Source organism: Oryza sativa, chromosome 10 (genome assembly GCF_034140825.1).
Source record: "Oryza sativa Japonica Group chromosome 10, ASM3414082v1".
In the NCBI taxonomy this organism is placed as follows: domain Eukaryota; kingdom Viridiplantae; phylum Streptophyta; class Magnoliopsida; order Poales; family Poaceae; genus Oryza; species Oryza sativa.
The window spans coordinates 8702902-8846605 of record NC_089044.1 but is presented as its reverse complement, the minus strand read 5'-3'; the positions used below and the strand labels follow the sequence as shown (position 1 = coordinate 8846605).

General features: G+C 48.8%; 5 protein-coding genes and 2 long non-coding RNA genes across 10 annotated transcripts; 5 read left to right on the top strand and 2 right to left on the bottom strand.

Moving 5' to 3' along the window:
* Positions 1-17242: 17242 nt before the first annotated feature.
* LOC136353517 (uncharacterized) lies at positions 17243-19039 on the bottom strand. The gene is made up of 3 exons (XM_066304518.1): positions 18974-19039; positions 17906-18884; positions 17243-17353 (listed from the first exon to the last, which is right to left on the bottom strand). Exons 1-3 carry the CDS (start codon positions 19037-19039, stop codon positions 17346-17348), a joined length of 1053 nt encoding a protein of 350 aa, XP_066160615.1. The 3' UTR covers positions 17243-17345.
* Positions 19040-24684: 5645 nt separating this feature from the next.
* On the bottom strand, positions 24685-28868 carry LOC136353516 (vegetative cell wall protein gp1-like). The gene is made up of 3 exons (XM_066304517.1): positions 28788-28868; positions 25347-26316; positions 24685-24794 (listed from the first exon to the last, which is right to left on the bottom strand). Exons 1-3 carry the CDS (start codon positions 28866-28868, stop codon positions 24787-24789), a joined length of 1059 nt encoding a protein of 352 aa, XP_066160614.1. The 3' UTR covers positions 24685-24786.
* An 11321-nt stretch (positions 28869-40189) lies between these two features.
* Positions 40190-46613, top strand: LOC136353479 (uncharacterized). Of its 3 annotated transcripts, XR_010736841.1 has the most exons (3): positions 40190-42805; positions 42896-42961; positions 43615-46613. XR_010736841.1 is itself a non-coding variant. In XM_066304474.1 (2 exons), coding segments are annotated over exons 1-2 (1065 nt in total). In that variant the 5' UTR covers positions 40190-40414; the 3' UTR covers positions 43616-46613. The 3 variants fall into 3 exon arrangements, 1 of the variants encoding a protein (XP_066160571.1); XR_010736840.1 differs by having other exon boundaries at positions 40190-42961; XM_066304474.1 differs by lacking the exon at positions 42896-42961 and having other exon boundaries at positions 40190-41478.
* A 2100-nt stretch (positions 46614-48713) lies between these two features.
* Positions 48714-54562, top strand: LOC136353478 (uncharacterized). Its single transcript, XR_010736839.1, has 2 exons — positions 48714-52344; positions 53003-54562. It is a non-coding gene; the product is annotated as an uncharacterized lncRNA (long non-coding RNA).
* A 7806-nt stretch (positions 54563-62368) lies between these two features.
* On the top strand, positions 62369-71688 carry LOC136353493 (uncharacterized). The gene is made up of 3 exons (XR_010736859.1): positions 62369-62522; positions 70723-70868; positions 70961-71688. It is a non-coding gene; the product is annotated as an uncharacterized lncRNA (long non-coding RNA).
* A 273-nt stretch (positions 71689-71961) lies between these two features.
* LOC4348293 (uncharacterized) lies at positions 71962-85361 on the top strand. 2 transcript variants are annotated; one of them, XM_026020767.2, is made up of 8 exons: positions 71962-72063; positions 75486-77693; positions 77811-77935; positions 78624-80240; positions 80368-80413; positions 80502-80749; positions 80854-80955; positions 84752-85361. In XM_026020767.2, the coding sequence occupies exons 2-8, from the start codon at positions 75525-75527 to the stop codon at positions 84978-84980; spliced, it is 4536 nt and encodes a 1511-aa protein (XP_025876552.1). In that variant the 5' UTR covers positions 71962-72063; positions 75486-75524; the 3' UTR covers positions 84981-85361. The 2 variants fall into 2 exon arrangements, with proteins under 2 accessions (XP_025876552.1, XP_025876551.1); XM_026020766.2 differs by having other exon boundaries at positions 75394-77693.
* A 29451-nt stretch (positions 85362-114812) lies between these two features.
* LOC136353515 (uncharacterized) lies at positions 114813-115223 on the top strand. The gene has a single exon (XM_066304516.1). The coding sequence runs from the start codon at positions 114813-114815 to the stop codon at positions 115221-115223; it is 411 nt and encodes a 136-aa protein (XP_066160613.1).
* The last annotated feature ends 28481 nt before the right edge of the window (positions 115224-143704 follow it).

Below are 143704 nucleotides of genomic sequence, written 5' to 3'. Positions count from 1 at the left end.
AGATTATTAGATTTGTAATTAGACTTAGCATATATGATTATCTAAGGTTCTAATATACGACACTTAGACTTAGCAGATATGACTATTAGATTTTTAATATAAGATTATTAGAGTTTTAATACAAGAGTATTTGAGTTTTAATATAAGATTATTAGATTTGTAATTAGACTTAGCATATATGATTATCTAGGGTTCTAATATACGACACTTAGACTTAGCATATATGACTATTAGATTTTTAATATAAGATTATTAGAGTTTTAATACAAGATTATTTGAGTTTTAATATAATATTATTAGATTTGTAATTAGAAATAGCATATATGATTATCTAGGGTTCTAATATACGACACTTAGGCTTAGCATATATGATTGTTAGAGTTAGTTTTAATACAAGATTAGTATAGTTTTAATGATTATCTAGGGTTCTAATATACGACACTTAGACTTAGCATATATGACTATTAGATTTTTAATATAAGATTATTAGATTTTTAATACAAGATTATTTAAGTTTTAATATAAGATTATTAGATTTGTAATTAGACTTAGCATATATGATTATCTAGGGTTCTAATATACGACACTTAGGCTTCGCATATATGATTGTTAGAGTTAATTTTAATACAAGATTAGTACAGATGGCTGATCGTTAAAGCATATATGATTGTTAAAGCAAATATGACCTATAGACTTAGCAAATATTTCTTGTATAAACAGATGGCTGATCGCGATGAGGAACAGATACTGTACGATACAATCGCATAGGGAAACAGCCAGTACTGGAATGAAGAAGAGGGGAACGAGGATCCAAACCAGTACTTGAACGAGGAAGGGAATGTGGAGAGGGATGCGGAGGGGAACCAGGAGGGGAACATGGAGAGGGATGCGGAGGGGAATGAGGAGGAGGAGGCAAGTGGAAGTCAACCCTCCGCTGGACAGAAGAGGGCACGCAGACAACAAGGTGCCGCGAAGAAGCTAGAGGGTCAGCACATCATAACGGAAGTGGACGAAGACGGCCGACCTAGTGCCCCGGCAGAAGCAGTCAAGAACTATGTACGAGACAGCGGTTGGGTTGTGCGGGATAACATGCCTGTCAGTACGGTGTACTGGCGCAGAACAAGGGCACGCGGAGATCATGAGAGCTTTGTCCCAGATTCGGAGAAAGAGATGCTGTGGACCACAATGCTCGAGACATTCACCCTTCCCTCGGGTACAGAGACCAAATTTGACAATGTCAGCATCGGAGATGAAGATGGGATCGAAGCAAAATCGGAGACAGGGATTGTTGCGGAAACAGAGTAAGAATCGGCTGGAGTCCGGATCAGCTACGACTGGATCGGCTAAATCTGAATCAGGCTGGGTTAGGTGATACAGCCGATTCCAACAATATGACTCGCATCCAACATTGGGTTTGAGTTGATGTGCTTCAAGATGATTGCCGTACATGGATACAGTCCTAAGAAAGAAATTGTATCTATTAATTAGGATATTTCATGTAAATTTCTTAGAGATAAATGTGGGCAAAAGTCTGCCGCAAAGACTTACGGTATCTTAGAGTTTGTTAGAGATAATAGTCGTGTCCGGTATGGACGTATCTTGTAATTCTCTGGTATAAATAGACCCCGAGCCTTATGTAATCAAGATACACATTCAATACAATCTCGGCGCATCGCCACCCTTTTTACTTTCGCTTTGTTTCAACGAGTTTTTGCTTTCGGGTTGAGCTGCATCGGTTTCGATCTTCAACAAGAGGTAAAACTTGTTATGACGACTTGTGTTCTCGAGATTAGTGCTTCCATCTTTATGACACTCTAATCTTGTTTATGCAATTCGTCGAGTTATCATATATCTTACATAATCTTTGGCAATATCGTTATCTAACCTATAATTGGCTAACATCTGTTAGTAGAAGGCAGCCGATTAGATTAAATAGCGATGTTGGCTTAGATTATATAAGACATCTACCACTCTATGAAGCATCTAGCGGCTTGATTGTCCAGATATTGTTATTCTTTTCATACTTAATGCTGCATCAGTTAAGTTTGATCTATTAAGTCGTGTTTAGAACCATAATCTCTAGCCTGCCTCCTGGTTGCTGATTAGGGTAGTATCGGAGTTTCAGCCGATCTTATCTGATTTAACTACTTTTATCCTATACACTTGATTGATATGTTAAATTTGCCCTTTATATTAAGATCTTGTTGCATTTAAGCATATTAAGCTCTTGTTTGGTATATTCTACTTGCTTTAATGTCTTAATATAGAGCGGTATCGGAGTATTAGCCGATACATGCTAGATCTATTTGATCGGCTACGCTACGAATATATATAATCTCGTTATTAGTATATATTTTTATCTAAGTGATTTATACTGTCTCGGCAAGGTGACCGATCTATCCCAATCACTTAATTTAAGTCTATATCGATATAAAGATTATATATGATTAATATCTACAGCCGATTGAGTAGATTTAGTTCTGATTTGCTTATTAATACTTGCTGATCGATGTACATATGACATCGGCTTAAGATAAATGATATGTCATCGGCATCTAGCCGATCGGCTATCATTTATGGATTTAACTACGGTTTCTTTGTCTTTGTTTCTTGTTGATTGTAGGATCAAATCAACTGGCACGCTCATACATCCGAAGGCGAGTTTTGGACCTACCTCGTGTTTTCTGTCAACAAGTTTCGAGTTCTAGTCACGTTTAGTACCACTGTCGCCGCCGCCGTCATGTCTTTATTGTCGTTGGCACCTACCAAAATGGAATCGTATTTCCGCCATGGTTCCATTTTTCTAGTTTTCAGAAGTTTCTGTCGGTTAGTTTTGGAGTTGTTGAGTTGCATCTAGAGTTTGCAGATGTTGCGTGTGTTTGTTTTTGCCGTGCATGTGTGCGCTAGCAAGAAGGAAGGTTGAGAGATTTTTTTAGATTGGATTCGGTTTCCATACGTCAAGAAGGAGGAAGGGGAAAGTTTGTTTTGATTGGCCGGTTTCCAGATTTCCACCTGTTCGCTTTCCATATAAAGGTCGAACAATCCCACCATGGTAGTAAGATGGATGACCATGACTACGTTGGTGATTCTGAGGATGATGCGGACCAGCGACGACTTCGCTTCAACCGTCGTGGTAGACCTCATCGTCGGCTACGCCGTGAGGTACGGAATAATGATGATTCGTTTGGTAAGACTAAATTCACGATTCCTGCTTTTGATGGTAAGTATGACCCTGATGCTTATCTTTCATGAGAGTTAGCAGTATATCAAAAGTTTGCTTGCCATGACATTCCTGAGGATAAGAGGGTTAGGGCTGCCACTAGTGAATTTACTAATTTTGCTTCTGTTTGGTGGAGTGAATATTGTCGTACTCATATAAATGCTTGCCACCTACTTGGGATGATTTGAAACGAATTATGCGTGCTAGATTTGTACCTTCTTATTATGCACGTGACATGTTAAATAAGCTGCACCCAATTGAAACAGGGTGGTATTAGTGTGGAAGAATATTACCAAGCACTGCAAATGGGTATGTTACGTTGTGGGTTGGTAGAGGACGAGGAGGCTGCCATGGCTCGATTCTTGGGGGGCTTAGACCAAGAAATTTTATGATATTCTAAGTTACAAAGAGTATAATAATATGACTCGGTTATTTCACTATGCCTGTAAAGCTGAAAGGGAAGTGCAGGGACGACATGCGCAAACATGGGCTAACATTCCTACAGGTAGAACTCTATGGGTGGCTTGGAGTGGCGCTGCCCCAGCCGGTCGCGCATCATCTTCAACATCGACATCAGCACCCTCCAATAGCAACAAAGTGCGCCCAACACCTTCTGCGGCCCCCTCTCGTGCTGCAGAGGCTGCAGCAAAGCCCGCCAAGAGTGCCTCCTCCGTTGCTTCCACGGGTAGAACAAGAGATGTTCAATGCCACCGTTGCAAGGGCTTTGGGCACATGCAGCATGACCGCCCTAGCAAGCGTGTTTTGGTAGTCAAGGATGATAGTGAGTACTCGTCTGCTAGTGATTTCGATGAAGATACACTTGCATTGCTTGCAGCTAACAACAAAGGTAGTGAGGATGAGGAACACATCGGGGCTGATGTTGCAGACCAATATGAGAGCCTTATTGTGCAACGTGTCTTGAGTGTACAAATGGGCAAAGCAGAGCAGAACCAGCGGCATAACCTTTTTCAGACGAAGTGTGTCATCAACAAGCGTTCCTGATGCACAATCATCGATGAGGGTAGCTGTAGGAACTTGGTAAGTACGGAGATGGTTACGAAGCTAGCTTTGCAGACGAAACCACATCCCCACCCATACTATATTCAGTAGTTCAACAACAATGGCCGCATTAAGGTAACACAATTGGTGAGATTAAATTTTGCAATTGGTTCTTACTGTGATTTTGTTGATTGTGATGTCTTACCTATGCATGCTTGCTCCTTACTGTTGGGTAGGCCTTGACAATATGATAAAGACACGTTGCATCATGTTAGAAGCAATCAATACTCCTTTGTGCATAATGGAAAGAAAATTGTGTTGCATCCTATGACTCCTGAAGCTGTTTTTGAGAATGATGTTGCTAGAGCTAAGAAAGAGAAAAATGTTGAGCATGCTAAATGTGAAAATCAGATTGTAGCAAAAGAACTTGTGCACCATAACAAGAAAGGTTCTAAATCTAACCATAGCAAGGATAGTGTGATTAAATTGAATGGTCCTTGTTTGCTTGCCACTAAATCTGATATTGTCAATTTGGATACAAGTGACATTGTTTGCTATGCTCTCATTTGCAAGGATGCATTGTTTTCTTTTGAGAATATGCCTGTCTCTTTTCCTCCTGCAGTCACTAACCTTTTGCAGGAGTATGAGGATGTGTTCCCCAAGGATGTACCACCGGGGCTGCCACCGGTGCGTGGAATTGAGCATTAAATCGACTTGATCCCTGGAGCTTCGCTACTCAACCGTGCGCCATACCGAACCAACCCCGAGAAAACCAAGGAGATTCAGCGTCAGGTTCAGGACTTGCTTGACAAAGGGTACATACGCGAGTCTCTTAGTCCATGTGTTGTTCTGGTGATTTTGGTTCCAAAGAAAGATGGATCATGGCGTATGTGTGTTGATTGTAGATCTATTAATAACATTACCATTAGATATCGTCATCCTATTCCTAGGTTAGATGATATGCTTGATGAATTGAGTTGCTCTACTGTTTTCTCTAAAGTTGATTTGCGTAGCGATTACCACCAGATTCGTATGAGGTTGGGCGCTAAATGGAAAACAACATTTAAAACAAAATTTGGGTTATATGAGTGGTTAGTGATGCCTTTTGGTTTAACTAATGCACCAAGCACTTTCATCAGGTTGATGAATGAGGTTTTGCGTCCTTCAATTGGAAAATTTGTGGTGGTATACTTTGATGATATTCTGATTTATAGCAAATCTTTGTAGGAATATCTTGATCATTTACGTGTTGTTTTTAATGCTTTACGTGATGCACGTTTGTTTGGTAACCTTGAGAACTGCACTTTTTGCACCGATCGAATCTCGTTTCTTGGCTATGTTGTAACTCCATAGGGGATTGAGGTTGATCAAGCCAAGGTTGAGGCAACTCAGAGTTGGCCGACTCCTAAAACGGTCTCATAGGTGTGGAGCTTTCTAAGACTCGCGGGGTTTTATCGTCGTTTTGTGCGGGATTTTAGCACCATTGCTGCACCATTGAATGAGCTTACAAAGAAGGGAGTGTCTTTCACTTGGGGCACATCACAAGAGAACACCTTCCACATAACTTCTAGATTTTAATAAGACTTTTGAACTTGAATGTGATGCTAGTGGGATTGGCACTGGTGGAGAAACCGTTTGTAGTCTCGGTTTGTCACGACCGGAATTGACCCAACGGGCGTTCCTTACATGCGTGTATTATTCCTTGTCCCAGGAGGCAAGGTACACCAAAAGTTGATACATTTCAGAGTTTATCAAGCGGAAGCGTAAATAGTTAATTTATTACATGGGCGGCGAAGGCCCAGCACACACAAAGACAAACGAGAAACAGCGGAAGACTAGGGCGACGACCACAGGCGCTTGACGGCAGGCACGAGCTAGACACCAAAGCCTTCATCTTCCAGGGGCTCCTCTTCTGGGTTTGGGAAAAATTGAGCAAGACTGAGTACAACCACCGTACTCAACAAGACACACCCACAAGTGCAGGATAAATGCAAGGGAGTACAAGGGGGTTGTAATATAAAGGGTTAGGTTTTGCAGTAAACAGCATTAAAAGACACTTAGTTGCTCAAAACTATTTTGTAAACCCGATTCCAGAGCTATACAATATTATTAATCAAGGCCGTGAACCCACACGAACCTGCCTTAACCCAAGGCCTACGATGATTCAGACCGAACTGGCAACCCGACCCTGGGTCCCAGCTCGTCCCAAGCCAACCCAGGCCAACCATTCCACATTTTAGTTGTTAAGCAGGTTTTAAGAATTAAAACACTAACTTGGGTACATTGCTCGGCTTGCCCATAACCGAGGGCGCGGCTATTCGAATAGATTATACTCTGATCAGAGGTGTACATCTTTACCCACAAGACACATCTTCCTCACGTGTAACCACGTGCCGCATACCACCACGGTATACGGACGGAAGACGTGACATAGTTTCCAACCCATCCTAGCCATAGACAAGAGTACCGACCCAACCCCACCTACGGCCGGAACCCCCGGGACAGGTAGGCAGGACTGAGTCCCTAGCAGCAGGACACCGGCCCTGTGCCATGACATCTCGACTACTGGGCCGCAGCTCGTGTAGCCTTCATTTGTCCTAGAGATGTCCATCGACCCCCGACTTCGTCCATCTCCATCCGTGTACTTTTGTTTATAACCAGACTGAGCCACAAACTAAGCCTTACCCACTAGACATGTGGAAGTACGGTAGCGCTTTGCAACAGAGGCCCGAAGACCGGTCCTTATATGGCCGAGGTGCTACTATCAAAACCATGCACCCCGAGCCCAGCCTAAAACCATTTTGAGGGTTTTGAATAGAGGGGGAGGTGTGAATCCAATTCCACAATGATCCAACAATTCCATAGTGTCCAGGTGATGAGAATATTCCCAAAGTCTAGAGTTGTAAAACCACCTAATGTTGCCTAATTAACCAGCGAAGCATCTACCTAAATTCATACTAGTGGTACCATGAGTAGAGTGTCCACTAGTTGGGGTTTTGTTTATTCTAGGGTGAACAAGGAAATAATAACAATAACAATAATAAGGTCATAACAAAGGTAAATAGGCATGGCTAGATAAAACAGTGATAACGCGGGAATTTAAATAAAGCGATAATGCAATAATTTAAATCAAAATAATTTTATAAACTGGGATTCAATAAGTTCAAGGATGATGTGACTTGCCTTGCTCGCTTTCCCAACCGTCGGCTTCAACTTCCACGAAGAGCGGATCTTCCGAAGCTGCAGCGTCTACACGACCAACGGAAAAGAAAAGGCTTTTACTCTAATAAACTCCATATAACAAGCAGGAACAAAGCACAAAAATGGGTTCTTGACTTCTTAAGGAAAAATTAGAGACTTGAACGGTCCAATTCCGAGTTCAAATGGCCAAGTTATGACCATTTGAAGTTTATATGCTCTTTAAATGAATATTTGCGAATTTCTTCATTTAAATTTTAATTTTAAAAGGGTTTATTGCGTCAGCCGAGGGGAGGGGGCGCGCGGACCGGGTCCACGGGAGTGGGGCCCACGTGGCAGCCTCACGGTCCACGGTGGACCGGGTGCACCCGGGCTCACACCGGCCGGTGCCGTGGGCCCCACGCGTCAGCCGCACCCGAGGGCGCGAGCGGCTGACGGCCGGGCCCCACGCGGCAGCCGCTCGGTGCGCCCGAAGGCGGCCACGGCGGCACGGCCGGCGGGAGGCGGTGCGCCCGCACCCCTATGGTCGCCGGCGGCGGCCATAGGCACGGCGGAGCGGCGGCCAAGAGAAGGGAGGGAAAGGGGGAAACGAGGCGGCGGTCCACGGCTCACCCTAGGTCGACGGCGACGACGAAAAGGCGGCCGGAGCGGAGGAAGGCGGCGGCGCGGTTCGGGTCGACGGGGACGGCGGCGCTCCGGCGGTCGACGAGCGAAACGGAGTGGTGGACGAGGTCGGCGAGGATGCGGCGAAGCCGAAGCAGGCGGCGCCGAGGTGGGAGGTGGTCCGGGGCGACGACGACGGCGGACCAGAGCTCGGCGGCGACGGCGGAGAGAGAGAGCGACGGCGCGAGCTCGATTCCGGCGAGGAGGAAGGGCGGCGAGAGGCGGAAACGGACGGAGGAGGTGCGGGGAGGGTTTATATAGGGTTGGAAGGGGGAGAGAGCGGCCGGCGGGGAAGGAATAGGCACGGGAGGTCCGGCCGCCATAATGGCGCCGGCGAGATTTGCGGGGCAAATCCACCCGTTTGAACGCGAGGGAGAGAGGGAAAAATGGGGGGAAAGGGAGAGGGAATCACGGGGAATAATTCTCCCCTATTGATTGCACGCGGGGAGGACGGGGACGGTGGGATTCGCGGCGGCGGCGGCGCTAGGGCGCGGGCGAGGCGGCGAGAGCGGCGGGAGGAAGGGGATGACGGGTGGGCCCCACCCGGCAGCGAGGGTGGCGGGCGGGCCCGCCCGTCAGCGGCGCGCGCGCGGGGAGAGGCGGATGGGCTGCGGGGAGAGGAGAGGGAGGGGGAAGGAGATGGGCCGAGCCGGCCCAAGTGGGAGAGGGAGGGAAAGGGGACTTTTTAGAGTTTTTCTTTTTATAAAATCATTTTAACTTTGTTTATTTCTTAATAATTATTATTTGTGTTCTGAAAATTCCACTAAAATTTATTTACGCATTTTAGGCTTTTAGGAAATATACAAAAATCCTCCAAGCCTTATTTGACTTTTAACTTTGCACATTTTAATTGTTGGAGGCTTTCACACGGACTTTAATTATTCTAGGCATAATTTAGAGGATGTATTTTAGAGTCGTTTTGGGACGTGACACGGTTCGTAACCCCCCTTTAGTCCCAGTTGTCCAACCGGGACTACGAACTGGGACTAAAGATCGGTCAGCCACATGGCTGGCTGAGCCATCTTTAGTCCCGGTTTATGTTAAACCAGGACTAAAGATCGATGTACCATTTTTTTTATTTGCATGGCCCTGTTTGCTGCATGGTTGATTATATATATATATATATATATATATATATATATATATATATATATATATATATATATATATATATATATATATATATATATATATATATATATATATATATATATATATATATATATATATATATATATATATATATATATATATATATATATATATATGTACATATGTGTATATGTATAAATACATATATTACACACATATGTATAATTTAAAGCACTTAACATTTTATGTGCATATATGTTACCAAAATATATAAATATATATATATATATATATATATATATACATATATAAATATATGTTACCAAAATATATAAATATATATATATATATATATACATATATAAATATATATATATATATACATACATATATATATATATATATATATATATATATATATATATATATATATATATATATATATATATATATATATATATATATATATATATACACATGCAGGTATAGTACAGTTCATTTGCTCGCTAGCTATAGCTACGACTTCGACGCCGACGTTATGTCAGAAGAGGAAGGACCGACGTTATGAATTGTCGATCCGTCGTAGTAGAATTCACCCTCGGGATTAAGGACTTCTTCGTTGATGAATCCCATCAGTTGTTCTTGAACAGCCGTGATAAAATCCTTGTGTGGGAGATTATCCCTCATATGAATACGCTATCATTCGAAAAGTAATGACATATCAATATATGAAATTAATAAACAACTTAACAAATCGATACGCAATGAAATTTTGAATGGTTTATGTATATGTACATCGAGCTCTCGTGTGGTGTATATTTGGTTTGATAGGCAGTGGGCATACTCGCATACGTAGAAGCCGCATAAGTTAGTTCCCTGGTCCTACTTTGCACACTACATGAGAAATGATGAGAGATTTAATATAATCTTTATATTTAACTGTAATTAGAGATTTAATTCAATACAATTTTGGATCATGCATGTACTCACTGGAAAATGAAACCTCCGTCCAAGTTTTTCTTTCCAAGTCCCGCGGACCAATTGACGGAACCGATCCCAAGCCCTACATATGTAGTTGCAAGCTATGATTAATTAAATATTACCCGAGATCAACATAATAGCAATAGAATCCCCGCGACTTTGGAATAGATGGCATTATATTACCTGTCTATCGGTTGGAAGACCTTGTCAAAAATCTTCTCCTCTTTATTCATTGAGTCGTACATAGTGACTCTGCATGCGTCCAAGTCGAAAAATAACAGGACCCAGTGGAATCTGGAATACGCGTGAGATGAGATAAATATGAAAATGTACATGTTATATGTACGGGAATGAAATTTGTTCGAACGACAATAAAAACTCACTCTGTGTTGTACGGCAGTAGTATGAACGTCTTGAAATGCTGCTGCGTTAGGAGATGGACGAGACGTTGAGGGCGTCGAGATGGTACAGATCAAAGACATCCTTGAAATGGATCCAGAGAACATCTTCTCCTTGCAATAAGTCGAGGTTTCTGATCCTCGCTCCGAACATCTCTCTACCCTTGTCGCTCATTTCCATGTACCGTTCATGGAATTTGAACATCTGTGTCGGTAGGGACTGTAGCTGCTCAGGCGTGACAAGCGGTTTATCGAGTTCAAACTTGTATGCCACTTCTGCCTTCGGGATTGGTGCGTCTCCAATCAACTGATCCACAGTTAGAGCGGTGTCCGAAATGAAATCCGTTATGCCAAATTCTTCGCCGGTCACCAACGGCTCGACCTGTTGGTTTGGTTGTTCTCCAAGTTGAGGGACTGGTTTGGACTTCTTGTAATAGGCTTTCTAAAGTGTTCGGTCATAGTCCGATAGCTTTAAGGCCTCCTTGTTTGTTGTGGAAATTCCCTTGAAGAAGTTCTTCACGCTCGGGTCAATAGGTATCTTCTTTTCAGGACTCCGAGGCTTGAGTTGCCTCTTCACTTCTCCTGCCACATAAGCATCAAGCTCCTCTTGACTGCAATCGTACGGCGGCTCCTTGTTTTTGGTGGCGTCAACTTTCGCCTTCTTCGTTGCCCTTGTGCGGGCAGGCGGTGGAGCTTGGCGAGACCTTGTCTTGGGAGGTGCAGGGGGACACGGTGGAGGTGGAGGAGGCAGAGGAGCCAGAGGAGATGGTGCGGGAGGAGGTGGCGGAGGAGCTGGAGGAGATGGTGCAGGAGGATGTGGCGGAGGAATTGGAGGAGATGGTGCAGGAGGAGATGGCGGAGCCGGAGGAGATGGTGCACGAGACGCGCCGCTTGTCGCCTAGGGAGGATGATGTACCACTTGCGCCATAGTATAATGGCGTGGCTTGTGTCTCGTAGATGCGTCTCACTGTCTACTCCTGGGTAGTCCAACTCGAGGTCCTCGTATGCGGCTTCCACCAGCTCAACTTCGACCCTCGAGTATCCTGCTGGAATCGGCCTGCAGTGGTAAGTCCCTGAAATGTCCGTTGGGATGGCCATTCCCGACGCCACCTTCACGTGATGAGATGTTATTTATTAGTAATCAACGTAAGCAGCAACTTGCGGAATGTACAAGTCAAAAATCATAAAACTACGAGCATACCTTGATTGATAAGTTCTTGAAGGGAATATGCAGCTCACGTGGTGTCTGCTGCGTGATCTCATCAACGAGGCAGGTGGTTTCGTCCTAGGTTTGCATGGCGTCCATGCTCTGTGATCCTACCTGCCCCGTTGAGGCGCAGCTGCTATGATTGCCTGATGGGCTGACCATTGCAGGAGGAATGTACGGCTGGGGATCCTGGAACCGATGTGCGGCCATGCGTTCATCCACCTTCCTTGCCACCTCCTCTTGCATGCTGAGTTCGTAGCTCGATACCATGTACTCAAGATCTGCAATCTTCGCCTCGGTATCTCTCTTGCTCCTCATCCGACTCCTGTACGTGTGGATGTCCTCCTTAAATCCAATCTTCCAGGGAATCATGCCTTTCCCTCGTGTTCGTCCTGGATGCTCGGGAGTCTGTAGGGAGAGTGACAGCTCGTCCTTCTCTCTGTCGGGTCAGAATGTGCCCTGAGAAGAGGCTTCCACTGCGTCCGTTAGTCGACTAGCAGCCTCGCGTATCTGATCGCTGAAGACAAGGGAGCCATCAACTAGGTTAAGCGTTCCACCGTGAGCATAGTACCAGAACTTCGATCGATCCGGCCATTTAGCGGTGGCCGGTTCGATACCCCTCTCAATCAATCTTGCCTCCATCTCCCCCCACTTTGGCATTGCGACGCTATAGCCGCCTGACCCCAAGTGGTGATGGTACTTCTTCTTGGCGGCATTTTCTTTGTTTCTGACCATCATCGCTTGCCCTTGTTGCCCTGTCTTGTAAGCAACGAACTTGTCCCAATGATCCCTTAGCTTTGGGAATACGTCGAAGTTCGGTGTTAGTCCCTTCAAGATGTATTTCTTGTAGAGATCTCCCTTGAAGCTCTGGAACTGTTCTGCCATTTTCTTAAGAGTCCACTGTTTCACTATGTTCTCTGTACCCGCAGGGAGCGTGAACGTCTCGAGCATTGTGGTCCACAGCATCTCTTTCTCTGATTCTGGGACAAAGCTGTCATTATCCCCGCGTGCCCTTGTTCTGTGCCAGTATACCTTGCTGACAAGCACGTTATCCCTCACAACCCAACCGCTGTGGTGTATATAATTCTTGGCTGCTTCTACCGGGGCACTAGGTCGGCCGTCTTCGTCCACCTCAGTTATGATGTGCCGACCCTCTATCTTCTTCGCGGCACCTCGTTGTCCGTGTGCCCTCTTCTGTCCAGCGAAGGGATGACTTCCACTAGCCTCCTCCTCGTTCCCCTCCGCATCCCTCTCCACGTTCCCCTCCTCGTTCCACTCCGTATCCCTCTCCACGTTCCCCTCCTCGTTCAAGTACTGGTTTGGATCCTCGTTCCCCTCTTCTTCGTTCCAGTACTAGCTGCTTCCCTCTGCGATTGTATCGTACAGTATCGGTTCCTCATCGCGATCAGCCATCTGTTCACACAAGAAATATTTGCTAAGTCTATAGGTCATATTTGCTAAGCGTAATATTAAAACTATACTAATCTTGTATTAAAACTCTAACAATCATATATGCTAAGTCTAAGTGTCGTATATTCGAACTCAAATAATCATATATGTTAAGTCTAAGTGTTGTATATTAGAACCCTAGATAATCATATATGCTAAGTCTAATTAAGTTTCATATATTAAACCTCTAATAATCTTATATTAAATCTCTAACAATCTCTAACACTCACATATGCTAAGTCTAATTAAGTTTCGTATATTAAACCTCTAATAATCTTATATTAAAACTCTAATAATCCTATATTAAAATTGTAATAATCATATGTGCTAAGTCTAACACTCACATATGTTAAGTCTAATAATCCTATATGAAAAATCTAATAATCTTATATTAAATCTTTAACAATCTCTAACACTCACATATGCTAAGTCTAATAATCTAATAATCTCTAACACTCAAATATGCTAACTCTAATAATCTAATAATCTTATATTAGAAATCTAATAATCTTATATTAAATCTCTAACAATCACATCTTTACATCACTTGCCTGCGCGAATTCTTTCGAGGGCTAGCTACCACTTCGGCTTGAGGGACAACAACGACGACGTCTTCTCTGCAACATGCAAAAAAAATGTATTAGTCTAAACGCAAAGGAACATATATTGTATTTCACGTTTTCAAGTATATATAATCATATATATATATGCTAAGTTTAATAATTGTTTAATTATCTCGTTCGTACACGTTTCGCTCGTGTTCGTTCTCACACTTTTAGTTTGTCGCGTCCCAAATCGACTCTAAAATACATCCTCGAAATTGTGCATAGAATAAGTAAAATCCGTGTGAAAGCCTCCAACAATTAAAAGGTGCAAAGATAAAAGTCAAATAAGGCTTGGAGGATTTTTGTATATTTCCTAAAAGCCTAAAATGCGTAAATAAATTTTAGTGGAATTTTCAGAGCACAAATAATAATTGTTAAGAAATAAACAAAGTTAAAATGGTTTTATAAAAAGAAAAACCCTAAAAGTCCTTTTTCCCCCCTTCCCCTCTTGGGCCGGCTCGGCCCAGCTCCCTCCCTCTCTCTCCTCTCCCCCGCGGCCCATCGGCCTTCCCCCACGCGCGCGCCGCTGACGGGCGGGCCCGCCCGCCACCCTCGCTGACGGGTGGGGCCCACCCGTCATCCCCTACCTCGCGCCGCACCCGCCGCCTCGCCCGTGCCCTAGCGCCGCCGCCGCCGCGGATTCCGCCGCATCCCGCCGCCCCCGCGCGCAATAAAGAGGGGGAAATCACTCCCCGTGATTCCCTCTCCCTTTCCCCCCCACTTTTCCCTCTCTCTCTCCCTCGGATTCGTTTGGAAACCCTCCCGCAAACCTCGCCGGCGTCATTGATGGAGCCCGAGATCGCCGCGCCGGTTTCCTTCCCCTCCGGCTGCCCTCTCCCCCTCCCAACGCTATATAAACGCTCCCCGTGCTTCCCTCCTCTGTTTCCGCCGCTCGCCGCTCTCTCTCCCCGTCGGAATCGAGCTCGCGCCGTCGCTCTCTCTCTCCGCCGTCGCCGCCGAGCTCCGGTCCGCTGCCGTCGTCGCCCCGGACCTCCTCCCGCTTCGGCATCACCTCCTTCGGCTTCGCCGTGTCCTCGCCGACCTCGTCCACCCCTCCGTTTCGGTCGCCGATCGCCGGAACGCCGCCGTCCTCGTCTACCCGAGCCGCGCCGCCGCCTTCCTCCACTCCGGTCGCCGTTTCCGTCGTCGTCGTCGACCCGGGATGAGCCGTGGACCACCCATTTCGTTTCCCCCTTCCCTCCCCTCTCTCGGGCGCCGCTCCGTCGCGCCGGAGGTCGCCGCCGGCGACCATCGGGGCGCGGGTGCGCCGCCTCCCGTCGGCTGTGCCGGCGAGGCCGCCTTCGGGCGCGCCCAGCGGCTGCCATGTGGGGCCCGGCCGTCAGCCGCCCGCGTCCTCGGGTGCGGCTGACGCGTGGGACCCACGGCGCCAGCCGGCGTAAGCCGCGTGCACCCGGTCCACCGTGGACCGTGAGGCTGCCGCGTGGGCCCCACTCCCGTGGACCCGGTCCGCGCGCCCCTCCCCTCGGCTGACGCAATAAATCCGATTTTAAATTAAAATTTAAATGAAGAAATTCGTAAATATCCATTTAAAGAGCATATAAACTTCAAATGGCCATATCTTGGCCATTTGAACTCGGAATTGGACCGTTCAAGTCTCTAATTTTTCCTTAAGAAGTCAAGAACCCATTTTTGTGCTTTGTTTCTGCTTGTTATATGGAGTTTAGTAGAGTAAAAGCCTTTTCCTTTTCGTTGGTCGTGTAGACGCTGCAGCTCCGGAAGATCCGCTCTTCGTGGAAGTTGAAGCCGGCGTTTGGGAAAGCGAGCAAGGCAAGTCACATCATCTTTGAACATATTGAATCCCAGTTTGTAAAATTATGTTGATTTAAATTATTGCATTATCGCTTTATTTAAATTCCCGCGTTGTCGCGACCGGGAAAATTGCCTTTTCCCGAACGCTAGTGTATTAATCCCCGTCCCAGGAAAAGCCGGGGTACACCACACAAACATGATATAAAAGACACATCTTTATTATATCGATAATATTTACATTATTACAAAGGCGCTTCAGGCCTGACAATCAAAAATAAACAGCAGCGGACTAGCGGGCCTACGGCTCCATCTTCACAGGCGCTCAACTGGGGTATAAGCCAAGACTCCACCTAAGACTTCTTCTCCAAAGCTTCTCTTACTGAAGGGGGAAAAGATTGAGCAAGAATGAGTACAACCACAGTACTCAGCAAGCCACACCGGGGATGCACAATTAATGCAAAGGAGTACAAGGGGATAATAATATAGGGGTTAAGTTTTGCAGTAAACAGCATTTAAAAGTCACTTAGTTGCCCAAAGCTATTTTATAAAGACGACCCTAGAGCTACACAGTATTATTAAACAAGGCCGTGAACCCTCACGAACCTGCCTTAACCCAAGGCCTACGATGATTCAGACCGAACTGGCAACCCGACCCTGGGTCCCAGCTCGTCCCAAGCCAACCCAGGCCAACCATTCCACATTTTAGTTGTTGAGCAAATTTTAAGAATTGAAACACTGACTTGGGTACATTGCTCGGCTTGCCCATAACCGAGGGCGCGGCTATTCGAATAGATTATACTCTGATCAGAGGTGTACATCTTTACCCACAAGACACATCTTCCTCACGTGCAACCACGTGCCACATACCACCACGGTATACGGACGGAAGACGTGACATAGTTCCCAACCCATCCTAGCCATAAACAAGAGTACCGACCCAATCCCCCTACGGCCAGGACACCCGGGACAGGCAGGCAGGACTGAGCCCCCTAGCAGCAGGGCACCAACCCTCTGCCATGACATCTCGACTACCGGGCCGCAGCTCGTGTAGCCTTCATTTGCCCTGGAGAATGTCCATCGACCCCCGACTTCATCCACCTCCATCCGTGTACTTTTGTTTATAACCGGACTGAGCCACAAACTAAGCCTTACCCACTAGACATGTGGAAGTACGGTAGTGCTTTGCAACAGAGGCCCGAGCTTAATCCTTATAGTGGCCGGGGTGCTACTTCCCACAACTGGCATGCACCCAAACCCCACCGAAAACAGGTTTTAGGGGTTTTGAAAGAGGAAGAGAGGTGTATGTCCAATTCCACCATAAGCCAACCATTCCATAGTGTCCAGGTGATATGAATATTCCCAAAGTCTAAAATTATAAAACCTCCTAAGGTTGTCCTATTAAATTGCGAAGCATCTACCTAGAATTAAACTAGTGGTGTCATGAGTAGAGTGTCCACTAGTTGAGGTTTTGTTTAATCTAGGGTGAACAAGGTAATAATAATAACAATAACAAGAATAATATGGTCATAACAAAGGTAAATAGGCATGGCTAAATAAAACAGTGATAACGCGGGAATTTAAATAAAGCGATAATGCAATAATTTAAATCAACATAATTTTACAAACTGGGATTCAATATGTTCAAAGATGATGTGACTTGCCTTGCTCAGAGAGAACGGCCTTCCGAACCTTCGGCAACGACCGCAAACCACGCTTCGGGAACCTCCGGAACGACGAAAGCTACGCGAAGCACACAAGCAAAGCTACAAGCCTATAAAGAAGCAATAACAATACATAAAAAGAGAGCACAGGGTTCTTTAGGTTATATCAAACATTAAGAGACTTGAACGGGTCGATTCGGAGCTCGAATGACCAAGATATGATCATCCGAAGTTTAATGCTGTTATATGGAGATTTGCGGATTATTATAATTAAGCTTTGCAATTATAAAACATGTGTAAGCGCTAGCCTGGAAAAGACAGGAAGGCTGCGCCGTTGACATGCGGACCCCACATGTCAACAAAAAGGACCGCGGTAGACCGAGTACACAGAGACGGTCCACGGGTCGATGGAAGCGGATCCCGTGTGTCAACCGAGGCGAGTGGCCGACAAACGGACTCCACTAGGCACCACACGGGTTGCACACGTGGAAACCACGCGGCTACCGAGCGGGCACACTAACACGGACACTACACGGTCACCACCCGCACACGTGAACGACTACCGACACCGGTACACGGGTACCGGGGTCGACGACCGCACAACGGGTACGGGGCGACACCGAAAGGACGAGGACGGGGCAGCGAGGGAGAGGGAACCTTACCACCACGCGACGAGGCGTGGGAGCGACAACGACGAACGGGCGCGGCGGAGACAGACGGGCACAACGGAGACGAACGGCGAGGGGACGGCTTCGGCGGCGATCTTTGGACGAAGGCGAGACGCGGCCGGCACGGGGCTTGACGACGCGGAGCCGAGGACGAAGACGAGGACGGGGTTGCAGCGGCTCGCTTGACGAACGCGGACGACGGACGAGAACGGCTCGACGGAGGGACGAACGCCACGACGACCGGGAACGGCGAGAGGACGACGACGACGACGACGACCGGGACCGGCGAGGAGGCGACGAGGACAGCCGGCAGCGGCTGCACGGGGACGAGGATGACGTGGAACACGCCGCTACGATGTTGGTGAAGGTGGTGGTGCAGCGGGGCGACGAGCCGACGAGGAGGAAGGAGAGGCCGAAAGGACGCCGGCGACAAAGAGGATGGAGAGGCCGGCGCGGCGACGGCGTTCCGGCGAAACCGAGGAGCAGCCGGGGTGGAGGGCGACGCTGCGACGTCAACGGAGGAGACGGCGACGTCGGTCGGCGTACCGGCGACGAACAGCAGCCGGCCGGAGACGGAGAGGTGGTGGCGACGCCACTGGACACCGGCGAGGACGCGTCTCCGGTGCTTTCCCCGCGAAACGGAGGGCTGACCGAGGGAGAGGAGGTGGCTGCGAGGCCGAGGGAGAAGACGGCGCGACCGGACGGCGCACGGGCGAGGCGGGAGAGGCGACTGGAGGCGGCCGGCGCGGAGAAACGAGAAGGGCGACGGCGGGGAGGCAGCTCCGGGGGTCTCCGCGGGAAACGGACGGCAAGCCGGGGTGGAGGAGGTGGCGGCGACGCTGGAGGAGGCGACGGCGCGGCCGGCCGGCGCACGGTCGAGGCGGCACAGGCGGCTGGAGGCGGCCGGCAGCGTGGGAGAGAGAGGAGGGCGACGGGGAGGTGGATAGGGACCACGGGGAGGCTCGGGAGGGGGCTAAAACGAGAGAACGGGGGATGAGGATCCCATTTTATAGGATGGGGGAGAGAGCCGGCCACGGGAGGAGCGGGAACGGCGGCGGGAACCACGGCCAGCGGCAATGGAGGGCGGCCGAGGAAGACGCGGGCGTTCCCGGCGATTGGGGGCGCCATTCAAGGGGGAAATTGGGGGGGATTGAAGAGGATTCAATGGGGATTAATTTCCCCTATTTAATTTTGGAATCCCAAGAGCGAATCACACGGATTTGAGGGAGGGAAGGATGAGGGTTCACGGGAGAGAGAGAAGCCGGGCGGCGGCTGGAGGAAGAAGGCGACGGCGGCCTGACGCGTGGGCCCCACGCGGTCGGGCGCGCGTCGTCAGCGCGCGCACGTGCGCAGCACGGGCGGGGGCGCGGCTCGGCCTGGAGGGGGGGGGTGCGGCTTGGGCCGGGACACGGCCCAGGAGGAGAGGAGGGGGGAGGAAACGGCCCGGGAGAGAGAGGAGGGGGAGGCAGTGGGCCGGGAGGGGAAGAGGGGCCCAAGAGAAGGAGGGAGAGAAGGAGAGGGAGAGAAAGAGAGGGAGGAAAGGGAGACTTCGGGCTGGGCTTGGCCCAAAGGAGGAAGAGAGATTATTTTTAGGTTTTTCTTTTTAATAAACTTTGATAATTGTTTTTGTTGCTTAATAAATATTTCCGGCGCTCTGAAAATTCAAGTAAAATTTGAGGGCTCCTTTTAGACCAAGGAGAATTTAACAAAAATTCTCCGGGCCACATTTGAATTTTTCTTGTGCGTATTTTAGTGTTTGCCAATTTCTTTTCGCATTTTAATTAATTCTATTATTCCTTTTAGAAAATGAATTTTATTTCGGGATGAATTTATCAGGACGTGACAAATCCACCCCCCTTACAGGAATCTCGTCCCCGAGATTCGAGGAGGTTAGCAAGAAGATAGGTTGGGCGGTCTTCTCTTCTTGTCTGACTTCTTCCGTCGCGTCTTTTATAACAAACTTGCCTAGCAAAACTTCTCCACTCTAGGCTGCTTGGCTCGATCCCTTGTTGCAGATGGAATCTTCTCTTCACATGACTTTTCCCTGGCTGCACCTCTAGCTGACTTCGACTGGGCTGCGGCATTGGAAGATGGGGCTTCAGTTCCAGAACTTCTTATAACTCATATCTTTGGAGTCAACCTCATACAAGTTACCACTTCATGTCATGCGTCAACACTAGCTGGTCATTACTAGGATACCATGTTTGTCATCATAAGAATATCATGCTTGTCATTTACTTCTATCTTGCCACAAACTGCCTCATATTAGTTTTCCTGGTCTCCGGGTGCTAGCTATCTCTGCTATTTGATGCAAGGGTCGATAACTTTGCCTTTGAATTATGCTTCCCAAGAGAACCAACTTATCCCACTTGATATACTTTTGACGTCTTCCCAAATGGCTTTACTGCTGGATTTGTTATTGTCTAATCATTGTCCTGCCAAATCTGAGGCTTCGTTGTTAGATGCGATTTTAATCTGACCTCTATAGACTATCTTCGAACATTTCACTTGGTTCATAACTGGGAATAGTCCCCACGAACAGGCAACTCGGATTCACTTTCTTTACATTCAGTTTACTTCCCACTATTCCCTTCATGTTGTCATTATTTAGCATTCAAAGTATTCCTTTACACCTTTGACCTTGATGTGTTCTTTCCCGATTTCTCTTATCAATCACCTTTCGACCTACTTCTTTGCCTGGTAATAAACATCTTTTTTGATATCTTCTATCAATCATCTTTTGACCTTTGTCAACTAAGTACTCTTCACTCCGAGAGTTGTGGATGCTTCTGGTGACGATGTGGTACTTGAGCCTGCTGCCTTTCAGAGCAACCTTCAAGTGGTTCGTCAAAAGCTAGACTGGCGGTTGTTGCCTTTGATCCAAAGAGGACACATCTGAAACTCTCAGTCCAAACAAAAGTCTCTTTGGCTTTTTAATCCAACACAGTTTAATTGGTTTTCTTTTCCATCAACAGGTTGGTTATTAACTCGAGATTAGTATATGATTCCTCTGAAATGAGACCCTAGGTCTTCTTTATCAGTAAACCATTATACACATGATCACATATCCGCATCTTCCAAAAGAATACTCATAGAACTTGTCTGTATTACACATTTCTCCCTTATTACATGAATACAAGGCACTGCCTTAAACAAAAAGGGAAGGTGCTTAACATTGGTACATTGTATCCTCAACATGAATCATCCATAAACATAGTAAACTCACTGTTTATAGACATGAATATATTTATTTATTACATGATTGCTGCAAACTTTCGATTACACAATGATAAGTAGCGAATTGAAAACCACAAACGTGGCTGCTCATTTTGATTCTGGAGAGATATAGCTGGCATTGTTCTAGTAACTGCATCATCCTTGATTGGTTCTGTGATGATGTGATAGGACTGCATATTGCTATCATTCACGGGAGAAACTTCCTTCTGATTGCTGTTTGAAGCAGATAACGGTCTTTTGCTTGGTATCGCCCTCCTGAGGTTGATTGCCCTTTGCTCGGCTTGGAGTAGGTCGGGGAGAGACACAACTTCTTCCATCAACGACAATTCTTTGCTGAGGCTGTCGGTGCAGAGAATGGTTGGGGCTGAAGGTATTATTGCTATGATTTATTGCAGAGTCAGGTGCAGCAGGAGGAGCATTGGTGCTGTGGATGATATCGTCGATGTTGCTGTTGGAGCTAACTAGCTGATGAGACAATCGTATGGTTGTTCGTTGGATTTCTGTGGTCTTGGTCAACAACACACTGAGTTGGCAATCCTTGGGCACATGGTTTGTACCTTCGCACAGAAAACATGTGACCTTGCGGGTGGGACATTCACCTGGTGGATGGTCTTCCTCACAATGAGGGCAGAGTGTGAAACACATGCTAGCAACGTGTCCAATTTCTCCACAACGGGGGCATGCTTTTGATTCCATCTCTTCCTCGCCGAGATGTCGGGGAGACTCATCTTCATAATCCGAGGAGACTTGATCTGACCCTTCACTATCAGATACTCTGCCGCCATGGCTTAGGAGGTGCTGGGTCAACTGTCGTGCACCTCGGAAGGTATTTCCTCTTTGACGTCTAGGAATAGTTATCCCTGCTGGAGGCCATTCGGTGCTGGTAATAGTCATCTTACGTACTTCTTCTTCAGTTCGCATCGGTGCTTTTCTCTTCTGATTCTTACTCTTCTTGCCTTTGGCTTGCTTAGTACGTGACTCCACGTGGTATGAAAGGCTAGGAGGAAAGCATTTCCCGGGATTCCATGGATTCTCTCCATTGGGCTCTCTACTTTGCACACTAGGCTGCAAGCTTGACTTGGTGTGAGGAGGCTGGTTTAGCGATGTCTGCCCTGCTAAACCAAAGGAAGGGGCTTCTTTGGCATATACCCATGGACAATTCAGGGCATAGTGTCCTTGTTCTCTACAATCGTGACAAAAGGGGACATCCTCTTCTGGCATTGGAAGCTCATTGACCTGGGTGGCAAATGCTCGATCAAACACATACTGATTTTGGTCTTGACTTCCAACCAATGGTAGCTGTGAACTAAGCAGCATGCTTGGAATGGACCAAGGGTGTGCCCTTGTTAACTCTCTTGAGGACAGTGGTGGATTGAGTTGAAAACTTGAGTTACTTGAGGCATACCCGCTGACATTCTTTCCTTTTTCTCTGTTAAACATCTGTGACAGGGATTGAGGTGAGAGAGGAAACAAGCCAGGAAAGAATAGACCAGAACTAGAGACAGGACCTTAAAGGAACTAACTCTTCTTGTTGATGTGTTGTTTGTTTCACTTATTCTACAAGTTGATTAAGCAAACAACCTAGCATGGTTACATCACAACCCACCGATGCAAACCACGCGCTACACACACAAGCAAGGCAGCACACGACTAACAACACTACCCTAGAGGATGGCTTAGGTTCTGCGACGGGTTCCCAAGATCTTCACTCCTTCACAGCTGGCTTCACTACTTCCTTCGCTTCGCTAGCGGATCCTGCAGTCTTCCGGAGCTTCGGCAAACAATTGACAGCATCTTCTTCTTCACTGACCTGATTATCTAGTACTAGTTGAAATTTGAAGAAGGAAGAAAAGAGTAAACCTTTTGCAAATAGCATTAGGGGAAGGAGAAAAAGAGGAACTTTCGCAAATAGTTTTATTTATAAAATATGTCCTTAGGTTTTATCCACTTGGCTTATCCTACAGTCGAGATGGCTCTGATACCAGCTTGTCGCGACCGGGAAAATTGCCTTTTCCCGAACGCTAGTGTATTAATCCCCGTCCCAGGAAAAGCCGGGGTACACCACACAAACATGATATAAAAGACACATCTTTATTATATCGATAATATTTACATTATTACAAAGGCGCTTCAGGCCTGACAATCAAAAATAAACAGCAGCGGACTAGCGGGCCTACGGCTCCATCTTCACAGGCGCTCAACTGGGGTATAAGCCAAGACTCCACCTAAGACTTCTTCTCCAAAGCTTCTCTTACTGAAGGGGGAAAAGATTGAGCAAGAATGAGTACAACCACAGTACTCAGCAAGCCACACCGGGGATGCACAATTAATGCAAAGGAGTACAAGGGGATAATAATATAGGGGTTAAGTTTTGCAGTAAACAGCATTTAAAAGTCACTTAGTTGCCCAAAGCTATTTTATAAAGACGACCCTAGAGCTACACAGTATTATTAAACAAGGCCGTGAACCCTCACGAACCTGCCTTAACCCAAGGCCTACGATGATTCAGACCGAACTGGCAACCCGACCCTGGGTCCCAGCTCGTCCCAAGCCAACCCAGGCCAACCATTCCACATTTTAGTTGTTGAGCAAATTTTAAGAATTGAAACACTGACTTGGGTACATTGCTCGGCTTGCCCATAACCGAGGGCGCGGCTATTCGAATAGATTATACTCTGATCAGAGGTGTACATCTTTACCCACAAGACACATCTTCCTCACGTGCAACCACGTGCCACATACCACCACGGTATACGGACGGAAGACGTGACATAGTTCCCAACCCATCCTAGCCATAAACAAGAGTACCGACCCAATCCCCCTACGGCCGGGACACCCGGGACAGGCAGGCAGGACTGAGCCCCCTAGCAGCAGGGCACCAACCCTCTGCCATGACATCTCGACTACCGGGCCGCAGCTCGTGTAGCCTTCATTTGCCCTGGAGAATGTCCATCGACCCCCGACTTCATCCACCTCCATCCGTGTACTTTTGTTTATAACCGGACTGAGCCACAAACTAAGCCTTACCCACTAGACATGTGGAAGTACGGTAGTGCTTTGCAACAGAGGCCCGAGCTTAATCCTTATAGTGGCCGGGGTGCTACTTCCCACAACTGGCATGCACCCAAACCCCACCGAAAACAGGTTTTAGGGGTTTTGAAAGAGGAAGAGAGGTGTATGTCCAATTCCACCATAAGCCAACCATTCCATAGTGTCCAGGTGATATGAATATTCCCAAAGTTTAAAATTATAAAACCTCCTAAGGTTGTCCAATTAAATTGCGAAGCATCTACCTAGAATTAAACTAGTGGTGTCATGAGTAGAGTGTCCACTAGTTGAGGTTTTGTTTAATCTAGGGTGAACAAGGTAATAATAATAACAATAACAAGAATAATATGGTCATAACAAAGGTAAATAGGCATGGCTAAATAAAACAGTGATAACGCGGGAATTTAAATAAAGCGATAATGCAATAATTTAAATCAACATAATTTTACAAACTGGGATTCAATATGTTCAAAGATGATGTGACTTGCCTTGCTCAGAGAGAACGGCCTTCCGAACCTTCGGCAACGACCGCAAACCACGCTTCGGGAACCTCCGGAACGACGAAAGCTACGCGAAGCACACAAGCAAAGCTACAAGCCTATAAAGAAGCAATAACAATACATAAAAAGAGAGCACAGGGTTCTTTAGGTTATATCAAACATTAAGAGACTTGAACGGGTCGATTCGGAGCTCGAATGACCAAGATATGATCATCCGAAGTTTAATGCTGTTATATGGAGATTTGTGGATTATTATAATTAAGCTTTGCAATTATAAAACATGTGTAAGCGCTAGCCTGGAAAAGACAGGAAGGCTGCGCCGTTGACATGCGGACCCCACATGTCAACAAAAAGGACCGCGGTAGACCGAGTACACAGAGACGGTCCACGGGTCGATGGAAGCGGATCCCGTGTGTCAACCGAGGCGAGTGGCCGACAAACGGACTCCACTAGGCACCACACGGGTTGCACACGTGGAAACCACGCGGCTACCGAGCGGGCACACTAACACGGACACTACACGGTCACCACCCGCACACGTGAACGACTACCGACACCGGTACACGGGTACCGGGGTCGACGACCGCACAACGGGTACGGGGCGACACCGAAAGGACGAGGACGGGGCAGCGAGGGAGAGGGAACCTTACCACCACGCGACGAGGCGTGGGAGCGACAACGACGAACGGGCGCGGCGGAGACAGACGGGCACAACGGAGACGAACGGCGAGGGGACGGCTTCGGCGGCGATCTTTGGACGAAGGCGAGACGCGGCCGGCACGGGGCTTGACGACGCGGAGCCGAGGACGAAAACGAGGACGGGGTTGTAGCGGCTCGCTTGACGAACGCGGACGACGGACGAGAACGGCTCGACGGAGGGACGAACGCCACGACGACCGGGAACGGCGAGAGGACGACGACGACCGGGACCGGCGAGGAGGCGACGAGGACAGCCGGCAGCGGCTGCACGGGGACGAGGATGACGTGGAACACGCCGCTACGATGTTGGTGAAGGTGGTGGTGCAGCGGGGCGACGAGCCGACGAGGAGGAAGGAGAGGCCGAAAGGATGCCGGCGACAAAGAGGATGGAGAGGCCGGCGCGGCGACGGCGTTCCGGCGAAACCGAGGAGCAGCCGGGGTGGAGGGCGACGCTGCGACGTCAACGGAGGAGACGGCGACGTCGGTCGGCGTACCGGCGACGAACAGCAGCCGGCCGGAGACGGAGAGGTGGTGGCGACGCCACTGGACACCGGCGAGGACGCGTCTCCGGTGCTTTCCCCGCGAAACGGAGGGCTGACCGAGGGAGAGGAGGTGGCTGCGAGGCCGAGGGAGAAGACGGCGCGACCGGACGGCGCACGGGCGAGGCGGGAGAGGCGACTGGAGGCGGCCGGCGCGGAGAAACGAGAAGGGCGACGGCGGGGAGGCAGCTCCGGGGGTCTCCGCGGGAAACGGAGGGCAAGCCGGGGTGGAGGAGGTGGCGGCGACGCTGGAGGAGGCGACGGCGCGGCCGGCCGGCGCACGGTCGAGGCGGCACAGGCGGCTGGAGGCGGCCGGCAGCGTGGGAGAGAGAGGAGGGCGACGGGGAGGTGGATAGGGACCACGGGGAGGCTCGGGAGGGGGCTAAAACGAGAGAACGGGGGATGAGGATCCCATTTTATAGGATGGGGGAGAGAGCCGGCCACGGGAGGAGCGGGAACGGCGGCGGGAACCACGGCCGGCGGCAATGGAGGGTGGCCGAGGAAGACGCGGGCGTTCCCGGCGATTGGGGGCGCCATTCAAGGGGGAAATTGGGGGGGATTGAAGAGGATTCAATGGGGATTAATTTCCCCTATTTAATTTTGGAATCCCAAGAGCGAATCACACGGATTTGAGGGAGGGAAGGATTAGGGTTCACGGGAGAGAGAGAAGCCGGGCGGCGGCTGGAGGAAGAAGGCGACGGCGGCCTGACGCGTGGGCCCCACGCGGTCGGGCGCGCGTCGTCAGCGCGCGCACGTGCGCAGCACGGGCGGGGGCGCGGCTCGGCCTGGAGGGGGGGGGTGCGGCTTGGGCCGGGACACGGCCCAGGAGGAGAGGAGGGGGGAGGAAACGGCCCGGGAGAGAGAGGAGGGGGAGGCAGTGGGCCGGGAGGGGAAGAGGGGCCCAAGAGAAGGAGGGAGAGAAGGAGAGGGAGAGAAAGAGAGGGAGGAAAGGGAGACTTCGGGCTGGGCTTGGCCCAAAGGAGGAAGAGAGATTATTTTTAGGTTTTTCTTTTTAATAAACTTTGATAATTATTTTTGTTGCTTAATAAATATTTCCGGCGCTCTGAAAATTCAAGTAAAATTTGAGGGCTCCTTTTAGACCAAGGAGAATTTAACAAAAATTCTCCGGGCCACATTTGAATTTTTCTTGTGCGTATTTTAGTGTTTGCCAATTTCTTTTCGCATTTTAATTAATTCTATTATTCCTTTTAGAAAATGAATTTTATTTCGGGATGAATTTATCAGGACGTGACACGCGTTATCACTGTTTTATTTAGCCATGCCTATTTACCTTTGTTATGACCTTATTATTGTTATTGTTATTATTACCTTGTTCACCCTAGAATAAACAAAACCCCAACTAGTGGACACTCTACTCATGGTACCACTAGTATGATTTTAGGTAGATGCTTCGCTATTTAATTAGGTAACATTAGGCGGTTTTACAACTCTAGACTTTGGGATATTCATATCACCTGGACACTTTGGAATTGTTGGTCTATTGTGGAATTGGCTTCACACCGCTCCTTCTATTCAAAATCCCCAAAAATGGTTTCGGCTGGGCTCGGGGTGCATGGTTTTGATAGTAGCACCTCGGCCATTTAAGGACCGGTCTTCGGGCCTCTGTTGCAAAGCACTACCGTACTTCCACATGTCTAGTGGGTAAGGCTTAGTTTGTGGCTCAGTCTGGTTATAAACAAAAGTACACGGATGGAGGTGGATGAAGTCGGGGGTCGATGGACATTCTCCAGGGCAAATGAAGGCTACATGGGCTGCGGTTCGGTAGTCGAGATGTCATGGCACAGGGCCGGTGTCCTGCTGCTAGGGGCTCAGTCCTGCCTGCCTGTCCCGGGGGTTCCGGCCGTAGGTGGGATTGGGTCGGTACTCTTGTCTATGGCCAGGATGGGTTGGAAACTATGTCACGTCTTCCGTCTATATACCGTGGTGGTATGTGGCACGTGGTTACACGTGAGGAAGATGTGTCTTGTGGGTAAAGATGTACACCTCTGATCAGAGTATAACCTATTCGAATAGCCGCGCCCTCGGTTATGGGCAAGCCGAGCAATGTACCCAAGTTAGTGTTTTAATTCTTAAAACCTGCTTAACAACTAAAATATGGAATGGTTGGCCTGGGTTGGCTTGGGACGAGCTGGGACCCAGGGTCGGGTTGCCAGTTCGGTCTGAATCATCGTAGGCCTTGGGTTAAGGCAGGTTCGTGTGGGTTCACGGCCTTGATAATTAACATTGTATAGTACTAGATTCGTGTTTGCAAAATAGCCCTGAGCAACTAAATATCTTTAAACGCTGTTTACTGCAACCCTAACCCTTTATATTATAATTCCTTTGTACTCCCTTGCATTTATTCTGCACTTGTGGGTGTGTCTTGTTGAGTACGGTGGTTGTACTCAGTCTTGCTCAATTTTTCCCAAACCCAGAAGAGGAGTTCCTGGAGGATGAAGGCTTTGGTGTCTAGCTCGTGCCTGCCGTCAAGTGCCTGTGGTCGTCGCCCTAGTCTTCCGCTGTTTCTCGTTTGTCTCTGTGTGTGCTGGGCCTTCGCTGCCCATGTATTAAATTAACTATTTACGCTTCCGCTTGTTATACTCTGAATTGTATCAACTTTTGGTGTACCTTGCCTCCTGGGACAAGGATTAATGCACGCACGTAAGGAACGCCCGTTGGGTTATTTCCGGTCGTGACATAGTTCAAGTGCATTCACGTTCGTTCGCGTTTCATTCACGTTCGTTCGCGTTTCATTCATGTTCGTTCGCATTCGTTCCCGTTCGTTCACGTTTCGTTCACGTTCGTTCCCGTTCGTTCACATTTCAATCACGTTCGTTCACGTTTGGCAATGACGGGGCGGTAGTGGCGGCAGCGGAGCAGCGGCGTGGTACGGCGGCGGCGTGGCGGCGCAGCAGCGGCGTGGCGCGGTGGCATGCGAGCTCGAGGCGGGGGCGTCGGCGTCGTCGCCGTGGCGGCCGCTTGGACGTTACGTTGTCGGCGGTGGCGGCCGCGTCGAAGTCGGGGTCGGCATCGGCGGGAGGCGGAGTCAGGGTCGGCCGCGCGCGTTGACGTCGGCGGCGGCGTCGGCAACGAGCTAGCTAGCGGCGGTTTGGAGAGAGAGAGAGAGAGAGAGAGATCGAGAGAGAGAGGCAGCGGCGGCTCTCACCCCAGAGATGCGGCGGCGGCGTCGGCGGCGGAGGCGGCGAGGACTGCGACACGACGGCGAGAGACGACGGCGGCGTCGGCGCGGGGATGCCCTAGGCAGTGGCGGCGAAGGAGAAGCTGAGATCGATCAGAGGAAAAACTTCTAAGTGTTGGTGGAGAAGACGAGGGCGCATCGGGAATATATATACCCCTAGATCTTTATTCCCGGTTTGTGAGAACAACCGGGAAAGATATTTTCCCGCTATTTCCAAATTCTTTTTAAACCCAGTTAGGGTTAAGAACCGGGACTAAAGATAATAGCACTGAATATTGAATTTCATTACATATGTGTTTCTAAAATAGTAAATAATGCATTACAATTATTTAAAGTCGAAAAATTAATGACAAAACCTTCAAAAAATTATTGTTGTCTGTAGTAAATTAAGCGGATAATATATAATAAGCACATGAATGATTTAAAATTGTTAAAAATTCTAATAACTTTTAAAAATTCTAATAATCATATATAACTAGCATATGCATGATTTAAATTTGTTAAAAAGTCTAATAATCATACATAATTAACATATGCCATACAACAATTGAATTATATGGATATTCAATACATCCAAAATAGTTTACATCGCGTACACAACAATAACGGCAATACATCGGCGGTGACGGTTGACCGCACGTACTTTCTTCTCATTATTGTTCCTTCCTTGTGATCGCTACATGAGTAAGGGGTGTCTTCATTTGATAGGAGGATGCTAGAGTCAATCGTCATTGTGAAAGGGGGTTGCCCATCAAACTGATCGTAATCCTCGTCAGTCTTGTCCTCTATTCCGACGATTTTTCTTTTGCCTGGGAGAACCACGTGGCGCTTCGGCTCGTCAGGCCATTTGCCCTTCTTTCCTTTGCTAGACATGTCCTTCACGTAAAAAACTTGAGTTACATCATTGGCAAGGACAAAAGGTTCGTCCGAGTATCCAACATTGTTAAGGTCAACCGTTGTCATTCCACTGTCATCAATCGTTACGCCTTCACCAGTCAACCTAACCCATTGGCACCGGAACTGAGGGACCTTGAGAGGCCCATAGTCAAGTTCCCATATGTCCTCGATGGCACCGTAATACGTGCCAGTTGTACCATCGTGTCCCATGGCATCGATACGAACAGCACTGTTCTGGTTCGTGCTCTTCATGTCTTAGGCTCTCGTGTAGAATGTGTACCCATTGATCTCATATCCCTTGAATGTCACGATTGAGCCAGATGGCACTGTTCTGGTTCGTGCTCTTCATGTCTTGGGCTCTCGTGTAGAATGTGTACCCATTGATCTCATATGCCTTGAATGTCGCGATCGAGCCAGATGGTCCCCTCGCCAGGAAGGCCAGTTGTTGGTTAATCGTCTCATTACCCATGAGATGTTGTCGCAGCCACGCGGGGAAAGTATCAATGTGATGCCATGTAAATCCATCCATCGGACTTACTGATGTTTCTGGCGCGAACTAGAGCCAAGTGCTCCTTGATGTAAGGAGCCACCAATGAAGATTGTTGCAGAACCGTGAAATGGGCTTTACGGAATAAATAGTTGTCTACCGTCATTATTGCTTTCCTTCCGAGAGTCCCCTTTCCCCGTAGTCTCCCTTCATGGCGTGATTCAGGTACCCCGATTGGGCGAAGGTCTTCAATAAATTCTACGCAGAATTCAATGACCTCCTCTGTTACATACCCCTTGGCGATGCTTGCCTCTGGACGAGCCCGGTTACGAACATACTTCTTCAGAACACCCATGTACCTCTCGAAAGGAAACATGTTGTGTAGGTACACAGCCCCGAGAATACCGATCTCTTTGACAAGGTGACAAAGCTGATGCGTCATTATATTGAAAAATGAAGGTGGAAATATCAACTCAAAGCTGACAAGACATTGCACCACATCATTCTAAAGGGCTTCTAATCTATCCGGATCGATGACATTCTGCGAAATTGCGTTCATGAAAGAACATAGCTTTGTTATTGTTGCTCGGACATTGTCTGGTAGGATACCCCTTATTATAACTAGTAGCAGTTGTGTCATCAACACGTGACAATCATGAGACTTTAGGTTTGTGAACTTCTTCTCCTTCGTGCTTATTATTCGCTTTATATTCGTGGAGTATCCAAATGGTACCTTGATGCTCTTCAAGCATTCAAACATAATTTCCTTCTCTGCCTTGCTAAGAGTGTAGCTGGCTGGACTCAAGTAATGGCTGCCTTTGTCCTTTGGTTCCGGGTGAAGGTTGCCGCGTTGTTCCATATGCTTCAGATCATTACGTGCTTCCAGTGTATCTTTCGACTTTCCATACACACCTAGGAAGCCAAGAAGGTTTACGCGAAGGTTCTTAGTGAGGTGCATCACGTCGATTGTGTGGCGGACGTCCAAGAATTCCCAATAGGGTAACTCCCAAAATATGGAGTTTTTTTTTCCACATCGCCGCGTGACCATCTTTGCTCTCTATAGGCTGGCTGCCAGGCCCCTTTCCAAACACTACTTTCACCATAGCAAACACTGTTTTCGTACGGTGGTCCGCCTTATGTTCAAAGTGCTTGCCTTTCTTTCATATTGGGTGGTTTGCAGCAAGAAATCGACGATGACCCATGTACACAACCTTCTTACAGTGCTTAAGATACGTACTTTCTGTTTCATCCATACAGTGAGTGCAAGCCTTGTACCCCTTGTTGGACTGCCCGGATAGGTTGCTAAGTGCAGGCCAATCGTTGATGGTTACGAACAGCAGCGCTCGTAGGTTAAACTCCTCCTGTTTGTCCTCATCCCACATGGGGACACCTTCCTTCTTCCACAACAGTTTAAGATTTTCGACCAGTGGTCCTAGGAACACATCGATGTCGTTACCAGGTTGCTTGGGGCCTTGTATAATAATCGGCATCATTATGTACTTCTTCTTCATGCATAGCCAAGGGGGGAGGTTGTAGATACACATCGTAACGGGCCAAGTGCTATGGCCGCTGCTCATCTCTCCAAAAGGATTCATGCCATTCGTACTTAAACCAAATCGTATGTTTCGTGCGTCCTTTCTAAAGTCTTTAAATTTTCTGTCGATGTTTCGCCACTACGAACCATCGGCGGGGTGTCTCAGCATCCCGTCCTGTTGACGTTCTTCAGCGTGCCAACGCATCATTCTAACATTCCCCTTGTTCCTGAACGAACGCCTTAGCCGTGGTATTATAGGGAAATACCACATCACCTTAGCAGGAATTCTCTTCTTCGTTAGCTGCCTGTCAACCTCACCTAGATCATCTCGTCTAATCTTGTATCGTAGTGCTTTACAAACATGGCATGCTTCTAGGTTCTCGTACTCCTCACCGCGATATAGGATACAATCATTCGGACATGCGTGAATCTTCTGAACTTCCAGTCCTAGAGGGCAAACTATCTTCTTAGCCTCGTACGTTGTCTCGGGCAATTTGTTTCCCTCCGGAAGAATGTTCTTGACGAGTTTCAATAAATCGCCAAATGTCTTGTCACTAACACCATTTTTTGCCTTCCATTGCAAGAACTAGAGTGGTATCCAACTTTTTGTGCCCCTACTCACAACCTGGGTACAACGACGTTCTGTGGTCCTCTAACATCTTGTCCAATTTATGGGCCCCCTTTTCACTTTCGCAGTCCTCCTTGGCGTCCTGCAACATCTGACCAAGATCATCCGCAACATCGTTATCATCAGCATCCCTGTCCTCCTCGCCCGATTGATTTCCGTCAAATCCAGTGTACTGAGCAAAATCCGGAATATTGTCATCTTCCACTTCATCTTCTTCCATTTCAACCCCTTGCTCTCCGTGGGATGTCCAATAATTATAGCTTGGCATGAACCCCGACTCAAATAAGTGGAAATGAATAGTCCTGTATGCAGAAAACTCCTTCTGATTCTTACACTTATTGCATGGACAACAAAAAAAACCCTTATGCTTGTTAGCTTCGGCCACTCTCAAAAAATAATGCACGCCGTCAATAAACTCTTAGGACCGCCGGTCAGCAGCGTACATCCATTGCCGATCCATCTACATGAAATGAAAAAAAAATCGTACACAAATAATCATTCGTACAATAATGAAAGTCATACAATAATGATAAAATAATCACAAACTCTTTCAACAGGCATACAATAATGACATATCATTATTCATACAAAAATTATAAAATATTCCACCAAATAATTCTTATTTATTATTTTTGAAGTTTTAAACTAATATTAAAGTGTTGTACTTCTTTTAATTTTCAGTTTAGTTTTTTTTCTATTATTTAAGAATAACTTTCACTATATTTTCCTTCTCAACTATTTTATAAAACCTTCTTTAGCAAATAAACAAAATTTCTACATATTCTTTCTTTTCTCACACAAATTTTCTCTCTCATCAACTTACAACAAAATTTTGGAGACAAAAAAGTGTGCAAAACATAGCTCCAAATGTAATATGACCAAAAAAACATTGGAGGATGAAGATGCTAACCTTTTAGGCACCTCCGATTTGTATATAATCACCAAAATAAATTCACTAGAAATTTTGGCATGACCTCCCCTCTTTTTTGAAGAAATTTTGAAGCTTGCTCGGGCTGGAGGAGGAAGAAGACATACATAACTTTAGTCCCGGTTGGTGTTACTAACCGGGGCCCGGGACTAAAGTTACGATCTTTACCGGGACTATAGTTACTATCTTTAGTCCCGGTTGGTGTTACAAACTGGGACTAAAGATCCCGAGGGGGCCTGACAAGCCCTGACAACATTTGAACCGGGACTAAAGATCAAATATGCCCGTTGCCCAGTTTTTATTGCAACCAGGACTATTGTGGAATTCGGCCGACCGACGAAAGATGGTTTCTCCACCAGTGTGGATTGGGTGGTGTGGAGATTATGGATACCCCATACCTCTATGGCATGTATAGTCCGACTAGGTATGGGGTGTCATGTATAGATAGAATATCTTTAAAGAGGCTCGGGTTAAATTCTAAACTTGTATGATAAGGAAGTACCCGGGATTCTAGTCAGTTACGATTAGATCATATCTGTAACTACCTATTCCGTTAGGGATATGGTTTGTATTTTGTAACACGGACTCCTTCCCCTATATAAGGAGGGGTCCGGGTGCCTCTAGGGGTACGATTTTTAGCTCCCAGATCATACGATCAATAATACACTCGGCGGATCAATCCCCGGACAGGAGTAGTAGGGTATTACTTCTTGAATAAGAAGGCCTGAACCTATATAAAATCCCTTGTCTCTTAACCCATCCACTTTTCTAGCTTGATAGCCACCCCCTTTTAGTATTGCCGAAATCTTGTTTCGACAGTTGGCGCACCAGGCAGGGGTAGCGTCAAGTTTTTCGCCGACTAGTGCGATGGGTTTCGTCTCCGGCATCGACGACTTCACCTTCCCTCCTGGGCAGGCGTTCCGGTTCGGCAATCTCGACTTCATCACCAACGACTTCGGCAAGATTTCTCTCCTTGACTCGGATTCAAACCAGTCGGGGAGAGACCAGGTCCTTGCCCCGTTCGGTATTCCGAACTCGGCTGAGATCTACCCCAAGCTCATCTCGATCGAGTCGGCTCCAAACCACTTGGACGAGATCCAATCTACATCGACACGACCAGACCAAGATGTTGGGTCCTGATGAGACTTCCCGATGATTTGGCTGCTGTCTTCACGACCAAGGCGTCTCCCACCCGAAGACCTAGACGAGATCCGGCTTTGGCCCCGATCCAATCTAGCTCCAGGGAGGTCGGCGTTATACTCCAACCTCTCGGGACAGTCTCGACGGAAGAATTGGATGGCACCTCAAGTCCCCCGGCATCAGTTCTCGACCAACGGAGATCCTCGAGTACGACAACTTCGGCTATCGCTACGACTATGGCAACTTCGACGACTTCGACAACAGCTACGAGGATGACTACACGCCTTTCTTTTTCGGCGTGTTCATGGCCGACAACGAAACGGCAGAACAGCGCCGAACCCGAGAAGCGGAAGAAGAACGACGCGACAAGAAGCTAAACGTCGCCACCTGGAGGGAGAATGACAACGACAAGAGCGAGAACGACTACAGCGTGAACAACAAGATCGCGAAAGGGCTGCAAAAGAGGCTGAGGATCGACGGCAACGCGCCTTGGAATCCGGGCGATGAGCAAGAGACCTCATTGGGCAACAAGACGTCGACGGGACAGCGGTTTTCCGCACCCCCCAACAGAACGCGGTTGCAGCGATCACCCTCCTCGACACCCTCCTCAAGGAAGACGCTCTCAATCAGGCTGATCACGTCGTCAACATCTTGAACCAGACGAAGACCATGATCACCGCCTCGGTCCCGGTTAACTCAGCGAGCACCCGCACGCCGACTGGCAGCCGAGTTCCTCTTCTTCGATCTCAAGACTATCACCAACCAAGCCTCAGCGTCGCCGGCGCGGGATCCAGTCGCAGGAGCAGGGGTCACGACGAGTGATCTGTCCGTTCGCCTACTGAACGACACAGGGAGCGTCGAGTTGAACGACCGCACTCCCCACATCGCAGGCGCCCCGTCGATCTTCGCGATACCATCAACCAGCGCCGTGCGGCAAGAGGCCATGCTCCCCATCATTCACCAGATCGCTACGACGACGACATGGATGGAGTTGCTGCCTTCACAAACGACCTGCGTCGAGTGGATTGGCTAGCCGGCTTTAAGCCGACTGGAATCGAGAAGTATGACGGTACCACCAACCCTGAGTCTTGGCTCACCGTCTACGGTCTCGCAATTCATGCAGCGGGGGGAGACAGCAAAGCCATGGCGAACTATTTGCCTGTGGCCCTAGCAGATTCTGCCCGGTCCTGGCTTCACGGGCTACCCCGTGGCACAATCGGATCATGGGCGGAATTACGCGACCACTTCATCGCCAACTTCCAAGGCACTTTTGAACACCCTAGTACACAGTTTGATCTCTACAACGTCATTCAGAAGTCTGGAGAATCCCTTCGAGATTACATCCGACGCTTTTCTGAGCAACGCAACAAGATCTCCGACATCACCGACGACGTCATCATCGCTGCCTTTACCAAAGGCATTCGCGACGAGGACCTAGTCGGCAAGTTTGGGCGCAAGCCTCCCAAGATGGTTAAGCAGATATTTGAAAAAGCCAATGAGTATGCCAATTCCGAAGATGCCATTACTGCGTCCAAGCAGTCGGGCACCACTTGGAAGCCGAAGAAAGATACGCCAGCCATAGGAGGGAGTGGAAGTAACAATCACAAGGATCGCAAGCATAAGCCCGAGGAACTTGTGGCGACAACTACACCATCCCCCCGACAACGTTCCCGCGTCAATACTTACAAGATCATGAACTCCCAATGTCCGCATCATCCCAACTCCAACCACGCGGCCAAAGATTGCTTCGTCTACAAACAGTTCGCAGAGCAATACGCCAAGAACGCACACAGGACTTCGGACGGAGATCAAAGCATGTCAAAGAAGAAAGATGATGAAGATGATGCCCCGACTAGTTTTCAAGACCATCGCAAGGAACTCAACCATATCTTTGGCGGACCCCTAGCTTATGAATCCAAGAGAAAGCAAAAGCTAACCGAATGGGAGATCAACGCTGTTCAACCCGACACGCCACAATATCTTCGATGGTCAGAGACAACAATCAAGTTTGACCGCTCGGATCAACCGGCCGAGTGGTCCACCCGGGGCAGTACCCTCTGGTACTAGACCCAGTGGTTCGCAATATCAAGCTTCCAAGAACCCTCATCGGTGGCGGCAGCGCACTCAACATTCTTTTCGCCAAGACTCTGGAGGACATGCAGATCCCTCGTACAGAATTGAAGCTGAGTAATGCGCCCTTTCATGGAGTCATCCCGGGGTTATCCGCAACACCACTCGGCCAGATCACTCTTCCGGTTACTTTCGGCACTCGGGAGAACTTTCGTATAGAGAACGTTTGTTTCGAAGTCGTTGATTTTGAGACAGCGTATCATGCTATACTCGGACGCCCGGCATTAGCCAAGTTGATGGCTGTCCCGCACTATACCTACATGATGATGAAGATGCCCGGTCCCCAAGGAGTCATATCCCTACGAAGCGACATCAAGTAAGCCGTCACATGTGACAAGGAAAGTTGCGAGATGGGCCAGACCCATGAGATCACGCTCGCCCGAGAAGAAATCTGACTGGCTGCGACCATGGCAAGCGAAGGAGAAGTGCCTGCGACCAAGATGTCGAAGATCGAATAAAGCGACGCCAAGACTAGGAAGATTCCACTAGATCCCTCCGACCCTACCAAGACTGCTGTAATAGGCGCTGAGTTAGATTGTAAATAGGAAAGCACGCTCATCACCTTTCTTCAAAATAATAAAGATATTTTTGCGTGGAAACCATCTGATATGCCCGGTATTCCCAAAGAGGTGATTGAGCACTCTTTACATGTTAAGGAAGACGCCAAACCCATCAAACAACGACTCTGCCGTTTTGCACAAGATAGGAAGCACGCGATCAAGGAGGAATTAACCAAGTTGTTAGCAGCGGGCTTCATCAAAGAAGTCCTTCATCCCGACTGGCTGACTAACCCAGTCTTGGTTCGGAAGAAGACCGGGCAATGGCGCATGTGTGTCGATTATACCGACCTCAACAAGTCTTGTCCCAAAGATCCTTTTGGGTTACCTCACATTGACCAGGTAGTTGATTCAACCGCCGGCTGCGAGCTACTCAGTTTTTTGGATTGCTACTCGGGATATCATCAGATCCAACTGAAGGAATCCGACTGCTTGAAGACTTCATTCATCACGCCCTTTGGGGCCTACTGCTACATCACCATGCCTTTTGGATTGAAAAATGCAGGAGCAACTTATCAACGCATGATCCAGAGATGTTTTTCAACTCAGATCGGCCGCAACGTCGAAGCTTATGTCGATGACGTAGTCGTCAAGACCAAGCAGAAGGATGACTTGATCACGGATCTAGAAGAAACCTTTGCGAGCATCCGCGCTTTCAGGATGAAACTAAACCCTAAGAAGTGCATCTTCAGAGTATCATCAGGGAAGCTGCTTGGATTTATGGTGTCTCATAGAGGTATACAAGCCAACCCGGAGAAAATCAATGCCATCCTCAACATGAAACCGCCGAGCTCCCAAAAAGATGTTCAAAAGCTAACCGGCTGCATGGCGGCGCTCAGCCGATTCGTTTCACGACTTGGCGAGCGGGGGATGCCCTTTTTCAAGCTGTTGAAGAAAACCGACAATTTCCAGTGGGGGCCTGAAGCACAAAAAGCCTTTGAAGACTTCAAAAAACTTCTTACTACTCCACCAGTCTTAGCTTCACCACATCCGCAAGAGCCGCTGTTGTTATACGTGTCGGCAACTTCCCAGGTTGTGAGTAGAGTCCTGGTTGTTGAGCGTGAAGAAGAAGGCTATGTTCAGAAAGTCCAGCGACTAATCTACTTCGTCAGCGAGGTTTTGTCCGACTCCAAGCGCTATTATATGGTGTTTTAATTACCGTCAGGAAATTATCTCACTACTTCCAAGGTCACTCGGTCACGGTGGTCACATCGTTCCCACTCGGCGATATACTTCATAATCGCGAAAAAAATGGACGGATCGCAAAATGGGCCCTAGAATTGATGTCTTTGGATATATCCTTTAAGCCGCGAACTTCGATCAAGTCCCAAACTTTAGCCGACTTCGTCGCCGAGTGGACTGAGTGCCAAGAAGACACGCCCGAGGAGAAGATGGAGTATTGGACCATGCATTTTGACGAGTCGAAGAGACTTTCAGGCACTGGAGCTGGGGTTGTTTTAATCTCCCCGACTAGAGAAAGATTGAGCTACGTATTGTGGATACATTTTTCTGCGTCTCACAACGTGGTGGAATACGAGGCACTTCTTCACGGATTAAGGATTGCAATCTCTTTGGGAATCCGGCGTCTGATAGTCTGTGGAGATTCTCAGTTGGTCGTTAATCAAGTTATGAAAGAGTGGTCCTGCCTCGATGATAATATGACCGCTTACCGACAGGAGGTACGTAAGTTGGAAGACAAATTCGATGGACTTGAGCTTACTCATGTTCTTCTGCACAATAACAAGGCAGCCGATAGACTGGCTAATTTCGGTTCAAAGCGAGAAGCAGCTCCTTCTGACATATTCGTTGAGCACCTTTATGAGCCAACTGTACCAAAGAAAGAAATAATCGAGGCTACGGACACTCAAGATGTAAACATGATTGAAGCCGACTGGAGAGAGCCTCTCATAAGATTTTTGACCAAACAAGAACTCCCTCAAAATAAAGATGAAGCTGAGCGGATCTCCAGACGCAGCAGACTCTATGTTATTCATAAGTCTGAGCTGTACAAGAAAACTCCATCAGGAATCCTACAACGCTGTGTATCTTTGGAGGAGGGAAGACAATTGCTGAAGGACATACATTCAGGCATCTGTGGCAATCACGCTGCTGCACGAACCATCGTTGGCAAGGCTTATCGGCAGGGTTTTTTTCTGGCCCACGGCTGTGTCCGACGCCTACAAAATTGTGCGAACATGTGAGGGTTGTCAATTTTTCGCTCGGCAAACTCATTTACCAGCTCAGGAGTTGTGTCACGTCCTGATAAATTCATCCCGAAATAAAAATCATTTTCTAAAAGGAATAATAGAATTAATTAAAATTCGAAAAGAAATTGGCAAACACTAAAATGCGTATAAGAAAAATTCGAATGTGGCCCGGAGAATTTTTGTTAAATTCTCCTTGGTCTAAAAGGAGCCCTCAAATTTTACTTGAATTTTCAGAGCACCGGAAATAATTATTAAGCAACAAAAACAATTATCAAAGTTTATTAAAAAGAAAAACCTAAAAATAAATCCTCTTCCTCCTTTGGGCCAAGCCCAGCCCAAAGTCTCCCTCTCCTCCCTCTCTTTCTCTCCCTCTCCTTCTCTCCCTCCTCCTCTTGGGCCTCCTCCCCTCCCGGCCCAGCTCCCTCCCCTCCCCTCTCTCTCCCGGGCCTCCTCTCCCTCCTCTCCGCCTGGGCCGCCTCCCGGCCCAAGCCGCTCCACCCAGCCGCCCCAGCCTCCCGAGCCGGCTCCCCCTCACGCGCACCGCACGCGCGCCCGGTCGTCGTCTCCTTCCTCCAGCCGCCCGGCCTCCTCTCTCTCTCTCCCGGAAACCTAGCTCGCTCCCTCCTCCAAATCCGCCTCATTCAAACCGGGGATTCCAAAATTAATTGGGGGGAATTAATCCCCTTTCCATCCTCTTTCATTCCCCCCCAAATTCCCCCTTGATTCGTGCCTTCAATCGTCGGGAACGGCCGCGCCTTTCCCGGCCACCAACCATGGCCGCCGGCCGTGTTTCCCGTCGCCGTTCCGCCCTCCCCGTGCCCGGCTCCCTCTCCCATCCAATAAAATGGAACCACCTCGGTACGTTCTCCAGTTTTAGCCCCCTCCCGCGCCCTCTCGTGGCCGCCCCGCCTCTCCCCGCCGTCGTCCTCTCTCTCCCGTGCCACCGGCCGCCTCCAGCCGCCTCTCCCTCCTCGCCGGAGCGTCGTCCGGTCGCGCCGTCGCCGCCAGCAGCGTCGCAGCTGCTTCCCCTCCACCGGCGTCGCCTCCGTTTCACGCGGAGACCACCGGAGACGCGTCCCCGCCGGCAACCAGTGGCATTGGTGCCACTGTACTCCCTCCAGCCGGCTGCTGTCCCTCGTCGGAGCGTCGGCCGACGTCGCCGTCTCCTTCGTCGACGCCGTGGCATCGTCTCCTTCCCCGGCCACACCTCGGTTTCGCCGGAACACCGCCGTGTCGCCACCAACCCCTCCACCCGCCTCGCCGGAGTCCTCCGGCCGCCCGTTCCTCCTCGCTTGTTTACCGGTCAGCCGCGGCACCACCACCTCCGGCATCGCAGCGGCAAGGTCGCCCTCGGCCTCGCCTCCCCTTCGACCGAACCCCTCCGCGGTCCATCGTCGTTGTCTCCGTTCGTTCTCGTCGTCGACGTCCCGTCGGTCGCCCGGCTCGTCGTCTCGCGGCGCCGCCTCCGTCATCGTCATCGCAGCGGCGTGTTCCACGTCGTCCCCGTCTCCGTGCAGCCACTGCCGGCTGCCCTCGTCGCCTCCTCGCCGGCCCCGGTCGTCGTCGTCGTCGTCGTCCTCTCGTCGTTCCCGGTCGTTGTGGCGTTCGTCCCTCCGTCGAGCCGCCCTCGTCCGTCCTCGGTGTTTCGTCAAGGCCGCTGCAGCCCCGTCGTCGTCTTCGTCCTCGGCTCCGCGTCGTCAAGCCTCGTGCCGGCCGCGTCTCGCCTTCGTCCAAGGATCGCCGCCGAAGTCGTCCCCTCGCCGTTCGTCTCCGTAGTTCCCGGCCGCCTCCGCCGCGCCCGTTCGTCGTTGTCGTTCCCACGCCTCGTCGCGTGGTGGTAAGGATCCCTCTCCCTCACTGCCCCGTCCTCGTCCTTTCGGTGTCGCCCGTGCCCGTTGTGCGGTTGTCGACCCCGGTACCCGTGTACCGGTGTCGGTAGTCGTTCGCTTGTGCGTGTGGTGACCGTGTTAGTGTACCCGCTCGGTAGCCGCGTGGTCTCCACGTGTGCAACCCGTGTGGTGTCTAGTGGAGTCCGTTTGTCGGCCACTCGCCTCAGTTGACACACGGGGTCCGCTTCCGTCGACCCGTGGACCGTCTCTGTGTACTCGGTCTACCGCGGTCCTTTAGGTTGACATGTGGGGTCCGCATGTCAACAGCGCAGCCTTCCTGTCTTTTCCAGGCTAGCGCTTACACATGTTTTATAGTTTGTCACACCCCGAAGTTTTCCTCCCAAGCCAAAATTGTAATTTATAAATGACCCTAAGAAAATGCAGGTGAAATCAGGAGAAAACCCTAAGAAAATAATGCAAATAATAATCGGACTTGACATGTGGAATTTTTCTTGAGTTCTACATGTCAAAATTCATTAACAGGATTTTTAGTGGAATTTTCAGAGCTCTAGAAATAATTTTAACCAATTAAAATTAAGCAAGCAATGTTTTTATTCCAGGGAAAAATCCTTTTTCCTTTTCTTTTTCTTTTTTCCTTTCTTTTTCCTCCTTTTTGTCAAATGGGCCGTCGGCCCATTTCCCTTTTTCCTTCCCTCCTCCTTGCTGGGCCGGCCGCAGGCCGAGGCCCAGTCCGGCAGCCCAGGCCGCCCCGCTGCCTCCTCTCTCGGGGTCGCCGACAGGTGGGGCCCACCTGTCGGGCCCGTCTCCCTCCTCCCGCCGATTCCGGCGCGCCGCCGCGCCCGCAACCGTCGCCGCGCCCACGCCTCCGCCTTCTCCGGGCCACGTCGACCACGCCCACGCGTGCGCCGCGCTCTCCGCGCCTTTTCCCCTCTCTCTCCCGCTCGCGCCCGCGCCCGAGATGGCCGGGATTCGAAAACCGAATCCCGCCTCTCTCTCCTCCCCACTCCCCCGCGTCGGCCGGCGATTCCCGCCTCTCCCGGCCACGTCCGGCCCCCTCTCCCCCTATTTAAGCATCACCGGCGCCCCCTCTCGCTTTTTCCCCATTTCGCCGACCTCTCCCGAGCTCCCCATCGCTCCCGCGCCGTGCAACCACCCGCCGCCGCCGTTTTTGCTACTCCGGCCGCCGCTAGCCGCCGCTAGGCTCGCCGCCGTCTTGCGCCGTCGCCGCCGTTAGATTCGCGCGGCCGAGGTCCACCTCGTCCACCCCTCCTCTGTTGAGGTTCGCCGCCGGAGACCCATCCCCGCCGTGCGCCGGTGAGTGACGCCATGGCCGCCGCCTTCGGCCGGCGCCCTCGCGCTTTCGCGCCCTTCTCTCTCTCTAACCCCTCTCCTTTTGTTCGTTAGGAGGCTCCGGAGCTCGTCCCGCCGTCGCCATCGTCCTCCGTCGCCCGCCGTCGTCGACCGTTGTCGGTGAGGCCCTCCTCCTCGTTTTCTCTCTCCCGCACCGTTTAGCCGCCGCGTCGCCGCCTAGCTGCGTAGCCGCCGCTCCTCCTCTAGCCGCCGCTCTCCGCCGCCGGTCGGTCGCCGTCGGCCGTCGCCTTGCGCCGCTGCCGCATGCGCGCCGCCGCCGCGTGAGCGCTGCGCCGCCGGCGCCATGGTCGCCGGTTCGGCTTGCGCCGTGCCCGCGCGCCCCGGCCGCGAGCTCCCGCCGCCGTCCGATCTACCCGATCTACCCAAGGGTAGATCGGGGCCGTCGGTCCGGCCGCCACGTGGCGCCGCCGCCCCTTCCTTCTCCCGTGCCACTGACTAGTGGGCCCGCGAGCCGCCACCCCTTTCTCTCTCCCGGGTCGCTGACCGGTGGGTCCCGCATGTCGGCGCCGCACCCCTCCGTGCTGACGTCAGCCCTGGTTAATATTGCGCAATAAATGATTTAAGGTTTTTCTTTTATAGTAATAAACACAGTGAATCTTCTAAAAATCATAACTAATTCATCCGAGCTCCGTTTAATCCCATTCAAGTCTCAGTAAATCAAGGAAAATGTGTAGAATCCATTAAAAATGGTTTTGTTCTCTGTTTCAGTAGTCTTATAGCCTGTTTGCAATGTTTGCTTTGTATGTCGTTAGATTCCGATCCCTCCGACGCTCCGGTGTACTTCGAGATAGTCGCCGAGGTCCCTCCAGCAGCAGAGCAAGGCAAGTCATGCTTGTCACTTGATCATATTGATCCTATATTGCAAATGTCCTAATGTTTTCTTTCAAATACCGCATTTGTTTTGCAATATTACTATGGGATGGTTACCTTTTGTTACAGCCATGCTATTTTGATACCATGCTCCTTTGTTAGCTTGGGTTATAACATGATTAGAGTTTGGACTAGGAATTGCTTAGCCATGCTTAGTTCAACTAGTTCACAATGGGGAAAATCATATTAATGATTAGACTGTTGGTTCTAATGGTAATGTTGGATTAGTACCACCGCTCTAGTGTTGGTTAATTAAAATGAATCACATGGTGGGCTGTGGGTGCATGGTTTTGCTGGTCGCACCCATGGCAGTTAAGGACCGGTTCGCGGGATGCCCTGGAAGAATTTATCGTACTTACCACAAGCCAGCGTGGGCAACGGCTGGGCTTGTAGTGTAACTTTCCTCTAGTCGACGCATCCAGGCAAGGGTGGGCGTGATGGAGCGGGGCGGGCCCTGCGACGGCCTCTGTCGCTTCCGGATTCACCTAGGCACGAGAGGGGACTGCCCGTTGCCCGCTGGGGACGGGGGTGAAACCTGAGGTGTGGTGTGCTTGGCTAGAGGGGGTTATGCGAAGGGTCCTGTCACGGCCTCTTTCCGGGATGTCGTGGTGGCATGTCGGCGCACGGAAACGTGTCGTGGGGCTGTGTCTTGTGGGTACAGTTGTACACCTCTGATCAGAGTAAAACTATTCGAATAGCCGTGCCCGCGGTTATGGGCGGTCAACCAGATTCACCGTGATTAGTCTCACCCTAGTGTAATCTGTTGAACTTGGATAGTTTAGGTGGATGGTTGGGCCTGTCGCAACGTGGGTTAGCGTTGGACAGCGGATGTTTAATACTGCTTAATTATTACAACTGTTTTCGCATTAAATTCCTGTTTATAAATGCCAGTATTTATGCAAATGAACCACTCTAGCTCTTCTTTGTTAATTCCCTGCATCATACCCCTATTCCGGTATGACTTGCTGAGTACAGTGGGTAGTACTCAGTCTTGCTCTACTTTTCCCAACCCCAGAGGACGGGTATGTGTCAGATGAAGGTTTCCCCGAGGAGTAGGCTTCGTCCGTGCCGTCGAGGATGCCTGTGGAGTGGTGTTCCCGCTGCAGTTTAGTCAAGGCTTAGCTCCAGTTTCTTTTGTTTTCCGCTGCATTTTTTGTAAGACTTTTATGATGTTTGTAAGACGTGGATCTGAATGTCAACATTGTCGTTTGTGTACCCCGGCTGGTCCTGGACGGGGATTTTAATGCACATTCTGCTTGGAATTCTATTCGGGAATTTCTGGGCGTGACAAGTTGGTATCAGAGCCGACCTTGACCGTAGGACAAGCCAAATGGAAAAACCTAAGAGCCCTCTGAATCCTTTTCATTGCATATGTTCTTTGCAATTGGATTTGTTCCGGGAAAATTGGGATCTGTTCTTGTGGTTCGAGGGAAAAATCTTGTCGCTTGTTTAAGTGAGATTTTTTCAAAACAAGTCAGTTTAGGGTTTTAGTAAGATTATTGGGATTTATTCGTCAGTCAGTTGGGATTTGATGGGTGAAATGCATTAGGTCCTAGCTCTATAACATGGGTTGCAAGGTGTTTATGCTTCGTTTGTTATTATTAATATGTATCTAATTTCTCATTATTTTGTCGTTATGTGAGTCTGTCTTATTTATTCGCTCTCATGCAATATGACCTATGCATAAAAATTTCGCTCTGGTTCGTTTCCCTTATTTGAGTCTTTATTGCTTTATTTGAATTTGGATTTGAGCATGCATTGATCCTACTCCTTTGTCTTCTCTAGATGGCCGGTCACCCACCCAACCACCGCGGAGAAGGCATGATCGACTTTGTGGCAGAGCTGGCACGCATGACACTGGTAGTGGGCTACCCCAACGCGCCGGAGTACACGACCATTCCTGAGCGGCGAGCTTCCTCACCGTGTCCGCTTGGAGGTCCATGGCTACGTGGGGACTTGCCTCGCTAACATGGCGGTCGAGGCATCTGGAGGCACAGCAGATCACGCCTGTCAGGAGGCAGCCTACTTGATGATGGCCAGAATACGGGAGCGCCACGACTACATCTTCCACGACACGGCGTACCGCTACCACCCCCGTCGAGCCCATGGTGATGGCGTCAGCTCCTTCCGTCCGACAGCTGGCGAGAACGACACCACCTTTGGTCACATGTGTGCTGTGATAAGGGGATTGGACAGGATGCACTCGGACCTGCACAAGGCGACCAAGGCCTTGAACGATGGGAAGCTCATGAGGATCGTCGCTCTGAAGGACGAGATAGCGCGCCTGAAGAAGGAGAACGCTCAGCTAAAGGGTCTTCCAGCGCCAGGAGGAGTCCGGATCCGCACCACGCCCCGCAAGACGACGACTGCACCCGTGCGCATCCAGCTTGCGCCCAGGAACCCACCTCCACCAGCAGCTCCCGCAGCACCTTCAGTTCCGCCCGCAGTTCCTGCAGCTCCAGCTCCAGCTCCCGCGTTCACTCTCTCCTTCGCTCCAGCATCAGCCGCCAGAGGTTCAGCCAGTGGTACCGGAGGTTGGTTGTCTGCTACTCCCAGTGGCAGCGGCGAGACTGATCTGTCAGGCTCCAGGAGTCGTTCAGAGGGACCAGGTGACGAGCAGGAGGACGCTTTCGACTCCACCGACCGCAGGAGCCGTTCCGAGCATTAGGCTCGTTTTCCCATTAGTTTATCGATGGTCTAGCTTCTGGTTGTTAGTTTGCGTGTTTAGGCTGTTTGTTTGGGGTCAGTTGACGGTCGATATCATGTGCCTATGATATGGCTGTCTTAATAAGGATGTTTGCTTGCTCTTTTAAGTGTTTTTAATTCAGATCAGAACAATTGCAGTCTTAATTCCTTTGTAATAAAGCTTAGTTCTTGAGCATCTGTTTTTCTTCTCTTCCCCGTCTGCTCTTCCCTCCAGATGGTCTACACCAGGAATGGTAGCCGTGCAACAGGCGAGGGCAGCAACGGCGAAGAACGCGCTGATGGTGTGCACCCCAACAGTGATTCTGGCAATGGTCCGCCACCACTTCCCGAGAATCCGACCCTTGCCCAAGTTATGGCACATCAGACTCAGATGATAGCAGCCATGATGCAGCAGATGCAGCAGCAGCACCAGCAGATGCACCAAAGGATGATGCAGCACGCCGAGCAGCAGCACCAGCAGTTTGGTCCCCCTCCCCCTCAGTCCAAGTTGCCAGAGTTTCTACGCGTCAGGCCACCCACCTTCTCCAGCACCACCAACCCTATGGAGGCGAACGACTGGCTCCATGCCATAGAGAAGAAGCTGAACCTCCTGCAGTGCAATGATCAGGAGAAGGTCGCTTTCGCCACACACCAGCTTCAGGGTCCTGCGTCAGCTTGGTGGGACAACCACATGGCCACCCGCCCACCGGGTACTGAAGTCACATGGGCAGAGTTCTGCCGTAGCTTCAGGAAGGCACAGGTGCCAGACGGGGTCGTGGCACAAAAGAAGAGGGAATTCCGGGCGCTCCATCAGGGCAACAGGACTGTGACAGAGTACCTCCATGAGTTCAATCGCCTCGCGCGATATGCACCAGAGGATGTCCGCACCGACGCCGAGAAGCAGGAGAAGTTCATGGCGGGTCTGGATGACGAGCTGACCAACCAACTGATATCTGGGGACTACGCCGACTTTGAGAGGCTGGTTGACAAGGCAATCCGTCAGGAGGACCAACGCAACAAGATGGACAGGAAGAGGAAGGCCGCTCAGTTCAGGGCACATCAGGGAAGTCACCAGAGGCCGCGCTTCACTCCCGGACAGCAGGGTGGACCTACCACCATGATCGTCCGTCAGCACCGCCCGTTCAACCCTAGCAACTTCCACCAGGGCACTAGTGGCAGTCAGAACCACCATGGAAGTCAGCCCAACCGCGGTGCAGCTCCACGCCCATCAGTGGCACCGGCACAGTCAGGCCAGCCCGCACAAGCCAAGAAGGAGACGGGAGCAAAACCAGGGTCCTGCTTCAACTGTGGCGAGCTTGGCCACTTCGCTGACAAATGCCCGAAGCCCAGGCGTGCCGGACCAAGGTTTATCCAGGCTCGTGTCAACCACGCATCTGCGGAGGAGGCACAAGCAGCACCAGAGGTCGTACTGGGTACGTTTCCTGTTAACTCAATCCCTGCAACAGTACTTTTTGATTCTGGTGCAACGCATTCTTTCATCTCGAAGAAATTTGTCGGGATGCATGGGTTAATAAGAGAGGAACTTAGCACACCGATGCGGGTTCATACCCCAGGGAATAGCTCCACTTCGGTTCAATTCAGCCCTTCTATAACAATAGAAATTCAAAGATCACCATTTCTAGCCAACCTCATTCTTCTCGAATCCAAAGACCTAGATGTCATTCTTGGGATGGATTGGCTGACCAAGTTTAAGGGAGTCATCGATTGTGCGAGTCGCACAGTCACCCTGACCAACGAGAAGGGAGAAACAGTGGTGTACAAATCTCTAGTCTCACCAAAGAAAGGGGTCTCGTTGAATCAGATTGAGACGGAAATCCCAGTGGATACCGTAGAGAAGAACTTGAGAAAATTGGAAGATATACCCATAGTCTGCGAGTATCCAGAAGTGTTCCCCGAAGACCTCACTACCATGCCACCCAAGAGAGAGATTGAATTCCGGATTGACTTGGCACCGGGAACTGCTCCAATCTATAAGAGACCATACAGAATGGCGGCCAACGAATTAGCAGAGGTCAAGAAGCAAGTTGATGAGCAGCTGCAGAAAGGGTACATACGACCAAGCACTTCACCTTGGGGCGCTCCGGTCATTTTTGTGGAGAAAAAGGATAAGACGAAGAGGATGTGCGTTGATTATCGCGCACTCAACGAGGTCACAATCAAGAATAAATATCCTTTGCCGCGAATCGACGATTTATTTGATCAACTGAAAGGAGCTAAAGTATTTTCTAAGATAGACCTGCGATCAGGCTACCACCAGCTGAGAATCCGGGAAGAGGATATTCCGAAGACGGCCTTCACCACTCGGTACGGGCTATATGAGTGCACGGTTATGTCTTTCGGACTTACCAACGCACCCGCATTCTTCATGAATCTGATGAACAAAGTGTTCATGGAATTTCTGGACAAGTTTGTTGTGGTATTCATCGACGACATACTTATCTACTCAAAATCCGAGGAAGAACATGAGCAACATCTCCGTCTGGTACACGAAAAGTTGAAGGAGCACCAGCTATACGCCAAGTTCAGCAAGTGTGACTTCTGGTTGACGGAAGTAAAATTTCTGGGTCATGTCATTACAGCTCAGGGTGTGGCAGTCGACCCATCGAACGTGGAGTCAGTTACCAAATGGACCCCACCTAAGACCGTGTCGCAGATTCGGAGTTTTCTAGGACTGGCAGGTTATTACCGCCGATTCATCGAAAATTTCTCCAGGATCGCCCGACCCATGACTCAGTTGCTTAAGAAAGATGAGAAGTTTAAATGGACAGCTGAGTGCGATAAGAGTTTTGAGGAGCTCAAGAAGAAGTTAGTATCCGCACCAGTATTGATTCTGCCCGACCCGACGAAAGACTTCCAAGTCTATTGTGATGCATCCCGTCACGGACTTGGATGTGTCCTAATGCAAGAGGGCAGAGTGGTTGCGTATGCCTCGCGGCAGTTGCGTCCACACGAAGGAAATTATCCAACTCATGACTTGGAATTGGCAGCAGTGGTTCATGCTTTGAAGATCTGGAGGCACTATCTGATTGGAAACCGCTGCGAAGTATATACGGACCATAAGAGTCTGAAATACATCTTCACCCAACCGGACCTAAACCTTCGACAACGAAGATGGTTGGAGCTAATCAAAGACTATGACATGAGTATTCACTACCACCCGGGTAAAGCCAATGTGGTGGCAGACGCTTTAAGCCGGAAAAGCTACTGCACTGCCCTATGCGTCGAGGGCATGTGTGAGGAATTGAGGCAGGAGTTTGAACATCTCAACGTGGGAATTGTTGAACACGGGTTCGTAGCCGCTCTGGAGGCACGGCCTACTCTCGTGGATCAAGTCAGAGCAGCTCAAGTAAATGATTCTGAGATAGCAGAGCTGAAAAAGAATATGAGAGTCGGAAAAGCCCGGGATTTCCACGAAGATGAGCATGGCACCATCTGGATGGGAGAAAGATTGTGTGTACCTAACGACAAGGAACTGAAGGATCTGATACTCACCGAGGCTCATCAGACCCAGTACTCCATTCACCCAGGCAGCACCAAAATGTACCAAGACCTTAAAGAAAAATTTTGGTGGGTCAGCATGAGGAGAGAAATAGCTGAATTCGTCGCACTCTGCGATGTTTGCCAACGAGTGAAAGCAGAGCATCAAAGACCAGCAGGTTTACTCCAACCTCTCCAAATCCCGGAATGGAAATGGGAGGAGATTGGAATGGACTTTATAACAGGACTGCCCCGGACATCATTGGGTCACGATTCAATCTGGGTAGTCGTGGATCGACTCACTAAGGTTGCTCACTTTATACCAGTACATACCACCTATACGGGAAAGAGGTTGGCAGAATTGTACCTCGCAAGGATCATGTGTTTGCATGGGGTACCCAAGAAGATAGTATCCGACCGAGGTAGTCAGTTCACCTCAAAGTTTTGGCAGAAACTTCAGGAAGAATTGGGGACCCGTTTAAACTTCAGCACGGCCTATCACCCGCAAACTGATGGTCAGACCGAGCGAGTCAATCAAATCTTGGAGGATATGTTGAGAGCATGCGCTCTTGATTTTGGTGGAGCTTGGGACAAAAGCTTGCCATACGCGGAATTCTCGTACAACAACAGCTACCAGGCCAGTCTACAGATGGCACCGTTTGAAGCTTTGTACGGCCGGAAGTGCCGCACACCTCTCTTCTGGGATCAGACAGGCGAACGTCAACTGTTCGGAACAGAAGTATTAGCGGAAGCAGAAGAGAAAGTCAGAATCATCAGGGAAAGGTTGAGGATTGCTCAGTCTCGACAGAAGAGCTACGCGGATAACCGTCGAAGGGAGCTCACTTTTGAGGCAGGAGATTACGTGTATCTTCGTGTCACTCCGCTCCGGGGAGTTCACCGTTTTCAGACGAAAGGCAAGTTGGCACCACGCTTCGTGGGACCATACAAAATTTTGGAACGAAGGGGAGAAGTTGCTTATCAGTTAGAACTTCCATCCAATATGATCGGCATCCATGACGTGTTCCACGTGTCCCAATTAAAGAAGTGTTTAAGGGTACCTGAAGAACAGGCTGATTCGGAACACATTGATATCCAGGAGGACCTAACATATGTGGAGAAGCCGGTTCGCATACTTGATACCAGCGAAAGGAGGACCAGAAATAAGGTCACTAGGTTTTGCCGAGTTCAGTGGAGTCATCATTCAGAAGAGGAAGCAACCTGGGAAAGGGAAGATGAGTTGAAAGCCGCCCATCCGCACCTCTTCACCAGCTCCTCCGAATCTCGGGGCCGAGATTCCGTTTAAGGGGGGTAGGTTTGTCACACCCCGAAGTTTTCCTCCCAAGCCAAAATTGTAATTTATAAATGACCCTAAGAAAATGCAGGTGAAATCAGGAGAAAACCCTAAGAAAATAATGCAAATAATAATCGGACTTGACATGTGGAATTTTTCTTGAGTTCTACATGTCAAAATTCATTAACAGGATTTTTAGTGGAATTTTCAGAGCTCTAGAAATAATTTTAACCAATTAAAATTAAGCAAGCAATGTTTTTATTCCAGGGAAAAATCCTTTTTCCTTTTCTTTTTCTTTTTTCCTTTCTTTTTCCTCCTTTTTGTCAAATGGGCCGTCGGCCCATTTCCCTTTTTCCTTCCCTCCTCCTTGCTGGGCCGGCCGCAGGCCGAGGCCCAGTCCGGCAGCCCAGGCCGCCCCGCTGCCTCCTCTCTCGGGGTCGCCGACAGGTGGGGCCCACCTGTCGGGCCCGTCTCCCTCCTCCCGCCGATTCCGACGCGCCGCCGCGCCCACAACCGTCGCCGCGCCCACGCCTCCGCCTTCTCCGGGCCACGTCGACCACGCCCACGCGTGCGCCGCGCTCTCCGCGCCTTTTCCCCTCTCTCTCCCGCTCGCGCCCGCGCCCGAGATGGCCGGGATTCGAAAACCGAATCCCGCCTCTCTCTCCTCCCCACTCCCCCGCGTCGGCCGGCGATTCCCGCCTCTCCCGGCCACGTCCGGCCCCCTCTCCCCCTATTTAAGCATCACCGGCGCCCCCTCTCGCTTTTTCCCCATTTCGCCGACCTCTCCCGAGCTCCCCATCGCTCCCGCGCCGTGCAACCACCCGCCGCCGCCGTTTTTGCTACTCCGGCCGCCGCTAGCCGCCGCTAGGCTCGCCGCCGTCTTGCGCCGTCGCCGCCGTTAGATTCGCGCGGCTGAGGTCCACCTCGTCCACCCCTCCTCCGTTGAGGTTCGCCGCCGGAGACCCATCCCCGCCGTGCGCCGGTGAGTGACGCCATGGCCGCCGCCTTCGGCCGGCGCCCTCGCGCTTTCGCGCCCTTCTCTCTCTCTAACCCCTCTCCTTTTGTTCGTTAGGAGGCTCCGGAGCTCGTCCCGCCGTCGCCATCGTCCTCCGTCGCCCGCCGTCGTCGACCGTTGTCGGTGAGGCCCTCCTCCTCGTTTTCTCTCTCCCGCACCGTTTAGCCGCCGCGTCGCCGCCTAGCTGCGTAGCCGCCGCTCCTCCTCTAGCCGCCGCTCTCCGCCGCCGGTCGGTCGCCGTCGGCCGTCGCCTTGCGCCGCTGCCGCATGCGCGCCGCCGCCGCGTGAGCGCTGCGCCGCCGGCGCCATGGTCGCCGGTTCGGCTTGCGCCGTGCCCGCGCGCCCCGGCCGCGAGCTCCCGCCGCCGTCCGATCTACCCTTGGGTAGATCGGCAAGGGTAGATCGGGGCCGTCGGTCCGGCCGCCACGTGGCGCCGCCACCCCTTCCTTCTCCCGTGCCACTGACTAGTGGGCCCGCGAGCCGCCACCCCTTTCTCTCTCCCGGGTCGCTGACCGGTGGGTCCCGCATGTCGGCGCCGCACCCCTCCGTGCTGACGTCAGCCCTGGTTAATATTGCGCAATAAATGATTTAAGGTTTTTCTTTTATAGTAATAAACACAGTGAATCTTCTAAAAATCATAACTAATTCATCCGAGCTCCGTTTAATCCCATTCAAGTCTCAGTAAATCAAGGAAAATGTGTAGAATCCATTAAAAATGGTTTTGTTCTCTGTTTCAGTAGTCTTATAGCCTGTTTGCAATGTTTGCTTTGTATGTCGTTAGATTCCGATCCCTCCGACGCTCCGGTGTACTTCGAGATAGTCGCCGAGGTCCCTCCAGCAGCAGAGCAAGGCAAGTCATGCTTGTCACTTGATCATATTGATCCTATATTGCAAATGTCCTAATGTTTTCTTTCAAATACCGCATTTGTTTTGCAATATTACTATGGGATGGTTACCTTTTGTTACAGCCATGCTATTTTGATACCATGCTCCTTTGTTAGCTTGGGTTATAACATGATTAGAGTTTGGACTAGGAATTGCTTAGCCATGCTTAGTTCAACTAGTTCACAATGGGGAAAATCATATTAATGATTAGACTGTTGGTTCTAATGGTAATGTTGGATTAGTACCACCGCTCTAGTGTTGGTTAATTAAAATGAATCACATGGTGGGCTGTGGGTGCATGGTTTTGCTGGTCGCACCCATGGCAGTTAAGGACCGGTTCGCGGGATGCCCTGGAAGAATTTATCGTACTTACCACAAGCCAGCGTGGGCAACGGCTGGGCTTGTAGTGTAACTTTCCTCTAGTCGACGCATCCAGGCAAGGGTGGGCGTGATGGAGCGGGGCGGGCCCTGCGACGGCCTCTGTCGCTTCCGGATTCACCTAGGCACGAGAGGGGACTGCCCGTTGCCCGCTGGGGACGGGGGTGAAACCTGAGGTGTGGTGTGCTTGGCTAGAGGGGGTTATGCGAAGGGTCCTGTCACGGCCTCTTTCCGGGATGTCGTGGTGGCATGTCGGCGCACGGAAACGTGTCGTGGGGCTGTGTCTTGTGGGTACAGTTGTACACCTCTGATCAGAGTAAAACTATTCGAATAGCCGTGCCCGCGGTTATGGGCGGTCAACCAGATTCACCGTGATTAGTCTCACCCTAGTGTAATCTGTTGAACTTGGATAGTTTAGGTGGATGGTTGGGCCTGTCGCAACGTGGGTTAGCGTTGGACAGCGGATGTTTAATACTGCTTAATTATTACAACTGTTTTCGCATTAAATTCCTGTTTATAAATGCCAGTATTTATGCAAATGAACCACTCTAGCTCTTCTTTGTTAATTCCCTGCATCATACCCCTATTCCGGTATGACTTGCTGAGTACAGTGGGTAGTACTCAGTCTTGCTCTACTTTTCCCAACCCCAGAGGACGGGTATGTGTCAGATGAAGGTTTCCCCGAGGAGTAGGCTTCGTCCGTGCCGTCGAGGATGCCTGTGGAGTGGTGTTCCCGCTGCAGTTTAGTCAAGGCTTAGCTCCAGTTTCTTTTGTTTTCCGCTGCATTTTTTGTAAGACTTTTATGATGTTTGTAAGACGTGGATCTGAATGTCAACATTGTCGTTTGTGTACCCCGGCTGGTCCTGGACGGGGATTTTAATGCACATTCTGCTTGGAATTCTATTCGGGAATTTCTGGGCGTGACATAGTTGCAAAGCTTAATTATAATAATCCGCAAATCTCCATATAACAGCATTAAACTTCGGATGATCATATCTTGGTCATACGAACTCTGAATCGACCCGTTCAAGTCTCCTAATGTTTGTTATAACCTAAAGAACCGTGTGCTTTCTTTTTATGTATTGTTATTGCTTCTTTATAGGCTTGTAGCTTTGCTTGTGTGCTTCGCGTAGCTTCTGTCGTTCCGGAGGTTCCCGAAGCGTGGTTCGCGGTCGTCGCCGAAGGTTCGGAAGGCCGTTCTCTCTGAGCAAGGCAAGTCACATCATCCTTGAGCATATTGAATCCCAGTTTATAAAATTATTTTGATTTAAATTAATGCATTATCGCTTTATTTAAATTCCCGCGTTATCACTGTTTTATTTAGCCATGCCTATTTATCATTGTTAAGACATTATTATTGCTATTGTTATTATTACCTTGTTCACCCTAGGAAAATAAAACCCCAACTAGTGGGTACTCTATTTATGGTTCCACTAGTATGAACTTAGGTAGGTGCTTCGCTGGTTAATAGGACAACATTAGGTGGTTTTTATAACTTTAGACTTTGGGAATTCTCATATCATTTGGACACTATGGAATGGTTGGCTTATGGTGGAATTGGACATACCCCTCTCTTCCTCTTTCAAAGCCCCTAAAACCTGTTTTTCGGTGGGGTTTGGGTGCATGCCAGTTGTGGGAAGTAGCACCCCGGCCACTATAAGGATTAAGCTCGGGCCTCTGTTGCAAAGCACTACCGTACTTCCACATGTCTAGTGGGTAAGGCTTAGTTTGTGGCTCAGTCTGGTTATAAACAAAAGTACACGATGGAGATGGACGAAGTCGGGGGTCGATGGACATCTCTAGGACAAATGAAGGCTACACGAGCTGCGGCCCGGTAGTCGAGATGTCATGGCACAGGGCTGGTGTCCTGCTGCTAGGGGCTCAATCCTGCCTACCTGTCCCGGAGGTTCCGGCCGTAGGTGGGGTTGGGTCGGTACTCTTGTCTATGGCTAGGATGGGTTGGAAACTATGTCACGTCTTCCGTCCGTATACCGTGGTGGTATGTGGCACGTGGTTACACGTGAGGAAGATGTGTCTTGTGGGTAAAGATGTACACCTCTGACCAGAGTATAATCTATTCGAATAGCCGCGCCCTCGGTTATGGGCAAGCCAAGCAATGTACCCAAGTTAGTGTTTTAATTCTTAAAACCTGCTTAACAACTAAAATGTGGAATGGTTGGCCTGGGTTGGCTTGGAACGAGCTGGGACCCAGGGTCGGGTTGCCAGTTCGGTCTGAATCATCGTAGGCCTTGGGTTAAGGCAGGTTCGTGTGGGTTCACGGCCTTGATTAATAATACTGTGTAGCTCTAGGATCGTCTTTATAAAATGGCTTTGGGCAACTAAGTGACTTTTAAATGCTGTTTACTGCAAAACTTAACCCCTATATCATCACCCCTTGTACCCCCTTGCATTAATCGTGCATCCGCCGGTGTGGCTTGCTGAGTACTGTGGTTGTACTCATTCTTGCTCAATCTTTCCCCTCTTCAGTAAGAGAAGCTTTGGAGAAGATGTCTTAGGTGGAGTCCTGGCTTATACCCCAGTTGAGCGCCTGTGAAGATGGAGCCGTAGGCCCGCTAGTCTGCTGCTGTTTATTTTTGATTGTCAGGCCTTAAGTGCCTTTGTAATAATGTAAATATTATCGATATAATAAAGATGTGTCTTTTATATCATGTTTGTATGGTGTACCCCAGCTTTTCCTGGGACGGGGATTAATACACTAGCGTTCGGGAAAATGCAATTTTTCCGGTCGCGACAAGTTGCAAACCATCCCGTTGTCTTGGCCGTTCGCGGTTTGGGGGCTTGACATGGTCGGGCCGTTCAAAAAGGCAGTCGGTGGTTATACTCACCTCTTTGTGGCTGTTGATAAATTTTCCAAGTGGATTGAAGCTAAACCGGTCATTACAATCACGGCAGACAAAGCTAGAGATTTATTCATCAACATTGTGCACCGGTTTGGGGTACCAAATCGTATCATCACTGATAACGGCACTCAATTCACAGGCGGAGTATTTAAAGAATTCTGTGAGGACTTCGGCATCAAAATTTGTTATGCCTCCGTAGCACACCCCATGAGCAATGGACAAGTTGAACGCGCTAATGGTATGGTACTTCAGGGAATAAAAGCCCGAGTTTTTGACCAATTGCGCCCCTACGCTGGCAAATGGGTGGATCAGCTACCATCTGTACTTTGGTCCTTGCGTACTACTCCCAGTCGGGCTACCGGTCAGTCGCCATTCTTTCTGGTTTATGGCGTGGAAGCAATGTTGCCGAGTGAGGTAGAATTTGAATCCTTACGATTTCGCAACTTCCGGGAGGAACGCTACGAAGAAGACCGAGTGGATGATCTGAACCATTTGGAAGAAGCCCGTGAAGCAGCCTTAATTCAGTTGGCTCGGTATTTACAAGGGTTGCGACGTTATCACAGCCGCAACGTTCGATGCGAGCTTTCTTAGTTGGTGACCTGGTTCTGAGGAAACTTCAAACTACACGAGATCGGCACAGGCTGTCCCCTTTATGGGAAGGACCGTTCATAATTTCTGAAGTTACTCGGCCAGGATCGTATCGACTCAAGCGTGAAGACTGTACTCATGTTGACAACTCTTGGAATATCGAGCATCTTCGTCATTTTTATGCTTAGGCATTGCTTTTTGTATTATCTCTCTGACTGCTAACATCAAGTTTTTTCTTGAGTTATCAGTCGGGGGCTATCATAATAATAATGGAGTGTGATTTTTATCAATTCAATTTGCTTACTTGATATATCATTGCCCTGTTTGGTTTTTTGACTTAGTCAATGAGGACTGAAAGTTTTAAATAACTTTTGCGGGTTTTAGGCTCAATAAGGTTTGATAAAACTTTTAAGAAATCAGAAGCCGAGTCTAAATCATCAAGCATAGCATACATTTATCAGTATTGTACAAATTGTCCCTCCATCATCATCCAAATACAATGTTAGTCAGTTTTTTCATCATCAGAGTTAGCTGACCCAGTCGGCCTGAGGTCGGTCTCCTGGAATCTTTCAACAACATCAGCAGCTATCTTGTTGGCGGCATTTTTAGCTTCACTGATGAGATCAAGAGCAGCTTCTTCGCTTGTCCCATCTGCAAAACCGTCAACGGCTTCAATGTCTATCTTTGGGTACAAGGATTTGGTCATCGCAAGCGCCAGGCCTGCTCCCATATTTCTAGCCTCCTTGATATTCTTAAAATATGTATCCGGAGCAATTCTCAGCTTGTCGAAGATTTCGTCAGCATCAAATGAACTCGGACCATTGTTATTGAAGAACATGGCTTGGACGAGTGGTGTAGCGGCGTTGGCGACCTCATCTCTAGCTCCTTCAAGACTCTTGATTTTGTTAACCAAGACGTCGAATTGAGCTTGGGATTTGATTTTGTGATCTGCACATATATATTTGCGTCAGCGAGTAAGTATGAAGATAAGAATATTTTTCGGTGATTCGGCCATGGGTACCTTCAACGTCCTTCAGGGCCGAGTCCCTTTGCTTCGTCAGTTCAGCCTTGTCTTTTTCTAGAGCTTTAACTCGCCTTTCCAGCTCGGAGATCTTGGCAGTTTATGCTATATTGTTCCCTCTTGGTCAGTCGCACATGAATTCGCACATGAAGCGAGTCAAGCAATGAGAAGAGTTACCTTTTGATGAACCGCTCAGCTCAAAGTTGGAATCTTAGAGCTCGTCGATCTGGTCTCTCAGGTCGTGCTCAGTTTTCTTGGCAAGCTCCTTGGCCTCATGTAGCTGATCTCTGGTAGCTTCCAGAGTTCCAAGATTGGGAACTAATTTCTCAAGGGTTGTGGTCTTTGCCTCATTCCTGAGGTGGATTCTCTGCAATACGAAAGTATCCTTATTCAGCAAGGTGGGCGACAGGATGATAGAAGGCATGTATGAGAAGACTTACATTTACAAGACGAGTGGCTTGGCCGAGAGCCTTTTTCAACATATATAACTCCTCGTCTTCTTTTTGCTTGTTGATCACAATCCATTGAGGCTGCATATCGTCATCCCACCATTTGACCAATATAGGTGGGCGAGAATCCTCAGCTGACTGAATCTGGAGGACCTCTTCTTCGTCACCAATAATTGGGCCTTATATATTCATGGACGATGATTAGATGGATGAAGAAGGTTTATTAGATCAAGATGGATTCGGAGGAATAGCTTACCTGTTATTATTTCTGGGTGGGGACGAGAGGGTCCTTGCACTTTAACGGGAGACATAGATCCCGGGTCAGCGTTGGCATCTTTCTTAGGAGGGCTGCCGGCTTGGGCCTCTGCCTCCGGGATATCTTCGTCTTGAGTTGTGCCCAACTGGTTCCTAGTCGGCAGCTCCTGTTCAGCATTAACGTTAGCTTCGGCTGACTGGTTTCCAGTCGGGGTCTCGTTGCTAGCTTGCGTATTGACAGATGCTGGTTGGTCTTTACTCGGGCGATCTCTGGCAGTCGGCCCGGTCCCCACTGAGGGGTTAGTCTTCGTGCCAGTCGGCGTGGAGTCTTTTCTAGAAGGATCTATGTCATATGGCTTTCTGCAAATTCGATATATGTTCTCAGCTCTGCTACAATGAAGAATGACGGATGACACAGAGGCAGTTGTTATATGACACATACCTGGATGACTTCCTTATTTTTGGCATTGGACGACTGGATGTTTTCTTCCTTAAGTTGGCTTGCTTTGGCTGTCTCTCGGCTCCTTCCTTTTTGTTGCCGGGCTTTTTGGTGTCATGACCCTCATCGTCGGTCAGCACCGATTTCCTCTTCCGAGAGTCTAACTGAGTGGTTGACCTTGTGGGGTTGGGTTGCACATCCGACCGAATTTTTGGCCCCCCACTAGCTTGCCCGGTCGGTTGACGGGATGAGCGGCGTTGAGCGATTGGAGGGTCTGACTTCATCAAGGCAAATTCCTGGGCGTAACAATTCAAGTTTTTCAGCCAACTTTGTAGATGATGAAAGCGTGCTTTTTGAGAAAGGTTGAGATATTAAATACGTACCGGTGGAGGGGGATTGAAGGCATTGTACGGCACCACTGGTAGCAAGTGCGAATAGCTGACTACGATTGCGTTCGAGAAGATTTTATACATTCTTTCCTTCATAACCTTGAATTCAAGAGATTCAGGATCTTCACGGTTGGGGTCATGCTTGCCGTCGAATTCAAAGGCCGTGCGAGATCTTTCCTTGATTGGGGCTAGTTGGCTCTTGATAAAATGCCGAGTAATCTGTTCCCCTTGCAGGCCCTGTTCTTTCAGATTCAGCATACGATCCATCAGAGCAAGTGCTTGAGCAGCTTCCTCTCCTATTGGAAGAGAGTTCCAAGTATCTTGGTACACTGGAGGAAGGCAGGAGTACTCGGGAAGAGCTGGTTCGGGATTTTGCACATAAAACTAATTTGCGTGCCAACCCTTATTCGAGGTTTTGAAAGGCATGGAGAAATATTTTTGGCTCAAGGTCCCTCTCAGTTGAAATCCAGCTCCCCCAACTACGCATGGTTTGCTCTTGTTTGGCTAGGGTTTGAGGAAGAAGATGCAACGGAACAAGGCGAAATGCGGTCTTATACCCAGGAAAGCCTCGCAAGCATGAATGAAGTTGGCAATGTGAACTATAGAGTTGGGGTTTAGATGGTGCAATCTGATCCCATAAAACTCTAATATTCCCCGGAAGAATCTTGAGGTTGGAAGAGAAAATCCACCATAGAAGAAATGAGAAAATACCACGACTTCATGTGTATCGGGGGTCGGGAATGCTTCGCCGAATGCTGGACGCCATCCAATGATCTCTTTCGCTGGAAGAACGTCATGCGCCACCATCTCTTTCAGGTTCTCCTCTGTTACATCGGAGGGCACCCACTGACTCTCGAAGCTTTCTCTCTCTTCCACCATGAATATGAACCGGATGGTGTGATTTGGTATGAGATATGGTTGGAAATGGATGGGGGATCGATGCGGTGGCTGTGCGGAAGATTTTTGCGGAGTTTTGGAGGACGGATTGGAGCAAATCGGTGAACCCTAACTTTGCCGGCGCAGTCTTGCACTGTAGCAGGAAATGGGGAAAGTGGCAAGAGTCTCGGCGGGGAAGACGAAGAGACGTTTCGTTTCTCTTTGATGTTATTAGGGTATCGGGAGTACTAATGGGCCTGGGCCTAAAACAGTACTTCAGCCCAATTCTGCTACCGACGTGGCTAAGTGGTGCTCTGTAGTGACTTAGGCATTTTTGCTTCGGCAATTTTTGCTCACCGCGATATGGCCCAATGCTGATAAAATCCTTTTTGACGCGGTTAGATAATTCCTTGGAATTACTACGATGCAAACAAAAAGGTACCTGACAGAAAAGTGTTATACTATTTTTTAAGCCTTTTTAGGCTGCAAAAGCTGTTTGGGTTGGTTTGAGATGACTAGTTTTTAATGGTCATTCTCTTGGCATGTTATATGCTTATTTTTTATTATGGTGACGATCATAGCCTAGGCTATTTAGACTCATTAATTGCCATGACTTTTATCATATTTGGTGGATCATCTTAAGAGTTTTTACTCGGATTCTTATCAAATATGCTCATTTTATGGACCTTTTTGAGTGTTTTTCACTCGGATTTCTTTATGTCTTTTTGGTATATTAAAGCTAAAGCAGTCGACTGGATGTTTTATTAAACATCGCATCTGCTCGGCTATATAACCACTCGGATTGGATGATATTTTGCACTTTGACTATATGTTTAGTTTTAAACTAATCACATAGTCGGGGGCTACACCTAATTAGGTGCATCTAACCGATGCACCTAACTTTTTTATTTTTCCGCCCTTCACAGTCTTTGATTTTAGTACTCGGGAGGCCAGAGTAGAAGGAGTTGAATCACTCGGATTATCGTTTTGGATTGCGAGAGAAGACTATTTTGTCGACTGTAAAGGTCTCGGGGGCTACTGTGGAGATTATGGATACCCCATACCTCTATGGCATGTATAGTCCGACTAGGTATGGGGTGCCATGTATAGATAGAATATCTTTAAAGAGGCTCGGGTTAAATTCTAAACTTGTATGATAAGGAAGTACCCGGGATTCTAGTCGGTTACGATTAGATTATATATGTAACTACATATTCCGTTAGGGATATGGTTTGTATTTTGTAATACGGACTCCTTCCCCTATATAAGGAGGGGTCTGGGTGCCTCTAGGGGTACGATTTTTAGCTCCCAGATCATACGATCAATAATACACTCGGTGGGTCAATCCCCGGACAGGAGTAGGGTATTACTTCTTGAATAAGAAGGCCTGAACCTGTATAAAATCCCTTGTCTCTTAACCCATCCACTTTTCCAGCTTGATAGCCACCCCCTTTTAGTATTGCTGAAATCTTGTTTCGACAGGTGGTGTTTTGCTACAAGAAGGAAAACCTGTTACATATTTTAGTGAAAAATTGAGTGGGCCTGTGCTGAATTACTCTACTTATGATAAGGAATTGTATGCTCTTGTACGCACTTTAGAAACATGGCAGCATTATTTGTGGCCCAAGGAATTTGTCATACATTCTGATCATGAGTTTTTGAAGCATATTCGCAGTCTAGGAAAACTGAACCGTAGACATGCTAAATGGGTTGAATTTATTGAATGTTTTCCTTATGTTATTAAACACAAGAAAGGGAAGGAAAATGTCATTGCTGATGCATTGTCTAGGAGATATACTTTATTAACACAACTTGACTACAAAATTTTTGGCCTAGAAACGATTAAAGACCAATATGTGCGTGATGATGATTTTAAAGATGTGTTGCTGCATTATAAGGATGGAAAGACATGGAACAAATTCTTCTTGAATGATGGGTTTGTTTTTAGAGCTAATAAGTTATGCATTACAGCTAGCTCTATTCGCTTGTTGTTATTGCAGGAAGCGCATGGAGGTGCTTTGATGGGGCATTTTGGTGCCAAGAAGATGGTGGACATCCTTGCTGGTCATTTCTTTTGGCTAAAGATGAGACAAGATGTAGATCGATTCGTTGCTCGCTGCGCTACATGTCAAAAGGCTAAGTCACGTTTAAATCCACATGGTTTGTATATGCCTCTCCTTGTTCCTACTGTTCCTTGGGAAGATATTTCAATAGATTTTGTGTTAGGATTACCTAGGACCAAGAGGGGGCGTGATAGCATTTTTGTGGTTGTGGATAGATTTTCTAAAATGGCACTGACGGAGCGTGGGGCTCCTCACCGGGAGACCGCGCAGGCCCCCCTTTGCCGGTTCGGCCGGGGACCCTAGGTGAGATTCTAAGCTCCCAATTTGTATATGGAAGGCTCGCGAGACAGGAAGCACAGAAGACGCCGGCGATGTATACAGGTTCGGGCCGCTTAGAAGCGTAATACCCTACTCCTGTGTTTTGGTGGATTCGTGTGTGAAGGAGCTACAAAGTATCAGCCAGCCTCTCCTTTGTTCTGGGTTTCTAATCTGGAAAAATCCAGTCCAGTCAAAAGAATCTCCCTTCTCTCAGTGGGCAAGGTCCTCCTTTTATATCTTAAGGGGATACCACATGCACCATCCCCCCCTCTCTGTGGGGACTTACCCTACCTTTTCATAAATGGACGGAGATTTGCATGGTTGCCGTTCGAGTCACCCTCTGATGGGACGGCCCGCACCTACCTCCACTTTCGCCGGGAGCAGGCGCGACGCGGAATCATGGCTGTCTGCTGACGACATGACCGGTGTCAGACTGGTCACAAATCGGTCATTCTTGTCCACCACGCGTCAGCTTAGCAATCTGCACGTTGGCCCTTCTTCACACAACATTTTGCCTGTAATGGTTAGGATGAAGCCTGGCATATATCTGACCAGGACTAACGTGCCATCTCTGGGAGGTAACACGCTAGCTCTAGCTGGGGACGAGTGCCTAGAAGCCCTCGTCCTGACGGGATGGGGCGAGGCGTGCGTCAGATCGCCTGTCGCCACCTAATCCGCGATCTGACCGGTCTGTGACTGGTCACAGACCGGATAAATGAGTGCACTGCACCGCGTTACATGCGGCGTGACACGCTCAGCCAAACCGCAATAAATGTGGTTAGGTGAGCCCCACTGTGCCCACCTAACCCATACACGCGGAGCGAAAACCCACGAGGGGTCGGGGCGCCTCGGCCCTCGGGGCCGAGGCGGGTGCGGCTCGACCCCCTCGGGGGGACTAAGAGGAGGGCGAACACATCACCCTCGGGCCCGACGTCCCCTGAGGGTGCCAGGCCACGTGGGCGATTGTGTCTGCCTCAAACCTCTAGTCATGATACTCCCGATCCCATGTCACCGACAGTAGCCCCCGGCGTTATGCCAGGGCGATCGCCCTCCTTAAGGGAAGCGGTCGGGCGTGACGCCACTCCTAAGGCCTGGTGACAGGTGGGACCGGTCTCCACAATTGGGCAGAAACCCAACGGTCACAAATCACGCACATCGACAGTGGTAACTCGGCTGTCAATAATGAGCGGTCTCTTCAAGACTGCCACATTACTCGAGTAGCACACGAATCTGGACATGGCGATTCGTTTCATCTGGAGATATGGTAACGTCGCTTCGGTCGGCGAGCGTAATTAACGCGCGCACGATATGATCTATCTCGACCGCCACAACCGCATATCCACCTCATGCACTGCAAGCGGGCGAATGGGATTAGTGGAAGCGTGGGCGCGAGAAACGAGGGGGCGAAATAGTGGGCGCGAGAAGCGAGGAGCCGGGCACAGCGTTGGCAAGAGTATAAAGGCACTGAGGAAGGGATTTGTTTCCTTCCTTTCGCCATTATTCCCCTTGTCTTCGCCGCTTGCGCCCTAACTCCTTCTTTCCTGTGCCCTACCTTCGCCACACGCGCTCGCTCTTAATCTTCTCTTCCTTCCGGCGCCATGGCACGGGGCTCCGCTCTGCTCGATGGTAGCGTGCTGCCGCCCTCCCGCATCGTGAGCGAGAGGCAGGCTGGGCTGCCGCGCCACTTCATGCCGGAATCTGCCACCGGCCGGGAGATAGTCACGCTGGGCGAGGGACGCCCGGCGCCAGACTACCCGGGGCGGTCCGTCTTCTTTCTCCCCTTTGCAATGGCAGGGCTGGTTCCGCCATTTTCTTCTTTCTTCATGGATGTTCTGGAGTTCTACGATCTCCAGATGGCGCACCTCACCCCCAACGCGGTGATGACATTGGCCATCTTCGCGCATCTGTGCGAGATGTTCATTGGGGTGCGCCCATCTCTCCGGCTGTTCCGGTGGTTCTTCACCGTGCAGTCAGTGTCGCCGCCATCGGTAGTTGGTGGCTGCTACTTCCAGCCACGGGGGCCGGTGCCGAACCGCTACATCCCCTGCGCCCTCCGCAAGAAGTGGGACGACTGGAAGAGCGACTGGTTCTACACCCCCCTTGCCGACGAAGCGCGCCTCCGACTTCCGAGCCAGCCCCCGGCTCAGGCCTCCAGCTGGCGGGCGCCGGTAGATCTGGGGGATGGCTATGACGCCGTCCTCGACCGCCTGGCGGGCCTGCGATCCCAGGGGCTCACAGGGGCCATGGTGTACGGCGACTACCTCCGTCGTCGGATTGCGCCGCTCCAGCGGCGCGCTCGGGGCGCCTGGGAGTACACCGGGTCCGAAGACTTCATGAGGACTCACCAGGGAGTGAGATGGGACTGGGCCCCTGAGGACTTCAAGATATTGGTCCAACGGGTGCTGAATCTCAACTCCGTGGAGGCGGCCCTCATTCCCCAAGGAATCCTCCCCCTCTGCAGCGATCCAGACCGCGCCTCCATCCTGACCATTATGATGGCGGTCGGGGCCTCAGAGGAGCGAGCTCCAAAGGGCCACGACGGCGCAGGCGGGAGCCGCTGGGGGGAACAATCTACCCCGAGAGGGGGTCGTGCTTCTGGGTCCCGCGACAGGGGCCCGGGGAGCAGCCGCCCTGCCGACGCCCGGGGGAAGAGGAAGCAGGGAGGAACACCTCCCCCATCTCCTCCCCGAGGGGGCGGGGCGGCGCGTACCAGCAGCAGGCGCCCGGAGGGGGCCGCGCCAACATCGCAGCCCGAGGGGGAGCGCAAGAAGAAGCGGCCCCGCAAGATGGGGGAGACAGAACCATCTCGGGGAAACCTCATTTCCCCTCCAAAGTGGTCGTTTAACCGACCCCCTCGCAGGTTCGTCTCTCACCCATCGTGGCTGTATTCATTCTCTCAACGCGAGTTTTCACTCACCCATCTCGTTCGTCTTCTGGTCATTTCTTTTGTTTCAGCGAGATCCCGTCGCGTCCCTCCCGCCATTCCAAGTCCGGCCAGCCTGAGGCCGAGGATCCGGCGGCCGCAGAGGCCCGGAGGCGGGAATCTGACCAGCGAGAGGCCGCGGATCGCCTACGGGAAGCCGAGGAGGCCGTCCAGGAGGCCGCCCGGGCTCGCCAGGCCGAGGAAACCGCTCGGGAGGGAGCCGCCCGGGCCCGCCAGGCCGAGGAAGCTGCTCGGGAGGAGGCCGCCCGAGCCCACCAGGCCGAGGAAGCCGCTCGGGAGGAGGCTGTCCGAGCCCACAAGGCCGAGGAAGCCGCTCGGGAGGAGGCTGTCCGAGCCCACAAGGCCGAGGAAGCCGCTCGGTAGGAAGCCGGATTTCGCCAGGACGAGGCGATGGCGACTTCCGAGGCAGCTCGCGACGAGGCCGCGGGCGCGTCGCTCGGGCCCACTCCCTCGCACGACGCTCAGGCGACAACTTCCGGGGTAGCTGGCGACGAGGCTGCGGGCGCGTCGCTTGGGCCCACTCCCTCAGGCGACGCTCAGGCCCAACCAGGTCCGGAGGACATCCCCGCGTCTGGCACGTCCATCGGTGGGCCGAGCCGCGTGGCATCTTCTCCGAGGCGGCTTTTCCCCACGCCTTCTACTGCCCTACTGAGCGCAGAGCCCCTTCTGCAAGCCTTGGCCGCCGCAAACACCACGGTGTTGGACGGGTTAAGTGCCCAGGTGGAGGCCCTGCAGGCAGAGCGGGCGGAGCTCGACGCCGCGTGGGCGCGTGTCGAAGAGGGGCGACGCTCGGTGGAGGCCATGGTGGAGGTGGGCCGTAAGGCTCACCGCCGGCACGTCTCGGAGCTTGAAACCCGTAAGAAGGTGCTGGCGGAGATCGCCAAGGAAGTGGAAGAGGAGCGGGGGGCTGCCCTCATTGCCACCACCGTGATGAACGAGGCGTAGGACACCCTCCGCCTTCAATACGGGAGCTGGGAGGCGGAGCTAAGGAAGAAGCTCGACGCCGCCCAGGGAGTGCTTGACGCTGCCGCTGCCCGAGAACAGCGGGCGGCGGAGACCGAAGCGGCGTCCCGGCAGCTGAAGAGGCCCTTGAGGCGCGCGCCATGGCACTGGAAGAGCGCGCCTGCGTCGTGGAGAGGGATCTGGCGGACCGCGAGGCCGCCGTCACCATCCGGGAAGCAACGCTGGCGGCGCACGAGGCTGCCTGCGCCGAAGAAGAGCTCGCGCTCCGCCTCCGCGAGGACGCGCTCACCGAGCGGGAGCGAGCTCTCGAGGGGGCCGAGGCCGCGGCCCAACAGCTGGCGGACAGCCTGTCCCTCCGCGAGGCAGCGCAGGAGGAGCAAGCGCGCCGTAATCTGGAAGGTGCCCGCGTCGAGAGGGCCGCACTGAACCAACGGGCCGCTGAGCTCGAGGCGCGGGCGAAGGAGCTGGACGCGAGGGTGCGCAGCGGCGGGGCGGCCGCGGGCGAAAGCGACCTAGCCGCCCGCCTCGCAGCTGCCGAACACACCATCGCCGATCTGCAGGGCGCGCTGGACTCGTCCGCCGGGGAGGTCGAAGCCCTCCGCTTGGCAGGCGAGGTTGGGCCCGGCATGCTTTGGGACGCCGTCTCCCGCCTAGATTGCGCCGGTCGGCAAGTGGGCCTCTGGAGAGGGCGGACCGTAAAGTACGCCGCCAACCAGGGAGGTCTCGCCCAGCGCCTCTCGAAGATGGCCGGGGCTCTCCAACGGCTCCCCGAGGAGCTCGAGAAGACAATTAAGTCATCCTCGAGGGACCTCGCCCAAGGAGCGGTGGAGCTCGTCCTGGCGAGTTACCAGGCCAGGGACCCCAATTTCTCTCCATGGATGGCGCTGGAAGAGTTCCCTCCTGGGACCGAGGACCGCGCGCGCGCGCAAGTCCGGGATGCCGCCGACCATATCGTCGACAGCTTCGAGGGCTCGGCCCCTCGGCTCGCGTTCGCCCCCAACTCCGACGAGGAGGGCAATGCCGGTGGTGCAGACAACAGTGACGACGAGGCCGGCGACCCGGGCGCATCGGATTGAGCCCCCAGACCCCCGCCATTCTTCAGTTTTTTCTTCTTTTCTTTCTTCAAAGGCCTTCGGGCCTCTTTTTTGTATAGATCAACTTAATCTGTAATCAAAAATGAAGAAATTTTTGTGTCAATTTCATCTTGCTGTATGTATGAGATGAGGATGATCTGTACCGTGGTCCTTTTGTGTCTTAGCTTGATTAAGGGTTCGTGCCCAGGTCCCAGTCCTCAAAAGGCGCGGGTCGGGGCTAGTGCCTGGGGAGATCCACATGTCGAGACTGGCCAGGCCGGGAACGTGGTGACCGAGGGTTATGGGTGACCCGATTGTGGGTTTTTGCCGATTCCCCCCCGGAGTTCACCACGCCCCAGGGCACGGCTCGGTTCTGGGCCCCGTTTGGCGAATTTAGCCGACCCAAGCCCCCGAGGGCAGGATTGAGCACGAGTGACCTATTTCAAGTCAAGATTCTTCAAAAGGAAAAAACAGCACAGATACAGCCTTTAGGAAATTGAAACTGCTTTTATTGAAATACAGATGTAAGAGAAATAAGAATATGCATATGTGGTAGCCCCCGGCCAACCCTGCACGCCCGAGGGGGGTGCGGGGTTGGCCCGAGCCCGAAACCTGACACCCGATCCCCCTTTAGGGGTAGAAGCGACGAAGGTGTTCGATGTTCCACGGGTTAGGCAACTCTGTGCCGTCGCCCGTGGCCAGCCGAACGGAGCCCGGCCGGGGGACGCCGATCACTCGATACGGACCCTCCCACATTGGTGAGAGCTTGCTCAATCCAGCACGCGTTTGAACGCGGCGTAGGACGAGGTCGTCGACGCAGAGTGATCGGGCCCGGACGTGGCGCTGATGGTAGCGCCGCAGGCTCTGCTGGTAGCCGGTGGTGCAGACAATAAGAATAGCTTCCACTATTTCTCTGTTCGTCAAACGACCAGAAGACGAACGAGATGGGTGAGTGAAAACTCGCGTTGAGAGAATGAATACAGCCACGATGGGTGAGAGACGAACCTGCGAGGGGGTCGGTTAAACGACCACTTTGGAGGGGAAATGAGGTTTCCCCGAGATGGTTCTGTCTCCCCCATCTTGCGGGGCCGCTTCTTCTTGCGCTCCCCCTCGGGCTGCGATGTTGGCGCGGCCCCCTCCGGGCGCCTGCTGCTGGTACGCGCCGCCCAGATGACGGAGCGTGGGGCTCCTCACCGGGAGACCGCGCAGGCCCCCCTTTGCCGGTTCGGCCGGGGACCCTAGGTGAGATTCTAAGCTCCCAATCTGTATGTGGAAGGCTCGCGAGACAGGAAGCACAGAAGACGCCGGCGATGTATACAGGTTCGGGCCGCTTAGAAGCGTAATACCCTACTCCTGTGTTTTGGTGGATTCGTGTGTGAAGGAGCTACAAAGTATCAGCCAGCCTCTCCCTTGTTCTGGGTTTCTAATCTGGAAAAATCCAGTCCAGTCAAAAGAATCTCCCTTCTCTCAGTGGGCAAGGTCCTCCTTTTATATCTTAAGGGGATACCACATGCACCATCCCCCCCTCTCTGTGGGGACTTACCCTACCTTTTCATAAATGGACGGAGATTTGCATGGTTGCCGTTCGAGTCACCCTCTGATGGGACGGCCCGCACCTACCTCCACTTTCGCCGGGAGCAGGCGCGACGCGGAATCATGGCTGTCTGCTGACGACATGACCGGTGTCAGGCTGGTCACAAATCGGTCATTCTTGTCCACCACGCGTCAGCTTAGCAATCTGCACGTTGGCCCTTCTTCACACAACATTTTGCCTGTAATGGTTAGGATGAAGCCTGGCATATATCTGACCAGGACTAACGTGCCATCTCTGGGAGGTAACACGCTAGCTCTAGCTGGGGACGAGTGCCTAGAAGCCCTCGTCCTGACGGGATGGGGCGAGGCGTGCATCAGATCGCCTGTCGCCACCTAATCCGCGATCTGACCGGTCTGTGACTGGTCACAGACCGGATAAATGAGTGCACTGCACCGCGTTACATGCGGCGTGACACGCTCAGCCAAACCGCAATAAATGTGGTTAGGTGAGCCCCACTGTGCCCACCTAACCCATACACGCGGAGCGAAAACCCACGAGGGGTCGGGGCGCCTCGGCCCTCGGGGCCGAGGCAGGTGCGGCTCGACCCCCTCGGGGGGACTAAGAGGAGGGCGAACACATCACCCTCGGGCCCGACGTCCCCCGAGGGTGCCAGGCCACGTGGGCGATTGTGTCTGCCTCAAACCTCTAGTCATGATACTCCCGATCCCATGTCACCGACAGGCACATTTCATACCATGTCATAAAACTGATGATGCTTCTCATATCGCTGATCTGTTCTTTCGAGAAATTGTATGCTTGCATGGTGTGCCAAACACAATTGTTTCTGATCGTGACACGGAATTTCTTAGCCATTTTTGGAGAACTTTGTGGACTAAATTGGGGACTAAGCTTTTTTTTTCTACTACTTGTTATCCCTAAACTGATGGACAAACTGAAGTGGTGAATAGAACCTTGTCTACTATGCTTAGGGTTGTTTTGAAGAAAAATATCAAGATGTGAAAAGAATGCTTGCCTCATATTGAATTTGCCTATAATCGTTCCTTGCATTCTACTACAAAGATGTGCCCATTTCAGATTGTGTATGGGTTGTTGCCTCGTGCTCCTATTGATTTGATGCCTTTGCCATCTTCTGAAAAACTAAATTTTGATGCTAAGCAACATGTTGAGTTGATGTTAAAACTGCATGAGACAACTAAAGAAAACATCGAGCACATGAATGCTAAGTATAAGTTTGCTAGTGACAAAGGTAGAAGGGAATTGAATTTTGAACCTGGAGATTTGGTTTGGTTGCATTTGCGAAAAGAACGGTTTCCTGACTTGCGAAAATCGAAATTGATGCCCAGAGCTGATGGTCCATTTAAAGTGTTAGCCAAAATTAATGAGAATGCATATAAGCTTGATTTGCCTGCAGATTATAAGGTTAGTCTCACATTTAACGTTGCAGATTTGAAGTCATATTTGGGCAAAGAAGATTAACTTGAGTCGAGGACGACTCAAATGCAAGAAAGGGAGGATGATGAGGACATCAACACCAACGATACATCCAGGCCTCCACAAGTACAACTTCATGGTCCTATTACCCGTGCTCGTGTATGTCAACTCAACTATCAAGTGTGTTCATTCTTAAATTCATATGATTCTTATTTATACCCCAGAGACACGTGCACTCTTGTTTTACTCAGGAACAACGGAGAGATCAAACGGGGAAAGCATTCGTGCATGATGGATTCGGACTGCAGCACAACACCAACTTCTGATGGCCGCCACGACTTCATGCGAACTCCGATTTGGCGTGCAAGTACTTCATGGAAAGCTTGTCAAGTCTACTTTCAAATGGATCCAGCCTCATATCCATATCAGTTCTGGAGCGGCCGCAATCTTCGTTTTACTACTGAGTCCTTTTCTGTCCACGGTGCTGGGTCACCTCTTTGGGCCTATTGGGCTGTGTATCAAGTGTGGTCCATTAGGGACGCGTCCTAGGGTTAGAGAACGACCCCAGTACCCCTGTGGTCGTCCTCTTCCTCTTTTTATAGCTTTCTCCACCGCCAAGAATAATTGGGTTTTGTTTAGATCAAAGTATAGCGTCGTTACTTCGCCGAGTTGATCCCGTGATCGATTGGATCATCGGATTGCATGTTAGTACTGAACCCCACTTGTTACTTCTATTGATTCAATCAACATATTTGATTCACAAATTTAGTTGCTTGTTCATCTTGTTCTTGCTGGTTCTCGATTGCTCGCAGGAACAAATACCCTCGTGGTTGGGCTGATCGTGCATCCGTCGAGATTCACGACCACCTCTGGAGTTGGTGTAACGATTGCTAAGGCGCAACATCTCTGGATAGTTGTAGTCGGATCGCCAACGTCACTCCATCCAATCGACTTATCCCTCTCATCGAAAGACTGGGACACCCTCGAGCACATCAAATACAGAAATAGTCATATAATAAATCACTTTACAAAAATCTTGCATGCTAACTTGAGATGATCAGATTCCTAATTGCAGCTCATGGTTTTATTTTAGAAAAATATATATCCAAGCGAATTCTTATCATGAAATTATTATTAAAATTGAAGATGTTTTTGCCGGTTACTTACAAAATAAAAAAAAAAAGAAATCTTAGCGTCCCGTCACGGCGTCACCTCTGCATGCGTAAAAAAAAGAAATAAACTCCCGTCGCGTGTGAAAAAAAAAAAACCTCTCCCGTCTCGTCTGCGCTCCTTCGCCTGCGCCGATCTCCATCTCGCGTGCAGAGCAGGGGTGCCGTCGTCCTGCTGCATCCTGGTGAGCATCCACGTCCTCTTTCTCATTCATCTTACTCTCCCCCCACTTTTGTCTCGAGTTTTCTTGTGTTAACCCTAGGCTTGTCTTCTGGATCTGGAAGAAGCTTTTCTGTTAATTTGAGAGCCTCAAACCTTAATACAAGTAACAGTTTGTTTTTTCCCCAAAAAAGTTTGGGGGTTCAAATGAATCGAATGCCCATGTCCCAAGTTGGATCCGCCCCTGCTCTGTGCATTGGTTTGGGATCTAGGGCTTCGTTGTGGAAAGGGAAAATGTAATGGTTTCGAATGCGGTGATGGATGTATGGTGTCGTCTGTTAGTGCTAATTTAACGGAATTCGTTCTTGTCTGGTGCTTTTTACTAATGAAAAGTATATGGGTATGTGTTGTAGCTGTAGCCGTGCATTTTGTTCATAGATATGCTTTTGTTCTTTGTTGTTTATTTTAGCCACTTACCAGTACTGTAGTCTGAGCTGGTAACGGTGGTTCTAATGCAGTAATATTTTGTTGTAATCTGTTAGAACAGTGGAAAGTTTTGTGGATTCTAGCATGAGTTTGGGCTGTACTTGATTAGAGCTCTTCTAGGATGCTTTGGGTTCTGGATTTTTTTTCCTTTTTTTTGTTTGGTGGTGGGGGTGATCCGTCGAGAGAATTCCGCTTGCGCTAAGTGGATGCTTTTCAAGCTTAGGCGCAAGGCATTATGGTCCAGCGTTGGGCAGAGGGAAGAGAACTCAAGGGAAAAAAGATGAGAAAGTCACCTGGGGAAGCTTGGTATAAATTAATACTTTATAGAAATGGCGCATTAGTGAATGTTCTTGCAGCTTGGTGCTTTTCAGGATATAGGGACATTTTTGAATGTTCTTTTGGTGTCTTGTGCAGTTGTGCCTAACACGACTTTAGGACCATGCACCTCAAGTGTGGTGTGTTAGGCAGTTCAAGGCGGAGCTAGCCAGGCCTGGGCAGGGTTCATCAGCATGGTGGGCTGTGAACATGCTGACGGTCCTGGGATGGAGGTAGTATGGCCTGAGTGGTGGGAAGCATTGGAGAGAAGGAATAGTGAGTGTGAGTTTTTTGTTTTAGGTGGGGGAAGGGGGTTGCGGGAGGGGGGAATGGGACTTAAGAAAATACAGGGCATCGAGGCCTTGAGGAAGACAAACAATACTGGGTTCTTATGTTGGCTTGATGTTTCTTGGTCACATTTAAACCAACTTGAGGATGTCAGTCCTTAATCCTTATAGGCCGCAGCCCGCAGGTTTAGCCTGTGCGCTAGCCTCCCGCCCCCTACGCCTCTGGGCCTGGCAAGGATAATAGATATTCTGGGTGGATCAAGGAATTTTAGTATCATTTATGCTGATTTGTTGGTTTCAGTCATGTAAGTGTAAATCTGGTTCACGACATTGTGTCGAGTCTTTTTATTTTTGCAGGGAAATCAATATAGAATTTAGACATATGGAATGGCAGTGTCATTGCTAATGTGGTAATGTCTCACGACCCTATGGTGTAAGAAAACCATTGAAGTTAATTTGCACTAATTTTTAGGTTCTGAGCATATATAGTTTTTGTATTATCTCTATTGAATTAGGAAAGCCGGCTTCTGTGGTTAATACACACATGTTTGTGCTTTCTTTTCCTGTAACATGAGTTCTAATAAAGAATATGTTGATATTTTTTGTTGTTATTTCCTTGTCATAGTAATACACTTAGTAGAAAAATCTGATAGTTCAGTGTGTCCTGTGTGACACATCTCGAGGTCTCATTAAATTATACATATATGGTACACAGGCAAGTTTTTCATCATAATGTATGTGCTTGCTATCATGCAATTCTATAGTTTCTATATTTAAGAAAGCACATGTACTTGTACTATAATCGCTAGACTTGTTTTTTTCCATTCATTTTTACTTCATTTTCTTTATCCTTTCTTTGGTTTTTACATGATGTACCACAGTTTTGTGCACCTTAGCATTCTGTTACCTTTTGGATGTGCCCAGCGCTTATTTCTTGAGTAACCAACTATGCGTGTATTGGAAGAAAGGTAGGTTGTGCTGCTGGTACTATTATTCAAGGTTATATGAATAGCGGATAGAGACTATTACCATGTGAGCTGACTTATTGGCACTTAAATTACCTTTAGGTTTTTAGTGACTTGTCACTTTTATAATTGAGTAAAGTATACGGGTGGTCCTTAAACTTGTAGGGGTATGTCATCTAGGTCCCTAAACTCTCAAAATGCATATCCAAGTCCCAGAAGTTGTCATAGTGTGTCATTTAGGTCCCAAATCGCCACAACCCCTACGGGATCCTACGTGGCGTTGATGTGGCATGCCACACGGACATGGCGTGGCATCATTTTGACTAACAAATGGGACCCATTTAAAATTTTTCCTTTTTCTTTTTTTCTTCTCTTTTTTTCCCTTTCTTCTCCTTTCTCTGTAACCCGAGCCGAAGAATGGAAAAAAAGAAGAATGAGAAGAAAACTAAAAAGAAAAAGAAAAGGAAGAAAAAAAGAAGAAAAAGACAAGTCACGTCCATGTGGCATGCCACATCAGCGCCACGTAGGATCCTAGAGGGGATGTGTCGATTTGGGACCTAGATGATACACTTTGACAAGTTCTGTGACCTGGATATGCATTTTGAGAGTTTAGGGACCTATATGACACAACACTACAAGTTTAAGGACCGCCAATGCACTTTACTATTTATAATTTTCATGTTATTGACTTAAAAATAAGAAATGGAGACCATTGGTGTGTTATTGGCTTACCAGGTTAGCGAATTTCATTCATATTTGTCCTTGGAGTCACACTTAGGCTGCTTTGTTCTCTCGTTTAGCGCACACAAAATGAGAAATTTTATTAGCACATGATTAATTAACTATTAATTATTATAAACATGAAAAATGAATTTATTTGATTTTTTAACTTCTATATGGATTTTTTTATTTTTATTTATATTTTTTGCAAAAAACACATTAGTATTTAACAGCTTGAAAAGCGTGCTAACAAAAAACGAGAAAGTTGAAGTTTTGAGTTGAAGAAAAGAACTAGGCCTTAAAATCATAGGCTTGTCAAATATTGATACTTATCAAATTTGCCTGTCCTTTGTTTCCTACCTTTTAATATACCACTTATGTTTTAGAATACAGTTAAGCTAGCAGAGAAATGATGTGTAGCATGCTTTCTTTATGTGCTTGCTAGATGGATAACAACAGTATTCTGCTTCTAAACTTGATTTTTGTAGGCATTATTATCAATGATGTAGGAATGTTGAGTTTCTTTCAGCTTGAGTTTTGTTTTATTAGTTCAGGATGATTCTTACCTGATGAAATTTCCAGGGAAAGTCTTCCTCACCCTGGAAGCAAACTGTTTTAAAAGATTTATTGTGTCACATGATATGAATCTTAAGAATTTATTTATCTTGGGGCAGTCACATTTCTGCTGATACTGGGTAGGGACTACCTACGACATGTCACAGTTTCGCCCTTCACAACATGGTAGTGATAGTGATGCCCAGATGTGGCAACGACAGATGTTGTATAAGCAGCTACAAGAGTTCCAGAGGCAGCAACAGCAGCAGCAGCTTGATCATGGAGGTAGAATGCAGAACTCTTTTGGGCAGTTCCAAGCCCCTGCAAAACAATCCCTAGCTGATCAGTTTCCAACCATGATGAATGAAATGCCTATGAATGAGCCATCAAGTTATGCATGGTCAAATGGTATTTCTCTTGGTGGCTCCAGGTTAGGAAGCAACTCTCAGATTTTAAATAATGGTAACCCACATTGGGAGCAACATCATGGTGCTTCTCTTGGCACAAGCAGCTTTGCAAATGGTGCAGTGTACTCAAACATCCAGAATCTCATGAGGCCAATGGGATCAGTTAATAATAAAGTAAACCAATCTTCTCATTCCCTTCCTGCTAGCATGAGCAAAGGTTCTGGGAATCAGTACTCCCAGTTCCCAGGATTTCCTGCTAATTCCCACAATGCAATGGCAAGAGCTGGTTCAGACCAGTCAGATATGACAGCAAGGTTTGCAAGCTCAATTAATTCGTTCCAGAATGAACATGGTCTTTGTGAACAAGTTACATCCAATAATTTGCAGAATTTTTGTGAAAATGGAAGTGTATTAAGTGATTCTTCGACTCAAAGTCAAGGCGGTAACTTGAAGACAGGCAGTCCTGTTCTAGTTAATCACTTACAACATGGTTTTCATGTTCAACATTTTAATGGCTGGATGAACCAAGTTGAATGTCAGTCAGCGCCGCACGTCGGACCAGCTAGCAGTGCTGCTAGCCTTGATCCCACAGAGGAGAAAATTTTGTATGGAGATGATAACAATTTTACTGGTTTATTGGGAGAGGATGATTCATCAGATGGAGTTCCTGGTCATGATAACTCTTCAGGCAATGGCAACTCAAGCATCCCTGTGTCAGCTCAAGGGGGTAGCTGGAGTGCTCTTATGCAGGAAGCATTACAGTCGACAAGCAGTAAAAATGGCCTCCAGGAAGAGTGGAGTAGCGTGAATTTCCAGAATAGAGACCAGGCATTTACAAATAAAATGACTTCTCCTGATCTGGAACAGAGGCAGCATGCAACTTTAAATAGCATGAACCTACATAGTGCACCTCCAAGTGCACAACCTTCTCCCTCACATGATGGTTCTTCAGGAACCATGAATAATCTGAAGTTCACCAGTTTTCAGCGTGCAACGAAATCCGTGTATGACCATCAGGAAAAATTTTCTTATGGATCTACCTCCGCCGCTATCAATAATCACACAACTACAGGAGCTAATGATGGGCTTTTTCAACCGAGTTTAAAGCAAAGCCATTCTGGTGACTGTGGATCACCAGAACATGTCAACTTATCAATTGGTGTTTGGGCACAACAGAAACCTATGCTGCTGAAACGAAATTTGAACTCAGGTGGTGAACGTTTTATGCCACAGAACGCACAAGGACTTGGGGTATTGCAACAAAGCAGTTATAACCATAATTTTAACGGGGAGTCTAGTAATAACCAAAGCAACTGGAATGGCCGAAATTCCAATTGCGTCAATACATATTCAATTAATAATTTTCAGCAGTCAAACCCTGATGTGAACACTGTTCGAGTGCCAAATGATGGTTATAGCAGTAAAAATACTGTCCTGACGAGTTCAAGCACAGGAATGTTTAGCCCAGGCCAACATCAAATGATGCTTGGTCAGAGCGGGGGAAATTTTGGAAGCAACAATGCTCCAGGGCAAAGGCCACTTCCAGAGACTTCATGTTCACAAGGAAATAATGCAGAGTATGGACTTGCTGGCTTCAGCCAGATGTATACTAATGCAATTTCTGCTGAAGGACATAATTCAAATAATGGTCAGCATTTAGGCATCTCTTTTTCTGCAAGAGGTAATTCCTTTAGTGGAATGGATGCCCATAATTTGGGCCAATCTGACCAGAAAACGATGGGTCCATCTGCACTGCTGAATCATCTTAGTGCAACATCTGGAATTAGTACTGGACATTTTCCAACGAATTCTTTGTGCAATAATAAGTTATTGTCAGAGTCAATTCAGCCACCAAATAACCAAGAGAACCTGCTGGGTGGGAGCTGCCAACTTGCTGGTCATGTTGGGTCAACAAATGAGGTATGCGAGTAGAGTGCATCTTTATTCTTGGTTAATGAAGATACATCTGTTTCTTTTACATTAGATGTTTAGCTGAGTTCATTTTCTGCATTCTCATTTCACTTTTTTTCTTTGTAGAAAATTGCAATGGTAGAGGAACAACTTACTCAACATTCTACTGCCAGCAAATACTCGAATGAACCTCCCTTCAGAGGATATGATGGAACGTTGTTGCAAAACCCAAATAAAATAGTTCAAACAAGGTAGTTCTTCACTTCATATGATCTCGATCATCTACTATCTGATTTGAAGGTTACATTTATTCTTCGAACGTTTGTGATGCAATTATGTTGTTTATTTGTTGAATCAAATGCTGATATCTCCCATAAGAGTACCTTGTATGTTTTGACCAGATAGATGGGATCTCTCATGTATAGTAGTTTCCTTCACCTTATTTCATGAAAACTAGTAATGTGATGATGAGATGATGTTCACTTGGGAGTTACTCAATTCAATACTACCTCTGTCCCAAAATATAAGAAGTTTTGTGGTTGGACACAAGTACTAAGAAAGTAGGTGAAATTCAATGGAAGAAGATTGTGATTGGTGAGAAGAGGAAGGAGGTGGAGAAATTAAAAGGTGGAAGCTTGTGATTGGTTGATAACAGAATGTAGATGGAGGTATTTTTTTGGGACAAAATTTGAATACTAGAAGTTGTTATATTTTGGGATAGAGGGAGTAGTTATTTGGCTTTTTATTGGTCCCAGTATAACAGGAGTAACACAAGGACTCAAGCCTCTTAACCCTTTTACGGTTTTACCACTGTCTTACTAAACATTTCAATCAATTGATGTCTTTAGATTATTAAGAATGTTTCTAATGCAGAATTGATGGTGTATTAAGCTAGATATATGTTGGCTTTCTGAATTTTGTTTTGTAAGTCTTGTGCAGTCAACATATGCTTCAACAATTTCTTCAGAAGGTGGACAGCACAAATTCTGTTGTTTCTAGCAATATGCCCATCAGATCTGATATTACTCCTAATCAACTTAACCAGCCCCCTTTACAAGGATTTGGATTAAAATTGGCACCACCAATGCAACAACAACTAACTTCAGGTAATTTATGGACCAGTCACACCTCTGTTGACATCAAGCCAGCTGATAATTCAGTACCAGGGGAAGACCAGCGACAGCTACCTTCCACTCCTGGTTCGACGACTTCATCTGGCTACCCGAGTCGATCCTCACCATTTTACTCATCAGATGCTGATAATACTGGACTGTCAAGTGGGTGCCTCCCCCAAACTAAAAGCTTAGGCCAGCAATACCCAGTTGCAGAGCCAAAGTCTGCTCCTGTAAATTCTCTTCCTCAGCAGTCTCTGCAAGGTACTGCAGCAACAATGCTCAAGAATGTGTGGACAAACATCTCAGCACAGCGCCTGGGGGGTATCCAACATAACAAGATAACTCCAAATATTCTCCAGTCAATGATGTTCCCAAGTACTATTGGTGATTCCACATTACGGGGTTGTCCGAAAGATGATTATCAAAGAATGAGGGTAGCAAATCTATCTGATGATGCCACAACTACTACCAACTCAGGAAGGCAAGAAATAAAGCGAGTTGTGGAAAATGATGGATCTGACATACCAAATATGGATCAAATGGGAGATATTTTATTAGGAAAGAAAAATGCCCTTCAGAGACCCTTGATGCAGCATGGCATCATAAACTCGTCACAAGGGGAAAATATGGCAGCAAACATTCCAAATATGGGTTCTTCCTTTAACAAAGTTTCCACCTATGGTGGCATCAGTCTGCATGGAAGCCTGGCACCATCCAATTCCCAGCAGATAAATTATTCTCTACTGCATCAGATTCAGGCCATTAAGCCTGTTGATTCTGATCCAGAAAATACGTCTGGAAAGAGGCTTAAAACAACTGATATGAGTTGTAATGCTTCACAAGTTGAATGGCCCGGTGCCGAAAGAGCTCCACATGGAGAAAATAATCCATTGAGATTATGTACAGATAAAACTGAGGTCCCAAGAATCTCAAACTTGTTGCCATCAGATCAGATGTTAAGGTTTGCTCCCAGGAACAGTGAAGATGTAACCTCAACCATGCCATCGCAGGTTCAGTTGAGGGAGTTAACCTCCACCTCCAATGATATGGCCACTGCAAGAACTGATCTTCAAAATCAATGCTCATCTCTTGGCACAAGCTCAACAGAAAATTTAATTGAAAGTGGTGACAAATTAATGATCAACCCTCAGATATCACCCTGGTTTCAACATGGTAGCAACAGAAATGGTCATAATCTTGCTATGTACAGTGTCAGGAAAACTGCATCACCGTATAATCATCCAAAAGTTCCCTGGAGCATGGACACTAGCAGTGTTTCTGGGCATGGACTTGAATGCTCTACTTCTGTCAGACCTGAAATGCCTTCTGGTCTAAAGGTATCTTCTTCGGTGCGAAGACCGAAGAAGCGGAAATTTAAAGCTCCTGTGCTTGTTTCTTGGAATCAAATCATTGATGGCCACCAAAAGTTGGCGGACATGAGGTGTGTTTTCCGCTCCACAACTGTTACCAGGCTTTGGTTCTTATTCTCCTAGTTGTAATTTGCACTGATTATTACTTTGTTCAGTCTCAATATTCATTGAAATGTAACACTTTTTCAAAACTTACAGCACTCTGGGTATGGACTGGCCTGAAGCAACTAATAGATTAATCGAGGTCTGTATGAGATAACTATTCTTTTATTGTTTCACCGGTGTTATCCAATGAACATTATGCGTCATAACAAAATATGCATTTGTTATAGGTGGAAGATGAAGCTGACATTCAAGAAGATGCTCTCATATTATATTTACCACGTAAAAGGCTAATTATGACCTCTCGGTTGATTCAGCAACTTCTCCCTTCTATACCAGCGGCTATTCTTAGGGCACAAGCTATATCAATGTACCAAAGTGTAACATATACTATTGCTAAGTTGACAGTTGGGGATGCATGCAGCATGCCTTCAAATTCATCTTTGGACACTGGCACTCTCATAAGTAGTGGGGATAAGTAAGTTCCTATTAACTGAATAATTTTGCAATTACAAGTCATGTAGTAAGTTGGCCTTTTGCAAGTAACATCATTTCCCTAAGATATTTACTATTCATAAACAGGTCATATGAACAAATTGAGAATGACAAAATGAGAGACAGATTCACAAAGGCCGTTGAATTTTTTATTCCAAGATTTAAAAAGATGGAGAATGATTTTGTGAGGTGCGTGCAACTATTTTCTCTTGATTCTTAATTGTGAAATATATATGTTTCCCCTGCACTGCATTTGATGTTGTCCAAATTTGATTGGAATAAGACAGAAAATCTGGTTGGGAAAGAAGAGGTGTATGGTATTGAAGAGAGTTGGACGGGGTAGATATGTACTAGTAGAATAGACATACAGAGTTTCCTCTTTGCTTGCCTTAGAAAGAGACCTGCATCCCTCTTTTCTGAAGGACCCCCTGAAGTAATTAACTAGCTTGATTGTTTACTGAACGCACTTCTCACTAATTTGATTTTCAAGTTCACTGCAGAGGTGCTAGTGCCACCTTTTGTATTGCAACAATTGATTTTTAATTTTATATATTTCAGACATACTTTATTTATGTCTTATCTGTTTGTATCAATTCCTCTATAAAGGATTTTTGTATATTTAAACTTGACAGTAGTGCTTTTTTGTTTCTTTTTAACATTCCAATATGCACCTTCTTATTTTTTTATTCATTGCATAATTTTTCTTGCTAGTGGCCTTGATGAGATTCCGTAGATAATTTACTTGTTGTGAACACAGTCTTATAGTTCTCTTACAGAGTCTGATTTTTGTCTATCAGATACCTTCAATACTGTGGAGTTATCCTGACTTGGTAGAAAACCTGAATTCAATAATTAACTTAGTTAAAATAAAAAAGGCATACATTATTGATAGAAAAGATAATTGAACACGCACCAGATCTCTTGCTGTGCTACTTGTTTTTCATCCTGCCCATTTTGGCAGGTGCTTACATATGATTCCTGTTAAATTCACATAGTTAAAAAAAATTTCTCAACCAAAATTTCATCCTGTTGATTCCAGTAATTGTAAGTTCAGATATACCTATGTCGGAGAACACTCTTACTCTTACGATCTGGGAGGATGATATGAAAGTTATTTCAGGCGATATGATTAATATCTTGGTTTATTCTTCAAAAGTAATGAAAATACATATAGTTGGCAGGATGGAGTGGAATATTGGGTTTGAACAACCAAATAAATGCTGTTATATGATAAAGCATGCTGTACTTTAGAATTTATCTACAGGTATATTTATAATTTAATTACGTAAAGTTGTGATGTGAAAATCAATTCATTATTTTGGTTAGTTTTTCTTCTGGAGGGAGGCACCGCGTGGGGGTGGGGGGGGGGTGCTTCGTTATTGCTGACACATGCTATCCCTCTTGTCATAATTATTTAACATGTCCTCCAAGCCATCGCTAATGAGGGCGCTCTTTGGTGCCTAGCAGGAGCAACTAGGCTTGTGCTGCTGATGCACTAGTTTGTTTCACTTCCTTTGGGTGTGTGGTGTTCTGTTGTATCCTTGGTGGGCGGCTGTCGGAGTCTTTCGCTAACGCCGTCCACGTTTTCTTCTCTTTCTTAATGAAATGATATGCATATCTCCTATATGTTCTAAAAAATAAGAACAAGTTGGTCAGACTTTTGAAACATTGAATCATTGGTTTAGGGCATTCACAATGCAATGACTAGGATAGTGTCCATAAAATTAAATGAGTTGCTACATAGGATAAAATATGATGTGGCAAGTGAGTAAATGAAGAAAGAGAAGGAAGCCATGTCTTGCATAAGACATGGTTTCTATACAACATCCATGAAGACAAGTAGCATTAAATTTGAATATTAATTAGTAGTGTTTGCATTGGAAAATTAGTGTCTAGTACTAGTTTCTTCATGATGTGGAGGATATGGAAATCATGGTTAGTTTCTTGCATTGTGATTGCCCTTATATGCGATAAGTTTATAAAATTTAATAAAATTATGATGGTACTTTTCAAGGCAAATCTATACACAACACTTTTTTGTTTGGGGGCAATTGCTTATTTGACCCTGTTTTGAAGTCTAACTACCGATTTGACCCTATTTTTTCAAGTTTGCTTATTTGACCCCGGTTTTCAAAATTGAAGTTCAAGGCTGACCCTATTCCGTGAAGGCAACATAGGCTGTGTTTGGAGGTGGGTGTTGGGAACCCATCTGCCATGCACGGAAAACGGAGCGGTCCATTAGCGCGTGATTAATTAAGTATTAGGTACTTTTTTTTCAAAAATGATCAATATGATTTTTTGAAAACAACTTTTGTATATAAACTTTTTGCAAAGAACGCACCGTTTAGCAGTTTGAAAAGCGTGCGCGCGGAAAACGAGAGAGGAGTGTTGGGAACTTGCTCTTGCAAACACACCCATAATGGTGTTAACTAAGAGACAAATTGTCCTTTTTACCCTTGCTCATTTCACCACGTTGTGCAAAAGATTATTTTTTATTCAAATCTTTTTGATATTTTTGTAGCGAATTAAGCATAGCTTGACTTGTTTGAGATAAGTTTGATATATTTGGCTTTATTTTGATAAATTTGTTTTTCAATTTGACAGAAATTTAACAAAATTAAACAGATTTCTTTTGCAAAATTCTAGCATCATGTTGTCTCATTTTTGTCCATCCAAAATTAGAGTGAAGAAAAACACATATAGAAGTAAAGAAAGGAGATGCTCGGCCGGCAAAATCCATTTTCGCTGCCCAGCTGGCCCTTGCTTGCCCTCCGCCCACAACCGCCTCGATGACGCAAAGCCGAGACGGTACCGCTGTCGCCGCTCTCACGGCACAGCGCCACCGACCTACTCCCTTGACCCACCGTCGTCGCCGATCTCACCGCACGCTGCCACCCTTGCTCCCTCGGCGCACTGCAGCCACTGATCTTCCGCCCACCATCGATCACACCGGGCACCGCCACCGCGCCGCGGCTCCCTCCCCTCGGCGCATCGGCGCTGCCGCTCCTCCCCCCGCCCCCGCGAGCTAGTGCCGCTGCGCCTCCGCTTCCTCCCCTCAGCGCACCGGCACGGCCGCTTCCTCTCCCGGTGAGCCAACGCCACCGCCACAGCCGCGCATAGGCACTGCCGCGCCTCAGCTCCTTCCCCTCAGCGCACTGGTGCCGCCGCTCCCGCCCCCTGGAAGCCGCCAGCGCTGCGTGCCGGCGCTGCGGCGCCTCCGCTCCATCCCCTCAGCGCGTCGGCGCCGCCGATCCTCCGTGCACGAGCCGGCACCGAGAGAGACAGGCAAGATACGATTTAGACCGGATCTAAATGAATGGATATGGAGGGTTAGATGTGGATAGGGTTTCTTTGAGGGTATTTTTTTTCCCTTCTTTTAAGTGAAACTTTAATGGTGCAGCGGAAACAGGGTCAGACGGGGTGTTCGTTTTTTAAAAGCAAGGTCAAATAAACAAACTAGAAAAAATAGGATCAAATTGGTATATAGGCTTGGAAATGGGGTCAAATAAGCAATTGCCCCTTTTTGTTTTTATAGACTAAGCATTCAAGGAGTTGGTGATGATCAAAGCTTCAAAAGATTGACCGAATCTTATGCTCAACATCAAAATTTTACAACCAAAGGGAGTACCTTTTGTACTAAGAGAAAGCAATTGGCATTTACTACCACATTGTGGAGTCTTTGCGATGTTAAAGCCTGATATTATATTAAGCTTATATGCCAAAATGGTTTCTCAATTTGTTACAGGAATGACATTACTATGGTTTCTCAAAATGCTTACTAGTTAGTTGCCTGCGCATATTTAAAATGCATTTATGCTATAACAATATTTGTCCAATCTGCTCATTATTATTAGGTTCCTTCCATGAAGATATATACCTTTTATGGGGTTTCTACTAAGCGAATTTATAACCCACACATTTATTTTGGATGAGCACAAGATCATTTGGTCCAGTAGCATGTTAATATCTGTTTGTCACTTTGCAGCTTAAACAAAAGGTCTTCAATGCTAGATATACAGTTGGAGTGCCAAGATTTAGAGAGAATTTCTATTGTGAACCGGCTGGGAAGGTTCCATGCCAGGAATTATCATGCAGCTGGAGTGGAGGCCTCATCAACTGATCTTGCCCCTCGCAGAATATATCGTGATAGACATGTCATGACATTTGCAGTACCTGTAAATCTTCCTGATGGGGTGCCTTGTTTGTTGCTCTAGGTCTAAGATATTAAATTATTCGTTGGTTTGGATTGCACCCTGTAATTTTCGAAATGTGAAGATGAAATCCAAGGAGGTTGGTTGCAAAACTCCAATCAACACAAGTTGAAGAATCTGAGGGATGCCAGCTGTGCCAGCCGATCAACTCAGTGCTGGGTGTTATTGCTTCTCCCTTAATAGTATAGGTCCCTGTATATTGTGAAAGTAAAAAAGCATTGGATCTCATCTCGTATCATTTTCTGATCGAGAATAGTGCTAGCTTCATCCAGTTATTTTGTTAATTTGGCGAACTTCAATCGCTATTTATTGTAATGAAATGCTAGGTTGTTCTCTGGGGAAGGTGGTGTTTACATGATTACATCTTTGAAGGTTTCATTTTTATGCATTCTAGTTCATCTGAACTCTCGGATAAATCACTGATGTACTTTGTGAAAGTATTCCTGGAACAGGTATGGAGCTGAATGAGGGCTTTGGCAACACTCTGCTCGAGACTTGCTGATGGGTATACCCTTTCCCTTATGTAAAACTGTTTGTTCAAATATATGATGCAAGATTTTTTTTTCTTTTCCTGTGTTTACATTATTATCGTCTGTTTATTCAGGTTCTGCTTCATCCGTAGTCATGGGCACGAAGTTGATGGAAAGCATTTGAAGCATTCTGATGATTCTGTTGTTTTGTTTGGTTGGACTAGTTAAAGCATGTTAGCCCTGGAGCTATTTTAAATTACATCGACTGTACATAAACTTACCGGTGAATGCAGTACACACTTATAAAATGTTCATTATTGTGAATCAAGTCCAAAACGATATATTATGACTAATTAAATTGTTGAATGTGCAAATAACATTCATATATATTTTTCATATGCACTTTGTATTTATTTAATTCTTAATTATATTGTATTGGTTGCATAGTTCTTGGTTTTGGTTTTAACGCACCAAACAAATGTGTACTAAAACAAGCCATGTACTTAGTTGTTTTGAATCTTTTTCTAGTTAATCTTTTTTAGTTTGATCTAAATATAGCAATATTTTCAACCAAAACAAACATATCATTAAAATATATTCAATGCTATATTTAGTAAAACTAATTTGATAAAAGTTGGATAAATTAATTTGTTTGTAATTTACATGGAATTTAAAATTTGAAACTACTATAATTTGACATATAAAACATCAAATCTTATCGTGTATCTGATTTTTGAGCTAAAATGCAACCTTTTATACGGGCAGTGCAATTTACTCTTCACTCTTTAAATGCATATTATTGATGAGGTAGAACTATCATATCTGAGTAATCATATCTGAGTAATAACATTGGTGGCACCTTTAGACATATTGGCGTTTATTGTTTTCCTATGGTTTTTCTTTTGAAAATGCTTAGAGACGGACGTTATGGGCGATTTAAAAAATCGGGCATCTTTGTCATTATCCAAAACTTCCAGGCTCAACGCATATGTTCTCTCCTTACCCAAAATTCACACCTTACCTCCACCACATATTCTCCCCTTTTACTTTTCTTCTCTTTTGCTTTCTCTCTCTCCTCTAAGAGCTCAACGCTGCCATCACCGTTGCCCGTCGCGTTGCCCTGTTGCGTGCTATCGCTAGCATCGTCACCGAGGCATCACTTCTCCTCTTGTGGATGCTCCTTGGCCGAGCACGGAGAGGGAGCAGCAGCCCGAGTTGGATGCCACGTGCATCGCCATCGATGTGCTCTCGTGTTACTTCTAGTGAAAATGAAGTTGAACATCTGCTGCTCCTCGCACTGACGAAGCTAGAAGCCAAGTCACATATGATAAACCCTGAGTTCTACTTAAACACCCAATAGGGCTGTAAAGATTCAAACTTCGTCTCCTCATCCTCGGCATCCCACAACCATTAGTACACCGCACTCCCATGTGATAATAATTTACTTAGCCAGAGGCATCCCATAAACACCCGTGTGGTCGCACTGTAACGTGTTTGGATGGATTTCCTAAAGGAAACGGTCCTTAACGATAATACGTGGCCAGACCACAAAGGTATGACTCACATCAATCACTATTTTACAACACATTTTATTTCACGACATGTCGGTACAACCTACTGGATTTTTAAGCATGTATTTGGAACAACCCAAGTTTTCCACACAGCAAAACAACGTAAGCATGGCAAAGAAAACTACCTCCGTAGTCGTATAACGATACCGGGCAAACATTTGTGGACCTTTCAAAGGTAAGGAAACAACAACCTATGTAAAGCAAGTGCAACTAATCGGTCGGTCCCTCGGTTGCATAAACAATCCGAGGCCTAAACATGTTTATCGTGTATACTAAGGGAGTGTTTGAGGAGAAGGGGATTGAGGAGATTGGGAAGATACGTAAAACGAGGTGAGCCATTCGTTCATGATTAATTGAGTATTAACTATTTTAAATTTTAAAAATGGATTAATATGATTTTTTAAAGCAACTTTCCTATAGAAATTTTTTGCAAAAAACGCACCGTTTAGTAGTTTGAAAAGTGTGCGCGCGGAAAACGAGAGCCAATCTCCCCTATCACCCCTAAACGAACGATGCCTAAGCAATGCACTTTTTAAACAAACATATCTTGCAAATATAGGGGCAATGTGATCAAAGACGCTTGCCTTGCACAGGGTGCGGGTCTTCTCCCTCGAAAGAGGCGTCCGAAGCTTCCTCGTACTCGGGTTCTATACGCGAAAAAAAAATTTAATTAACAAAAGGCAATAAAACAAACTCAAATAAAAGAAACAATGGTGCCCATGTGTAGATCTTAATTTTAGAAAAGTTTAGGAACTTTCAAAGGTTAAATGGATTTTTTATTTGAGTTACGGTTGATTTTCTATGAACTTTCAAAGGTTAAATGGATTTTTTTGGAATATTTGGAAATCAACTCATTAATGGAACCGCTAATGCAGACGGCCCAAGGGGGCCCACCTGTCAGCGATGGACGGACGGAAAAGGACGTGGGGCCGGGCTATCAGCGGCTCGGCTCCGTCTTCTTCCTCCTCGCTCTGTTTGGCTCGGGGCGACGACATGCCGTGGCAGCAGGGCGCGACGAGGCGACCGGCGGCCGAGGGAAGACAGCGGCCGAGACACTGGAAGGCGGAGTGTGGTGGCCTGAGGCGGTGGCACAGAGAGAAGAATGAGAGAAAGAGAGAGAGATGGTGTTGGTGTGGGGAAATTGGGAGAGCTCGGGCTCCTTTTATAGGCCGGATGCGGCGAGCTGGCGGCTAGGCACCGGAGAACTGGGGGTAGCCAGCTAGTAGCTCGGTTGGGTTCACGGAAGGAGGGGATGGCGCTGCGGTGGCGACGCGATGGCGACAGAGACACATAGAGAACGGGAGCAGCGAAGGGACATGGGTGACGTGAGGCCGACGGCGGCTACGGCCGGAATTCGAGCGGTAGGGTCTCAGAGCGAGGCGACGGGAGCGGCGTTATGCGGCGGTGGCGACAAGACGTGACAGAGAGAGGGCGAGTTCTGCAGGTAACTCTAACCGATAGGCAACTTCTCCATGGTGTGAAGAAATAGGATAGGGTCCGATGAAACGTGGTGCCAACTTTCCTGCTATTCCAAATCTTTTCATTCCACGTAGGGGTGACACTCTTAGATACACATGATCTCCAACTTTAAACTCCAAGTCTCTTCGACGATTGTCTGCATAATTTTTCTGTCTAGACTGGGCTGCTCTCAAACGTTCCCTGATTACTTTCACTGGTTCTTCTGCTTCCTTCAGAATATCTGGTCCAAAAATTGTCTTTTCTCCGATGTCCATCTAACAGAGCGGCGTTCGACACTTACGCCCATACAAGGCTTTGTTGGGGGCCATCTGTATGCTTGCTTGATGGTTGTTGTTATTGGAGAACTCTGCATAGGGTAGGCATAAATCCAAAGTGCCAGCAAAATCTAATGCACAAGCTCTCAACATAACTTCTAGAACCTGATTCACTCTTTCTGTCTGTCCATCAGTCTGAGGGTGGTAAGCTATACTGAAGTTGAGATTGGTGCCTATGGCTCATGTAACTTCTTCTAGATATGGGAGCTAAACTGTGTACCTCTATCTAACACAATCTTCTGGGGACACCATGTCGGCACATCACTCTTGTCATATATAACTCTGCTAATTTCTTGCCAGAATATGTAGTCATCACAGGGATAAAGTGGGCAACCTTAGTTAGTCGATCCACTATTACCCAAATGGAAGTGTAACACGAAGATGTCTTTGGAAATCCTGTTCTGAAGTCCATTCCTATTTCTTTCAACTTCCATTGCAGAATTTTTAACGGTTGTAATAACCCTGCTGGCTTTTGATGTTTAGCTTTTACTCTTTGGAATATATCACAAAGGGCAACATATTCAGCAATATCTTGCTTCATTCCGGACCACCGAAAATGACTCTTGATATCCTGGTACATATTGGTACTTCCTGGATGGATAGAATAAGCAGACTCATGAGCTTCTTGAAGTATCAAATTTCTTATCTCCTTTTTAGTGGGCATGCAAATACGCTTTCCAAACCAAACAATTCCTTTGTCATCCACAGAGTATTCTGAGGCTTTGTCTTTCTTTATCAATTCCCTGATATTCATAATTTCTAGATCGCCTTCTTGGGCTTCACGGGTTTGATCCTCTAGAGTCGGTTGAACCACTGGGGTTGCTAAAGTTCCTAGCTTAACCATGTTTATTCTTAGCCTTTCTAATTCTTTACACAACTCTGGATGATGGGGCGAGGTCAAAAGAACATTACAGTGCACCTTCCAACTTAGTGCATCAGCAACAACATTTGCTTTTCTGGGATGATAATGTATTCCGACATCATAATCCTTGATTAATTCAAGCCATCTTTTTTATCTGAGGTTGAGCTCCGTTTGAGTAAAGATATATTTCAGACTCTTATGATCAGTCTACACTTCGCTTCTGTTACCAAACACTTCGCTTCTGTTACCAATTAAGTAGTGTCTCTGTATCATGAGGACATGAACAACTGCATCTAATTCAAGATCATGGGTAGGGTAGTTCATTTCATGCAGCCTTAATTGTCGTGAGGCATATGCAAGAGCTTGGTAAAAAGCTTGAGTGTGTGTGAAATTTGAACCTACACTACCTAGTAGTTAATAGGAACAAACATATTTTTGTGTATGTTTCTTGTTTCCTACTAATAATGATAGGGATATGCAAGACAATTGAGGATAACTGTGCTCAACATCGACATCTTCATCGAGACATGAGGAGTGATCAACATGACCATTATGAGGAAAGTGCCATTGTTCTAGCTAAGATCAAATCTGCACTGCCTTATTTTGAAGGAAATTATGATCCTCATGCTTACATTGATTGGGAGTTAGCGGTTGATAGAGAATTTCAAAAGCATGGCTTGTCTGGGAAATAAACGGTATTTTTGTAGGCATAACAAAATATCACAATCTTGGAAAGACCTGAAACGACATTTGAGAGATGTTTATATTCCCATGTATTATGCTGACATTCTGTTCAACAAACTACAATGTTTAAAACAAGATACCAAAAGTGTTATTTCATACTATCATGATATGCATGCTTGTTTACTACGTTATGGCTTACATGAATACGAAGAAGCTACAAAATTGAGGTTTTACGTGGGCTTAACAAAGAAATTCAGGTCATGTTTGCTTGTCAATGATATAAATCTCTTTCTCATTTGTTACAACTTGCTTGTAGTGCTGAAAGTAAAATAGAGGAGGACATGAAAAAAAACATGCTATGTTTTTACCTACTATTACTAACCAATTGTAGGAAGTGCATAATCATGAAAAGAAGGAGAGAGACATGAAAGAGCCGTTATTCTGATTGTTAACACTCAAAATTGATGCACCTCCATCATCAGAAGAGATCATCAAAGGTAAACTAAATGATGTTGAGATTAATCAAGGTGAGTGTGCTGAACACAAATTGAATTTGTCCACTTTTCATGCTATAGCAGGGCAACCATTAGTGGAACCAATTGTTGCGATTCCTTTGTCACAAGTTGATTTGTTTATTGTTCCTTGTGATAAAGAAGAGTTGTGTGATAATGCTTCACTTATATTAATGCCGCAACTAGTGAATGAAGATGCTATATATAGTGTTAGTTCTTTATGTGCTGATTTTAAACATGTTGTTCACATTGCTAATGAAATAGAAGAACGTGAATTGACATCTTCTTTAAATACTTTGGGCTATGTTTAGTTTGATGATTTTTATAAACTCAATAATTTGAAGGAGGAATTATTTGCTAAGTCTGATTTTCCATGTCCAACTAATGCTATTTTTGATATCTTTAGTGAATATAATGGTAGAAGAATATATTTCGTGCATAAAGTTTACATCTGTTTGAATTTAGAACCTCCTATAGATGTGCATAAAACCTGCCACCTGCTATAGTGTTGACTTCAAATGGCCACCACATGTGCATAAGAGCTCCGTTTTGGGTCCATGAGTACTTGATGAGAAGCTCTTGGTGTCCTCTTTCAAACGGATCAAGCCTCATCGCTAAATTCCATCTCAGTCGTCCGCAATTGACGAAATAAGGTGTTGTATCACCTATAGTGGGCCTATGCGCTTGTAACTTCGTTTGGGACCCTGACCCAAGTGGGGCCCATGCGAGGTGCACCCCAACTTGGTGGAGCACGACCCTAGGGACCCCTTCGTTGTCCTTCCAATTCTTTAAATAGCTAGGTACCCATTTAGAGTTTCTTGGGTTTTGTTTGAATTAAAGTTTAGCTTCGCTACTTTGTCATGTAATCCCGTGATCAGTTAGATCGCCGGTTTGCTCATTACGGAACCCCAACTTATCATTTGTATTCAATTCCTATTTGTGATTTAGATTACTTTTATCTTGTTCTTGCTTGTTTATTCTATTTGGTTGTAGGAATAAGGTTGATCTGCATCGGCAAGATCAACAACCCACGGAGAGGTGTATCGATCGCTAAGGTGCAACACAACAAAGTCTCGTAATGTGTAGTCGGGTCATCAACGTTTCACCCAAATCGTAGTTATCATCAACTCATCGAAAGATCGGGCCAATAACAGCCTTGAGTGTCTCGAATGGAGTTCATGGTTTATCAAGTGGTTGCTTGTTGATGGTCATTACAGACAAATTTTGGCCGTCAATATAACTAAAATAACAGAGAATTCATATTTATTTAAGAATAATATAGTTCAACTTGTACATGGAGAATAATATATTGCACAAATTTAGTAAATAAAATAAAGAGAAGGTGAAGAAGCCTCACTCCTAAGCAAGCTAGAGGATAAGGAGGGCCCACATGTTAGGCGTAACTGTCTGGAAACCGCCTTAACTGTCACAACCGACTAAAGGACCCACCTGCCAGTGCCCTGCCCGAAACTGGAGGCCTTCTGGGCCGTCCCAGGTTCGGCCGAACCTTGGTGGCGTCGGCTCCGGCTGGCCCTCCACATGGACGCTCCAAATCACTCCTCAATGACGGTTGCAGGGGCAAAATGGACATTTCACATGGCTACAACCGTTATAACAGCCCTATAAAAGGAGGAGCTCATTCACTCTCTCAACACACTCAAGCAAGCTCAAGATTCCATTTCATACTTTATATTAGTAGTTTAGTGCTAAGTGGAAGTAGTATAGAATAGTTTTCGGAGTCCTCGGAGCTTCCGAACGAGTTTCGGTATGGCTCTAGTAGCTTTTCTATTCTCTTATGTAATACTTTCCAAATTAATGAAATATTCTTCTTTATATATTCTCGGTACTTTACTTAGTATGAGTACTGCTTTTACTTTATACTTGTGTCGGTATAATTGTGTGGGTAACCTACCAGAGAGGTGTAATGGTGTAGAGTAGTATTTATTAATGTAAGCATGGTGCTTAGATTAGTAAGTATCATTATCTGGGCATATATGCTGTGGGACAATAGAGGTGGGCCGCTGATGGTAATAGCTCGGTACGGGTATTCCTCCACGTTAGTATATATTCCTAAGACAAATTCCTGGGAAGGGTACTCCTCCGTATTTAGCCCCGGTTGGACGGCCATGATAGGTTGTCGTAAGAAACTCGGCAACCTGGAGTGGTCTCTCGAAACACCAGGAGGGCACTATTAGGTGGTACTGGCCACATGATTGTATACATGATTGTATACTAGCAAGTTTAGAGTAAATTTGAGTGTATATTAGAAGTATAGGAAATGCGTTATTTGTCTCTTCTTCCACTTAGTTAGAATTATTTATCTAAGGAAATCTATAAGCTTCACTTCGTGTCACGCTACCCTCATATTAAATTGGCAAATTTTGCTACAGGACATCGCGACTTCGTGGTTTTAGCTCCAGGACACCGCACGAAGTCACTTTTGGGGGAAAACACTCTCAAAACATGGTTATTTATCAGCGGACACCGCGCCCATTAAAATAATAATTTTCGGTTGAAGAGGAGAGAGAAATTGCGTGAAATATCAAAAATACCATTGGACCCACATGTCAACTCTCTTATCTCTCCTCTCTCTTTCTCCCTCTCCCCTCCCCACACCTCACCGACAGGGAGCCAAAGCTCCTCTCTCCCTCAAGCTGCAGGTTGAGGAGGCCATGCCTGTGCTGTCCCCACATGAGCGGCAACCACGGCAGCAGCCGGCAGCGGCGGCATTAGCAGCAAGAGCAGCGGCAGCAGCAGCAAGAGCGACAGCGGCGGCAGCAGCAAGAGCAGCAGCAGCACGCTCTCCCGGCGGCAGCGCAACGAGGGTGGCGCTGGCGTAGGCTGCGCGACGGCGTAGGACGGAATCGAGCATGCGGTATGGCGAACTCGTACTCGAGCACGCCGAGGTTGTGCGCGGTGGTGACGGCCACCTGCTTGTCGAGTTCGAGCTGCGGAAGCGCGTCCGTTGCCGACAGTTGTTGCCGACGCGGCGTAGTTGATGCCCAGCAACGCTGACGACGTCGCGTCGGCCGTCGCCGGGAGCAGCGGCAAAAACATGGCTCCGGCCTCCGCGCCCCGCCTCGCGTCGCAGACAGAGCTGACATGGAAGGAGGAAGATAGAGAGAGTAAAGAAGAGAGATAAGAGAGCTGACATGTGGGCCCAAGGGTATTTTTAATATTTCATACGATTTCTCTCTCCTCTTCGACCGGAAATTATTATTTTAATGAGCGCGGTATCCGCTGGCAAATAACCATGTTTTGAGAGTGTTTCCCCCCAAAAGTGACTTTGTGCGGTGTCCTGGAGCTAAAACCACGAAATCGCGATGTCCTGCAGCCAAATTTGCCTATTAAATTAACCCCTGCCTAGGCTTTGATAAAGGCAAGTAATATATATGTGTATATGTTAGCATAGTTCTCTCTTTCACAATCTTCCCTGGGATTAAATAAATACGATACCTTGGAATACTTCCAAGTGAAATGCTACAATGGTATATCCGTGCGCTTGCGGATTACTTCTGTAACGATAAATATACCAGGACTATTTCTGCGCCATTGCTGGGAATGAATATTTCTAGTAATGTCGTTAAGAAATACCAACATTGCTCCACTATAGCATGAAAAGTGGACAAAATCAATTCATTAACAACACATTCACCTTGATTAGTTTCAGCACCATTTGTTTGCCTTTGATGATCTTTTCATATGATGGAGGTGCATCGAATTTGAGTGTGAAAATTGGGATTGGCGGCTTATTCATGTCTCTCTCCTCTAACGGCATTATTAGGAACTTAATCCCAAGCAATGTTGCCAGAAGTATTAAACGGTATTCTTATGGGTTACAGATATAAATCCACAAGTGCACGGATATACCGCTATAGCATTTCACCCAGAAGTATTTCCAATGTAACGTATTTATTTAATCCGGAGGGAATATATGGTAAGAGATTATTATGCTATAATTTCATATCACACTTATGTAAACCAAAGTCTTTTGTAGGTGTTAATCACTTCATGATAAGGATAGGTTGACATATTGAAGCAATAGTTTAGAATACAGTTAACAAATAGTAAGTCTAGGATAAGTGGAGAAGAAATAAGAACAAGATCATTTCTATACTTCTAGTATATAGTCATTTTAGTATACACTTACTATTGTACAACTATGTGGCCCAAGCCTTCTTCTTACTAACTGTCAATTGTGCATCAGAATTAATTGAAAAGATGGTCTCCAATCAAGGATGGACTGAAGTGCGACTCCAATCCCATCAACGAGGCATGCAAACTGTAAAGGATGCGGATATGCTCGCTGCTAATATGGACCTCGTCCTAAAGCGTTTGGACGAACGCGCTCGGGACAAGGTGGAAATGTTCGGTATAGTCTAGGCCTTGGACGTTCCCTTGACATGTGAGACCTGTGGCAACATCGGACATTCGGGGAATGATTGCCCCGAGACTCGTGAAGACATCTTCATAAACAACAACAATGGGTACCATCTGCAAGCAGGCCAGGGGAATAATCAACCACGCCCATACTATCAAGGAAGGAACAACATTAACTTCAATCTCAATCAACCCTCCTTGAAGGATATTGTCTATGACCAGGCCAAAGTGAATGAGACGATATCTAACAAACTAGTGGCCAACGACAAAACCTTGGAGAGCATCCATGCTAAGATGGATGGACTCTCCTCGGCTATCAAGAACCAGCTGAGCAACAAAATGTTGGAGACGCAATTAGCTTATATGGCAACTATCATCCCTCTGCCGAGACAAGGAAGATCTCGGGATAACCTGAACTGTCCCTGGAGAACATCCATTTAGTGACCACAAGAGGAGGCCAGCTAAGGGACAGGAAGTGCAGGAGGAGGAACCCACTCCTGATAATTCCGAAACAGCGACGGGAGGATGGCTTCACAAGAATTTGTTGACACGGACATCATGCCGTTTCCTCGCCGCAACAGGAAGCCAACCATGGACAAGCAGTTCAGCCGATTTACTGAGGTAATCCAGAAAATTTACATCAATATTCCATTATTGGATGCAATGCAGGTGCCCACCTACACACGCTACCTCAAGGATAGCAATAAAAGGCCACCGCCAACCACGAAGATCGTCAAGCAACAAAAGACCACCTACACACGCAATATTTTATATGAAATTTATCGTACCTATTTTTCTAGTCTATACAAAATTGTCAGATCTACAATTCATTATGTTTATCTAAAGCATCTTTTTTATACAATATCTATTGTGCGAGTGTTTCCTGTGATTAGGCCGACTACGGTTTAATGCTGGGGGCTGCTCTATTTTTTATTGTATAAATTATGCTTGTTTACGATTTACATAGTATCTAATATTTAATCCAAATCTGCTCGTTATATCCTGAAAATAGTAGAAGAGTCATGCAGTTTTTTAGTATATACTCGATATTCTCTGCTATATACCTTGCCTTCTAGAAAATATTTTATAAAAGAGATTACTATAAGCTAATATTTTATATTTACCTCTGTATAGTCATTGTCCTTTGCAGGCTAGCCTTGGTTGTTTTCACTTTTGCTATGAAAACAGGGTAGTGCATGACTAGTTTCAACTTGCCGAAAAATTTCAGAGTGTTAAGCCACGAGTCGTTCCTTCGCAGAGAACTCTACCGACAAAGAAACCAGCCATCCCAGCGCCACCGAGCTTCAAGACTATGGCCGAGAAGATCCTCCGCGAGTTCGCTGCCCCCTCAGCTGACAACGTGCCCGTTGGGCCACAAGTCAACTTAGGAGACACAAACTTCGATCTAAAGTCGAGCCTCATCACCATGGCGCAAACTAACCCGTTCTGCGGCAAGCCAAACGAAGATGCCAGTGAGCACCTGCAACAGTTCCTAGAGATTTGCAGCACGTACACGGATTAAGGCGTCAGCCCAGATGCCGTCAGGATCAGGCTGTTTCCCTTCTCTCTCCTGGGGAAGGCGAAGTAGTGGTTTTATGCTAACCGTGCTGTTGACGGTCGTTATCGACCAGTTTCGACCGTCTATATTACTGTTGGTAATTCTTACGGTCACAGATAAAATCCACAAGTGCACGGATATACCGATGTAGCACTTCCCCTAAAGAGTATTCCAAAGGGTATCGAATCCAAGGGAACGTGTGTGGTCAGATCTTCCTCCGGTTCATCCAATGACACCGAGCAAAGGATAGGCTTGGATAGAGAGGATTTGCTAGTGAGAAACAGTGTCTAGGGAAAGCTTAAGTTTAATCCTAACGCGATACTTCAGGCACTAGCAACCCGCTGTTCCCAGATGTCACTCTACTACGTATCCGAAAAGGGTGGACTTAAGTGATCTCGAGGGCTGTCAGCACCTCTACACCTACCTCAAACGTACTGTGGGATACGCAACAATTACTGGATAACAATTACCTAAATGCCACGTCTAATGTCACGTCCCAAATCGACTCTAAAATTCATCCTCGAAATTGTGCAAAGAATAATTAAAATTCATGTGAAAGCCTCCAACAATTAAAATGTGCAAATTTAAAAGTCAAATAAGGCTTGGAGGATTTTTGTATATTTCCTAAAAGCCTAAAATGCGTAAATAAATTTTAGTGGAATTTTCAGAGCACAAATAATAATTGAAAAGAAATAAACAAAGTTGAAAAGGTTTATAAAAAGAAAAATCCCTAAAAGTCTTCTTTTCCCCCCCTTCCCTTCTTGGGCCGGCTCGGCCCAACTCTCCCTCCCTCTCTCTCCTCTCCCCCGCGGCCCATCGGCCCCTCCCCGCGCGCGCGCCGCTGACAGGCGGGCCCGCCCGCCACCCTCGCTGACGGGTGGGGCCCACCTGTCATCGCCTTCCTCGCGCCGCGCCCGCCGCCCGTCCGTGCCCTAGCGCCGCCGCCGCCGCCGAATCCGCCGCATCCCGCCGTCCCCGCGCGCATTAAAGTGGGGGGGAATTATTCCCCGCGATTCCCTCTCCCGTTTCCCCCACTTTCCCCTCTCTCTCTCCCTCGGATTCGTCCGATATTATTCCCGTAAAGTTCGCCGGCGCCATTGATGGAGCCGCGATCTCCGCGGCCGATTCCTCTCTCTCCGGCCGCTCTCTCTCTCTCTCCCGGCGCTATATAAACGTTCCCCGTGCCTCTCTCCTCCGTTTCCGCCGTTCGCCGCTCGCTCTCCCCGTCGGAATCGTGCTCGCGCCGTCGCATCTTCTCTCCGCCGTCGCCGCCGAGTTCCGGTTCGCCGCCGTCGTCGCTCCGGACTTCCTCCCGTCTCGGCGTCACCTCCATCGGTTTCGCCGCGTCGTCGTCGACCTCGTCCGCCCCTCCGCTTCGCTCGCCGACCGCCGGAGCACCGTCGCCCTCGCCGTCCCGAACCGCGCCGCCGCTTTCCTCCGCTCCGGTCGTCGTTTCCGCCGTCGTCGTCGTCCCGGGGTGAGCCGTGGACCGCTCCGTTCGCTTCCCCCTTCCCTCCTCTCTCTCGGGTGCCACTCCGCCGCGCCGTTGGTCGCCGGCGGCGACCATCGGGGCGTGAGTGCACCGCCTCCCGTCGGCCGTGCCGGCGAGGCCGCCTTCGGGCGCGCCCCGCGGCTGCCAGGTGGGGCCCGGCCGTCAGCCGCCCGCGCCCGCGGGTGCGGCTGACGCGTGGGACCCACGGCGCCGGCCGCCGCCAGCCGCGTGCTCCCGGTCCACCGAGGACCGAGAGGCTGACGCGTGGGCCCCACTCCCGTGGACCCGGTCCGCGCGCCCTCTCCCTCGGCTGACGCAATAAACCCGGTTTTTAATTAAAATTTAAATGAAGAAATTCGCAAATATCCATTTAAAGAGCATATAAACTTCAAATGGCCATATCTTGGCCATTTGAACTCGGAATTGGACCGTTCAAGTCTCTAATTTTTCCTTAAGAAGTCAAGAACCCATTTTTGTGCTTTGTTTCTGCTGTTATGTGGAGTTTATTAGAGTAAAAGCCTTTTCTTTTCCGTTGGTCGTGTAGACGCTGCAGCTTCGGAAGATCCGCTCTTCGTGGAAGTCGAAGCCGTCGGTTGGGAAAGCGAGCAAGGCAAGTCACATCATCTTTGAGCATATTGAATCCCAGTTTATAAAATTATGTTGATTTAAATTATTGCATTATCGCTTTATTTAAATTCCCGCGTTATCACTGTTTTATTTAGCCATGCCTATTTACCTTTGTTATGACCATATTATTATTGTTATTGTTATTATTATTACCTTGTTCACCCTAGATTAAACAAAACCTCAACTAGTGGACACTCTACTCGTGGTATCCCTAGTTTAAATTTAGGTAGATGCTTCGCAATTTAATTAGGTAACATTAGGTGGTTTTACAACTTTAGACTTGGGAAATTCTCATATCACCTGGACACTGTGGAATTATTGGAGTATTGTGGAATTGGCTTCACCCCGCCCCCTCTATTCAAAATCCCCAAAAATGGTTTTAGGCTGGGCTCGGGGTGCAGGGTTTTGATAGTAGCACCTCGGCCATATAAGGACCGGTCTTCAGGCCTCTGTTGCAAAGCACTACCGTACTTCCACATGTCTAGTGGGTAAGGCTTAGTTTGTGGCTCAGTCTAGTCATAAACAAAAGTACACGGATTGGAGATGGATGAAGTCGGGGGTCGATGGACATTCTCCAGGGCAAATGAAGGCTACACGAGCTGCGGCCCGGTAGTCGAGATGTCATGGCAGAGGGTTGGTGCCCTGCTGCTAGGGGCTCAGTCTTGCCTGCCTGTCCCGGGGGTTCCGGCCGTAGGCAGGATTGGGTCGGTACTCTTGTCTATGGCTAGGATGGGTTGGAAACTATGTCACGTCTTCCGTCTGTATACCGTGGTGGTATGTGGCACGTGGTTACACGTGAGGAAGATGTGTCTTGTGGGTAAAGATGTACACCTCTGATCAGAGTATAATCTATTCGAATAGCCGAGCCCTCGGTTATGGGCAAGCCGAGCAATGTACCCAAGTTAGTGTTTTAATTCTTAAAACTTGCTTAACAACTAAAATGTGGAATGGTTGGCCTGGGTTGGCTTGGGACGAGCTGGGACCCAGGGTCGGGTTGCCAGTTCGGTCTGAATCATCATAGGCCTTGGGTTAAGGCAGGTTCGTGTGGGTTCACGGCCTTGATTAATAATATTGTATAGTTCTAAGATCGTGTTTACAAAATAGCTTTGAGTAACTAAATGTCTTTAAATGCTGTTTACTGCAACCCTAACCCTTTATGTTATAATTCCATTGTACTCCCTTGCATTTATTCTGCATTTGTGGGTGTGTCTTGTTGAGTACGGTGGTTGTACTCAGTCTTGCTCAATTTTTCCCAAGCCCAGAAGAGGAGCTCCTTGAAGATGAAGGCTTTGGTGTCTAGCTCGTGCCTGCCGTCAAGCGCCTGTGGTCGTCGCCCTAGTCTTCCGCTGTTTCCCGTTTGTCTTTGTGTGTGCTGGGCCTCCGTTGCCCATGTAATAAGTTAACTATTTACGCTTCCGCTTGTTAAACTCTGAATTGTATCAACTTTTGGTGTACCTTGCCTCCTGGGACAAGGATTAATGCACGCACGTCAGGAACGCCCGTTGGGTTATTTCCGGTCGTGACAAGTTGGTATCAGAGCCACCTTTGACCCTAGGACGAGCCGTAGATCCCAAGCCTTAGCAATATTTTCAAAAATAAAAATCCTTTGTTATTTGTGAAAACTGTCTAGTCTCTCTCTGTCTTGCTGCTTCATTTATCGCCAAAATCTGACCTTTGAAAATGTTGCTTTTCTTTTTGTTTTTGTTTGTAGATGGCCGGCAGCGTCACCCGTCGTGGTTTGGACATGACTGGCTTCGTCTTGGAGTTGCGGGGCATGTGCGTGGCCCTGGGGTATCCACACGGAGTGGACTACCAGGCCAGGCCGCTCCCGGAGCAGGAGGGTGACGATGCGGAGCCCCGCGCTGGTTGGGAGGTCACTGCAGTGATCCTCGCTGGCTCTTCTGAGCGGACTTCGCTGACAGTCACCGCGGGTGGCGATTCCTTCCCCGCCGCTTGCCAGAGCGCCGCTCTCCTCGCCATCGGCACTCTTCACCAGCGCTACCCGGACGAGTTGCAGCACTCGCCCTACCGCTACCACCCTCGTCGCGGAGGAGCCCGCGACTACGCCACCTTCCGGGATGCTAGCTCGGAGGATGACGCTACCATCGTGCACCTGGCGCGCATGGTGGAGGCGTACGACGCGGCTCGTATCGACTTCCATCAGATGGTGCGCCGTGGGATGGTCGAGAACAACATGAAGATCCTGGAGCTGCGTCAGGAGAACCTGCAGCTCAAGAAGGACCTCGACGCGGTGGAGGCGCAGCTGCATCAGCTCAAGATCGCCCAGGGAGAGATCTGCCGCCCCAAGCGCCGCCGTGTCTGCCGCAGCCAGAAGATCACCGCCCGCAAGAGCACCTCCAGGCCCGAGCTTGTTCGTCAGTCCCTGGCGTGGACTTGCTTCGTCGAGACCCCTCGTGCCGAGCCCGCGCCCGTGGTTCCCCAGGAGGGGGAAGCCTCCGGCGTTGGTAGCACGGAGGGTGCGCTGTTGCTCACCTTCCGTCCTGGCCCGTCGCAGCAGTAGACGAGCAGTTAGTAGGCTTGCGCGTATGTTCTTTCTCGTTTGTCTTTTTGAGTTGTGTGGGGCATGGTTATGCCGGTGTGTGGCATAACTATGTCGGAGCCTGTCTTATTTTATTTGCTTAAGCAACTTGAACTTTAATGAACCAATTTAATCGCAGTAATAAATTCAAGAATTATGGTAGTCGTGGGTGGTTAGTTTTAATTGTTAGCTCTCTCTGTTTGCTGGTTCTGTGTGGGGTTTTCAGATGGTGACGACCAGGAGAAATGCTAACACCGGTGATGGCAACCAACCCGAATGCAGCAACCACAACCACCAGGGCAACCCACCTCCACCTCCTCCTCCTCCTCCACCACCACCACCAGACACCAACGCCATTCTCACCCAAATCCTCGCCCAGCAAGCCAACATGATGACCGCTTTCCTCCACCACCTCCAAAACCCGCCACAACAAAATGCTCCACCACCACCCCCACAACACTCTAAACTCGCCGAATTCCTCCGCATCCGCCCACCTACCTTCTCTAGCTCCAACAACCCCGTGGATGCTTTGGATTGGTTGCATGCCGTGGGGAAAAAGTTAGGCACTGTGCAGTGCAGCGATGAGGAGAAAGTCATCTTCGCCGCCCACCAGCTGCAAGGACCCGCATCTCTATGGTGGGACCACTTCCAGGCTACGCAGCCAGAGGGACAGCCTATTACTTGGGCTCGCTTCACCGCCGCTTTCCGGAGAACCCATGTGCCCGCCGGAGTCGTGGCCCTTAAGAAAAGGGAATTCCGAGAGTTGAAGCAAGGCAACCGCTCCGTGATGGAGTATTTGCATGAGTTCAACAATCTGGCCCGTTACGCTCCGGAGGATGTGCGGGAAGATGAGGAGAAGCAAGAAAAGTTCTTGGCAGGAATGGACCCCGAGCTGTCCGTCCGTCTAATCTCTGGGGATTATCCGGATTTTCAACGACTGGTGGACAAGAGCATCCGCTTGGAAGCTAAGCACAAGGAGCTGGAGTCGCACAAGCGTCGCTTGGCGAATTTCCGCAATCAACAGGGTGCTAACCAAAGGGTCCGCTACACCCATCCCTACCCAGGGGGATCCTCCTCGCAGCAGCAACAACAGCAGCAGCAACCTCGCTCCGCGCCTCGACCTCAATTCGTGGTGCGCGTCCCACAGCCGCAGCAACAGCAGAATCAACAAGGGACTCGTGCGCCCCGTCCTCCTACGCCAACTGTGCAGCCTGGCCAAGGCCGCAGGGACGCTCAAGGTCAGCAGCGTCTATGCTTCAACTGCTTCGAGCCCGGGCACTTTGCGGATAAATGCCCAAAGCCAAGGCGTCAGCAAGGCCAAGCGCCTCCCCGCTCCAACAACGGCGGGAGGGATGTCATTCGGGGTCGTGTGAATCACGTGACGGCCGAGGACGTGCTGACAACTCCGGACGTCATCGTTGGTACGTTCCTCGTTCATTCCATCCCTGCTACAATTTTGTTCGACTCTGGAGCTTCCCACTCGTTTATATCTGTGCCATTTGTGGGGAGAAATCAGTTGGGGGTAGAAAGGCTTAGGAACCCTCTGCTCATCACCACCCCTGGAGGGGTTATGACAGCAAAGTATTATAGTCCTGCCGTCCCTATAGAAATTCAGGGGATTCCTTTTCCCTCGGATCTGATTCTTCTAGACACAAAGAACTTGGATGTGATCCTTGGGATGAATTGGTTGGCTCAATTCCAAGGAGTAGTGGATTGCGCGAGACGCACTGTCACTCTGTACCGAGGGCCAGAACAACCGGTTGTTTTCTTTGCACCCCCAACCTCTGTCAGAAGTTCAGAACTTCATCAGATAGAACTGTCAGAGATTCCCATCGTCAGAGAGTTCGGAGACGTGTTTCCGGAAGAACTACCTGGTATGCCGCCCAAGCGAGAGATTGAGTTCCGGATAGATCTTGCTCCAGGAACCACTCCTCTGTACAAGCGACCCTACCGTATGGCAGCAAATGAACTGGCCGAAGTCAAGAAACAGTTGGAAGAGTTGAAAGAAAAGGGGTATATACGTCCGAGTACTTCTCCCTGGGGTGCTCCTGTGATTTTTGTGGAGAAGAAAGACAAGACGAAGAGGATGTGCGTTGACTACAGAGCTCTCAATGAAGTCACCATCAAAAACAAGTACCCTCTTCCCCGGATAGATGATCTGTTCGATCAGCTTAAAGGTGCCACTGTATTCTCCAAGATTGATCTTCGTTCCGGATATCACCAATTACGTATTCGTGAAGAAGATATTCCGAAGACCGCATTCACCACGCGATACGGGCTGTATGAATTCACGGTGATGTCGTTCGGTTTGACCAATGCACCTGCCTTCTTCATGAACTTGATGAACAAAGTGTTCATGGAATACTTGGATAAGTTTGTTGTGGTTTTCATTGATGACATTCTGATATACTCACAATCAGAGGAAGACCATCAGCACCATCTCCGTCTGGTATTGGAAAAGCTGCGGGAACATCAATTGTATGCCAAACTTAGCAAGTGTGAGTTCTGGTTGTCCGAAGTCAAATTCTTAGGGCACGTGATATCTGCTAAAGGAGTTGCTGTGGATCCCGAAACAGTGATCGCCGTCACCGATTGGAAGCAACCCAAGACAGTCACTCAAATTCGCAGTTTCTTAGGTTTGGCAGGGTACTATCGGAGATTCATCGAGAACTTCTCCAAAATCGCTCGACCCATGACACAGTTGTTGAAGAAAGAAGAGAAATTTGTGTGGAGCCCGCAATGCGAGAAGGCGTTTCAAACTCTCAAGGAAAAGCTGGTTTCCTCGCCAGTGTTAATCTTGCCGGATACTCGCAAGGACTTCATGGTGTATTGTGACGCTTCGCGCCAAGGATTGGGGTGCGTGCTCATGCAGGACGGTCATGTGGTAGCCTATGCCTTACGTCAGCTACGACCTTATGAAGGCAACTACCCTACCCATGATTGGGAGTTAGCCGCGGTGGTTCATGCTCTAAAAATCTGGAGGCACTATCTCATTGGGAATCGCTGTGAAATATATACCGACCATAAGAGTTTGAAATACATTTTCACCCAGTCGGATCTGAATCTTCGGCAAAGGAGATGGTTAGAACTCATCAAGGACTATGATGTGGGAATTCACTATCATCCTAGTAAGGCCAACGTGGTTGCCGACGCTCTAAGTCGAAAGAGCCATTGCAACACTCTTAACGTCCGTGGCATTCCACCCGAACTTAGTCAACAGATGGAAGCCCTGAACCTAAGCATAGTTGGTCATGGAGTCTTGGCTGCGTTGGAAGCCAAGCCTACCTTGCTCGATCAAATCCGCGAGGCTCAGAAGAATGATCCGGACATGCATGGACTCCTCAAGAATATGAAACAGGGTAAAGCCGCTGGTTTCACAGAGGACGAACACGGAACCCTATGGAACGGAAATCGGGTATGCGTTCCAGATGACAGAGAACTTAAACAGCTGATACTACAGGAAGCTCACGAAAGTCCTTATTCCATTCACCCGGGCAGTACAAAGATGTACCTAGACTTGAAGGAGAAATACTGGTGGGTTAGCATGAAGCGGGAGATTGCAGAGTTCGTGGCCCTGTGTGATGTGTGCTAGCGTGTCAAGGCAGAGCACCAGCGACCGGCCGGACTTCTCCAACCTCTCCAAGTACCAGAATGGAAATGGGATGAAATTGGGATGGATTTCATCACCGGACTTCCAAAAACCCAAGGCGGATATGATTCTATATGGGTAGTTGTGGATCGATTAACCAAGGTAGCTCGATTTATTCCTGTGAAGACCACCTATGGAGGGAACAAACTAGCGGAGCTCTACTTCGCTAGGATCGTGAGTCTCCATGGCGTTCCCAAGAGAATCGTATCTGATAGGGGAAGCCAATTCACCTCTCACTTTTGGAAGAAGCTCCAAGAAGAGCTGGGTACTCGATTGAATTTCAGCACCGCCTATCACCCGCAGACAGATGGACAGACCGAGCGTCTAAATCAGATCCTAGAAGATATGCTTCACGCATGTGTCCTAGATTTCGGGAAGACCTGGGATAAGAGTCTCCCCTATGCCGAGTTCTCCTACAACAACAGTTATCAAGCCAGCATACAAATGGCACCTTATGAAGCGTTGTATGGGCGCAAATGCCGGACACCGCTCTTGTGGGACCAAGTTGGAGAAAGCCAAGTGTTCGGGACTGATATCCTGAGAGAAGCTGAAGCTAAAGTCAGAATCATTCGGGATAATCTAAAGGTGGCACAGTCCCGGCAGAAAAGTTATGCAGATAACCGTCGCCGTGACCTGGAATTCGCAGTGGATGATTTTGTGTACTTTCGGGTCACGCCATTGCGAGGTGTACACAGGTTTCAGACAAAAGGGAAGCTCGCACCTCGGTATGTGGGTCCTTTCCGTATCGTTGCTCGGCGCGGAGAAGTCGCTTACCAGTTGGAGCTGCCCGCCTCCTTGGGCAACGTGCATGATGTGTTTCATGTGTCGCAACTCAAGAAATGCCTTCGAGTGCCATCCGAGCAGGCCGACTCAGAGCAAATTGAAGTTCGCGAAGATTTGACCTACGTGGAGAGGCCAGTGAAAATCCTGGATACCATGGAGCGCAGGACCAGGAACCGGGTAATCCGTTTTTGCAAGGTCCAGTGGAGCAACCACGCCGAAGAAGAAGCTACCTGGGAGCGTGAAGACGAGCTGAAGGCAGCCCATCCAGATCTCTTCGCCAGTTCTTCCGAATCTCGGGGTCGAGATTCCGTTTAAGGGGGGTAGGTTTGTCACGTCCCAAATCGACTCTAAAATTCATCCTCGAAATTGTGCAAAGAATAATTAAAATTCATGTGAAAGCCTCCAACAATTAAAATGTGCAAATTTAAAAGTCAAATAAGGCTTGGAGGATTTTTGTATATTTCCTAAAAGCCTAAAATGCGTAAATAAATTTTAGTGGAATTTTCAGAGCACAAATAATAATTGAAAAGAAATAAACAAAGTTGAAAAGGTTTATAAAAAGAAAAATCCCTAAAAGTCTTCTTTTCCCCCCCTTCCCTTCTTGGGCCGGCTCGGCCCAACTCTCCCTCCCTCTCTCTCCTCTCCCCCGCGGCCCATCGGCCCATCCCCGTGCGCGCGCCGCTGACAGGCGGGCCCGCCCGCCACCCTCGCTGACGGGTGGGGCCCACCTGTCATCGCCTTCCTCGCGCCGCGCCCGCCGCCCGTCCGTGCCCTAGCGCCGCCGCCGCCGCCGAATCCGCCGCATCCCGCCGTCCCCGCGCGCATTAAAGTGGGGGGAATTATTCCCCGCGATTCCCTCTCCCGTTTCCCCCACTTTCCCCTCTCTCTCTCCCTCGGATTCGTCCGATATTATTCCCGTAAAGTTCGCCGGCGCTATTGATGGAGCCGCGATCTCCGCGGCCGATTCCTCTCTCTCCGGCCGCTCTCTCTCTCTCCCGGCGCTATATAAACGTTCCCCGTGCCTCTCTCCTCCGTTTCCGCCGTTCGCCGCTCGCTCTCCCCGTCGGAATCGTGCTCGCGCCGTCGCATCTTCTCTCCGCCGTCGCCGCCGAGTTCCGGTTCGCCGCCGTCGTCGCTCCGGACTTCCTCCCGTCTCGGCGTCACCTCCATCGGTTTCGCCGCGTCGTCGTCGACCTCGTCCGCCCCTCCGCTTCGCTCGCCGACCGCCGGAGCACCGTCGCCCTCACCGTCCCGAACCGCGCCGCCGCTTTCCTCCGCTCCGGTCGTCGTTTCCGCCGTCGTCGTCGTCCCGGGGTGAGCCGTGGACCGCTCCGTTCGCTTCCCCCTTCCCTCCTCTCTCTCGGGTGCCACTCCGCCGCGCCGTTGGTCGCCGGCGGCGACCATCGGGGCGTGAGTGCGCCGCCTCCCGTCGGCCGGCGAGGCCGCCTTCGGGCGCGCCCCGCGGCTGCCAGGTGGGGCCCGGCCGTCAGCCGCCCGCGCCCGCGGGTGCGGCTGACGCGTGGGACCCACGGCGCCGGCCGCCGCCAGCCGCGTGCTCCCGGTCCACCGAGGACCGAGAGGCTGACGCGTGGGCCCCACTCCCGTGGACCCGGTCCGCGCGCCCTCTCCCTCGGCTGACGCAATAAACCCGGTTTTTAATTAAAATTTAAATGAAGAAATTCGCAAATATCCATTTAAAGAGCATATAAACTTCAAATGGCCATATCTTGGCCATTTGAACTCGGAATTGGACCGTTCAAGTCTCTAATTTTTCCTTAAGAAGTCAAGAACCCATTTTTGTGCTTTGTTTCTGCTGTTATGTGGAGTTTATTAGAGTAAAAGCCTTTTCTTTTCCGTTGGTCGTGTAGACGCTGCAGCTTCGGAAGATCCGCTCTTCGTGGAAGTCGAAGCCGTCGGTTGGGAAAGCGAGCAAGGCAAGTCACATCATCTTTGAGCATATTGAATCCCAGTTTATAAAATTATGTTGATTTAAATTATTGCATTATCGCTTTATTTAAATTCCCGCGTTATCACTGTTTTATTTAGCCATGCCTATTTACCTTTGTTATGACCATATTATTATTGTTATTGTTATTATTATTACCTTGTTCACCCTAGATTAAACAAAACCTCAACTAGTGGACACTCTACTCGTGGTATCCCTAGTTTAAATTTAGGTAGATGCTTCGCAATTTAATTAGGTAACATTAGGTGGTTTTACAACTTTAGACTTGGGAAATTCTCATATCACCTGGACACTGTGGAATTATTGGAGTATTGTGGAATTGGCTTCACCCCGCCCCCTCTATTCAAAATCCCCAAAAATGGTTTTAGGCTGGGCTCGGGGTGCAGGGTTTTGATAGTAGCACCTCGGCCATATAAGGACCGGTCTTCGGGCCTCTGTTGCAAAGCACTACCGTACTTCCACATGTCTAGTGGGTAAGGCTTAGTTTGTGGCTCAGTCTAGTCATAAACAAAAGTACACGGATTGGAGATGGATGAAGTCGGGGGTCGATGGACATTCTCCAGGGCAAATGAAGGCTACACGAGCTGCGGCCCGGTAGTCGAGATGTCATGGCAGAGGGTTGGTGCCCTGCTGCTAGGGGCTCAGTCTTGCCTGCCTGTCCCGGGGGTTCCGGCCGTAGGCAGGATTGGGTCGGTACTCTTGTCTATGGCTAGGATGGGTTGGAAACTATGTCACGTCTTCCGTCTGTATACCGTGGTGGTATGTGGCACGTGGTTACACATGAGGAAGATGTGTCTTGTGGGTAAAGATGTACACCTCTGATCAGAGTATAATCTATTCGAATAGCCGAGCCCTCGGTTATGGGCAAGCCGAGCAATGTACCCAAGTTAGTGTTTTAATTCTTAAAACTTGCTTAACAACTAAAATGTGGAATGGTTGGCCTGGGTTGGCTTGGGACGAGCTGGGACCCAGGGTCGGGTTGCCAGTTCGGTCTGAATCATCATAGGCCTTGGGTTAAGGCAGGTTCGTGTGGGTTCACGGCCTTGATTAATAATATTGTATAGTTCTAAGATCGTGTTTACAAAATAGCTTTGAGTAACTAAATGTCTTTAAATGCTGTTTACTGCAAACCTAACCCTTTATGTTATAATTCCATTGTACTCCCTTGCATTTATTCTGCATTTGTGGGTGTGTCTTGTTGAGTACGGTGGTTGTACTCAGTCTTGCTCAATTTTTCCCAAGCCCAGAAGAGGAGCTCCTTGAAGATGAAGGCTTTGGTGTCTAGCTCGTGCCTGCCGTCAAGCGCCTGTGGTCGTCGCCCTAGTCTTCCGCTGTTTCCCGTTTGTCTTTGTGTGTGCTGGGCCTCCGTTGCCCATGTAATAAGTTAACTATTTACGCTTCCGCTTGTTAAACTCTGAATTGTATCAACTTTTGGTGTACCTTGCCTCCTGGGACAAGGATTAATGCACGCACGTCAGGAACGCCCGTTGGGTTATTTCCGGTCGTGACTTCTAAGCAATTAATATCTACTTTAGTGTTTATAATTCACCAAAGCAATCACTATATTTTAGTTGATTATAGTGAACAATAATCCCGTATGCTATTTAGAAACTAACCAAGAGATAATTCTCACAAGATAAATCTAAATTACTCAGGAAAAATATTATATTGAAATCAGAGTAATAAACAGAATAAAAGAAATAAGAGAAGATTACCGACAACTCCGGAATTCTCCCGACTTCTTCTACTCTACTCTCTTCCTATTCTAGTATACAATATAGTACAATAGAGCCTCTTATAATTCAGCTCAAGCTTAGAAGTGTGTGAGAGAGTGAAGGAGTGAAGCTCCTTATATAGAGGTAGGTATGACGGTTGTACAATGCGAATTGTCGGAAATGCCCCACAACCGCCATTAGGAGATGATCAGGACCTTGCCTAGCCTTCGGCCCATCTCCTCCCCTAGTCCTCCTTTATCCATTTCTCGGAGTTTTGGGCTGACTCTTTGATATTTTGATGAAGTTTACAACCCATCCTTGTATGCATACATATTTCTCCACACTTTAGTCTAGATTTCTTCCCAACTTCGGGGTTTAACACCTGCATACAAATATACACCAACACTTGTGGAATATGTGAGATTAAGCACCTATCACTGTGTTGGATGTTTTATTATCTGAACTTTATGCAAATGTTGGCGGTATAGAATCGGCATTTAACAGCCACCAACAAAACCCCCCACACTTAGCTCTTTGCTCGTCCCTGAGTAAAGGTTAGTGTAGAATGAATTTCTCCAAGATATAATTCAGGCATTTAAATCATTCAGAACCATACCTGCACCTGTGAAATTTATCAGTAGCTACTTACCATCTTGAGTAATTGATAAATGGAACGATCTTGATTCCAGTCCTTCTTGCTTCTCCTGTCAGACTCATGGGATTTTATGAATTTTCACAAACCATCTCTTTTCCACATATTGACTTTCTCTCTTATCTCTCAAAGATATATATTTTCTTGTGGATGCTCACCAAGGCGAAGTGTGCTAGAACTCATCCCTATTCTAAGGCTGATATGTGGAGCTCGGTAGGGATAAATTGCGACATACCTGCATTATATATATTGCAAAGCTAAAAATATGGACTCAAGAAGATCACCAGTCATACTCCTTGATCAAGGGTCTTTATTTGTGGTGGAAAATGGAAATGTAAAATATTTTGTGGAATGATGGAATAAAGAAATGGTTCTTTTTTTTTCCTATACCTTCTCCTCCAATTTGTTTTCCTAGCATGAACATGGAAGGGGCATGGCTATATGAATTTTTCTCCATCATGCTCAATGTTTTGAGAGCAAGCTTTATTTTTCTCTCCTTTTTTTTATTATTATTGCCATGCCTTTCCCTCCTTTTCTCATTTTATTTTTTGCCTAGGATTTTCTAGGAGAAGAAAGCATAGTCTAAAGTAGTAGTTTATTTGAATGGAATTTTTATGGGAAGCCAACTTCCGGTGTAGAAGCTTAGCTTAATTAAATATGAGGAAATGAAAATGGTAATGACCCCTCGATCATGATAGTATGAAGGGTATCTAACACGAGTCCCATACATTTGACAAAACTCAATATAATGTCAAGCAGTCATATGCATGATAAGGTTTATCAATGATATACTTGCATATGGCCTTGGTAGGTAAAAAATAAAGTCAATTGAAGGAATGAGCTCTTAAAACAATTTTGAAAAACAAATTCCCATAAGTCACAACAAGATTTGCAAGAATTTCTTTCATCTTTAATCATCTCACATGTAACAATCACTTAGATGTATAAGGTTCCCTAAATATGGATGGTTGTTCACAAGTACAAGTTCAGCTGAGAATAATGAATATACAAGATTAATCATAAGAAGAATTTCATTAGTTGGAAATTTTATCTTTTCCTTATGCTTGAACCAATTGTTCCTGAATTTCCAGCTCTAGTACTATACCATGGTGGAGATATACAGATAATAGACGTGCTTACCTGTTCACCTGTACAAATTGAGAGGGATCGGGGCCAACATTGGTTCGGCCGAACCTGGTGGTTCGGCAAAACCACTCTGGCGCCCAATCCCTCTGCAATTTTCTGCAGAGTTCAGTACTTCCCAGGTGTTCAGAGATTTAGCAATTTTCAGAGTATGTGCACGTCAGAAGCTGGGATATCTCCCCCACGCTTATTCAAAACCTGAACTTTATTAAACATGAAACAAAAACAAATCTTGGCAAACATTGGGGTTAACACCAATGAGCCACATTATTTATAGTAAGTGCTTACATCATTGGAAAATAAAGACCAAGCACCTACTACTATTTTATTCATGGGAGAGGAGACATCTAATTAGCATAATATTTATTCTTCTTCCCCATCTCTATGAATGCACGCTTGATCTAAGCGCACAAACCGCGACTAAGGGTATCAAAATTATTTCTAAGCTCAGCAAGTTCTACCCCTAGTTCCGCGTTACGGTCCCTAAGCTCAATATTCTCCTTGTGGAGCTTCTTCACTTGTGATGCTAGCTTATGAACCGAGGGCTCCGGCGACTTTACTTCTTCCTCTTGAAATTGGTCGGCCGCCCTTACAATTGGAGGGGGCGTCAAATGACGCTTCACCTTCATAGGTGGAGAGCTACGGGATCCTGCTGCCCCCTCCTTCCCGGATGCCGTCAAAGGCCGGAGCAAGCCTTTACCATACCCACCGCCGGGAGTTTGCACTCCCTGAATGCAAAATCGGTCGTCCTTTGGAGTGGACGGAGTGGCGGTAGGTGTGGTGTACTTGTGGAGCACCTCATCCCCTGCCTTGGTGAACAGGGTGCCCACATACCACTCGGCAGAAGGTGGAGCGACCTTCTCAGCATTTTGAAAAAGGCGTCGCGCCTTCAAAAGACCGAGCTCGCCCGTTGTCGGCCGTCACGCAGGTGAAGCCCCCCAGATTTTTGTCTTGGTAACATGGCAAGAGGAGAGGGATCTCGCTGCCGAACGGGGCCAGGAAGGGTTCGGCCGAACCCCTGGTTCGGCCGAACCAGGGAGCTCGCCGGCCGGTTCCATATTTGCTGGGGAGCTGTGCACTGTCGCAAGGGGTTGTGCCCATAGTGCGTTTACCCCTTCCATCGTGTTGGCTCTCCGTCAAGATTGTAAGTGGAATTGGAGGAAGAGCCAATGTATGGGATCAAGGACTTGCTAGCCATTGGTAAGTTGGGGGTGGAAATCAAGGGATTGAGTGAGGATGGAAAAGGAGTTTGCAAAGGTGGAGGAGAAGAGGAAGAGCAGGTATTCTGAGTTTAATCTGATCGATCTACCTCCGAAAGCGCACCATAACGAACTACACACGAGCGGGGGAGACTACAATTCAAAATTGGGGCCGAATGGGTGCCACCCTGGATCGGCCGAACCAAGACCCTGGTGGGTCCATCTGGCCTCCAACTTTTTCCTAGTCCCACACCAACCTAAGCTAAGCATAAAAAAGGCAACTTGACAAGGTTTTAAGCATGCATTAGATGAGATCATTATAGTCCATAATCGATTAATTCAATAATAACCACTTCTTCATCTAAAGTTTTATTCGGCTCAAGGAAAATCCTTAAGAGTTGACCGTTTACCAAAAATATGTTACCTGAATCGTCGCGGAGTGTGATTGCCCCGTGCGAAGAGGTGTCGATGACATCGAACGGTCCTTCGCATTTACTGCATTACGAGCAGTGATTCCTGCTTGCCTCTGGCAGCTTGGGCATCTTCTGACAATTCTTTTTGAATCTTCATACATTGTCGGCTAGAAGAAACCACATTGCCAAATCTTGGCCTGGGTGCGGAATGCACCATAATGGCCACCATAAGGTGAGGCATGGCATCTTCTATGATCTTAACTCCTTCTTCAGTCGGCACACATCTTCTTAGTAAGCCATCGGAGCAGACCCTATACAAGTATGGCTCTCGTATTTCAGCTTCCGTTGATTTTACCCTGGTGGTATGTACTTTGACACCATGTAGTTTACTATGTTGGCATACCACGGGTTGGAGTCGCGAACCGTCATCAGCATGTCATCTCTCAAGAAATCATTCATCGGCTGTTCCTGCGTGCCAGTGATTTGCAGCCTAAACAAATGTTCCGCTACGGAATTTTCTACTCCCTTTTTATCCTTAATTTCTAAGTCAAATTCTTGGAGCAGCAAAATCCATCATAAGATACGTGGCTTAGTATCTTTCTTAGTGAGTAGGTACTTTAGAGCAGCATGATCAGTATAAACTATCACCTTAGCTCCCACCGCGAGTTAGAGTTTTTCAGTAGTTGCATAATTTAACTAAGCTCCAGTTAGAGTTTTGCTAGCATAGCAGATTGCATGATGCTTTTTGTCTTTGGTTTGGCTCAAGACCGCACCGACAGCGAAATCGCTTGCATCACACATAATCTCGAAGGGCAGAGTCCAATCATGAGGTTTAATGATTGGAGAAGAGACGAGTGCCTTTTTAAGAATTTCAAAGGATTTTAGGCACGTGTCATCAAACTCAAAGGGAGCATCCTTAGCTAACAGATTGGTCAGAGGTCGGGCGATTGTAGAGAAGTCCTTGATGAACCTTCTATAAAAGCCAGCATGTCCCAAAAAATTGCGGATCCCCTTAATGTTCACAGGAGGAGGAAGCTAATCTATTACATAGTTTTTAGCACGATCAACTTCGATTCCTCGTTCGGACACTCGATGACCATGAACTATCCCTTCACAGACCATGAAATGACACTTTTCCCAATTAAGTACCAGGTCCTTCTCTTGGCATTGTTGCAAGATTTTGTCTAAATTTTGTAGACAATGACCGGAGGTCTTTCCATAAATAGAGAAGTCATGCATAAAGACTTCCATAATGTCCTTAATCATGTCGGAGAAAATAGACATCATACACCTTTGGAAAGATGCAGGAGCGTTGCACAGTCCGAAGGACATCCTACGATAAGCATAGGTATCATACGAACATGTGAACGTAGTCTTACTTTGGTCCTCCGGATGGATGGAAATTTGATCATACCTAGAATACCCATCAAGGAAACAGAAGAAAGAATGATTTGCCAGCCGTTCCAACATTTCATCCTACGATAAGCAACTGGTGTTGGAGAAGGGCAAGCGAGAAGGCCACAGATGCGGCTACTCAGGACTCAGACTCAGCATACCCAGACTCCGACCTCCACGTTTCGCACATCTTCGGAGGTTGCACGGCGTACTCCTCAAAACGAGAGTACAAGAAAGTGGAGCGCGCCAAAGATGAAGTGGTCAGAGCAGAAGATCGAATTATTCTCAGAGGCAGACCACCCCAAGACTGCTGTCACTCTAAGGCGATATCCGATCGTGGTCGAGCCCACTATTCGGAATATCAAGGTCGCACGAGTTCTCATCGACAGCGGCAACTCCATCAACTTACTCTTCGCCAGCACCATAGACGCAATGGGGATCCCACGAAGCGAGTTGACACCCACTGACCAACCCTTCCACGGAATTACTCCCCAGTCGTCGTCCAAGCCATTGGGCAAGATCATGCTACCAGTGACTTTCGGGAGGACTGCACTCGTGAAGTTCATGGCCGCATCTCACTACGCGTATCAAGTGCTCAAGATGCCTGGGTGGAAGGGAACAATCACTATTCAGGGAAACGCGAAGCTGGCGATACAGTGTGACAAGCGGAGCCTCAACATGGTCAAGCACACTCCCAACCCGCCCGCCACAGCTGAGCCACCCAAGAAAGTGAGCAAAACCAACAAGATGCCGAAGCCAGATGGCGCAACCAAGATTGTTCCGCTCTCCAGTGCCAACCCCGACAAGACTGTCAAGATCAGGGCGTCGCTGGATGAGAAATAGGAACTCGCGCTCATCACCTTCCTCCGCGATAATGCAGACGTGTTCGCTTGGCAGCCGTCTGACATGCCGGGAGTCCCTAGGGAGGTGATCGAGCACAAACTCATGGTCGACCCGATGCCAAGCCAATAAAGCAAAAACTGCGGAGATTTGCACCAGACCGGAAACAAGCCATACGAGAAGAGCTCGACAAGCTTCTCAAAGCTGGCTTCATCAGAGAGGTTCTCTATCCAGAGTGGCTAGGCAACCCAGTCATGGTGCGCAAGGCCAATGGGAAGTGGAGGATGTGTGTCGATTTCACCGACCTCAACAAGGCGTGTCCCAAGGATCACTTCCCTCTTCCTCGAATAGACCAATTGGTGGATTCAACAACTGGTTGTGAGTTGCTGAATTTTCTTGACGCTTACTCCGGCTACCACCAGATCAGCATGGCAAATAAGGACGAGGAGAAGACAACATTCATCACGCCGTTTGTCACGACCGGAATTAACCCAACGGGCGTTCCTTACGTGCGTGTATTATTCCTTGTCCCAGGAGGCAAGGTACACCAAGAGTTGATACATTTCAGAGTTTATCAAGCGGAAGCGTAAATAGTTAATTTATTACATGGGCGACGAAGGCCCAGCACACACAAAGACAAACGGGAAACAGCGGAAGACTAGGGTGACGACCACAGGCGCTTGACGGCAGGCACGAGCTAGACACCAAAGCCTTCAACTTCCAGGGGCTCCTCTTCTGGGTTTGGGAAAAATTGAGCAAGACTGAGTACAACCACCGTACTCAACAAGACACACCCACAAGTGCAGAATAAATGCAAGGGGGTACAAGGGAATCATAATATAAAGGATTAGGGTTTGCAGTAAACAGCATTTAAAGACATTTAGTTGCTCAAAGCTATTTTGTAAACACGATTCTAGAACTATACATTATTATTTATCAAGGCCGTGAACCCACACGAACCTGCCTTAACCCAAGGCCTACGATGATTCAGACCGAACTAGCAACCCGACCCTGGGTCCCAGCTCGTCCCAAGCCAACCCAGGCCAACCGTTCCACGTTTTAGTTGTTAAGCAGGTTTTAAGAATGAAAACACTAACTTGGGTACATTGCTCGGCTTGCCCATAACCGAGGGCGCGGCTATTCGAATAGGTTATACTCTGATCAGAGGTGTACATCTTTACCCACAAGACACATCTTCCTCACGTGTAACCACGTGCCACATACCACCACGGTATACAGACGGAAGACGTGACATAGTTTCCAACCCATCCTAGCCATAGACAAGAGTACCGACCCAATCCCACCTACGGCCGGAACCCCCGGGACAGGTAAGCAGGACTGAGCCCCTAGCAGCAGGACACCGGCCCTGTGCCATGACATCTCGACTACCGGGCCGCAGCTCGTGTAGCCTTCATTTGTCCTAGAGATGTCCATCGACCCCCGACTTCGTCCATCTCCATCCGTGTACTTTTGTTTATAACCAGACTGAGCCACAAACTAAGCCTTACCCACTAGACATGTGGAAGTACGGTAGTGCTTTGCAACAGAGGCCCGAAGACCGGTCCTTATATGGCCGAGGTGCTACTATCAAAACCATGCACCCCGAGCCCAGCCTAAAACCATTTTGGGGATTTTGAATAGAGGGAGAGGTGTGAATCCAATTCCACAATAATCCAACAATTCCAATGTGTCCAGGTGATGAGAATATTCCCAAAGTCTAGAGTTGTAAAACCACCTAATGTTACCTAATTAAACAACGAAGCATCTACCTAAAATCATACTAGTGGTACCATGAGTAGAGTGTCCACTAGTTGGGGTTTTGTTTATTCTAGGGTGAACAAGGTAATAATAACAATCACAATAATAAGGTCATAACAAAGGTAAATAGGCATGGCTAGATAAAACAGTGATAACGCGGGAATTTAAATAAAGCGATAATGCAATAATTTAAATCAAAATAATTTTATAAACTGGGATTCAATATGTTCAAGGAGGATGTGACTTGCCTTGCTCGCTTTCCCAAACGTCGGCTTCAACCTCCACGAAGAGCGGATCTTCCGAAGCTGCAGCGTCTACACGACCAACGGAAAAGAAAAGGCTTTTACTCTAATAAACTCCATATAATCAGCAGAAACAAAGCACAAAAATGGGTTCTTGACTTCTTAAGGAAAAATTAGAGACTTGAACGGTCCAATTCCGAGTTCAAATGGCCAAGTTATGGCCATTTGAAGTTTATATGCTCTTTAAATGAATATTTGCGAATTTCTTCATTTAAATTTTAATTCAAAAATGGATTTATTGCGTCAGCCGAGGGGAGGGGCGCGCGGACCGGGTCCACGGGAGTGGGGCCCACGCGGCAGCCTCACGGTCCACGGTGAACCGGGCGCACGGGAGTGGGGCCCACGCGTCAGCCGCACCTAAGGGCGCGGGCGGCTGACAGCCGGGCCCCACGCGGCAGCCGCTCGGTGCCCCCGAAGGCGACCACGCCGGCGCAGCGGCGGGAGGCGGCGCGCCCGCGCCCCTATGGTCGCCGGCGGCGGCCATAGGCACGGCGGAGCGGCGGCCGAGAAAGGGGAGGGAAAGGGGGAAACGAAGCGGCGGTCCACGGCTCACCCCGGGTCGACGGCGACGACGGAAACGGCGACCGGAGCGGAGGAAGGCGGCGGCGCGGCTCGGGTCGATGGGGTCGACGGCGTTCCGGCGGACGGCGACCGAAACGGAGGGGTGGACGAGGTCGGCGAGAATGCGGCGAAGCCGAAGGAGGCGGCGCCGAGGTGGGAGGTGGTCCGGGGCGACAACGGCGGCGGACCGGAGCTCGGCGGTGACGGCGGAGAGAGAGAGCGACGGCGCGAGCTCGATTCCGGCGAGGAGGAAGGGCGGCGAGTGGCGGAAACGGACGGAGGAGGCGCGGGGAGGGTTTATATAGGGTTGGAAGGGGGAGAGAGTGGCCGGAGGGGAAGGAAACCGGCGCGGCGCTCTCGGGCTCCATCAATGGCGCCGGCGAGATTTGCGGGGGGGCAAATCCGCCCGTTTGAACGAGAGAGAGAGAGGGAAAAATGGGGGGAAAGGGAGAGGGAATCACGGGGAGTGATTTCCCCCTGTTTATTGCGCGCGGGGACGGCGGGAGGCGGCGGGATTCGTGGCGGCGGCGGCGCTAGGGCGCGGGTGGGGCGGCGGGAGCGGCGGGAGGAAGGGGATGACGGGTGGGCCCCACCCGTCAGCGAGGGAGGCGGGCGGGCCCGCCCGTCAGCAGCGCGCGCGCGGGGAGGAGGCCGAATGGGCCGCGGGGAAGAGGAGAGAGAGGGAGAGAGATGGGCCGAGCCGGCCCAAGAGGGGGAGGGGGGGGAAAAAGAATTTTTAGAGTTTTTCTTTTTATAAAACCATTTTAACTTTGTTTATTTCTTAATAATTATTATTTGTGCTCTGAAAATTCCACTAAAATTTATTTACGCATTTTAGGCTTTTAGGAAATATACAAAAATCCTCCAAGCCTTATTTGACTTTTAACTTTGCACATTTTAATTGTTGAAGGCTTGCACACAGATTTTAATTATTCTAGGCATAATTTAAAGGATATATTTTAGAGTCGTTTTGGGACGCGACAAACCTACCCCCCTTAAACGGAATCTCGACCCCGAGATTCGGAGGAACTAGCGAAGAGATCAGGATGGGCTGCCTTCAGCTCGTTTTCACGCTCCCAAGTAGCTTCTTCCTCGGCGTGGTTGCTCCATTGGACCTTGCAAAAACGGATTACCCGGTTCCTGGTCCTGCGCTCCATGGTGTCCAGGATTTTCACTGGCCTCTCCACGTAGGTCAAGTCTTCGCGAACTTCAATCTGCTCTGAGTCGGCCTGCTCGGACGGCACTCGAAGGCATTTCTTGAGTTGCGACACATGGAACACATCATGCACGTTGCCCAAGGAGGCGGGCAGCTCCAACTGGTAAGCGACTTCTCCGCGCCGAGCAATGATACGGAAAGGACCCACGAACCGAGGTGCGAGCTTCCCTTTCGTCTGAAACCTGTGTACACCTCGCAATGGCGTGACCCGAAGGTACACAAAATCGTCCACTGCGAATTCCAAGTTACGGCGACGGTTATCTGCATAACTTTTCTGCCGGGACTGGGCCACCTTTAGATTATCCCAAATGGTTCTGACCTTCGCTTCAGCTTCTCTCAGTATATCAGTCCCGAACACTTGGCTTTCCCCAACTTGGTCCCACAAGAGCGGTGTCCGGCATTTGCGCCCATACAACGCTTCATAAGGTGCCATTTGTATGCTGGCTTGGTAGCTGTTATTGTAGGAGAACTCGGCATAGGGGAGACTCTTATCCCAGGTCTTCCCGAAATCTAGGACACATGCATGAAGCATATCTTCTAGGATCTGATTTAGACGCTCGGTCTGTCCATCTGTCTGCGGGTGATACGCGGTGCTGAAATTTAATCGGGTACCCAGCTCTTCTTGGAGCTTCTTCCAAAAGTGAGAGGTGAATTGGCTTCCCCTATCAGATACAATTTTCTTAGGAACGCCATGGAGACTCACGATCCTAGCGAAGTAGAGCTCGGCTAGTTTGTTCCCTCCATAGGTGGTCTTCACAGGAATAAACCGAGCTACCTTGGTTAATCGGTCCACAACTACCCATATAGAATCATATCCACCTTGGGTTTTTGGAAGTCCGGTGATGAAATCCATCCCAATTTCATCCCATTTCCATTCTGGTACTTGGAGAGGTTGGAGAAGTCCGGCCGGTCGTTGGTGCTCTGCCTTGACACGCTGGCACACGTCACAAAGGGCCACGAACTCCGCAATTTCCCGCTTCATACTAACCCACCAGTATTTCTCTTTCAAGTCTAAGTACATCTTCGTACTGCCCGGGTGGATGGAATAAGGACTCTCGTGAGCTTCCTGAAGTATCAGCTGTTTAAGTTCCCTGACATCTGGAACGCATACCCGGTTTCTGTTCCATAGGGTTCCGTGTTCATCCTCTATGAAACCAGCGGCTTTACCCTGTTTCATATTCTTGAGGAGTCCACGCATGTCCGGATCGTTCTTCTGAGCCTCGCGGATTTGATCGAGCAAGGTAGGCTTGGCTTCCAGCGTAGCCAAGAATCCACGACTAACTATGCTTAGGTTCAGGGCTTCCATCTGTTGATTAAGTTCGGGTGGAATGCCACGGACTCCAAGAGTGTTGCAATGGCTTTTTCGACTTAGAGCGTCGGCGACCACATTGGCCTTACCAGGATGATAGTGAATTCCCACATCATAATCCTTGATGAGTTCTAACCATCTTCTCTGCCGAAGATTCAGGTCCGACTGAGTGAAGATGTATTTCAAACTCTTATGATCAGTATATATTTCACAGCGATTCCCAATGAGATAGTGCCGCCAGATTTTTAGAGCATGAACCACCGCGGCTAACTCCAAATCATGGGTAGGGTAGTTGCCTTCATGAGGCCATAGCTGGCGTGAGGCATAGGCCACCACATGACCTTCCTGCATGAGCACGCACCCCAATCCTTGGGGCGAAGCGTCACAATACACCATGAAGTCCTTGCGAGTATCCGGTAAGATTAAAACCGGCGAGGAAACCAGCTTTTCCTTGAGAGTTTGGAACGCCTTCTCGCATTGCGGGCTCCACACAAATTTCTCTTCTTTCTTCAACAACTGTGTCATGGGTCGAGCGATTTTGGAGAAGTTCTCGATGAACCTCCGGTAGTATCCTGCCAAACCTAAGAAACTGCGAATTTGAGTGACTGTCTTGGGTTGCTTCCAATCGGTGACGGCGGTCACTGTTTCGGGGTCCACAGCAACTCCTTTAGCAGATATCACGTGCCCTAAGAATTTGACTTCGGACAACCAGAACTCACACTTGCTAAGTTTGGCATACAATTGATGTTCCCGCAACTTTCCCAACACCAGACGGAGATGGTGCTGATGGTCTTCCTCTGATTGTGAGTATACCAGAATGTCATCAATGAAAACCACAACAAACTTATCCAAGTATTCCATGAACACTTTGTTCATTAAGTTCATGAAGAAGGCAGGAGCATTGGTTAAACCGAATGACATCACCGTGAATTCATACAGTCCGTATCGCGTGGTGAATGCGGTCTTCGGGATATCTGCTTCACGGATGCGCAACTGGTGATATCCGGAACGAAGATCAATCTTGGAGAATACCGTGGCACCTTTAAGCTGATCGAACAGATCATCGATCCGGGGAAGAGGGTACTTGTTTTTGATGGTGACTTCATTGAGAGCTCTGTAGTCAACTCACATCCTCTTCGTCTTGTCTTTCTTCTCCACAAAAATCACAGGAGCACCCCAGGGAGAAGTACTCGGACGTATGTACCCCTTTTCTTTCAACTCTTCCAACTGTTTCTTAACTTCGGCCAGTTCATTTGCTGCCATACGGTAGGGTCGCTTGTACAGAGGAGTGGTTCCTGGAGCAAGATCTATCCGGAACTCAATCTCTCGCTTGGGCGGCATACCGGGTAGTTCTTCCGGAAACACGTCTCCGAACTCTCTGAAGATGGGGATTTCTGACAGTCCTATCTGATGAAGTTCTGAACTACTAACAGAGGTTGGGGGTGCAAAGAAAACAACCGGTTGTTCCGGCCCTCGGTACAGAGTGACAGTGCGTCTTGCACAATCCACTACTCCTTGGAATTGAGCCAACCAATTCATCCCAAGGATCACATCCAAGTTCTTGGTGTCTAGAAGAATCAGATCCGAGGGAAAAGGAATCCCCTGAATTTCTATAGGGACGGCAGGGCTATAATACTTTGCTGTCATAACCCCTCCAGGGGTGGTGATGAGCAGAGGGTTCCTAAGCCTTTCTACCCCCAACTGATTTCTCCCCACGAATGGCACAGATATAAACGAGTGGGAAGCTCCAGAGTCGAACAAAATGGTAGCAGGGATGGAATGAATGAGGAACGTACCAACGATGACGTCTGGAGTTGTCAGCACGTCCTCGGCCGTCACGTGGTTCACACGACCCCGAATGACATCCTTACCACCGTTGTTGGAGCGGGGAGGCGCTTGGCCTTGCTGGCGCCTCGGCTTTGGGCATTTATCCGCAAAGTGCCCAGGCTCGAAGCAGTTGAAGCACAGACGCTGCGGACCTTGAACGTCCCTGCGGACTTGACCAGACTGCGCGGCTGGCGTAGGAGGACATGGCGCACGGGTCCCTTGCTGACTCTGCTGTTGCTGCAGCTGTGGGACGCGCACCACGAATTGAGGTCGGGGCGCGGAGCGAGGTTGCTGCTGCTGTTGCTGCTGCTGTGAAGAGGATCCCCCTGGATAGGGATTGGTGTAGCGGACCCTTTGGTTAGCCCCCTGTTGGTTGCGGAAACTCGCCAAGCGACGCTTGTGCGACTCCAGTTCCTTGTGCTTGGCTTCCAAGCGGATGCTCTTGTCCACCAGACGTTGGAAATCCGGATAGTCCCCGGAGACTAGACGGACGGACAGCTCAGGGTCCATTCCTGCCAAGAACTTTTCTTGCTTCTCCTCATCTTCACGAACATCCTCCGGGGCGTACCGGGCCAGGTTGTTAAACTCATGCAAATACTCCATCACGGAGCGGTTGCCTTGCTTCAACTCTCGGAATTCCCTTTTCTTAAGGGCCATGACTCCGGCGGGCACATGGGTCCTCCGGAACGCGGCGGTGAAGCGGGCCCAAGTAATAGGCTGCCCCTCTGGCTGCGTAGCCTGGAAATGGTCCCACCATAGAGATGCGGGCCCCTGCAGTTGGTGGGCGGCGAAGATGACTTTCTCCTCATCGCTGCACTGCACGGTGTCTAACTTTTTCCCCACGGCATGCAACCAATCCAACGCATCCACGGGGTTATTGGAGCTAGAGAAGGTTGGTGGACGGATGCGGAGGAACTCGACGAGTTTGGAGTGTTGTGGGGGTGGTGGTGGAGCATTATGTTGTGGCGGATGTTGGATGTGGTGGAGGAAAGCAGCCATCATGTTGGCCTGCTGGGCGAGGATTTGGGTGAGAATGGCGTTGGTGTCTGGTGGTGGTGGTGGAGGCGGAGGAGGAGGTGGAGGTGGGCTGCCATGGTTGTTGTGATTGCTGCCTTCGGGTTGGTTGCCATCACCGGTATTAGCATTTCTCCTGGTCGTCACCATCTGAAAACCCCACACAGAACCAGCAAACAGAGAGAGCTAACAATTAAAGCTAACCACCCACAATTACCATAATTCTTGAATTTATTACTGCTATTAAATTGGTTCATTAAAGTTCAAGTTGCTTAGGCAAATAAAATAAAGACAGGCTCCGACACAGTTATACCACACACCGGCATAACCATGCCCCACACGACTCCAACAAGAAGACAAACGAGAAAGAACACACGCGCAAGCCTACTAACTGCTCGTCTACCGCTGCGACGGGCCAGGACGGAAGGTGAGCAGCAGCGCATCCTCCATGCTACCAACGCCAGAGGCTTCCCCCTCCTGAGGAACCACGGGCGCGGGCTCGGCACGAGGGGTCTCCACGAAGCAGGTCCATGCCAAGGACTAGCGAACAAGCTCGGGCCTGGAGGTGCTCTTGCGGGCGGTGATCTTCTGGCTGCGGCAGACGCGGCGACGCTTGAGGCGACAGACCTCTCCCTGGGCGATCTTGAGCTGATGCAGCTGCGCCTCCACTGCGTCTAGATCCTTCTTCAGCTGCAGATTCTCCTGACGCAGCTCCAGGATCTTCATGTTGTTCTCGACCATCCCACGGCGCACCATCTGATGGAAGTCGATACGAGCCGCGTCGTACGCCTCCACCATGCGCGCCAGATACATGATGGTAGCGTCATCCTCCGAGCTAGCATCCCGGAAGGTGGCGTAGTCGCGGGCTCCTCCGCGACGAGGGTGGTAGCGGTAGGGCGAGTGCTGCAACTCGTCCGGGTAGCGCTGGTGAAGAGTGCCGATGGCGAGGAGAGCGGCGTTCTGGCAAGCGGCGAAGAAAGAATCTCCACCCGCGGTGACTGCCAACGAAGTCCTCTCGGGTGAGCCAGTGAGGATCACTGCAGTAACCTCCCAAGCAGCGTGGGGCTCTGCATCGTCACCCTCCTGCTCCGGGAGCTGCCTGCCCTGGTAGTCCACTCCATGCGGATACCCCAGGACAACGCACATGCCCCGCAGCTCCAAAACGAAGCCAGTCAGGTCCAGACCACGACGGTTGATGCTGCCGGCCATCTACAAATAAAAACAAAAAGAAAAGCAACATTTTAAAGGTCAGATTTTGACAATAAATGAAGCAGCAGGACAGAGAGAGACTAGAGGATTTTCACAAATAAGACAGGATTTTTATTTTGAAAATATTGCTAAGGCTTGGGATCTACGGCTCGTCCTAGGGTCAAGGGGGCTCTGATACCAACTTGTCACGACCGGAATTAACCCAACGGGCGTTCCTTACGTGCGTGTATTATTCCTTGTCCCAGGAGGCAAGGTACACCAAGAGTTGATACATTTCAGAGTTTATCAAGCGGAAGCGTAAATAGTTAATTTACACACACAAAGACAAACGGGAAACAGCGGAAGACTAGGGCGACGACCACAGGCGCTTGACGGCAGGCACGAGCTAGACACCAAAGCCTTCAACTTCCAGGGGCTCCTCTTCTGGGTTTGGGAAAAATTGAGCAAGACTGAGTACAACCACCGTACTCAACAAGACACACCCACAAGTGCAGAATAAATGCAAGGGGGTACAAGGGAATCATAATATAAAGGATTAGGGTTTGCAGTAAACAGCATTTAAAGACATTTAGTTGCTCAAAGCTATTTTGTAAACACGATTCTAGAACTATACATTATTATTTATCAAGGCCGTGAACCCACACGAACCTGCCTTAACCCAAGGCCTACGATGATTCAGACCGAACTGGCAACCCGACCCTGGGTCCCAGCTCGTCCCAAGCCAACCCAGGCCAACCGTTCCACGTTTTAGTTGTTAAGCAGGTTTTAAGAATGAAAACACTAACTTGGGTACATTGCTCGGCTTGCCCATAACCGAGGGCGCGGCTATTCGAATAGGTTATACTCTGATCAGAGGTGTACATCTTTACCCACAAGACACATCTTCCTCACGTGTAACCACGTGCCACATACCACCACGGTATACAGACGGAAGACGTGACATAGTTTCCAACCCATCCTAGCCATAGACAAGAGTACCGACCCAATCCCACCTACGGCCGGAACCCCCGGGACAGGTAAGCAGGACTGAGCCCCTAGCAGCAGGACACCGGCCCTGTGCCATGACATCTCGACTACCGGGCCGCAGCTCGTGTAGCCTTCATTTGTCCTAGAGATGTCCATCGACCCCCGACTTCGTCCATCTCCATCCGTGTACTTTTGTTTATAACCAGACTGAGCCACAAACTAAGCCTTACCCACTAGACATGTGGAAGTACGGTAGTGCTTTGCAACAGAGGCCCGAAGACCGGTCCTTATATGGCCGAGGTGCTACTATCAAAACCATGCACCCCGAGCCCAGCCTAAAACCATTTTGGGGATTTTGAATAGAGGGAGAGGTGTGAATCCAATTCCACAATAATCCAACAATTCCAATGTGTCCAGGTGATGAGAATATTCCCAAAGTCTAGAGTTGTAAAACCACCTAATGTTACCTAATTAAACAACGAAGCATCTACCTAAAATCATACTAGTGGTACCATGAGTAGAGTGTCCACTAGTTGGGGTTTTGTTTATTCTAGGGTGAACAAGGTAATAATAACAATCACAATAATAAGGTCATAACAAAGGTAAATAGGCATGGCTAGATAAAACAGTGATAACGCGGGAATTTAAATAAAGCGATAATGCAATAATTTAAATCAAAATAATTTTATAAACTGGGATTCAATATGTTCAAGGAGGATGTGACTTGCCTTGCTCGCTTTCCCAAACGTCAGCTTCAACCTCCACGAAGAGCGGATCTTCCGAAGCTGCAGCGTCTACACGACCAACGGAAAAGAAAAGGCTTTTACTCTAATAAACTCCATATAATCAACAGAAACAAAGCACAAAAATGGGTTCTTGACTTCTTAAGGAAAAATTAGAGACTTGAACGGTCCAATTCCGAGTTCAAATGGCCAAGTTATGGCCATTTGAAGTTTATATGCTCTTTAAATGAATATTTGCGAATTTCTTCATTTAAATTTTAATTCAAAAATGGATTTATTGCGTCAGCCGAGGGGAGGGGCGCGCGGACCGGGTCCACGGGAGTGGGGCCCACGCGGCAGCCTCACGGTCCACGGTGAACCGGGCGCACGGGAGTGGGGCCCACGCGTCAGCCGCACCTAAGGGCGCGGGCGGCTGACAGCCGGGCCCCACGCGGCAGCCGCTCGGTGCCCCCGAAGGCGACCACGCCGGCGCAGCGGCGGGAGGCGGCGCGCCCGCGCCCCTATGGTCGCCGGCGGCGGCCATAGGCACGGCGGAGCGGCGGCCGAGAAAGGGGAGGGAAAGGGGGAAACGAAGCGGCGGTCCACGGCTCACCCCGGGTCGACGGCGACGACGGAAACGGCGACCGGAGCGGAGGAAGGCGGCGGCGCGGCTCGGGTCGATGGGGTCGACGGCGTTCCGGCGGACGGCGACCGAAACGGAGGGGTGGACGAGGTCGGCGAGAATGCGGCGAAGCCGAAGGAGGCGGCGCCGAGGTGGGAGGTGGTCCGGGGCGACAACGGCGGCGGACCGGAGCTCGGCGGTGACGGCGGAGAGAGAGAGCGACGGCGCGAGCTCGATTCCGGCGAGGAGGAAGGGCGGCGAGTGGCGGAAACGGACGGAGGAGGCGCGGGGAGGGTTTATATAGGGTTGGAAGGGGGAGAGAGTGGCCGGAGGGGAAGGAAACCGGCGCGGCGCTCTCGGGCTCCATCAATGGCGCCGGCGAGATTTGCGGGGGGGCAAATCCGCCCGTTTGAACGAGAGAGAGAGAGGGAAAAATGGGGGGAAAGGGAGAGGGAATCACGGGGAGTGATTTCCCCCTGTTTATTGCGCGCGGGGACGGCGGGAGGCGGCGGGATTCGTGGCGGCGGCGGCGCTAGGGCGCGGGTGGGGCGGCGGGAACGGCGGGAGGAAGGGGATGACGGGTGGGCCCCACCCGTCAGCGAGGGAGGCGGGCGGGCCCGCCCGTCAGCAGCGCGCGCGCGGGGAGGAGGCCGAATGGGCCGCGGGGAAGAGGAGAGAGAGGGAGAGAGATGGGCCGAGCCGGCCCAAGAGGGGGAGGGGGGGGAAAAAGAATTTTTAGAGTTTTTCTTTTTATAAAACCATTTTAACTTTGTTTATTTCTTAATAATTATTATTTGTGCTCTGAAAATTCCACTAAAATTTATTTACGCATTTTAGGCTTTTAGGAAATATACAAAAATCCTCCAAGCCTTATTTGACTTTTAACTTTGCACATTTTAATTGTTGAAGGCTTGCACACAGATTTTAATTATTCTAGGCATAATTTAAAGGATATATTTTAGAGTCGTTTTGGGACGCGACAAACCTACCCCCCTTAAACGGAATCTCGACCCCGAGATTCGGAGGAACTAGCGAAGAGATCAGGATGGGCTGCCTTCAGCTCGTTTTCACGCTCCCAAGTAGCTTCTTCCTCGGCGTGGTTGCTCCATTGGACCTTGCAAAAACGGATTACCCGGTTCCTGGTCCTGCGCTCCATGGTGTCCAGGATTTTCACTGGCCTCTCCACGTAGGTCAAGTCTTCGCGAACTTCAATCTGCTCTGAGTCGGCCTGCTCGGACGGCACTCGAAGGCATTTCTTGAGTTGCGACACATGGAACACATCATGCACGTTGCCCAAGGAGGCGGGCAGCTCCAACTGGTAAGCGACTTCTCCGCGCCGAGCAATGATACGGAAAGGACCCACGAACCGAGGTGCGAGCTTCCCTTTCGTCTGAAACCTGTGTACACCTCGCAATGGCGTGACCCGAAGGTACACAAAATCGTCCACTGCGAATTCCAAGTTACGGCGACGGTTATCTGCATAACTTTTCTGCCGGGACTGGGCCACCTTTAGATTATCCCAAATGGTTCTGACCTTCGCTTCAGCTTCTCTCAGTATATCAGTCCCGAACACTTGGCTTTCCCCAACTTGGTCCCACAAGAGCGGTGTCCGGCATTTGCGCCCATACAACGCTTCATAAGGTGCCATTTGTATGCTGGCTTGGTAGCTGTTATTGTAGGAGAACTCGGCATAGGGGAGACTCTTATCCCAGGTCTTCCCGAAATCTAGGACACATGCATGAAGCATATCTTCTAGGATCTGATTTAGACGCTCGGTCTGTCCATCTGTCTGCGGGTGATACGCGGTGCTGAAATTTAATCGGGTACCCAGCTCTTCTTGGAGCTTCTTCCAAAAGTGAGAGGTGAATTGGCTTTCCCTATCAGATACAATTTTCTTAGGAACGCCATGGAGACTCACGATCCTAGCGAAGTAGAGCTCGGCTAGTTTGTTCCCTCCATAGGTGGTCTTCACAGGAATAAACCGAGCTACCTTGGTTAATCGGTCCACAACTACCCATATAGAATCATATCCACCTTGGGTTTTTGGAAGTCCGGTGATGAAATCCATCCCAATTTCATCCCATTTCCATTCTGGTACTTGGAGAGGTTGGAGAAGTCCGGCCGGTCGTTGGTGCTCTGCCTTGACACGCTGGCACACGTCACAAAGGGCCACGAACTCCGCAATTTCCCGCTTCATACTAACCCACCAGTATTTCTCTTTCAAGTCTAAGTACATCTTCGTACTGCCCGGGTGGATGGAATAAGGACTCTCGTGAGCTTCCTGAAGTATCAGCTGTTTAAGTTCCCTGACATCTGGAACGCATACCCGGTTTCTGTTCCATAGGGTTCCGTGTTCATCCTCTATGAAACCAGCGGCTTTACCCTGTTTCATATTCTTGAGGAGTCCACGCATGTCCGGATCGTTCTTCTGAGCCTCGCGGATTTGATCGAGCAAGGTAGGCTTGGCTTCCAGCGTAGCCAAGAATCCACGACTAACTATGCTTAGGTTCAGGGCTTCCATCTGTTGATTAAGTTCGGGTGGAATGCCACGGACTCCAAGAGTGTTGCAATGGCTTTTTCGACTTAGAGCGTCGGCGACCACATTGGCCTTACCAGGATGATAGTGAATTCCCACATCATAATCCTTGATGAGTTCTAACCATCTTCTCTGCCGAAGATTCAGGTCCGACTGAGTGAAGATGTATTTCAAACTCTTATGATCAGTATATATTTCACAGCGATTCCCAATGAGATAGTGCCGCCAGATTTTTAGAGCATGAACCACCGCGGCTAACTCCAAATCATGGGTAGGGTAGTTGCCTTCATGAGGCCATAGCTGGCGTGAGGCATAGGCCACCACATGACCTTCCTGCATGAGCACGCACCCCAATCCTTGGGGCGAAGCGTCACAATACACCATGAAGTCCTTGCGAGTATCCGGTAAGATTAAAACCGGCGAGGAAACCAGCTTTTCCTTGAGAGTTTGGAACGCCTTCTCGCATTGCGGGCTCCACACAAATTTCTCTTCTTTCTTCAACAACTGTGTCATGGGTCGAGCGATTTTGGAGAAGTTCTCGATGAACCTCCGGTAGTATCCTGCCAAACCTAAGAAACTGCGAATTTGAGTGACTGTCTTGGGTTGCTTCCAATCGGTGACGGCGGTCACTGTTTCGGGGTCCACAGCAACTCCTTTAGCAGATATCACGTGCCCTAAGAATTTGACTTCGGACAACCAGAACTCACACTTGCTAAGTTTGGCATACAATTGATGTTCCCGCAACTTTCCCAACACCAGACGGAGATGGTGCTGATGGTCTTCCTCTGATTGTGAGTATACCAGAATGTCATCAATGAAAACCACAACAAACTTATCCAAGTATTCCATGAACACTTTGTTCATTAAGTTCATGAAGAAGGCAGGAGCATTGGTTAAACCGAATGACATCACCGTGAATTCATACAGTCCGTATCGCGTGGTGAATGCGGTCTTCGGGATATCTGCTTCACGGATGCGCAACTGGTGATATCCGGAACGAAGATCAATCTTGGAGAATACCGTGGCACCTTTAAGCTGATCGAACAGATCATCGATCCGGGGAAGAGGGTACTTGTTTTTGATGGTGACTTCATTGAGAGCTCTGTAGTCAACTCACATCCTCTTCGTCTTGTCTTTCTTCTCCACAAAAATCACAGGAGCACCCCAGGGAGAAGTACTCGGACGTATGTACCCCTTTTCTTTCAACTCTTCCAACTGTTTCTTAACTTCGGCCAGTTCATTTGCTGCCATACGGTAGGGTCGCTTGTACAGAGGAGTGGTTCCTGGAGCAAGATCTATCCGGAACTCAATCTCTCGCTTGGGCGGCATACCGGGTAGTTCTTCCGGAAACACGTCTCCGAACTCTCTGAAGATGGGGATTTCTGACAGTCCTATCTGATGAAGTTCTGAACTACTAACAGAGGTTGGGGGTGCAAAGAAAACAACCGGTTGTTCCGGCCCTCGGTACAGAGTGACAGTGCGTCTTGCACAATCCACTACACCACGTTGAACAGGCCCAACCAACCCACCTGAACTATAGTGCATTGGGTCGATTTATTAAGGTGGGACTAATCACGGTGAATCTGGTCGACCGCCCATAACCGCGGGCACGGCTATTCGAATAGTTTTACTCTGATCAGAGGTGTACAACTGTACCCACAAGACACAGCCCCACGACACGTTTCCATGCGCCGACATGCCACCACGACATACCGGAAAGAGGCCGTGACAGGACCCTTCGCATAACCCCCTCTAGCCAAGCACACCACACCTCAGGTTTCACCCCCGTCCCCAGCGGGCAACGGGCAGTCCCCTCTCGTGCCTAGGTGAATCCGGAAGCGACAGAGGCCGTCGCAGGGCCCGCCCCGCTCCATCACGCCCACCCTTGCCTGGATGCGTCAGCTAGAGGAAAGCTACACTACAAGCCCAGCCGTTGCCCACGCTGGCTTGTGGTAAGTACGATAAGTTCTTCCAGGGCATCCCGCGAACCGGTCCTTAACTGCCATGGGTGCGACTAGCAAAACCATGCACCCACAGCCCACCATTCAGTTGCATTTTAGTTGGATAATTACGACCATGAAGCATGGCCGGGTGTCTCGAGCACGCAGCTCACTCTGATACTAAAGGGTCTAATACTGCAATTATCCCATCAACTGAGCTAGTGGTAATTAAGCATGGCTAAGCATATAGTTCTAGCTAGGTCACATAAGTAACATGAGCTAGTCGATTCATTACCCAAGGTTGACAAAGAACAGATATCAAGTAAACATGGCACAAGCGAGCAGATAGGTAATACCCTGACCCCATGTAATTAGCAAAATATGCATATTTATTTGCAAACAGTAAAACATTTGTAAATTGGTATCAACATGCTCAAGGGGAATGTGTGACTTGCCTTGCTTCTTCACTTGGATCTTCTGAACTCTTATCCTTGCGAACGCAATCTTCCGAAACGGCGGAAACTACACGCTGGCACGCAAAACGAGGAAAAGCTCTAATAAATACCGAGCAAACAGTACATAAAAAGTAAACAAACATGTAGAGCTCAATTTTAGATGAATTTTGCAAGTTGAACGGCTCAATTCGGAGTTCGTATGAATTAGATATGAATTTTAGAAGTTTTGAGCCATTAAAATGAATTTCTAGAATTAAACTCGATTTATTGCGCAATTATTATTTATTTGTACAAAGGAAATGGACCTCGCTGACGTCATCAAGGGGGAGGGGCGGCGCCGGCAAGCGGGCCCCACCGGTCAGCGGCACAAGGGCGCCGGTCCACCGTGGACCGGGACCACCGAGGCGCTCCACCGCCGGTCCACGGGAACCGACGGCCCGGATCGGCCCAAAGCCGATCGGACGGCCACGAGGCGGCGCGGCTGGGGCACGGGCACGGCACGAAGCCGGCTCGGCCGAGACATGACGCGGCGGCTGCAAGGGGAAGGCGGCAAGGGGGAGGCGGCAACCGGCTGCAGCAGCCGGCGACGTGGAACGGCGGCGGGCGGCCGGAGGACAGCGGCGCGCACGGGGACGGCGACGCACCCCAAGAGGCGGCGGTCGGCAAGAAAGGGGGACGGGAAAAAAAAGAAGGGAGGAGAGATCCTCACCGGAAGCGGCGGCCGACGCGGAGGAAGAGGACGGCGACGACGATTGCCCAATGGCGGCTTGCGAGGACGGAGGGCGGACGGGGTCGCCCTTGACCTTCAGAAGGAGAGGAGGGAGTTAGGGAGGGGAGGACCGATGCGGGGTGACTGGAAACGAAGGCCGATGGCGATGACAAGAGGTAGAGCTCACCGGCGACCGAGGAAGGAGGAGCTCCGGCGGATTTCCGGCGAAGAGGGGCGGCGGCCGAGGTCCTCCTCGTCCTTGCGGAGCTGAGGGAGGCAACGGCGCGAGTCGACGTCGACCGGAGTGGCGGCGCGACGCGGCTGGAGTCGGCGGCGGCGGCGGAGAGAGGTGGTTCGCGTGGCTACGGCGCTACGGAGGTGGAGAGGGGAAATGGAGCGGTGGCCGATTTTGCCCGGGCGGCGGCAAAGCTGGCGGTGGCGGCGGAGCAGTGCGGCGGCGACCCTAGCGACGGGAAACGGCGGCCGGAGTTCGCCGGAGTGTGGCGGCGCGTGGGAGTGGCGTGGGGAGAGCGAGGGAGGGCGCGGCGGCTTGGGGAAAATTGGGGAAATGGGAGAGGAGACCACGGGGATCGTTTTTATTGGCTCGGGGCGGTGGGATCATGGCCGCGGAGGACGGAATCGACCGGCAACGGTCTTCGGAGTGGGCTCCGGCGACGTGGGCGAAGTGGGGTGGTTCGGCGCCGGTTTTGGAGGGGGAAAAAGTGGGGGAGGAGAGTGGAGGAGGTGGGGCGACGCGGTCCCGCGGTCGGGGCGAGCGCGCGGGTGGAGGAGGAGGCGGAATCGGCGGCGACGTGGGGAGGCCGTGGCGGCGGTTTCGGCTGAGGGAGCCGGAGGTTAGGGATGGCCCTGACAGGTGGGGCCCACCTGTCGGCGGCTCGGGGGGAAGGAGAGAGGAGGAGACGGTTGGGGGAGAAGATGACAGGTGGGGCCTCGGGTCCCACTTGTCGGAGAGAGAGGGAGGGAGAGGCCGGCTGGGGAGACAAAGCAGACTTGAGGGAGAGAGAGAGCCGAGCGGGCCGAGGGAGAAGGCCGGCCCGAGAGGGAGAGAGGGGGGGGGGAATTGGGCCGAAAGGGGCCCAAAGAGAGGAGGGAGGATTTTATTTGTTTTCTTTTTATTTTAATTGGTTAAATGATCTTCGTGACTTTAAAACTATTTCTCGAGCTCCGAAAATTCACGGAAAATTCCGGAGAGTACATTAGGGCACAAAGAATATTACAAAATATTCCCGGCCAATGATTTTTAAGGGAAAATTTTAATTCTCCCATTATTTCACTTGATTAAATTGCTTTAACTTTTATTTAATTTCCAGAAAATGCATTATTAAATGATTTTTAATCCCGAACGAAAATCGGGGCGTTACAAATCTACCCCCCTTACAGGAATCTCGTCCCGAGATTCTGGGATGGCTAGAAAGAGGGCTGGCACTGGCGGTCTGTCTTATCTGCTGACACATGCTGTCTCTTTCTGATTCAACTATCTGATTGCTTGATGGACCAAACCTGCATAACTGAACTGGTTAGATTTGACCTTTCTGTTACTTTGATCCAAACGACTGAACTGACTGGTATCATCGGATTAGATCCCTGGAGTTCTGGTACCCAACACGACCGATTAGCTGATCAAACCTATACGAGCGATCTGGCTGGATTCAACACTGTTGTCCCGTTGCTTCCCAAACCTGAATTGATTGGTTCTGCTTGAACTGACGCAGACTAGGACTGCAGATACTCATAAAACTTACTTATCCTGGGCTGAACTGTCAATACTAGCAATTTAATAACCTGACAATTCACCAAGCTGGTAGAAGAGGGTGAAACTTGCATCGACCATTTGTAACTCATTGATCCTACGTCCGCTTGAACGGGTCCTGACTCGAATGACACGTAATTCCAGGAAACCTGCTTGAACTGTCTTTCGTCTGAACTGCAACCGTCCCTGATGCTGCTTCTCAAAGCTGAGCTGTTGACCAGGCCTCACCAGTGTACCTCAGAATTCAATCAGATAACTTGAAATCGGTGTAACTCTGCTGACACTTTGCAACTGACTTCTTCAAGTACTACCCGGATTGTTGCAGTGGGTTGAACCTTCAACTAAAACAGCGATGAGGTGAGCCAAAACTCATCTCCGAGACCTACCCCCCTTACAGGGAGTAGTCTTACTTTCGCCTGACTGGAAACAACTGGACTATTGTCCTTGGAAAATAACCAACACTTCTCGGACTTACAAAGACCCTCACTTTGAAAACTGAAACTTCACCGATTCATCAAAATAGAGCAATGACGATGCACTATCATCCCAACAAGATTTGGAACTTAACCCTCAGTTGCTTATAGGAAATTCCACATACAGAAATTCTCATTTAGCTCCTGATCATACTAACTCTTGACTACTTCCCCAACCAGTTCTAACTGCTGGTACAACTGTCTTGGTTCTGACTTGATTTTTGTTGTCATATACCTAAACAGATTGCATAGTTGACCTTCCTTGAAACAAGCACTGACCACTTAACAGATCGAACTCAAGAGGTCCTTCCCATGGCATGACATTTCACTTCTTCGACCATCCTTTGCTGACTCTTCCTGAGTTGACGGACCATAGATCCTGCAACAGTTTTCCGGAAAATATTGCAATCTGAACAACTATCGGAAACTGGCTTTGATGCTGCCAAGAGTTTCTGCTCTTTGATCATAACAACTTCGCTTTCATATTTTTGGTGAAGATGATCCGTTAAAAGGGGATACTCTGCCATATACCCTGCTTGACTACACATTTCTGGACTTGACTCTATATACTTCTGACCCATGTATGGAACAATTTCTTTTTTTTTTCAACTTCTGAGAAACCTTGAAATGATTCCTGGAACTTATACTGGTTGCCTTGAACTAAGGAAACACATACTGAATTCATGCTCGCACCACTAGGGTGTAACTGTCGATTACAACCCCCTAACAGCTTCCAAGGTTAGAAAGTTCTCAAGATTCTTTATATGATGTCGTTTTTCAAATATTCCATTACTCTTTTCATTTGAGTACCACTGACACTGCCTTTAGAGAGATCTCATCATGTCGAGTGTTGAGGGTCTAACCATTTTCACTCCGTTGGTAAACCATTCCTCTATTGGCTCGCAAATCGGTTTTGGGAGCTCAACAAAATTGCGATGAGTCAGAAGAGAAACTCTTGGTTTCTTGTAGCACTGACAGATACACAGGTTAACTTGCTTTGGCATGCTCAAAATGGACCATATAAGTGGAGAGCAAAACTAATTGACTCATACTTTATTCAATATTCCCTTTTCATTAGATAACTGCCATAAACTTCTATGTACAAGATGAAATGCGACAAAGATAAACACTTGAAGGCTACTGCTGGGATGGAAAAGGAAAGGGCTTGACTAGTGCTGCAATTGCTTCCATTATTCGAACCTGACCGACTTGTTTCTTTAGTTCCTACTACCAGAAGTTGCATCAGAAACATTGCTCTGGGCATTGATCTTCAGGGAGGGAATGGCAATCCTCTTGACAGCTATGGCAGATGGGATCTTCTTGCTCATGGGATTACCGAGCGGTGATTTACAGATGGGCCTCCGGATTGGAGCAATACAAGGTGCATTGCTAGAATTGACAGCAGTGGGTTGACCTGGTGCTGACAACACTTGCTGCGGGTGCTGACGAAGGAGCGTACTGCCTCTTTGTAGCTGTAGCGAGCTGTTGTTCTCCTGGCATTGCTTACCCTGCTGGCGCTGGTGCTGTAGGCTTGAAACGATGGCCGGTGGAACAATGCGGCCTCTGACGGTGCCCTTGACGATAATCCGTTGAGGCGGAGGTTGCACATTCAGGTGTCGATTGGTGTCGTGGGCAGTGCTGGTAACTTATGAATCACGATGAACTGCCTTTGCTGCTCTTGGAAGAGGACAATCACTGAAACAATGTCCTGGCTTACGACAATTGAGACAAAACCGACTTGCTTGGTCCTGAGGTGCAAGCTTCTGGTTATGCACATTGACAGCTGAAACTGGAACAAGTAGTGATTTATGAACATCCCTAGCGACGTTGCTTCTTCCATGGTTGGCTTCCACTGGGGCTGGAATTGGAGGAAGAGCAGAAGGATTGTGACTGATGTCGTCGACTGCCATTGGTTGACGAATGGGTTGCACGGTTGTCCCTTGTTCTTTCTTGGTCAAAGCTAGGACCGAGTTCCGCTGACAATCCTTAGGCACATGATCTGTTCCCTCACACAGGAAACATGTGACCTTCCTCAAAGGGCATTCATCTGAGTAATGGGTGTATTCACCACAGCGGCATGTGGGGAGGCATAAACTAGCAGTGTGTTCGACTATCCCACATCTAGTACATGCTTTGAACTCCAATCCTCTTTCCATGAAACTGTTAAGGGTCGCCTCATCCTCATCATCATCATCATCATCATCATCATCATCATCATCGTCGTCATCAGTAGAGAACCGTTCTCCTGATATATCATCTTCGGGTCTGGGCGGACCGTACTTTATGAGATGTCGGGTTAGCTGGCGTGCTCCACGGAAGGTATTTCTTCCTCTCTGACGCTTGGGTATCCTTGCTGCGTCTTCAGGAGTAAATTCTGAACTGGTGATGATCATGGTCCTACCATTATCCATCTTCCATTTTACTGTCCTGTTCGCTCCAGAGTTGGGCTACAAAGTACCATCCTTCTGGTCGGTAGACTGACTTGGAGCTTGGTTACTTCCTGGGCACTGCTTCTTGTATTTTTCAGGTGACCTGGCGAACACCTTCCATGGACAGTTCCTTACATAATGATCTTGCTCACCACAGTCATAACAGGAAGCACTTACTTTCCTTTGGTCTGACGTTGACTTGGCTATCGTTATCTTCGGGTATCTGGACCGCATTTTGACAGGGGTCTTCGGTGCCGATGTTGGGAACTCCTGACTCTGACTCTGATTCAGGTTCCGGGCTGGCACCTGGACTTGCATTTGTGGCTGGTGGACTTGACGCGGCTCCTGACATTGCCGTTGCATCTGCTGCATCAGATAGATCTGGTACCGATGTCGCATCTGCTGTAACAACTCTTCCACTGTCTGAGTCTGATTAGCCATGACTTGGGGTTGTGGCTGATCTTTGAGAGGTTGACGTGGGAAGCTTATAGAATTGAGCTGAGTTGATCCATGAAACTGACGGGATCCTGATCCGATGAAATTGTCCCTCATGCAGACCATCTGCTGCAGGCACCAGAGAGAGGGGGAAAAGGGAGGGGTTACTAGAGATGAGGTACTAAACCACTTGCCTATTGATCTGTTGTGAATGGATTTTATGATTCAAGTTGTTTAAGCAAACAACCTAGTATGGTCGCATCCCCACCAATGATGCAAACCATACCCCTACACACAAGCAAACAACACACGATCCAGAAAACTAACGGAACTACTCTTCTCGGAAGGATTGGGTTTGGGTCATCTCCGAGAAAACTTCACTTGATCTTCGCGGAACGACGACTTTGAACTGATCTTCTCGCTCCTTGCACGAAGCTTGAGGCTTGACTTGACTTGACTTCCGAACAGACATGAAGCTGACGGCTGGTCCTCTAGGTGTGACAACTAAAAGAATTGGAGAGACTGGGAGGAGAATTTTGAAAACCGTTTGACAAAGAAATGCCGAAGGGCGAGAGGAGACAATTTGCAAATAGGGTTTTCAGAAAACTTGTCCTTAGGGTTTGACCGTTTGGCTCAACCTGCAGTCGAGTTGGCTCTGGTACCACTTTGTCACGCCCAGAAATTTAGCCCAAATTTCCAGACTATTTTGTGTATTAAATCCCTGTCCAGGACCAGCCAGGGTACACAAAACGACAAGTAATATACAGTTCCAAACGTAAATAAAGCGTAAAATACTTACAGAAGAGGCACTTAGTCCTCACACCGAAACAAAAGCAGCAGCAGCGGAAAAAGGCGACCCTAGCGGGGCTTCAGCTCCACTCCACAGGTAAAACTCAACTGGGGTCTGAGCCTTGGTCTTCTAACTTCGTCTTCAGCTCAGAAGCACTACACTTCTGAAAAGGGGGAATAATAGCAAGGCTGAGTACAACCACCGTACTCAGCAAGCCACACCAATGATGCAGACGTGCAAGGGGATACAAGGATGGTTTGTGGCTATTTGCATAAAGGCGGTTGTAAAACATTTTATTGAGCAAAACAGTAAAACTGTTGAGTAATTAAAGTAACTTTAAATCTCCACTGATCAACGCTACACCACGTTGAACAGGCCCAACCAACCCACCTGAACTACAGTGCATTGAGTCGATTTATTAAGGTGGGACTAATCACGGTGAATCTGGTCGACCGCCCATAACCGCGGGCACGGCTATTCGAATAGTTTTACTCTGATCAGAGGTGTACAACTGTACCCACAAGACACAGCCCCACGACACGTTTCCATGCGCCGACATGCCACCACGACATACCGGAAAGAGGCCGTGACAGGACCCTTCGCATAACCCCCTCTAGCCAAGCACACCACACCTCAGGTTTCACCCCCGTCCCCAGCGGGCAACGGGCAGTCCCCTCTCGTGCCTAGGTGAATCCGGAAGCGACAGAGGCCGTCGCAGGGCCCGCCCCGCTCCATCACGCCCACCCTTGCCTGGATGCATCAGCTAGAGGAAAGCTACACTACAAGCCCAGCCGTTGCCCACGCTGGCTTGTGGTAAGTACGATAAGTTCTTCCAGGGCATCCCGCGAACCGGTCCTTAACTGCCATGGGTGCGACTAGCAAAACCATGCACCCACAGCCCACCATTCAGTTGCATTTTAGTTGGATAATTACGACCATGAAGCATGGCCGGGTGTCTCGAGCACGCAGCTCACTCTGATACTAAAGGGTCTAATACTGCAATTATCCCATCAACTGAGCTAGTGGTAATTAAGCATGGCTAAGCATATAGTTCTAGCTAGGTCACATAAGTAACATGAGCTAGTCGATTCATTACCCAAGGTTGACAAAGAACAGATATCAAGTAAACATGGCACAAGCGAGCAGATAGGTAATACCCTGACCCCATGTAATTAGCAAAATATGCATATTTATTTGCAAACAGTAAAACATTTGTAAATTGGGATCAACATGCTCAAGGGGAATGTGTGACTTGCCTTGCTTCTTCACTTGGATCTTCTGAACTCTTATCCTTGCGAACGCAATCTTCCGAAACGGCGGAAACTACACGCTGGCACGCAAAACGAGGAAAAGCTCTAATAAAGACCGAGCAAACAGTACATAAAAAGTAAACAAACATGTAGAGCTCAATTTTAGATGAATTTTGCAAGTTGAACGGCTCAATTCAGAGTTCGTATGAATTAGATATGAATTTTAGAAGTTTTGAGCCATTAAAATGAATTTCTAGAATTAAACTCGATTTATTGCGCAATTATTATTTCTTTTTACAAAGGAAATGGACCTCGCTGACGTCATCAAGGGGGAGGGGCGGCGCCGGCAAGCGGGCCCCACCGGTCAGCGGCACAAGGGCGCCGGTCCACCGTGGACCGGGACCACCGAGGCGGTCCACCGCCGGTCCACGGGAACCGACGGCCCGGATCGGCCCAAAGCCGATCGGACGGCCACGAGGCGGCGCGGCTGGGGCACGGGCACGGCACGAAGCCGGCTCGGCCGAGACATGACGCGGCGGCGGCAAGGGGAAGGCGGCAAGGGGGAGACGGCAAGGGGGAGGCGGCAACCGGCTGCAGCAGCCGGCGACGTGGAACGGCGGCGGGCGGCCGGAGGACAGCGGCGCGCACGGGGACGGCGACGCACCCCAAGAGGCGGCGGTCGGCAAGAAAGGGGGACGGGAAAAAAAAGAAGGGAGGAGAGATCCTCACCGGAAGCGGCGGCCGACGCGGAGGAAGAGGACGGCGACGACGATTGCCCAATGGCGGCTTGCGAGGACGGAGGGCGGACGGGGTCGCCCTTGACCTTCAGAAGGAGAGGAGGGAGTTAGGGAGGGGAGGACCGATGCGGGGTGACTGGAAACGAAGGCCGATGGCGATGACAAGAGGTAGAGCTCACCGGCGACAGAGGAAGGAGGAGCTCCGGCGGATTTCCGGCGAAGAGGGGCGGCGGCCGAGGTCCTCCTCGTCCTTGCGGAGCTGAGGGAGGCAACGGCGCGAGTCGACGTCGACCGGAGTGGCGGCGCGACGCGGCTGGAGTCGGCGGCGGCGGCGGAGAGAGGTGGTTCGCGTGGCTACGGCGCTACGGAGGTGGAGAGGGGAAATGGAGCGGTGGCCGATTTTGCCCGGGCGGCGGCAAAGCTGGCGGTGGCGGCGGAGCAGTGCGGCGGCGACCCTAGCGACGGGAAACGGCGGCCGGAGTTCGCCGGAGTGTGGCGGCGCGTGGGAGTGGCGTGGGGAGAGCGAGGGAGGGCGCGGCGGCTTGGGGAAAATTGGGGAAATGGGAGAGGAGACCACGGGGATCGTTTTTATTGGCTCGGGGCGGTGGGATCATGGCCGCGGAGGACGGAATCGACCGGCAACGGTCTTCGGAGTGGGCTCCGGCGACGTGGGCGAAGTGGGGTGGTTCGGCGCCGGTTTTGGAGGGGGAAAAAGTGGGGGAGGAGAGTGGAGGAGGTGGGGCGACGCGGTCCCGCGGTCGGGGCGAGCGCGCGGGTGGAGGAGGAGGCGGAATCGGCGGCGACGTGGGGAGGCCGTGGCGGCGGTTTCGGCTGAGGGAGCCGGAGGTTAGGGATGGCCCTGACAGGTGGGGCCCACCTGTCGGCGGCTCGGGGGGAAGGAGAGAGGAGGAGACGGTTGGGGGAGAAGATGACAGGTGGGGCCTCGGGTCCCACCTGTCGGAGAGAGAGGGAGGGAGAGGCCGGCTGGGGAGACAAAGCAGACTTGAGGGAGAGAGAGAGCCGAGCGGGCCGAGGGAGAAGGCCGGCCCGAGAGGGAGAGAGGGGGGGGGGAATTGGACCGAAAGGGGCCCAAAGAGAGGAGGGAGGATTTTATTTGTTTTCTTTTTATTTTAATTGGTTAAATGATCTTCGTGACTTTAAAACTATTTCTCGAGCTCCGAAAATTCACGGAAAATTCCGGAGAGTACATTAGGGCACAAAGAATATTACAAAATATTCCCGGCCAATGATTTTTAAGGGAAAATTTTAATTCTCCCATTATTTCACTTGATTAAATTGCTTTAACTTTTATTTAATTTCCAGAAAATGCATTATTAAATGATTTTTAATCCCGAACGAAAATCGGGGCGTTACATATACTATGGTTACAGATGTGATCCGCAAGCGCACGGATATACAATTGTAGCATTTCACCCGGGAGTATTCCAAGGTATCGTATTTATTTTATCCCAAGGGAAGATATGATAAGGGAGAACTATGCTAACAATTCATATATTACTTATATACATCAAAGTCTATGTACGGGTTAATTCAATTCAAAGGGTAGGGTGACACATAGAAGAAAGAACTAATAACTGCTCTCACTAAAATATAGTCTAAGCTAAGCGGAGAAAGAATAAGAAAAGTATCATTCCTGTACTTCTAGTATACATACATCTTTAGTCTATACTTGCTATTATACAGTCATGTAACCAATACCCCGTGCCCAGTGTCCTCCTGGTGTTTCGAGAAGCCACCCCTGACTGCCGAGTTGCTTACGACAGCCCGTCATGACCATACAACCGGGGCTAAATACAGAGGAGTACCCTCCCTAGGGAATTAACTTAGGATTATATATCGGCGCGGAGGAATACCCGTACTGAGCTATCACCATCAGCAGCCCACCTCTCTTCCGCAATATATAACCCCAATTAATGGTATCTAATAATCTAAGCACCGCGCTTACATTACTAAATACTACTCTACATCCTTGCAACTGACATAGAGCAACCGAATAATCGGACACTAAACCCACACCAATACACCTATCTGGAAAGCTAGATACATGACTATATTGATTCAAGTATAAAGTAAAGTCGGCACTCAAGTAATATGAATGGAATAAAATACCGAACTTGTATAAAGAAGAATATTCTATTAATTCAATAAGTTTTACAAAAGAAATACGGAAAGCTATTAAAGCCAAACCCGGAATCTCCTAAAGACTCGAGGACTATGAAGACTATTCTATTTCCTACTCCACTAGCACTAGAACTACTAAATAATACTTGAGAGAGCTCTTGATCTTCTTCTTGAGGTGTGTGTGTGAGGGAATGAATGGGAGAAGGGGTATTTATAGCCCATGAGGTGCCTTGGGAGAGTGGAGATGCTCCAAGCATCCTAGGAGCATCTTTGCTCTCCTCTTGACATGTGGCATGATGAAGCATCCAATGGGCAACTTTCACCCTCCTTGTGCCATGTGTCCATGCTTATAACAGTTTCCACCGGTAGAAACGGCCACAACCGTCATCTGGAAGTAGGTATTACCGACCTCGGCTTGGGCCTGGGCTGATTGGGCTTGGCCTTGGTTCGGCCGAACCCTGGTCAGCTCCCCTTGCGCTCATTCTTCTCTGGTAGACTGACAGGTGGGTCCCTATGACGGTGACATCCATTTTGGGCCAAATTCAGATATATAAATTGGACCTTTGGGCCACCTAATGGATTTGCAGGTCACCGACAGACTTTCGACTGATTGATCGATATGATTCCACCGTCTTTCACTTCACTTTGGTAGCTTCTCCTGCATACATGTTAGTAGCATAGTATATAGTGGAAGTAGATATTTTATTTGGAATTTATGCATTGCAAGCATAGCTAGTCTTCATACATTGGGTAATATTGACGGTCGAAACTGGTGAATAACGACCGTCAACACCAGTATAATCCTTGTCTTTTGTTTGCTTGATATCGTATTACGTAGATCCTCGTACCAACGGACCCCAATACCCACCATATCCGTTCTACAGGTATCCCCCGTCGACAATTTATTTAATTACCAAAATTAAACAACTACCAATATTAATAGAAACAAACTGAAGATATCACCTTACAACGTTTGTCAACACACATCCGACAACAATTCATCAAAACATAGTTCATGTCATCCAGTTACAAACATTTAGTTCAAATATGCACTTAAACACAAGATTTAACATAAATTTCTTCAAGTCACTCTGATTCACCCTCCCAATCACCATCGTTTGGCGCGCTGATGCCGTCACTTTCGTCTCCTTGAACGCTACAACCCTCCTCCTCCTGTCCACACTCCCACTCGTCCATCAATGTCCTCCGGACATCTTTTCACCCATGACTACCACCACTGCCACCTCCCCTTGGTTGACCACTCTTCCTTTTGCCCCTGCTGCTAGCTGCAGCTAAACGTTCGAAATTCGA

Coding starts and splice junctions, on each gene's coding strand:
- LOC136353517 (XM_066304518.1), bottom strand. CDS start 19,039: ATGGCGCCCCCAATCGCCGGGAACGCCCGCGTCTTCCTCGGCCGCCCT. Junction 18,885..18,973: donor CTCCATTGCCGCTGGCCGTG/GTTCCCGCCGCC, acceptor CTCTCGTTTTAG/CCCCCTCCCGAGCCTCCCCG.
- LOC136353516 (XM_066304517.1), bottom strand. CDS start 28,868: ATGCCACCGCGCCACGCCGCTGCTGCGCCGCCACGCCGCCGCCGTACC. Junction 26,317..28,787: donor GCTGCCGCCACTACCGCCCC/GTCATTGCCAAA, acceptor CTCTCGTTTTAG/CCCCCTCCCGAGCCTCCCCG.
- LOC136353479 (XM_066304474.1), top strand. CDS start 40,415: ATGGCCGCCGGCCGTGTTTCCCGTCGCCGTTCCGCCCTCCCCGTGCCC.
- LOC4348293 (XM_026020767.2), top strand. CDS start 75,525: ATGTCACAGTTTCGCCCTTCACAACATGGTAGTGATAGTGATGCCCAG. Junction 77,936..78,623: donor AATAAAATAGTTCAAACAAG/GTAGTTCTTCAC, acceptor AGTCTTGTGCAG/TCAACATATGCTTCAACAAT. Junction 80,956..84,751: donor ATGGAGAATGATTTTGTGAG/GTGCGTGCAACT, acceptor GTCACTTTGCAG/CTTAAACAAAAGGTCTTCAA.
- LOC136353515 (XM_066304516.1), top strand. CDS start 114,813: ATGGGGATCCCACGAAGCGAGTTGACACCCACTGACCAACCCTTCCAC.